At 42.8% G+C, this 110,271-nt stretch overlaps 1 protein-coding gene across 1 annotated transcript; it reads left to right on the top strand.

Moving 5' to 3' along the window:
* The first annotated feature begins 245 nt into the window (after positions 1–245).
* LOC147684140 (cytochrome P450 2J2-like) lies at positions 246–95,477 on the top strand. Its single transcript, XM_086944530.1, has 10 exons — positions 246–566; positions 20,994–21,156; positions 36,413–36,562; positions 46,853–47,013; positions 59,737–59,913; positions 67,469–67,610; positions 74,664–74,851; positions 91,516–91,657; positions 94,671–94,888; positions 95,399–95,477. Exons 1-9 carry the CDS (start codon positions 396–398, stop codon positions 94,847–94,849), a joined length of 1,473 nt encoding a protein of 490 aa, XP_086800656.1. The 5' UTR covers positions 246–395; the 3' UTR covers positions 94,850–94,888; positions 95,399–95,477.
* Positions 95,478–110,271: the final 14,794 nt, after the last annotated feature.

Here is a 110,271-nt window from a genome sequence, read left to right as displayed (position 1 = left end):
TGTGAGGCACATTTAGATATATTGAAAGCTAGAGAAAGTGACCAGCAGAGGAGGGAGGAGTGGATGGAAGGGGTCGAAGGTCATAGGGCAAAGTCTTGAGAAGTTTGGTTAAACAGAGAGAGGGAGTGAAGGGGACATTTGTAATTATTAGAAGCAGGCATTAGAATAATTCTTGAGCAAAGGAGAGGAAGAGGGTAAAGAGAAGCAGGAGGAGACAGGCAAAATAGAGTGATATTTATTTAATACAGACAAAGCGAAAGAAAAGGAAACTGCAGAGATAACAAGTTGTAGCTAAGCAAAAATACAGGATACAAGGGGAAGAGAAATAAGGGAAAGTGATAGGAACAATCTAACCTGAGTTGTGGCAGCTGAAGAACAGGGTGAAGGAGCACACCATGTTGCCAATCAGTGTAGGACTACTGATTTTTGTTCTGAGTTTAATTGCTGCACAGTTTTTCAAGCTTCAATGGTCCAGGAGTCAGTATCCCCCCGGACCAACACCACTCCCCATCATCGGCAACCTGTGGACCATGAAATTTGAGCTTCGATATGACTTCCTCATGCAGGTACCGTATATGTGGAATTAGTAGGGTTCATTGTGTAACTGACAGAGAAAGAGTTTGCATCAAACATGGGCTGATTAACTTGTGTGCATGTCCCAACTTCATTCCCAACCCTTAACCTCAACATGCACATCCCAAGGGGAAGAATTGGCATCTTCCCCTTATCATCACTAGTTCTCCACCGGTTTGCTTTTTCCCAACAGTGACGTCAGTGTGGCAGGACAATCTCATCAGTCTCTTTGCTTCGAAGTAAGGGTCAGACAGATTCCCTGTGCCCAGCTTCTAAAATAATTAGAGCAGATTATGATTTGACCATTCCCAGAACTACCAAGAAGGTAGCGATAATTCATAACTCAAAATTAATAGGTCTCCATTGTGTTCTATCAAGTAAAATCAGAACCAAAGGCTACATAATAGCTCACACATCCATAAACCACCTTTTCATGTACACAATAGAAAAGGTTTTGCACTTGCAGTGAAGGAGAAAGACAATCACATCTGCATTGGTTGGTTACATGTACCTTGAAGACATCTGCAATTTGTTTACTTGATTGTACAGTGTATATGTGAAGTTGTACTTGGTTCCATATGGTTGAAGTTGACCACCTTCAGACCAGGGTTTGGTTTCAGGTGTTTTGAACTGGTCAGCATTGGGACTCTTATTGTCTCCATTTGGGTTGAAGTGGCTCTCCTCAGACCTGTACTTGCTTCCACAGGGGTTCAGATAGTCAGTGTTAGACCAGTTTCTGGGTCCATGGCATATGTTGCGTTCAGTTTCACATCTGTTCTTATTTCCTATTGTTTTATATGGTCAATCTCAAATGTGTACATGGTTGTCAAGTAAATGCATCAAACGTTGCTATTCTAAGTCCTGTTTTGGGATTTATATGGGATGTGCTTCCTTCTAAAAGACTTAAGATCCTCAGTCTCCGGTCTGACCCTGATATCACTAGCCCCCGTGCTCAGTTTACCAGGAAGTTTCATCAACCGGTTTAGATGATGATGTTTAGATCTGCATATGGGTACCAGGTGATCAGGTTTACGTCAGTACATGGCGATGCAAGGGAACGTGGGAGCAGACTAGATCTATGTATGTAGTGGGTGATTAGACTCATATCTGAAGATGGATATGTAAGAGTTTGGGTGATCAGGTTTCGAGATGGACATGGTTATATATGAGTGCAGGGTGATTATATGTTATGTTATGTGTTATGTTATGTTATGTTACTTGTTTTGTAGAGCGCAACAGCTGCCCCAGCAACGGGGCGTCCCGGCGCTAGAACCGTAACACAATCTACTGGATGCAAAAAAGAGGGGTCTACGGAGCGGGAAATAGATGAGTTTTAATCGCTCTTCGGAAGGCTAGCAAATCATCCATGCCGCGGATGTGGAGAGGGAGGGAGTTCCACAGCTTGGCCCCCAGGAGCTTGAAGGAGCGACCTCCGATGCGACAAAATTTCGTCTGGGGTATCAGAGCTAGATGTTGCCCCAAAGACCGGAGGTTCCTTTTGGGTTTATAGGGGGTCATCAGAGGACGGAGCAGCTCTGGGCCTTCATTCTTCAGGATCTTAAAGGCAAATAAGAGGGCCTTGAACTGTATACGGGCTTCTATGGGCAGCCAGTGAAGTCTGTACATAGTCGCTCTTACTGAGCATCTTCTTGGAAGGCCTACTATCGCTCTAGCTGCCGAGTTCTGGATTCGTTGGAATCTTTTTATCTCAGCTTTATTGGCTCCAAGCAACAGGACGCTCGCATAGTCCAGTCTAGACAGGATAGTAGACTGTACTATGAGTTGTCGTGTCTTGGAGTCGAAGTAGCCTAGGATGGGGTATAGGCTTCTCAGTAGTCCAATGCATGTTGCGGCGACTTTTTTAGTGTGCGATTGGAAGCTCAGGGTCGAGTCCAGCCACACCCCCAGATTTTTTACTAAATTTTTTGGAGGGGGTGCTGGGCCCAGGGACTGCGGCCACCATGAATCGTTCCAGTAGTTGCTGTTTTTCCCCATTATTAAAACCTCGGTTTTGCCACCATTCAGTTGGAGGCAATTTGCTGTCATCCATTTGGCGACGGCAGACAGTCCATCCCTGAAGTTGGTGGCCTCCGGGGAGGGGGTCTCACTAAGGCTGATGACTAGCTGAGTGTCGACAGCATACGACACCATTGTGAGGCCCCATCTCTTAGCAACCTCCGCCAAAGGTTGCATGTATAGATTAAATAGGGAGGGACTGAGAGCTGAGCCCTGTGGGACCCCTTGTCCTATGTCTTGGGGTTTGGAGATAAACGGGGGGGCAGATACCCTGAATGATCTGCTGGTTAGGAAAGACCGAAACCATTGGAGAGCTGAGTCCTTGATTCCTATGTGTTCCAGGCGTTTTAGTAGGATGGCATGGGACACCGTGTCAAAGGCCGCGCTAAGATCAAGCAGTATCAGCGCGGCACTTTTACCAGTGTCCATGATTTCCCGCAGACTCTCAGTGGAGGTGAGGAGCGCGGATTCCGTACTATGGCCCGGCCTGAAGCCATGTTGGGAGGGGTCCAGGATGTTATTTTCCGCCATATACTCACTGAGTATTTTATTCGCGTGGGCTTCTGCTAATTTAGCGACCCAAGGTAGCAGTGAGACAGGCCGGTAGTTCTCTGGTTTGGCGGGGTCTAGGGAGGGTTTTTTTATAATCGGGGTTACCCATGCCTGTTTCCAGCAGATGGGTACCGTGGCCATAGCAAATGAAAGATTCAGAATTGCGGTAAGGGGTGGGAGGAAGAATTCCAAGGCTCCTAGAAAGTGACTAGGTCTCATTGGGTCTGTGGGTGCACCCGACTTCACCTTCCTACAGAGTTTGGCAAGTTCATCGCTGGAGATGGCGGGTAGGCAAGTGAGTCTTGCCTCTCCAGAGGTGGCGTTAGGAGAGTCAACGTATCCTGGGATGTCCTGGGTGAAGGTATTGTAAATTTTCTTCACCTTGTCTGTGAAGAAGGTAGCTAGATCTTCACATTGTTGCGTGGAGGTGATATAATTGGCCGGTTTGGCTCCGTTCTGTATTTTTTGCACTATTTGAAAGATAGTTTTTGTGGGGTTTGAGCTGGATTCTATTTCAGAAGCGTAGAAGGCAGCACGGGCTGTCCGAATTGCCTTGTGGTATGATTTCAGATCTGTACATTGGGATGTATGATGAACTACTCATGCCATTACCACGCATGCATTTACAAGGCGGACATTACAACGCTAATACCATTTCCACGCATTCCTTTACCACACACGTTTTTACCATGAAAATGCCTTTACCACACATGCCTTTACAGCTTTTAAATATATGGATATGTATGTGATGATCATGTTGAGAACTGTACCTGGTTATGGGTGTGTGGAGATTAGTCTCAAATCTGTACATGGTTATACATGGACTTGGGGTTATTAGGCTCACATCTATGTGTGGTTATCTTTGAAATATATGGATATGTATGTGATGATCATGTTGAGAACTGTGCATCGTTTTGTCTGGGTATGCGGAGATTAGGCTCACATCAGTATTTGAATATGTATGGATTTGGGAGATTGGGCCCACATCGGTGTGTGGTTATTTTTGGAATATATGGATATGTGTGGGATTAGCAGGTTCAGATCTGTACTTTTGGTCATGAGGGTCGGATGCATATAGGGGTATGCTTGATATTATCATTCAAAGACCAGTACATGGTCCTGGATGGAATTATCAAGCACATTCATGTCCCTGTCTATTCAGCCTCAGGCGCATTCAGGGCTATGTTAGGAGTAATCAGACACATATCTTTGCCTTAATCGGTATCTGTTTACTAGGCAAGAATCTGTACCTGGCTCAATGGTCCATTGTTCTTGGTATTTTGTGGAATATCAAAGAGACTGCACTACAAGGTTCCTGCGCAGCATGGACTCGAAAGGCCATGCAGTGCAGGAACCTGTGTGCAAGCACACAGAGGGGCACATGTTATGCCCCTCAATGTGCATCCACATGTGGTGGAGGCACTTGAGGTCCTGGAGGGCCCCCATTGTTTTCTCTCCTCCATGGCTTACATGAAGGAAGAACCCCCAAGTAAACCCTGGAGGAGAGGAAACTTGTCATATGCTTGGTGGGACAGCAGCAGTCCTTGCAAGGATATTGCAGCCTCTGACCGCCACCCCAAAGCCAGGAAACAATAGTTTGTTGGAGAGCCAGTCGTCCCAGAGTGGTCCGACCGGCAAACTCCTAATGGGGCAGTTGGACAACCGGTGCAGCGGTGGCTGGATCTGCCGAGCCACTATGAGTCTGGCCATCCTCGGACATCCAGACTTGTAATTGGGCCCTGATCACGACTTTTTGGTGGAGCGAGGGTGTGGCCGTGCAAACTGTTGCACCATGGCACTGCCAAAGGTTGCTACTGCCAGATCACTACTTTTTAGTAGTCTGGCAAGGGGCAGCATGGAGGTCCCATGGCAATGCCTCCTTGGAAGGCTGTGGTGCCTTTGAAAAAGGCACAGCAATGGGACCAAAATACAAGGTTTCTGCATGGCATGGACTCGAATTGCAATGCATAAACCAAAGTGAATGCACACAAGGGGGCACACGCTATGCCTGCTGTGTGCATCGACATGCGGTGGAGGCACAGAGGGCTCTGTAGGGCCCCTTTTGCTTCCTCTCCTCCATGCTTTACATGGAGGAAGAAACTCTATGTAAACCCTGGAGGAGCAGAAACTCGTAATGTGGTTGGGGGGGATCATGGCAGACCCGCCAAGCATGTTGCAGCTTCTGACTTTCACTCTGAAACCAGGGAGCAGCAGTTCCTTGGCAGAGCCGGGGGTCCCAGGGCAGTCTGACCATCCAACTCCTAATGGGGCGGTCTGATTGCCAGTGCAGCGGTGGCTGGTTCCACCACCACGAGTCTGGCAGTCCTCGGACCGCCAGACTCGTAATTGGGTCCTTGAATTTTTGGCAACCCAACTGGTTTCAAACCCACCTTCATTATGCTCTGCAATAGATATACTAATTAATTCATATTTTCTTAAAATATATGATGCAGATGCCATTTTGTGACTCCATGCAAATTCATGAACAGAGCCCTGAGAAGTGAGAGCAGACTTCTATCCATGCATTCACATTAATGTGTCATTTTTTTCAGCAAGCAGTCCCTTTCCATATAGGGAGAAGGTTGTTAAAGAAAAAGTTGCCATTTAGTGAAGGAGACCAGGTTGATCTTTAATATTCACAACCATTGGCTGAATGAATCTCTCATTCCTGATGTATGGATGTCTCCTGTTCAAGGGTATGAAGCAATTCTTTTAGGGCTCTCATTAGCGAAGACCTTATGATTTTTCTAAAATATCTATAATATACCTGCATAAAGGAGCTTTCTGCCACTTCTGTTGGTCTGTTGTTGTGTCATTCACATTGTGCTTCCATTTTGCTTCCACTCACTAGCACTTGCAGCATGGAGCAATGGGCCAGCCTACTTAAGCCACCATTTGACTTCACTTTGAGTGCCTGCAATTTGTTCATTCACGTGGTGACATCGGCACAGAAAGTAGTTCACTTTGGTACCAGTGATTTTGTTTTTTATATTAACATTTCTTTATTGTTGCCTGATGTGATAACAGGACATCTTTGAAGTAAGCAAAGGGCACCTTCAAGCTTTATCAGTTCTTTTAACCTACCAATGATGTTTTTTATTATTTTTGGAGTGGCTTTTGTTTATCTGACTGCAGTTATTTCCTGGACTTAGTTTCACCAATGGCACTTTAATGAAGTCCTCCCAGGAAGAAAACCAAACTTTAGCTTTTATCTCTATTTTTAGACTTTAATCTGAGCACACTTGCAACCCTTTTATTTAAATGTAGGGTGTAATTTGGGTTTCAATATCTAATATTTTATTCTGTAAACACACTTTCCTTCCACCATTCCGTCATCCTTCTTGTCTTCACTCTTTCATTCTTGATTCCTTTCCTTCTTTCCTTTTTTCTTAATTTCTCTACATTTTCCTTCTTTTTTTCCTTCATCCTTTAATTTTTTCTTTCTTTTTTGGCTTCTTCTTCCCTCTCATTTTCTTATTTGTCTTCTTTCATTTTTTATTTCCTCTTTCATTCTTTTTGGCCATCTTTCTTTTTATCTTTCCTTTTTCCTCTTTTCCTTTTTCTGTTCCTTCTGTCCTGTTTAGGTCGAGCCTAGCAGCGCGCATGCGCTGCTCTGCGAGGCATGGGGTATCTACTCTGGTTTCAACCACAAACCCGCTCCACTGTAAACAGGTGTTGCAGCACAGCTGAGTAGCATTCAGCTACTCAGCTGGAACCTGATGATGAAGCATGACACCAACTAGGTTGGTGTGTGAGGGTTTTCTGACAAGCTTTTGGGGTGCCAGACACTACTGTGTCAGACCGTTATTTAACGTGGCCGTCTTAGTTGGTTTGAAATTACATTAAGGGACACGGCCGGCCGTCCACCAGTCCTAGCTCTCTCTTTTTTTGTTTTTTGGGTATCTACTCTGGTACCATAGACCACGCACAACACTTTCTATTTATTCCATCCTATACAAGTCAAAATTGCTTACTTTTCTTTGGTGAAACGCTGCTTTATTGTCCCGTCTTTGGGTGTGTTGTGACTTTGGTGGCGACTGCTCCGGTCACATGTTGCTTTACTCATTGCTTAACATAGTGTGTGTTTGGCGCACTCCTTTTTTACGTTGAATGGTCCGGTGCTGTGCTTGTTTTGTTTGCCTGCCTCTGCTTGTTTGTGCCCTTCATCTTTGTTCACGCCCGCCTGCCTTCATACAAAACTTTAATTTATGTACATTTTATAGCGGCGATGGGGGTGTGAACGCACCTTTAACAAGCCTGTTATTATTTTTATTTTTTATTAGAAATGCTTTTTTCCAATCGGGCTGATTTAAAAGGTGGTTTTGGAAGGTACGATAAACCGCACTCTATTCAACTGGTATAAGATGCACTTCAGACTGCGTTTCCTTCTCTGCCACCAATCTCTCCCAATACTCCCCCCCAAAAAAATGACATATTTTACTAAAGTTCTAACTCGGCGCTGGAAAATAGCATAGTTTCACTGTAAATGTGAATCAAAAGGCAATTTTTAATATAAGAAAACGCCTGGCTGTAATGACCTGCGCGCACTATCAATTTCTTCTAAAAACAGATGGGGTAAAAAAGTAGATTTTTTTTTGTAGATCATGGGGTCAAAATTAAGGTGCTTTTGGCAGGCCTGAATTCTTCACAATTCTTAAATGTTCTAAGGGCATGAGTGGATGTTTCTCTACTCATGCACCCCACTCCCCTCCAACATGTCCATGGCTGTTTGCCCCCTTCCCCCACCTCCAAGAAGAGCTTGGTGGGAAGACATGGCCATACACACACATAAACACAACCACACGCACATGCACTCACACACACACACACACACATAAATACAACCACAGACACACACACACAGACAGACACATAGACAGATACACAGACAGATATACACAGACAGACATACGGACACACACAGATACACACTCAGACACACACAGACACTAACACACAGCCAGACAAACAGACAAACACAGAGACACACACTCAGACACTCACACACTGACACACACAGACAGACACACAGACAGACTCACCGACAGACACACACTGACACACACAGACAGACACACATACATACACACAGGCAGACTCACAGACATACTCAGACGCTTACAAACAGAGACACAGACAGACAGACACAGACACACATACAAACACACACAGACAGACCCACACAGACTCACACAAACACACACACACAGACACACACACTCAGACAGACATACACAGACAGGCACACATACACAGACACACACAGACACAAAGACAGACAGACACACAAACATACACACAGACAGACACACACACAGGCCCAAAGGCACACAGACACACACACACAGACAGGCACACAGACACACACAAATACGCACACACAGAGACAGATCTACACAGACAGACACAGACAGACACACACACAGACAGATAGACACACAGACACACACACAAACAGACACACACAAATACATACAGACACACGCAGACAGACACACAAACAGACAGAGAGACACACACATTCAGACACACACAGACACACACAGACAGACAAACACACATACAGAGACAGACACACAGACAGACACACCTACAGACAGAAACACACAGAGAAACACACAGCCACACAGAAACACACACACAAAGAGACAGACACACACAGACAGACATATACACACAAACACACACACAGGCACACTAAGACAAACATACAAACAGACACACACACAGACACGCACAGACACACAGACACACAGACACACACAGACACACAGGCACACACACAGTCAGACACACACACACATACAGACACACACAGACACACAGACGGACACACACACACAGACACACAGACAGACACACAGACACAGACACACACACAGACACACACACACAGACATACACAGACACACATAGACAGAGACACACGGACAGCACACACAGACAGACACAGACATACACAGACACACACGGACAGACACAGAGACAGACACAGACAGACAAACCACAGACACACACAGAGACACACAGAGACTCACAGACAGACTCACAGACACAGAGAGACACATGCAGACACACACAGACACACACAGACAGGCACACACAGACAGACACACACACTGACGGACAGAACCACAGAGACAGACTCACACACACCTACAGACAAGCACACAGCCACACACAGTCACATACACACAAAGAGTCACAAACAGACACAGATACACACACACACCGACAGACACACTTATACATGCAGACACATACAGACAAACACACACATGGACACAGACATATACATACAGGCAGACTCACACAGACAAACAAACACAGGCAATCACACATAGACACACATACAGATAGACACAAACACACACACACAGACACGCACAGATGGACACAAACACACACACACAGACAGGCATAAGCACACACACAGACACTGACACACACAGACACACTCATAGACACAGACAGACACACACAGACGGACAGACACAGATAGACACACAGACAAGCACACAGACATATACACACACACACAAACAGACACAGACACAGATACCCCCACACACACAGACAGACACACACAAACAGACACACACAAACAGACACACATACATATAGACACACACAGACATACACACACAGACAAACAAATACAGACACACAGACACAGACACACACAGATAGACACAGACACACACACAGACACACTCACAGACACAGACACACACGCACATACCCACATACAGACCACAGACATACAGACACACACAGACAGACACACACACAAACAGACAGACACACAGACAGACACATAGACACACCTAAACAGACAGACACACACAGACAGACAGACACACGCACAGACATACACACACAGACACACACACACAGACACACAGGCAAACACACAGACATGCACACACAAAGACAGACAGACACACACAGATAGACACACAGGCAGACAGTCACACACATACACACAGACACAGGCACACAGACACATGCAGACACACACACATACACACAGACAGACACACAGGCAGACACACAGAGCCAGCCACACACACAGACAGACAGACACACACAGTCACACAGATAGACACGCGGACTCACACAGACTCAAAGACACACATACTGACAGGCACACACAGACACACACAGGCACACACAGATACATGCAGAGACATACACACACAGACACACATAGACAGACAAACAGAGACACACAGACAGCACACACAGACAGCACACACAGACAGACAGAGACAGAGACACACAAGACACACACAGAGACACACACACAGATACATACACAGACACACGCACAAAGAAAGACAGACACACACACAAATAAAGGCACAGACACAAACACACACAGACATAAACACACACACACACAGAAACATGCACACACACACAGAAACACACTCACGCACAAACACACACAGAAACACAAACATACACACACACAGAAACACTAACACACACCTGAAGGCCCTGGGTAACTCCACGTACATGGCTGCTTACCAATACAGATCTTTTCAAAGGGGCCTTTTGATCTGCTTGAAACAGGCCCTAGGCGCTTTACACCAACATGAATTCATATGGGGACCTTCAAGGCAGGTGGGCTTCCGAGTGCTTCAAGAGATACACGTGTCATGTTTTGGATTCAAAGATTTTTATGAAAAGACACTGCATGGATGGGCACAAGTCTGCATTATGCCCAGATGTTTCGTTGCATCCTCATCACACAAAATAGCCACCCCAAAAAACTGTCTTGTGAAACAAGTGGCCCCCATTTGATCCTGAACAAACATCCAAAAATGCAACAACTCGCAGAGTTCAACAGACTCATTTAAAACAAGAACAACCGCGCAAAGTAGGAAAACATTGGCAAACCAAAACACGCAGGAACACTGAACATGCACAACTGAAGGCAAACTGTACAAAGCATTACAATGCAGAGAAGCGCAGGGCTCGAGAATGCGACAGTGCACACACCGTACAGCAAACAGAATACTGTACCATGGGAGGCCACACAGAAGATACAATAGAACACACAGAGTACAGCACGATATATCAAAGGTACCGAAGAAAGAATTGCTGCAAAACTCTAGGTATGGCAAGTAAATGAAATACAGAGCAGTAAATACAGCCATATGCAGTGACCTGCTGTTAAGCACGACGTCCGATAATGCATGGAAAAACAAGAACAGAAGCACAGAAAAACATGCTGTGATAATACCCTGTACAGGGTAAGGCTGGAGACTGCAGCCCCAGAATACTCTGGGGCCCATCCATTTGGACTGCGGCCCCCAGCACACTCTGCGGCCCCCGCACACTCTACAGTCCACCCATATGGACTGCAGCCCCCCACACTCTACCGTCCATCCATACAGACATAGGCCCCAGCACACTGTACAGCCCATCCATACGGACTGAGGCCCCAGGACACTCTGCAGTCCATCCATATGGACTGCAGCCCCCAGCACACTCTGCGGCCCCAGCATACTCTACTCTCCAAGAATGCACACTGAGACCTCAGCACACTCTATTCTCCATCCATACAGACTGAGGCCCCCAGCACACTCTCCATCCATACAGACTGAGGCCCCCAACACACTCTGAAGTCCATTCACACGGACTGCAGCCCCCCAGCACACGCTACAGTCCATCCATATGGACTGAGGCCCCCTCAGCACACTCTACAGTCCATCCATGTGGACTGAGGCCCCCTGAGCACTCTTTTACGGTCCCGAAGGGGAGACCTATTGGCTAAGCCAATGCTTGTTCTTCTCTACTTTCTTTCTTGCCTTTTTTACTCTTTCTTACTTTTTTGAAGTATTTTTTTCCTTCTTTCTTCCTTTTTTGACTTCTCTCTGTCCTTCTTTTTTTCTTATTCATTTTTTACCTTATTTTTTGTCTTCTGTCTTTTTTCTTTTTTTCTTTGTACTTTCCTAACTTTTTTCTTTTATTTGTTCTTTCTTGTCTATTTTCTTTCCTCCTTTTTTGCCATCTTACCTTTTTAACTTGCCTTCCTACTTTCCTTCTTACTTTCTTGTTGCCTTCTTTCCTTGTTCACTTTTTTGCTTCTAGTCCTTCTTTCTCTAATCTAGCCATTTTTCTTTTCCCCTTTTCCCTCCTTCTCTTCCTTTTTTGTCTTCTTTCTTCCACCCTTTCCTTTTTTCCTTCTTTCTTTGTGTCTTTATTTCCTTCCTTCTTTTTGTTGCCTTCTTTTCTTTCTGTTCCCTTCTTTTTCTTCATTCACTTCTTTTGTTCTTTCCTCCGTTCTTCCTTTTTGTCTTCTTTCTTTACTTATTTATTTGTTACCTTATGTCTGTCTTTCCACATTTTTCTTTCTTTCTTGACTTTTTTCCTTTTCTCTTACCTTCTTTCTTGCTGTGGGCTTTCTTTATATATTTTTTTTCTTCCTTCCTTTTCCCTTTCCTTCTTGTGAGCTTTCTTTTGTGTTTCCTTTCCTTTCCTCCTTTCATTTATTTTCTCCCTTCTTTCTTTTTGTCAGCTTTATTCCCATTTTTCCTTAGCCGTCTTTCTTTCTTTGTTGCTCTCTTTCTTTACTGACATTCTTTCATTCATATGTTCTTTCCTTCTTCTTTTATTTTTACATTTTCTTCTTTCTTTCCTTCTTCCTTCTTTTATTGACATCCTTTCTTCCTTTTTTGTCTTTCTTTCTTTCCTCTTTTGCACTTCTACCTGTCTTTTTCGTCTTCCATCCATCCTTTTCCTTCCTTTTCTTTTCTTTCTTCCCTTTTACCTTAGCATTTTAAATTCTTGCATTCTTTTACAAAGGCAAGAGGCTGGAAGCTAATGCCAGACCAATTGCCTTTGTTTGGTTTGTGTTGGACAAGACTTTTTGATTTTAGTAGAAGTATGTATAACACAGTTACTCATACAGGTTTTAGTCCAGACGTTATCCATTAGTCTATTATTGTGAAGTTCACATTTTTTTCCACCCACTCAAGCATGCATTAAGAGACAATGTGTCAATCCACTGCAGTCATTGACTGATTCCCAAATGAGTTACAGCATGGTGTCCTTTCACGCAAGGAGCACATCCACACACAAAGTGGTTCCCTTCAGTACTAGAGAGCACTTTTGTAATGTGGATGCTTCAGAGATCAAAAAACATATTTGCCTTTAGCCAATTCTTTTTAGAACAATAACGTTTTGCAAAAACCATGATAACATACAACAAGAATTGCCAAAGTCTATCGGCCATAGCCAGACATACTGGGCCCGATTCACAGAACTAACTTAAGACAAAATCCTAAACTTACTACTTTTGGTATTTACAGAAGTTAGGATTTTGTCTTAAGTCTGTCTTAAGACAAACTTAAGACAAAATCCTAACTTCTGTAAATACCAAAAGTAGTAAGTTTAGGATTTTGTCTTAAGTTAGTTCTGTGAATCGGGCTCATTGTCTTTGCCAATACTTTTTTTAAATAAAAGTAGCCTGAGCATGCTTAGGGAAGGACATACTGTTTTTATTGCTGTCTTGAGCTGACAATATTTTCACCTCTAATCTTTAATTCATATCCCCACTGCATGCAGCACGTCTGTAGTGAAGCAAAATGCCTTTTCCTGAAGAGGAGGTCGGCAAGTGCTTAATTTGTAAAAGGTTAAGTGCTGAGACCCAAAGTTCCTCTCAGAAACCCCCCGGTCCATGCTACTGAATAGTCGCCTCGCCTAGTTTTGATTCCTCGTCATGCATCATTAATTTATTCCCAGGCACTGCCTGCCACTTTACCTTACTCTAGCACGCTTTCGTTCCCCTTTTTCCTTTTGTCAAGTTTTTACACCTTTTTTCTGCCTCCTTTTTTCCCCTTTGTGAGTTTTTCTCTCTCTTGATCTGCATGAGGCCATACTCCAAAACCTTTTTTTCATGTCCTCCTTTCAACTGACCCCACTCACCAAAGACAGTTGCAAACACTCTTTCAACACGTTGATAAAGTGTTCAACAACACCATAAGTCTCTGGGTGCAGCTTTCTTGTGAACTATTCCTCTCATTCTTAGAAACTCTTCAACCACAGCAGAGGTAAGTTGGACACCGTTATCCGTAAGAACAGAGGAGGTGAAAACATTCCCTCTCAAACAATTCTTCTTCATAAAAACAAACAACCTCTTTAGGTTAAACCAAATTCACCACTTTTGTTGCTGGCCATCGCAAAAACAAATCATTGCACAATAAAACATATTTGTTAATGGATTTCACTGTTCCCTTATGAACATGGACTCATAACAATTCACACACTCCAGACATCTCCTTACTTCTCTTTCCACCATCAAAGCCACAGCTGGCCACCAGTATGCTTCTCCGAGTCATTTTTTAGTCTTGGAAGTACCCATATGGCTAACAGGAGCCCTGCATAAAAACTGCTTCCTCAGATTCTGAGGAGGAATCAACTTACTTCCTCTCAATAATATTCCATCAAACACAGCCAACTCATTCTTTACTTGCCGGAAACCAGCAATACCTTCATCACTTTGGAGTGGTGTGGCTCACTGGTTAGAGGCGGCAGACCCGGAAGCAGGAGTCCTCGCGGGACCAGGGTTCAATTCCTGACGTGGCAGGGTCGTGGACCAGGGTCAGCGGACTCGATAATTCTCGCCTCTGTGCCTACTCTAACCAGGGGTCCCACTCGGCAACTCTGGGCATTAGCCTGCCTAATCTCCACAATGGCCCCATCAACGCTGGGGATGCCTGGCTCCACCTTGGGGACTCCCAGTAGGGACCATCTCTCAGGGAAAGCCAGGAGGAGTTCCCCAGTGGTATACTGCGCCAGGATACTCCGGTTGTAATTGTGCGCGTTACAAAACAGCACATAACATAACATAACTTTTATCCAAATTTGACCATCCCGCATTCACTAACCTCATCACCTTCTGCAAACAATCATCCTTTACCACCTCCCTCTTATCATCAAGTATCACGCATTCAGTGACCAAACACACACTCATTTCCTCAAAATTTCCCCCCCCCCAAAGTAATCTCCAACTTCATCAAAATCATTCAGAGACAAGCACAGCTGTGAGATACAGTCAGCTTGTAAATTGTGTGCCCCAGGTACATAAGATACCACAAAGTCATACTCTTGAAGAGACACAACCCACTTTAGAATATGACTCGAAATGTGATCAATGCTTTTCTTGATGAACACCTCTCTCAAAGGCTTGTGATCAGTTTTTATCTCAAACATGCGGCCCCACAGACATTTCTTTAATTTTCTAATGGCCAACCATACACCAAGAGCCTCCATCTCAATTACTGAATAATTGCTTGCAGCAACCCCCCTCAAAACTAACAAAACAAACAATATAGTTCTACATTTCCCACAAGACTTCTGCAGCAACACTACTTCAAGAAACTTGGAACTGGAGTCTGTCATCACTATAGCCGCATCATTAGTATCAAATCTGCCAAGACCCATGGAATTTTCCAAACTCAACTTTATGTTCTCAGACTATTATTAACAACCCTTGCACCACACAAACTCCTTACCATTCTTGAGCAAAGATCTCATGCATTCAGTCCACTACGCAAACTTAGGAGCAGACTTGGCATAGAATTCAATCATTCCAAGAAACTTCACAACTTCTTCTTTGCGCCTTGAAGGTGGCAAGTTTTTAATTGCACCAAGCAAACAGTTTTTTTGGGTCTAATACCTGAGCCAGTAATCAAATGAACAAAATACTCCATTTCGGTAACATTACATTTACACCTCTCTTGTATTAATGTGAGTCCACATTTCTATAACCTCACCAATACCTCATTCAACCTCCAGTCATGGTGTTCCAAATTGGCACCCACCACCAACACATCATCCTAGTACACCTTAACCCCGTCAGCCCCCTTGAGAATCCTTTCCATAGCTCTCTGAAAGACAGAGGCAGGAAATATTAAACCAAATGTCATCCTTGAGAATTTATGTGTGCCAAAAGGCATAATGAATGTGGTGAGCGCCTGAGAAGTAGAGTCGAACCTCATTTGATGATATGCTGAACTTCAATCTAATGTGGATAAGTGATTGGCACCATTGAGAGAACTCAACATTTCATTGATATTAGGTAGAGGATAATGGTCCACAATCACTGACCTGTTGAGCTCCCGCAAATTCACACAAAGCCTCGCCTCCCCATTCGCCTTGCAAGCCATGCTTGTCGCCAGTGTTACCTTGCCAAATGAAAATGTAGGAAACAGTATAAGGGGTATTTTTCTTTATTCAAGATGAAACGTGGCAGGAAACCCCAACCGCAGCTTAAGTCCAGCATAATCTTGGACTTCCAACTGAACTCCACAATCCAATCATCGCATTTAAGGGATAATGCACTGGTTACTGAATGGTCCATCATCCCTTAAATATAGAACTCTGAATGGAACACAGGATACCACACTCAGCTATCTATAACACACAAACAAAGGCAACCTGATCAAGATCTCAGCCAAAGGCAAGAATGCCCTTTGTTATGAATAAACATCAATTTCTGTGGAGCATTTCTGCTGTCTTTGCAAGGTCCCTTCTATGTGATGCTTCAGCCCAGCAGCTGAATAATGTCTCTATGAGGGGGTCCAACATTCTTTCCCATAAGGTAATGGGGTTGGATAATCCAGTACAGGGTTTCTTGGCAGAACACACACATCCAGCCTAGAAGCTTAGGTTACGGAACGCATATTAGGAGTACACTAGATTGTTATACTGTCTGATATGCCTGAATATGAATGAATGAATGAATGAATAAAATGTTTCTTGAGCGCATAGCTACCCGAAGCCATCCCAGCACTAATAGCAGCACATGAAAGAGAACTACTAAGCAACATTAAGGAAAGAGCCATGTTTTGAGAGATTTCTGAAAAGCCAAATAGTTAGATTCAAGACAGATATGGAGGGGGAGGAGGTTCCATAACCTGGAGGCATTATAAGAAAACAAAAAACATCATATATAAATATATAAGTTGTTTCAGAACGATGGTGGAACTTTTTGTTCTGTTTACTGTCCTGATACATCTAATAACTTTCATCTGATTCTGTCTATTGATCATTGCAGCTCCTATATTATATACAAGAATGACGTTGGTTTAATAGACATAGAAAACATCCATCAGTGCACTTCTTGTATACATCTCTGAGCAGATGAGAGCTCGAATAACTGAGCAAAAGGGTTCTAGATCTTTTACCATGATTCCAGAGGGGCAAAGGTTGTCATGTTCAGTGATTACCAGAGATATTTGCTCCCTTTCTTGGTTTAGGGGGGCTTATGGTGGCACTGTGAGCTAGCTGGTCTTTAGGACAACATATCCTGAAGGGGTGCTCGGAATCCGCCTGGTACCACAGTTTTTTTTATTTTGTATTATTTATTTGTAGGTTGTTCCTTATACCCTTGTCCTGATGAGGCCTGAGAGATAAATGGCTGAAACGCGTTGACTGACTTTTAGAGGAATCCATTAAATAAAGAAACAGTTGTATTGTATTATATTGGATATACACAATGCAAAACATTTTTTGAGGTTTAGTCTTAACCTCCTGTGTATATAGGACCGGATTAACTTATAGTGCATTGCTGTTATTTGGAGTGCAAACACAAAATTGAAAAATTGGTGAATAGGAGACAATATTTGATTAATCTATTTATTTCTATGTGATTCTGTAATACGTTTTTTAATTGATGTTTTGTGTTGAATTCTTTATCAATTTAAGAATGATTAAATTAAGATAATAACTGTTCTGACCAGGAATCAACTGTGGTATGTGGTTTCTGATTAATATAAATAACTGGGATGAGACTATGTACCATTAAATAGGGCAAATTGATGTAACCTATGGTTTTTATGTATGTATCTATTGCTCAATACAGTTGGCAATCACATATTATGATCCCTATGACAATTACAAGAAACACACAGCATAGGGCTTGCAAATTGTGGGGGAAAAACAGGATTCGAACTCAGCAGATTGGATTTGTTTTGCCTGGGAAGCCAGCTTTGTCACCCAGGTTAGGGTTATATTTTGACATTACTTTTATGTTTTGTGACCTAAGGGTGTTAGTGACACCAGGCCATCTGCTCAACATCTAGGAGGATAACACTTCACACTGGAACACTCAGACTTGGTTTGTGTTGGCCAACAGGGCCCCTACAGCAAATATGCTGCACCTTGTTGAGACTCTGTGGGGCATATTTACAAGCATTAATTACCAAAGGTATCCAGAACCAAAATGCTCAAGACCTAGAACTAGTCTATACCTTACGTGGCGTACACCGCTAAGTGCAGAAAGGAGGCAATTCCTTTTTGTTATTTAACCCTCACACACCCTATTGGGGATGCTTCACCATCGGGTTCACCCTGACTCCTAAAGGTCAGGGTGGGCTCAACCGTATTCCAGGGAGCTCTTAGGAGATGTAGACCAGGGGGTCTTAAAGATAAAAATATTACTCCATTCCTCAGGTATCCCTTTTATTTGCGGGGATGTAGCGGATATTAAAAATGTAAAAAACTGGTCTTTTTGGAGGTTATGGTCCTTTGACCCTAATAATCTACCAACATGTTTCAGCCCGTAAAAACGGCCTGATCGGTCCTGGGCTTTCATCAGGGCAAAACAAACCTTCCCTTCCTGGTGTTGGTTGAAAGTTATCCTATGTATATTTCAGAAGGCACAGAAAGCTGTCCCTTCGTGAAAAAATGCGGAGTATACCTATCTACAATTTCAGTATTTACCTAGATATTCCGCCTGCTGGGGAATGTGACAGGAGACAAAAGACATATATTTATGCAGTACAATAAATATAGTCCTTGTGTACTGTTACATATTTACAAGCCCCTATCGCCAGAGAAACGTCAGTTTTTGCGACGTTCCTGTTGCGAACATACCTTTTTCTTATTTACAAGGTGAGGTTCAGCCACTTAACATGGCTTAACACTGCCTTGTAAATAAGGCCCCCTTGCACGCTACACCTAGCGTCAAAGGAGTGTGCAATGGGTGTTGCGGTGGGCATTCCGCTGCAATACCCATTGATTTTAACACTGCCCCCTATTTGCAAGGGTGTCAAAAATAGGAGGCAGCCCCAAAATTAAGACCAGGTAAACCCTTGTTTTAACATGGAGAAGGACACATAGAACCATGAATGATTGTTTATGTGCAGGAAGGTGTCCCTTCCTGCACCTAAACAATCATTAAACAAATGGTGATTTGCAACTTCTATGTTTAGTGCACAATGCAGCACACATAGGAGTTTCAAATCGGCATTCTGGATTGTTTATTTGCAGGAAAGGACAATTTCCTGCACATAAACAATCATTTCCCCCAATGCAGACACCCTTGCACTATTTTGCAAGGGTGCCTGAGTTGCCTCTAGGCAGCTAGATTTAGCTCTAGCGCTAGAGGAAACATTGGAGTGCACCGCATTCTTGTGAATACGGTGAATCGCTGTGTATTCAGAACACGGAAGCATGGCATTAGCAATTTTGCTTAGCGTTGTGCTTCACCATTCTGTTGTAAATATGCCTCTGTATTCTCTGAGGATGCGAGCACCCTAGTGCTGAAATACTGCAGAGCCATCAACAGTTAGCTGACACCTAATTGTGGCTCATGGGCACATATTCCAGCTCCCTGGTCTGTTAGGATGGAGATGGGCCTGTGCACATGCAATACCAGGTGGAGGCTAGAAAGAACAGTGAAAAGGGGCAAGAAGGGAGAGAGTCCCGCAAAGGTTAACAGTTATATTGGGTACAGGGGTGGATTGGGCTTACCAGGCATAGCAATCGATTGGTTCACCTCAATTTGAATGTTTATATTGGGAACCCTTCTTCTGGTCTCTGGTGAGGGTGGGGCGGGCTTCACAGGCTCTGTGTCCATGTATCTAGACTTCTTGGTATAACTGGGTTCCTACACACAGACAAAGCCAACAGCACAGCAAATCAACAGAGAATCAGGTTTAGACCTAGTCTTGAAAAAATGTGGCAGAACACGGGTCCACATTTAGACTGAAGCAGGGTTAACGCTAATCTGTGTCTGTAAAAATCTACCATATGCTGTGAGGACTCCATCCTTTTTTGTCATATCTTAAAATATGGACAGCAACTCTCAGCCAACCAATTTAAATGCATTTGAAATGCTAAATAAAAACTTACAAGTTGGGTTAAATCTCATTTCTCTATTCTGAGAAGTTGCTGTGTGTAGCAGGCCTTACCCTGCCTTCAGAATACTGGTCAATTATCCCATCTGAAGTGAACAAAAACAACACCAGACAGTTTTTAGCTTTGCGGGGCCTCATCAGTGATCTCTCTTGCTCAGATCTTAGTTTTTGGGCAGCATCTCACAGCCAATTGGTTTATGTACAAAGCTGACCGTTATCAGTGAAATACAGATTGAGCAATAGGGCACAGCAGGCACAGGACCCATGTCTGGTCACACTGGCTGTACTTAGGAGTATCACTAAGGAAAAATAAGCAAATGAATCGGTGGTATGCTTAAAATATTCTCATTCACTAATAATTACTCTGTGCAGAATTCAATTGATCATTTGTATATCCCTGTGCCCATACATAGGTCAATTGTATGCAAATCAACCTTGGCCCTGTCTGAATAGGAACAGTAAAACCCAACCTGAAAGGCAATGTCTTTCTGACCAGCAACAAAAAGCAACCTGAGGCCAGTTTCAGCCTCATTACCCTTCATCAGTGAGGTACAGCTGGAGTCTTGGGCACAGCGAGCACGAGATCCATGATGGTGCCCTTTCGTTCTAACTCCTTGTCTCAAGTGATATTGCTTAGACATTTGCCTGTGTAGTGTGCACTGCCCTAACCTGCTGTCTGCTGCATTCTCTCACCAGCTTTCAAAGACCTATGGGAACATATTCACAGTTTGGATGGGGCAGAAACCACTGGTTGTGGTGAACGGATGCAAGTCTATCAGAAATGCACTAATAACACACTCAGAGGAACTTTCCGGACGCCCTGTGACCCCTATTTCTAAGAAGCTTTCAGAAGGAAAGGGTAAGTGTTTTTGCATACAGCATTGCACTTATTCTAGCAAGAAAATAAAAAGGACATGAGTGAATAAAGTAAAATGAGATTTACAGCCTGAGCTGCAAATGCAACCACTACACTGTGTAAAATATCACATAAAAACATGCAGTGCAGATATGTAAGTATTTAAATCTAACAGAAATGTCACTGATGTTGGTCTTTGATATGCAATATGATGTTTATAGGTGTGGGCTCAGACTAGAGTCTTCTAGAGTCTTGTTCAATATACTAATGGCATGGATGTCGGATTATTTAAAACACCAAGGACCCTATTCACAAAGGTAAAGTTAGACTTTTGTCTAAGTTTAGATCAAAAGTCCAACGTTACTACTTTTCTGTATTCACAAAGGTAAGTTACGAGTAGTATCTTTACGACTGCAGAATTTCCGCACTCAGGTGGATTCTTCACATTCGGACACAGTTTCGGCTATCGCATTCTCTCTCCTTAGTCGCCAGGTCATTTTTCAAAAGTGCACCTTAGTTGTAGACATGTTTCTGGCATATTTATTGCCACGGTCTTAAACTTAAAAATTGGTGGTGTCTTATCAGTGCAAAAGGTAAGTAGCAATTTTGGCTTTGAAAGCGCTAAATTCTGGAAAGTCATCCATTACAGTCATTCATTCCTTCATTAGAAACTTTATTTGGTTATTGTACGAAGAAAATAACCATAAAAGTACAATTGATAAAACACAATCACAAAACACAGTAAAAACCAATGTACATCAATTAAAAACTTCAAAGTGAGATCGCAGATTGGATTTCATATTACAATGGTTTTCCTAGATCTAAAAACAGCTTTTAAAAAGGCGGAGACAGAGGCGACAGTAAAAACAGTGTCCAATTTCTGGATAGCCAAAAAAGTTGGGCGACATTGTCTTAATTCCAACCCCTTTACCAGTGGGACTATCCATCTTTTTTTAGGTATTGTATAAAATGTACAAAAAAACAAAATATGAATGCATGACTGAGTTGACTGATCGTCGCATGGACATTTAGGAAGTGATCTAGTCCAATCATTTACCTTCGTAAAACTTACAAGTCTATGCAAAATATTTAATCTAAAACGGGTACGTAGAAACCTTTCAAATCATAGAAAGTGTAGCATAGGACTGTATTTTATCGGAAATCACTATAAGATGATGTGCCACCACAGTTGTTTTTGTAATTTCCCTACTTAATCTGAGATCATCCAAGTGCTCCATACAACAAGTTTTAGGGGCCTTTCTGGGAAGCTGACACAACAATGAAGGGTCACTAAAATAGTCCTGGTGGACTATTGATGTTAAAAACATTCATACATAGTAAAGCCATCTTATTTTGTTTACCTTTTTGGCACTCATTGCATCCTTTAAAACAGAGTGGTTAAAATTGCACTCATCAGTTGTCCAAACCCTATGCCACAGAAGGACAGGTTGGATTTCAATTATATTTTCTAGATGTAGTGAATTGAACCGCTAGGAGGTATCTCAGGAAGGTGTTTTCTGCCATCTGTAATGTAATTACATTAGAGTACCCCCAAATTCCTGCTCCATACGTTGCAATGGATACACAAGTTGCCCTGTATATACTTAGCAATTCCCCAGGCGGCCTCCTGCCCAATTTCCTACTAAAATTAGTCAAGGCCATTAGGGATTTGGCAAATAATTGCTTTCTAGTTTTTATAGCATTTCCCCATGAGCCAGATTGATTGAACAATAACCCTAAATAGGGAAATGTGGGGACATTCTCCAGGGCCTTTGAATTAATGTAGGTTGATTTCTTCATTTTATTGGCCCCAGGGCCGCAATGCATAGTGAAGGTTTTTGCACAATTTATAGTCAGGTCCAGGTTTATCATAAAAAATGAGAAGGACGTTACTGCCTTTTGCAGTCAAATATAGCATGAGCATGTATCTAAGCAGGAGATAACAGAAGAACTGGGATTTTAACACACCATATTATTTATGTATATCTGTAAATTACTTCATAGCCGTGTTGTAACGTACGCTTCCCAGTATCAAAAACCTCCAGTGGGTTCTAACAGATAAATTCTTGAAACCTGGTGACCTCTGAGAAGATATCCATAGTGGCATGTATGCTGTTAGTTTCTTATGCCAATCCCTTTTACAGCAGGTTTTCGTCCAGACTGCGAGGTCGGTCCCAGTGATCTGTGGACTGCCTGGAGGTACCCTGATGCTACGTAGATAATGTGTCTACTGCACCAAGAGCCCCACATTCACTGTCATAGGTGGTGTCAGTATAGTGTCAAATTGCTAGTCAATAACCACTTCCAGGTAGGGTGCATGCTAATATGTTCTGACGTCCACCATACCCAGGTCCCCATCACTTGTAGGATTTTGCCAGGCTCACTTGAGGTGTTCCGTTACACCACTGAAAGGACCTGACCATGGTGGTGACCTGATAGATAAATTGTTTGTGGATCATGAATGGAATATTTTGTTGGGTGTACATCACTCTAGGCAAAATGATCATTTTAATCTAATGCCACTACACTCATGAACAAATTTGTTGAAGACAGCCAACATTAAGGACTCTTTTTGAGTTTTTCTTTCTTCAGAAACCTATTTCTTACCCATACCAGCATTTGGGCACTGAAAACATATGCCCAGGTCTTTAATGCGCTCTGTAATGTTATTGACAGAATTGTGAATAGTGAGGCACCAAACAACCATTGGGACACGTTTTCCCCCAACAGGATACAGATTGAGTTTATTACAGTTAGCCCAATGGCTTGAAAAAGTACCAAAGTCATCCAAAGACACCTTCTTTTTTTTGATCCATGGTAGTTGGGTCCTACAGTTATATAAATAGGCCCTCTATGACCAGAAAGTATCTTTCTACCAGGGTAGTGTGCCATTTAAATATTCTAATATCATTGTGCATCCTGATAGTGGGTGCCAGGATTTCACTGCCACCCTATAAAGAGGCAGCGACAGGGGTATCCTTGGGATGTCCTCTGTGCATTGGGAAAAGATGGTGCAAATCCCTTTAACCAATACTTGTGTGATAGGTTTGGAGAATAAGAGGTTGTTATATTCACTAAATGTTGAGCCCTATCTCACTTAGTTATGTTCAATCTAGTAAATAAGAAATCTTCTCTAGAGCTATCTGAACAATAGCGATTGGCTCTGACAATCTGGGGGCAAGGCGATTGTATTGAAAACTCTTTGAATGTTGTATGTAGTTGACGTGTAATGGCATGAAGTCACTTTGGTTCCAGTGAACAAGTGTTTCAATCACTGTTACAAGGCACCTCACTATGGGCCATATGTAGGTAAATAATATTTAATGATTCTAAATACCGAATTTTACAGATTCGGTATTTAGTATTCGGAAAATGAGATGTAGATAAAAAAATCAGTAAGTATTTAGGATTCGGAAAATGAGATGTATATAAAAGTAAATCGTTAATTTTACCGAATCGGTAAAATTCTGAAAAAGTGTACGGAATCGGTATTTTCCGATTCGGTATTTACCGATTCGGAATTTACCGAATCGGAATTTACCGAATCGGTAAATACCGAATCGGTAAATACCGAATCGGAGATTCACAACACAAGCAATTGAGGGATCAACTAATCCTGTGCATCCAACCCACCCCACAACCAAGCAACTGAGGAATCAATCAATCCTGTGCATCCACCCCACCCCACAACCAGGAAGTGGCCACACACATGCAGGTGCAGTCAATTTGAAGCTGCTGGAGAGGTTGGGAGAGCAGAGCAGAGCCCTTGAATCACTGGAAAACGTTATCCAGGCAAAGTGAAAAATGTCAAGCAAACACACTGAAAGGGAAGGTGCAGAGAGAAAGAGGAATCTGAAATTCATCACCATGGAGCTACAGGTCCTTTGGAGGAGGTAGTTAGGAAACACCACAAGTTGTTTGGGAAGCAGTCCCTGCAGGTGGCAGAATCTGCCAAAAGGAAGATTTGGCTGGCAATACAAACAAAGGTCAATGCCATTGGAGTGACCCCACGGGACATCGACAAACTTAAAAGAGGTGGTATGACCTCCGGAGTGTGACAAAGCGGAAAATGGCAGAGCTCCGGAAACAAGCAAACCTAAAAGGAGGAGGGAAGAACAGGGCACCTGCCCTGACTGAGCTTGAGGAGCTGGTGGAGTCCACCATTGAACCAGACAGCGTCTGTGAGATTGGGTTGCAGACAGCTCAGCCCGAGCTGTAGCCAAAAAAAGGTAAGAAGCATGGACAGCAATCACCCCACCCTTTCCCTTTCCCCTTCCCCAATGTGGTAGTGTGAAGCCCACTCCAGTACAGGTTTTAGTATACACCAGCAATGGCATTATGGGAGATGTACTCAGTAAAACACCTACCATGTCAGACAACACACCAAACAACAAGGCATGCGACACCCATCAGTGATGAGCAAGGTGAGGCAAAAGCTACAGTGTTTCAGAGAAGAGAATGTATTTGTAATACCAGAGCTGTAGGACCACAGAGCTAATGTACGATTTTCTGTCCACCGGCGAGACATCTCGCAGGCGTCCCAAGGACAAGGAAGGTAGTGCACCACGGAATGAAGGCACACAGGACGCGAGTACCAGTGCAGGGCAAACCTCAAAAACAACAGCGGCATCACCAACACTGACTGCCTCGCAACACCAGCCAGCATCACCACAGCTGCTGGCCTCCCAAGACCTGCCAGCATCACCACTACTCCTGTCCTCACCAGAACTGGTAGTGTCACCGGCTGCAACAACACCTGCAGTGCGGAAAACCAAGAGGCATGTCGTGGCCACACTCCTTGAAATGGAGTCTTCCACAGGAGACACGGTGGGGGGTGAGACATCAACAGCGCCAGTTGAGGACAGCAATGGAAATCAGCAGTCCACCGCCGAGGGGGACCACACAGGTGCCAGACGCCGCAGGGCCAGGGACAGCAGTCAAATTCAACATGCCGAGGGTCCTGGTGTTTTCTGAGGACTGGAGGCTAGTATGGTCAAGGGGCCGCGCATGATGGGGAAGGCCATCCAGTCAGTCCCATGCCAGATGAGGCACCTAAATGAGAATGTGAAAAACATTCACAAGGGCATCAGCTCAATGGCGAAGGGAAGTAGAGAGATGGCTGCAGGCATGATAGAGATGGCTGCGGGCATGCAGGACATGTCCCAGTCAGTGCTGCTGCTGTGCAGCAAGCTGGACGAGGACAGGGCAACAAGGCGCAAGGAGAGGCAGAGGTCAGAATGACACACAAGGGCAGTGAACCGCCTAGCCACTGCCACTGCCACTTCTCTGCTTTGCAGGCACTGCATTAACATGCAGGAGGGACTGGCACACAGCAGCAGTGAAGTGTCCAGTGGCGTTGTGAGGGTGACAAGTGCGGTTGAGGTGCTGCTGGCTGCTCAGTTGACAAATACTGTTGCTCTGGATGTGGGGAGAGCGAGGAAACCACTAGTAGGATCAGCTTGACGACCCCCCCTGTTCCTGACACATGGAGGAGCAGCAGGCGCCATGGGGCTGGCACTGCCCACACATCCAGTGAGGACAGCCAGCCAATGGCATCCAGCACTGCTGGGCATGCCCGCAGACACTGATGCTGCCCACACTTCCTGACCTTTGAATGGGTGAAGTAACCCAGAACTTATGTAATGGATGGCAAATGTTGGACTGGCACATTTGGGCCTTTGTGTACAAGCATAGTGCCACAATATTAAAACTACATTGTGTACATACTACAACTGCCTGTGTCTCCTTACTTACTTTGAAATAGTTGCATGTGATCTCTGCCTGTCTTTGTCTCCCATCTGTTGCTGGCACCACTCCGGCTGTGTTGGGCTCAGGCTATGCAATTTCATCATCAATATCCTCAATATTGTGTTAATTCTACTGCTGTTCCTTTCTTGGTGGCAAGTTTGTGCAGCATTGCGCAAGTTGCAATGATTTTACAGCAGATGAGGGGTGAGTACTGACATGGGCCTCCGCTTTTGTGGAGGTAGCGGAAGCTGCTTTTTAACACCATGCGCGCTAGCGGAATTCCGCTTGCACGCTGAGATTTGCGAAAACGCACTTTACATGACGTGCTGGGCTCGTCATCAGCGTGCGAGGAGGCTACGCCATGACGAGCCCAGCTCATCATCAGCGTGGAAGGGGTTAACAGCCCAAATGTGTGATCTCCACGATGTTGCGTGTAGATTTGTGTGCCACGCTGTAACGTCTCTCACTCGGGGTTGATGGGTTCAGGTGGGGAATCATGATGAATGAGCGGACGGCATATGCGCTATCGCCTATGTGGAAAACAACACCTACATCTGCAGTAACTATCAGGGTGTGTCACAGTGTTTTACCTAGCAGGTATCCCTCTACGAATTCCCCCGCTGCCAGGCGTGTGTAGATCCCACTGTTCTGGAAGATGTAGGAGTTATGGGTGCTTCCAGGGAATTTGGCCACGATGTCTGTGATTATGTTGGCAGCATCACATATTACGCGCACATTATTGGAGTGGGTGGACTTCCTGTTCCAGTAGATGTACTCCGTGGCTGCAGGTGGGCAGATTGCGATGTGTGTGCCATCAATACAGCCAATGACATGTGGGAAGTGTGCCATTTGGTAGAAGTCAGTCTTGGTCTTTAGCAGTTCCGCATGTGTGTCAGGGAAGCTGATGTAATGATGCATTATCTGCATCATGGCCTCCAGGAACTTCCTGAAGAAACAGGACAGGCAACTCTGGGACACCCCACCTATCGCAGCTATCACCCCCTGGTAACTGCCAGATGCAAGGAAATGTGGGCTACAGAACACCTGCACATGTGGTGGTATGGCATGCGCCCTTGGTGTTGGGTGCTCCAGGAGTGGGTGCAGGTCCCTTATCAAGTCCAGGATGGTGTGGGGTGTAGCCTGTACCTTTAGTGGATTTTTATTTATTTATTTTTATTTATTTAAAGAGTTTTATATAGCGCTGGCTAGACCCGGAGGTATCAGAGCGCTTTACATGAGAATCAACAATGTAACAGAAAAAGTTCAACAATTACACAATAAATCCCAGAAAAATAGGCAATACAATTAGGAGAGGAGAGAGAAGAGAGAGAAAAGTAGTGGAGGGGGCAGGGGAGGTGAGAAGGAGAGGGTAAGGGAAGAGACAATAAGGAGAGACGAAAAGAATGTCTGTCTAAAGACCGACTAAAGACCGACTGGGTAGGTGAGGACCCAGGAGGAATCCACGGCCCATCTCACCTATAGCTAAACCAGGAAGCTCCATCGGGCATCAGATAAAAAAGTTCTGTCTCAATACTTTGAGAGAGGGGAGAAGGAGAGCTATAAATAGAGGGAGGATGCGGGAGGACACGACAGGAGGGACGAAAGAAAGTGCAACAATGTGGTTTAACAGTGTAACAGAAAAAATCAACAATTACCATGTTACATCAGACAATCAGCAATAAATTAGGAGAGGAGAGAAAAGAGAGAAAATTGAAGTGGGGGGTAGATGAGAACGTGAGGATAAGGGAAGAGACAACCGTAGAGACGAGAGGAAGTCTGTCTAAAGACCGACTGGGTAGGTGACGACCAAGGAGGGAATCCACGTTCCATCTATCCTATAGCTAAACCAGATAGCTCCATCGGGCATCAGACAAAGTAGTTCGGTCTCAAGTGTCAAGGGAAGAGGATCGCAGAAAAACAGGATGGGAGGGAGATACGGCAGAAAGACGAAGGATGGCTGCCCAGAGACCGGCTGGGTAGGTGACGGTCGAGGGGGAAATCCCAAAACCCATCTCAGTAATTTGGAAGAGTGTGATCCGCTGTCTGTAGACTTGCTGCTCCTGTCTCCAGATCCTCTCTCCTGCTGCCTGTAGCCGTAGCCACCTTGAAATCACGTAGAAAGCCGCCATAGTGATCACAATGTTGCATTTTGGGATTGCTTATATACAATGTGGCTGTTTACCACCTGCTTCCAGTTAGTGTTATTTACTGACTCTTAAATACCGAATTTCATGAAATTCGGTATTTAAGAAATTACCTACATCTCTATTCTCTTTTTTACTGTTTCTCATTTACCGATTCGGTAAATAAGAATTCAGTGAATACCGATTCGGTAATTTAGAATTCAGTAATGATGAATCGGTATTTACAGATTCATAATTACTGGATCCTTATTTTTGGCCTCCTACATCTCAATGGCCTAAATACCGGTCGGTAACAGCTAATTTACCGAATTTCGGCTGTTTCCGAACGGTATTAAGCTACCTACATATGGCCCTGTGACTTTTGCCAAAATATAGCGTCTAAATTCAACAGAGAAATGAGGCATCCAAAACCACATTGATCAGGAGTTCTACCACTTTCAGGCATCACCTTGATTACTGCCTCTCTCATATCTTCTACTGAAGAACTCATAATTATTTCGGATCAATATCGGAATACACGTGTGTGGCAAATAGCAGAAGTGGGGAAACAAACTTTACAAAGCGCAACCACATTTGCCTTAACCAAGCATATGCGTGATTAAGGCATGTACGCAGTCTAGATGCTGGAATGGTCGGGCCCAGGAACAGTAAGGTTTGGGAGAGGACGTGGTGAGGTAAGTGGAGCTGGGGCCCGGTTATTGGGGGTAGTTTTTAGGGCTGGGGGTCAGTGTTGTTTTCAGGGCTCAGGGGATCATGGAAGTTTATAGGGCTCAGGGGGATCAGGGTAGTTATTAGGGATTGAGGGAGTTAGTCGCTTTTAGGGTTCCGGGGGTTGGGGTAGGTTTTAGGACTTTGGAGGTCGGGTTCAATTTTATGGCTCGGAGGCGGGTTACTTTTTAAGGCTCGGGCAGGGTAGATTTTAGGGCTTAGGGGGGTTTGGTGTATTTTTTAGGACTCGGAGGATTGAGGTAGTTTTTAGGGCTTAGAGGGCCATGTTCATTTTTAGGTCTCGGGGTGGGGCCGTTTTTAGGGCTCAGAGGTTTAAGTATGTTTTTAGAGCTCGATGTGCTCGGATGTAAACTTTTTCCACAAATATCCCTTTACCAGTATGCCTTTACCACAAAATTGCATGGTAAGGGCATTCGTAGTAAAGGCATTGTTGGTAAATGAAAGAGTTATTCAAACGCATTTGTGGTTAGGGCAGCATTGTAGCGGTGTAAGTGGTTTAGCCATGCATGCCTCTTTCATACAACCACAGATTTGCTTAATCTTATTTGGCAGCCCATTCACATTCCAGAATAGCCAATCCATTTCTCCTAATTTATCATGCTGTCTGGGCTGAGTCTTACTATCTCCCTAATGCTAAATTCTAATTGTAACAGTGCTTTCCTGAGCCCCCATTTACTTAGAATTGTGTTGTATTACATTGCTCATGTAAAGTGGAAACACAGCACCATCCACCCTCCCTGCAATTTGCACCATGATGTATCTGCCGTTAAACAAGCGGTACAGACTAGTACCACCCAATCATATCATAGAAAAGTACTAATCTATTTCCAGATCCCCAACTTAGAAGGAGTGAAAATGGAACTATTAACTACTAAAGCAATCCTCCTTTCAGGGAGGTGGCACCCAGTGTGTCAGTACTTGTTGCAATGCAGTATTCCTGTTGGGACTTGACCCAGAGGAGTGTAAGTATGATTGTTATTTGAAGGATTTTCACTTACCAATTTGCTAACCTTGTTTTATTTGAATAAAATATACATTTACCTCCATTACTCCTCACGTGTACACACCATGAATCTCACCTCATCCCTGGTCCCTCAGCCACATTAGGAATGTTGTCGACAGGGTACACAGGTCCTTTATACTTTCCTCCAATGGCATGGTCTATCCTGATGCCTCTGCCGTCTCCATGGGGTGTCCTTCATTTGTGGCACTTCTTTCAGTTTTTGTTCTGAGTCAGATGTTTCTCTATTGGAGAGCTCTTTAGCCCATGTAGCTCTGATGTGTCTACCTCCACTTTACATTATTTGGTATTTTGCCTACATCTGGATCTTTTTTCCTTGGTTTTCCTGGTATTGGGAGGCCTTCTTCACCCTCAGTTCATGGTCTACAGTTGACAGGTACAATGTTTCGTTCATCCACCCAACTCCATGCATGCAAAGGACACTTAGAGAATTCTGCCTTGATTTGACAACCACCACCACAATTTTCCGTTGTGGATCCCAGCGGCAGGAGCAGTTCAAGGTGACTGAGTGTGTGTGGGGTGTGCCTGGCATGGGGCGGCCTAACAAGGAACCCTGGGTGGGTTCGTTTATTTTTATTCTTTCCTGTTTCATGGGTTTGTTTGGGCCTGGAGTCTATGGTCTTCAGTGGCAGATGGCGTTGTCTTGGGCCTAGTTCTTGTAATGCTCATGTTTGTGTCCCGTCAATTACTTGTTGCCCCCTTATATGTATGTCTAGCGACCCTATCTCTTTGTACCGTGATACCCGTTTATAGATCACGTGAGCTGGACACTATGGGGCAGATTTACAAGAAAGTGACTCAGTGCGTGCCGCAAGCCATTTGGCTGCGCCGCACTGAGTCACTTTCAAAGCACAGGGATGTGAAATATTTACAACAAAATGTTACATCTCTGTGCTTCCCCCTGCACTGGCGCACAAACTGCTGCCATGGTGCAATGATGCCTGCGTCGTGGGGGGATTGTTTTTGTTCAGGAACGATTCTCTTTCTGCAGAAAAGCAATCTGAAATGCTGTTTTTCAACTTCGATGTGTGCTGCATTAGCACACATAAAAGTTGAAAAACGATGTGTGCTGCAGAATGCAGCACGCATAGAAAGAGGCAAAAACCAAGGAGAGATTAATATTTTTCTCTTTGTTGCGCCTCCCTATGCCTCCCCTGGGAGGCCTAGCATTCACACGCATTTACAGATTTACAATTCCTTGTAAATCTGGAAATGTGTCTGGTTCCATGGGTGTTGCGTGGGAACACGCACTGCAACACACATAGAACACTCTCACAGAAAGTGGTGCGTGTAAAGGGGCCATATTTACAAGGACAGGAAACGTCACGCAGGGTGGCTTTTCCTGTCATTGTAAATATGGAGCAGTGAAATGCGCCAATGGCACATCAAATAAAGTGACGCACCTGTGGCGCAAGGGGCTTGTAAATCTGCCCCCCATAAAGGCAACAAAAGCACCATGCTGTACGTTCCGTAAAAAAACTGTTGGTACACCCGAATAATGAATAAAAAATGCTTCAAAGCCTTTTTCATGTCAAGCGTACTACTGCTCTTGCCCCCTTGGTATCTAAATTGAAGGACTGACTGAAACTGCTAGTTCCACTCCTTTCACCAGGATGGTAGCACGTACATGGTCTTTTAACCACTGGCTCTTTCCCCACTTCTGGCCCAATCACAGGCTCATATGCATGGTCCTGTCTTACCGCCTGTACCTAAGAGGGCTCATTTCCTTCAAGGCGTCCTTCCTATATTTCATATTCATTTTTCCCACATTTTCCGAATTTCGTTTGATCCCTCCGCTCTTTCTTCTAGGAATAAAGGGGCATAATATCAAGGCTTGTGAAATTAGATTATCGGCGCTTTAGTGGCCGTTTTTGGCTTCAAAGCGGCGCAAATTTTATCGCCCTATTAGCAAGCTGTCTTAGCGACAGCTTGAAGGCGATAGCGAGCGGTTTGGTGCCCGCTTTGTATGTTAGTGATATTTATCGCTAATGACATGCAAAGTGGGCGTACCCAACCTGTTAGAGACTGAAGGCGGTCGCTAACATAGCTATCACCTATTATCAACGCAGGCGTAGCGCTGCAAAAATTTGCGTTAAGCGCGAATATCGCCAAAACCTAACGCCTGCTCCGACCAATTCTTAGCCTGTATATCCAATGGGAGGTTGATATTCAGGTTAAGTTCCTATTAGCGATAATGCTTGAATATCGCTGTATTTCCAGCGACATTCACGCATTTCGCCGCTATCGCCGTATATTTTATTGCATTGGAGATAAAAGTTGCTAATAGCACGTTATCTCTGCTATAAAATCCGGCGATGCGCGGCGATAATTTTTTTTCCGCTAAGCTCATTTAGAGATAAATATCGCTAGTTGTTGATAATATGCCCCAAAGTGCTTTATTTATTTTAAAAAAGGCAGCTGTTTTCATTGGCTTCCGTCCTTGGCATTAGTTTCACAAAATTAAGGCTGATAATTACCTGATTGCTTGAAAATGACAGCCCTTCAAATAAATGTTATCTGCTGAGGGGGAAGCAAAGTCATCCACACAGGACTTAAGGCTGGGTAAGGGACTTTTTTAACCCTTTCGCTGCGGCGGCTATTCCGCCGCAGCGCTAACAGGGTGGGGCGGCCGCGCGGCGGCCGCATGCTGGTGACAGAACCGCTCCGTCACCAGCCGCGGTTGAGCTGTGCTCGTGACGGAGCGGTTCCGTCATGGCCCGCCCCGCTCAATAGAACGCGCCGTGCAGGCGCGAAATCAGCGCCGCGCAGGCGCCCCGGCCGGGCCATGACGGAACCGCTCCGCCATCAGCACAGCCCAACCGCAGCTGATGACGGAGCGGTTCCGTCATTAGCATGGAAGGAGTTAAAAAAGGTTGTCTAATCTGGGTTCATGGATATCTTAGACGTTACTGCAGGAAATGCCATCAAAGTGCCTCAATGTAACAGAACCAGTTTTAAAGAGGATGTCATAAAAGTGTTTAGGTGTTCAGTCGGAGATTTGTGGTAAAGGAAGGAATGGGTTGTATGTCAGTCTGACAGTACTTCATATCTAAGATATCTAAGAGAGTAGTTCCAGATCAGATCCTTTTAACATTTGTCACTAGTTGCTCCAGTACTTAAATGCCAACTAATGTGGGTAGAAGAAGTGGTACACATATTACTGTGTATTCCTCATTTTTGCATCTGAATGCCGAAACCAGTGGGATAAATTAAATAAAAATATAATAATGTATAAATAACAACATGTATGATATACTTACTTAAAGGGGCCACTGCTCTTCACCCATTGGTCTATTGTTGTGCCATTCCCATTTTACTTCCACCTACCACCGCATGGGGCAATCAATGGAACAGTCTACTGAAGCCTCTGGTTAATGTCACTTTGAGGAACTGCACTTCTCTCTTTCACAAGGTACACTTCCACATGCAAGGAGTTCCTTTTAGTGCCAGCTGTGCCTGATGTCGTAGTAGGACGCATTTGATGTGAGCACAGGGCAAAGTCCCTGTCTCCTTCCAGTGCTGTTTATAAATTCCTTTTGAAGTGTGCGGCTGCTATTTCACAGCATACCGCATTGTTTTCCTGGACTGGGTTTCAATAATGATTCTTTGATTAACTTTGCCAGAAAGAAAACGATCCTTTATGGTCTTTCATTTGCAGCACACTTCTAACAGTTTTATTTTGACATAGGTGGGGTGTATTTTGGGTTTTAGTTTCCAATATTGTATACTGTGAACATTCTTCTTTCCTTTCGTCTTTCCATATGTTTTCTTTCATAATTTCTATCTGTCCTATTTTGTTTTCTCTTCTTTCTTTCTTTCTTTCTTTCTTTCTTTCTTTCTTTCTTTCTTTCTGTCTTTCTTTTCTTCTTTCTTTCCTTTTTTCCTTCTCTCTGTCTTGCTTTCTTTTCGTCTTTTCGTCTACCGTTCCTTCATTCTTTCTGTGCCTTTACTGTTTTATTCCCTTCTTTTTTTGCTGCCTTCCCATTCTTTTTCTTTCCTTCTTTCTTTCCTTTCTTCTTTTCTTTTTATCTTTCCTTTTCCTTTATTTTTTACCTCATTCCATCTTTCATTTCACCTTACAGTCTTTTCTTGCCTTCTTTCTTTCTTTTTTGCTGTCTTTCATATTTTCTTTTTTCTCATCTCTCCTTATTTCTTTCTTTTCTTTCTCTTTTGCCTTCATTACTTTTTCTTTCCTTTCTTTCTCTGCATCTTAATTTCTTACCTTCTTTACTTTTGTCTTCTTTTCTTCTTCTTTTCTTTCTTTTTGCCTTTTGTCATTCTTACCTTTTTTCATTTTTCTTTCTTTCTTATGTGCTTTCTTTTCTATCTTTCTTCATTTTTGTTTCATTTCCCTTTTATTTCCTTCTTTCTTTTTGCCTTCTTTACTTTGCTCTTTCCTTTTTTCCTTCATTCTTTCCTTTATTTTTCTTTTTTCTTTCTTTCTTGTCATTCTTTCCTTTTTACCTATTTCTTTTATTCTTCCTTCTTTCTGCCTTCTTTACTTTTTGTATCTTTTTTCCTTTTTGCCTTCCTTCTTTGCTTTCCTTCCTTTCTTTCTTTTGCCTCCCATTCTTTCTTTTTTTTGCCTCCCTTGCTTTCTTCCCTTTTGTCTTTATTTATTCTTCCTTTTTTGTTTCCTTCCTCAGTTCTTCCCCTTCCCTCTTGCCTTCTTTCTCAAAAGCGAAGCTAGCAACTGATTTGGGTCTGAGTTAGCTAAGACCTTTTGATTTTACTAAACGTATGTAAAACAGTTACTTATAGCGTTTTCGTACAGATTTCATCCATTAGTGTGTGATTGTGTCATTCACGTTTTTCTTCCACAAACTACAGCATGCATCAAGCAGCAATCACAAACAATGAGTTTGCAAAAACCTTGACAAAACAACAATCGCAAAAAGGCTGGCAGCCAGCGCAAGACCTATTGGCATTGCCAATGCTTGTTTTTAGTACTGTGCTAAAGTGATATGCTCCCATAGACTGTATCCTCTTCGAGGTCCTCTATAGTAGGGCATTGCTTTGTGGCAAAGTCAGCTGTAATAGCATTTACATTGCTGCATATTTGAGACCCGTCCTATGGATACATTAGCCAGCTGATAACCTGCCCATTTCTACCGTATTGTAGATCCCATTAGCATTATATGATGGGGCAGTGAGACTTTGCTTATAAGTGTCATCTGCATATGTTAGGACTTACTCTTAGTTCTTTATGAGCCATACATACTATGTATTAGAACAATGGAATGTTGGGAGCTCCATTGAAAACAATGGAGTGCTCCGGTCTTATAATCGCTGGTATAAGCCTGGAGCTCCAACATTCCAATGTTTCTTTGTTCACAGCTCTGGCTGTGAACAAAGGCTTCAGGGAGCCTGAGGGGATTCCAATCCCCTCACGCTCCCATAAGGCTTTGTTCTTTTTTGTTAAAACATTCAGCCCTCTAGTGGCAGAATGTTCTAATAGCCTTATAGCCCTTCGTAGCTGGGCTATACTGGCTATTAAAGACCCCTCTCTTTAACGCTGGAGAGGGCCTTTAATAGCCAGTATAGCCCTCTACGGCGGGCTATAAGGCTATGGTAGTGAATATGTATTAATAGTAACATCATTAATTCTCTCCCTTAGGGGTTGTCTTTTCAAATGGACCCACCTGGAAGCAGCAGAGACGATTCAGCTTGATGACTCTGCGCAACCTTGGACTTGGTAAGAAAACTATGGACAGGACAGTCCAGAGAGAGGCTCAACATCTAGTAGAGGTATTCACAATGACTAAAGGTAAGGGGGAATTCTAACCCATCTTAAAGTCACTAAAGACTATTCAGTGTGTAAACGCTTTGCTCTGTTCCAGCTACTAGGCTGTATTGTATGAATTACATCCGAGAAGCCTGTTGAAAGTTATGTCCCAGTGTCTGGAAAAACAAGTATGTGTGTATTTATAGAAGTATGAAGAGGCGCAGGAACTGGGAAAAGAGGAACATTGTCCATCTAAGGCCTGTTTACTGAAGGCACAGGAATTCACCACCGATACTCTTCCTAGATATGTTTTTGACATGTGCGCCACCCACCAAAGCTATCAGCGAGGTATAACTATAGCTGCATTAAGAAATCCGTCTAGCATGTAATATAAGGGAGAATTCCATGAAATGTGAAAATATCTCCAATGTAGGGGTTGCTAATGAAAATGTTAGCCTTACTAAATTATGTGGTATGAGAGTTCTTTATCAAAAAAGTAACATACAGACCATCCTCGTAATGAGCATTCATGTCTTCTGTGCTGGCTTAAGTTAAAAATCCTGGATTTCACAAATTTCCAACTACAGAAATTTCTGAAGCAGAATTGAAGAAATAAGTGATTAACTAAAAAAAGTAAAACCAAATTAAAACCAATCACTGGGAATAGACAAAGGGTTATGTAGCAGCAAAGACAGAAGAAGGGGGCAGCATAGCTCCACTACAGCCACTAGACTTCAGAAGAATTTTCATTCCCAGAACACTGTTCAATTTACATTTACAAGAGAGGATGATGTCTTCAAAAATAATTTTTCTGAGATTTTGTAACACTCAACCATTGTTTACTTATCGCACGGTATGAGTAATTAGGTCCGTCATGACATCTCGGGAATTCATTGAAATAATTAAAATACAATTTAGAATTGACAAATAGGAGAAGGTACTAAAGATAAGAAGATAGGAAAAAAATAAGAAAATAAGGTACTTTAGTATCTTTAGTTTGAAGTGATACGCATCACTCAAATGACAGAAATTAAAGGATAATTGCGATTCATGATATGTATCCAAAATATCTGTAAAGAAAAAGAAATGGGGAAAAGAGTGCAAATAAACTTCAGATGGTCACATTCGGCTTGAAAACATGCTGGTTGATCAAGGTTTATCCATCAATTAAAAATTACAGCTTGAGATAATTGATATTACAAGAGAAATTGATGACTTACAATTGAACAATTTAACCCTTAAACACTATGACATTTTAGAAGATATTTGGAACACATTGGAAGTATTAGTTTAGGGGAGTAAGTACTCATCTTAAATAATAATTGCAATCCTTGTCAGGGTGAATGAATCAATAACATCACAAAATTAACCTGAGCTCAATCCCATGGTAGAAATGGCAAAGAGTAGACAGCATTAACTTTGAGGTGATGTGTAAAGTAAGTATGCTGTACCAAATCAGTAAAAGTCAACACAGAACACAAGAAAAATCACAAATCAGTTAGAAAAGTTTGAGTATGTTTTAATAAATACTATTACACCAAAAAGGGAAACACGAGATATGATTTTTTGTGAAGTTTAATTTACAAAATGGTGTAAAAAAAGTATTAAATGCCAACCACTGTCATCTGGTTGCACTTAACTGGTATCTAAGCACTAGTTAAGGCCAACCGTGATAAAGCGAAGGTGGGATAGAGAAACCAGGTTCAAAAGTAATATACTGCCCTGAAAACACCTTGCAGCCTGTTAGGATTTACAGGGATACAAGTAAGGGACTCCATCATTAACCACACTTCTACCGTTTTCAGTTAAATAATATCTGTTATTAAGTACAGCATCTGAAGATGCTGTGCAGGGGAAACAGGGGAAGGGAGACAGAGAGGGAAGAAACACTCCTTAAGCATCTTACACTTCTTATCGCCAGAACACAGACTGTTAAGAAGGCATGCAGTAAGAACCCTCTATCTACAATGGGCCTACTGGTAACCCCAGTAATCCTATGAATCAAGGTGTAGCTGATCGAAATATACTTGTATGAATCATATAACAATGCCTTGTGAGTGTGCATCAGTAGAATGGCTTACCAGGATATGGAAGCAGAGGGGCTGCAGCTAGCCCCTAGATAGCAAAGATACAGTCTGTAAAATGAACATGAAGGCCCACCTCTGATAGTAGAGACACCAGGTGAAATATTACTTGGAAAGGTCACTGTTGAATCAAGAACTTGTAAATGCCACCATCAAGTCTCAGAATTTGTGAGAGGAAGAGAAATCCTGTGTGAAACCTCTGCTGCTATAAGCAACTGAAGGAATTGAAGAGGAACAAACCCAAAAATGTCAGGCAATATAATACCTGTGAACTTAACAATCATAATACATAACTCACCAAACACTGTTGCCAGGCAAGGTGTGATTCTGTGAATGGTGGTTACATCTTTCTGATTGATTGTTTCTGACCCAAAAGTATGAAGAATGTTCCAGCCCACCCCAAACAATTCAGTCTCTTCTCACTTTCGCACCGAAGTGCTGTACTCCATCTCCTGCCCATCTGCCAGTGGGCTATTTGACATAGTTTAAAAGGCTGACCCATAGCAAGCTTTTATCATGGAGTCTGGGAAATATGGTTGTGTTCATGTGATACTAATTCTGACCCTTGGAGATTGGAAATTCTAGAATTGCTAACACAAACAAGATTTTCTCAGATCCTATTACGATTGAACGTCCATTTCAATTTGTAATATAGTATCAAAGAAAATTAATTTTGTTTCCTCTTTTTGCAGAAATTTCTTTAAATTCCCTGATTCCTCTACATTTTCTTTAAATAAAAAATAGCTTCATGTTATTTGATTGAACACAGATCTGAGATAAGGAAAATTCATTAGTACCCTAAAGTGCGTGCTTTAAGCAGATAAAATTTTGGAGTCTATTTGATTGTTATTTTTAGTTTTATTCTGAGGAAGCCTGTTAATACCCATGAGGCTATGCAAATATAATGTGTTTTATATAATGAATTTTAAAATAAACTTTCTCCTATGAGGGAGAGGGAGAGGGAGAGAGAGTAAACAGATAAATATGTCATGTTAACATAAAATACTTCAATGCTTGAGACCATCAGGAATGAAATGAAACACAATTGCATTGCCAACATGATAAATAATTATTTCAAAGAAAGGTGTTCATTATGCCACCACTGCATACGATAGTTCACTACCCCTTACCAGTCTAAATGACTGAATGCCTGTGTCTAGCAAGAAGCTATTTGTACCTGCCAATGTTTATCAACCAGTTCACCCTTGACTGAAATGTGACCAGAAATTGCAGATTTATACTACTTAATAGTCCTGTAACCCAAACTGGTTTAAAAAAAGGGAGTATTTAGAATTTGAAACATGTAACTGTGAATTACAGGGTGTTTCCTAGCAAATCGCTCAGAGTGACATCAAATAAACAAGAGCAAAGCTTGAGTTTTCTATCATGTCACTCAGAATGCTGTGGCGAAAAATATCCCTGTATTTCTCTTTTTACTCACCTGTAATTTTATGTTAAGTATTCCCCGAAAATCATCTGCCCCTGCTTTCAGAAGTAATGTAGGAGCCATACATAACATGTATTCTCCTCCCTGTACTGAATGTAAAAGAATACATTCCCTACTGCCACCCAGATCCACCACTCTCTCTGATATCCTTTTCCTCCCATCCAAAAGAAGTGCTTCCTGCTTAGTCTGTATGAGTAGATGTATGTACTATGCAAACCTGTATAAATATGCATCTCACCTCAAAGTTCAGTTGCTTCCTACAGGAGTTGGGAGATGTGGTCAGACCTTCTTGTGATGGTTAATAGGAGGGCTCTGAGTTTAAGGGCTGGGTTTTAAGGGGTAAGGAGGCATTGTAAGATATAATCCAGAAGGGAGATTTCATAGTCCAGACTGGAGAGGTCTAAAGTTTGGACCAACATTTTGAAGTCTTTCGGTAGAATGAAAGACTTCATTCACCTGGGGAGGCTGTTTTAGTACCAAGCATTTTTTGCAAGGACGCTAATGTGCACCTGTAGGTTAAGGATTTGTCTAAGATGAAGACCAATGATTTAGCATTGTTGAGAATTGTTGGGTTAGAAATTATTTGGAGTGGCATTGAGCCAGTACTTAGTTGAAGTGGTAACATTTTGGAATGAGGGCAGGGGCGTTCCAGCATGGAAGGTTTTTGGGTGTTCAATACATTGTCAATGTCTTCTGGTGAGGTAACATTTAAGTACAGTTATGTGTCACCTGGCTAGGAGTCGATTGATAGGTTTGAGATTCTCAGAAAGAAAAGAAAGTCTCCATGTACAGCCTGAAGAGCATCAGTGAAAGTTTCAACCCTAGAGTGACTCCTTTGGGAAAAAGTGATAGAAAGGAAAATGGTTCCAAGAAGGGAAAGAGTGGCTCCATTTACAGGCTGAAGAGCACCAGTGACCGGATTTCCAAATCCCTGGCACATGGAGTTAGTCAATGTGCAAAACTGAATTAGAAATCCAGTTGAACTGAGACCCAGGCAGAGCGTACTGAACAATATAGTGTTAGAAGTGTTTCCTGGTAACAATCCGTCCCATAAAGTTGAGTTCAAGGTAAATAGTGGAACTCCAAATCCTCTTTCGTTATTGAAACACAAACTATAGGATTATTATGCCATTTAAAAAAAAATATTTTTCAAAAAACCTATACGGCTTCACATAATACAAATAGTAACATCACTGAATACAAAATTAAAGCAGCAAAACAGTTTATGAACACTAACAACAACAGGAAATTGTCTAGCCTAGTTATCCAATTTTATTGACCTAACTTCCTCATTGTGCTATCTCTAGCCTTATTGCTATTTTTAACCGCATCAGCAAAAATAAGCCAACTCTCGCGTTTCAGCAGTGGTGCACCTACCTGGTTTGGGGCAACAGGATTTTTTGTTCCGTCTGGAATATCAAGCCTGATATTCCTATCTCAGGGACAGTAATTGTTGTGTTGAGAACAAAGGCAGCACTGGCACCAGTGAGTAAAGGATAATCTCTGTGCAGAAGCTTTACAGGAGTCCTCAGTTAAGGTGAAGGCTGGTCCATTCCCATCCTGATCTTGATCGCCGTTGTGGAGCCATCTCAAACCTATTATCCGGTACCTGGCTTCCTATAGGATCTGATTGTCTATATCACCTTATCCTGGTTACTATTTAGAAAACAATGAGAGGACTGGCAGACACTAACTCAGAAATAAGACACACAATCATGGTAACAAATGCACCAGCTCAATTATCATATTTATCTTAAAAGAGGTCCAGGAAGCAAGCAATACAAGCTCTTCTCCACACGTCTTAAACTTCACACTTTCTGTGGAAAAAAAAGAAAGTCTGAACCAATATAGTGAATTTAATTGAAGAACCTGGATGCACATCCCATGCATGTCTAAATCTTCACACTTTATTTAAAAGAAATCAGAGTATAAAAAGACAAATGATGGAAATTGAAAAGTCTAAAAAGATAAATGATGAAAATAGAAAAATCTGAAAAATTGAATTAATGGAAATAGTCCTAATTTGAAACGGACTGGTCATAGTTTTTTACAACATCCTCATAATAACTAATTAACAAAACAAAAAAGATACAGCGACTGAATATCCTTACAGCCACCTGTTTAATTCCCTATGCTTGTTTACCGAAATAAAAAAGTATCTGCATCTGCAAACATGGTATTCACAACTTCCCCCGAATGCAAATAAAAATATTTGAAAAAACATTAATGATTGTGCACGAGAATTGTATGATAAGATTCCATGCACAATGATAAAGAAAAGTGAACTAGACAAATTATTTCATTTCTAATTATTTTTATAGCTGTTTGCAAGAAAGGAAAAGAAAAATATGAAGAAGACCATAGGTGTAAATTATCCCATTTAAAAAAAAAACGTTTTCTTCACTCAACATTCCAAAAAGTATGTCGAGTTACTGTCATGCATGGTGCTGCAATCTGGTCATATTTATTTTTTATCAGCTTGTGATGTGGAAAGGAATTTTCCACAGATTTCAGAGGTTGAAGACAGGAAAATAATTTGTCCCTTGGCACCAGAGTGGGGTCTAGCGTTACATGTGAAACAGCAGTAGCTGAATTAGATAACACAGCACTCACTGTTGATGGGGAAAAGTAAGAATCCATTGCAGAAGAGCCTGTCCTGTGGCAGAGAGAGTCCTGCTTGAGTAGGTGCTGACACTGCTGGTGGACCAGGAGTTAGTGGTATTAATGGCCAACCCGAATTAAAATCCAGTTGGTTTGCAACTCTAACACAACCCACTCAGCAATATTGCGTAGGAAGTGTTTCCTGGTAATGATCAGTGCCATAAGTGAGTTCAGGGGCAGCTGTGGAACTCCAAACCCTCTTCTGTTAATGAATCACACTCTCAATGGTCACCAGAAGTGGACTATACATTTTAAATTGTTTATTTTACAAACTCTTTTCCAGTGCACACAATATAAATGGTAACATCACAGAACATAAAATTGAAGCAGAGAGCCAACAATATGACAATCATGCTGACAAATGAGTCTGATTGAATATATTTATCCTAAAGGAGGAACAAGAACCAAGTAATACAAGCACTGCTATGCAGTCTTTTAAAACATTGTCTATAAAAAAAATAGAAGAGTATGAAAGGACCAACGATGAAAACATTAAAGTCTGAAAAGACAAGTAGTGGAAATAGAAAAGTCTGCAAAGGCAAATGATGGAAAAAAATAAAATCATAAAATCTGAAAGGGAACAATCCTTGGGCCAGATGTACGTAGGTAAAGGTTAGTGATTACCAAATAGCACATTTCTGAAATGTGCTATTTAGTAATCGCAAACACCAATGCACACTTGTGTGCTTTACAATTTCTGCAATTTCCAGTGTGGACCTCATTCTTATTCATGAGACTGGTCTCGGTTTGCCATCAATTGAGAATAGCAAAACCACAGGGATGGTGGCCTGCTGCAGACCACCATGTTTGTGATTGCCTTTTTTTTGCAGCATGTTTTCTTTAAAGGAAAACAGGATGTCTACCAAAAAGACGATGAAAAGTTTCTTTTCACTTATTAAGAGTAGGGGGTAAATGTAAATGTTTTTGTACTTGTATAGCGCACAGCTATCCGCAGTGGGTTTCCCGGTGCTTGTACGAATACCGCAAGGGAACCCTTCCAGGCTTTTCCTGTGAAGTGTCCACTCCTGGGCACCCCCATGGTGCAGACCAGGCATCCCTCGCGTTGTGGGGGCCGTTGTGGAGACTAAGCAAGCTATTGCCCAGAGTTGCAGCGTGGGACCCATGATCAGAATAGGCACTGAGGCGAGAACATCCGGGCTGGGGAATTAATGAGCCCGAGACCTGCCAGGGCAGGAATCGAACCCTGGTCCCTGGCCAGAGCTCTGCATCAAGGCCTGCCTGCTCTAACCATTGAGCCACACTTCTCCACATTGAGCCTGCTCTTAAAAGATTTCTCTACAAACATTCACAAAGGGGTCCTTTGGTGACCCCTTCCTATTTGCGAATAAGTTACCTCAGACTTTAAGTAGGTGTCAAAATGTAAATGTTTTGCGACCGCATTTTGGTCGCTAAACATTTACACATACCACTCCGATTCTGTATTAGGAAGAAACGCCCTAAACACGCCCCTTTCTAATACCGAATTGCAAACCTAATTTACGATTCCTTAATAGGTTACCATATCGCAAATAGTGCTTTGCACATTAAAAAAAGATTTTTTGCAGCTGCAATTTGCCCAATACTGTCAATCATGCCATTTACGACCACAAAACATCTTTGCACATCTGGCCCATAGTGTCTATTATACCCTCCAAATAACTCTTGATATAAACAACAAACATGGGGCCGATTATGATGGCGGACGGACCTGAGTCCGTCCGCCACCATAGAGTAGGAGGGAACCTCCGCATGGGCTGCGGAGTTCCCTCCTGTGCAATTAGGATGTGACCGCCACCCTGGCGGTCACATCCTCTATTTCTAACATTGCGGCGGGTGCGCCTTCAAGCTGCACCCGCAGCAATGTTAAAAATGCATGCATTGCATTTGTATGTAGAAAGTGGCAGGCACTGCGTGGTGCCTGCCACTTTCTGCATACAAATGCAGGGGGGTACCATAGGTACCCACCATGTGCACGCCCCACCCCCCCTTCACCTAGGGGGCCCGCAACGGGCCTCCGCAGTGAAGGTACACATGCTTTTCCACGGCGGAAAAGCTGCCGCGGAAAAGCATGTTTTGCAGCCCATCCTAATCTGGCTGACGGTGTCTGAGAGACACCGTCACCATATTAGAGCTTTCCCGCCGCGGTTGTAAGCCAACCGCGGCGGAAAAGCTGCGGACGGAAACCAGGACTCACCAGCCATCCTAATGTGGCGGTGGGTCTTTGGTGGGTCCGCAGAGGGTTTTCCGCATCCTCCGGGCCGGCGGTGGCTTCCGCCGGCCCAGAGGATGCGGAAAATCCTCCATCGTCATAGGCCCCTTAATGAGGCGAGTTTTCTTTCCCTACATATTGAGCCTTTCTGAAATAAGGCAGATATTCAACTAATAACAAACGGTTTTGCATAAGCTTCGTTATCACACCTTCACAACAGGAGAGCATGCTAGAAAAATACATTAGATAGAATCACAGTTATTAATGTTGCATATTTAACAATAGATGTCCTCATATTGAAATATAAAGGCATTAAAAACACATTCTTCACAGCATGCCCGTTTTTGGTGGATACTCATCAAAAGGCATTTCTGTCATTCAGCTGAACAGGAAGCTATTGCATTCACTAACAAGCAGCTTGATGGCTTCATCTCATTATGGACATCATTATTCCTATCAGAAAGTGGAATTTGTGCTCAAGAGCTCTCAATCATGTCTTGTTTTTTACCAAGTATTTCTTTACAGAGGTTTGCCATGGAATCACGAGCATACCCACATTAGGGCCTTTTTACCATGAGGCCCAAAAAGCTTCCAACCGCAGATGAGAGGCTCTTTGAGCCTCATTGCGGTTTCAATTCAATTCAGTCAGAATTGAAACCAGCTGGTCATTCTGGCTGGATCTGCCAGGCTCCCGTTGGCCCATAATCCCCATGGATGGCGGAGAAGTGTGGCTCAGGGGTTAGAGGCGGCAGACCTGGAGCTTGAGTTCGGCCCTGGACCAGGGTTCAATTCCCCGCCTCGGCGGGTCTTGGGCTCAATAATTCCACGGACTCGATAATTCTCGCTCCGGTGCCTTCTCAACTCACGGGTTCACACTCTGCGACTCTGGGTAATAGCTTGCTTAATCTCCACATTGGCCCCTCGCGGTGGGATGCCTGGCTTTCACCTTGTGGATACCCAGCCAGGGTTATCTCACAGGGAAATACCAGGACGGGTTCCCTAAGCAAGCGCGGAGATGCCCCAGGGTAAGTCATGCGTTATATAAGCTTCATACATTTACATTTACATTTACACATTTACATTTACATTCTACCGTAGGGATTACGATGCTCGTTTTTTGACAGGCTTTCCATGCCGGGCTTTCCAACATGGTGCAGAGATTAACACAATCTTTCATTTCACTATCGGAGCTTGTGCTAGGGCCTGTTTACGGGCGCAGCACAAGCTACCATAGATAAGTGGAAGTATGCAACCACACCATGTGCGGTCGCATTGTAATGGCGGGGTCGGACCACTGATCAGAGGTCGGTTGGTCCAGAGACCATGATAGTATCGGTTGGATGTAACTCTGAATGACATCGTAATAGAGCCCACAACAATCTGAATTATATACAATAGGCCTGTTGTCAGCAGACAGCTACAGTCAGTGTTCTGTAGGCAAGCTTTATAAATTAAGCAATTCCATAACAGTATGAGAGGTAAAACGTAATTGAAACATTGCTGTCAAAATACATACAACTATTCTTGTATCTCATTGGCACGTCAAGTCTCATTGTGTCATAGCAAGGATGCCAGGGCCCTAGTGCAAGACAAGGAACCTAAAATCCTTCCTGTAGTTTAAAAGAAATATAATTTGAGGGCAGTGAGCCATTCATATCCCATGTCCACAATGCCATGGTACCAGCAGCTGCATTTTTGTTGTACAATTACCCAAGTTCCTTATAAAAAAACTACAGGGTAACCCTTGTGTTATTATGATCTCACCTCAAGTTGGCATCATCAGATAGTTGAGCAATATTGTGTGATGGTGACATTAGTGAAATATCTATCTGAGGGTTGTTACAGTTATAGTAGTCATGCTATTAACAAATACATTTGCAATGGCCTAACTTACACAACATTCTAGTCACTGTTTCCTCTTTGTGTTTTAGGGAAAGCGATTGATCCCACACCCAATGTTGCCCAGTCTATTTCCAATGTTATGGCTGCTATTTTATTTGGGCACCGTTTCTCCAGCGATGATAAGGAGCTCCAACAGCTAAGAGAAGCATCAGAAGTCATAATGAAAGTTGTAAGCTCTCCCTGGGCACAGGTGAGTCTCCAATGAATATTATAAGCTAAAATAAGAAGTGCATTTAGGAAGGGAAATTGAAGTGATGGATCAGCCTGAAGGGTGACTCTTGGAAACAGTTAGAGTTTAAGCAAAAAACATCAGGTTAGAGACTGAAGCATTTTTACCAAAACAGATCTGTAAGGGAGACACACTTGTTCAAACCAGCTTTAGCCTTGGGTCTCCATGGGACATTCAGAGTGAGCAAGCTGGTGGTGCTGTCAAGGGCCAACCGAAGCTTGAATTGTCTCCAGGTGGGGGACCTATACTTGGTAAAAGTGCACATCATAGTGTACCTGAGAAGGTCCAAAACTGACTAGGAAGGGAAAGGGGGGCACATGCAACTGGAGTGTCTTGCGGCAAGGGAGCACTGCCCGGTATGCTTGACCCACAGTTTCATACTGGTCAGGGCAGTAGGTGGCTCCCCTTTATGAGGACTGCAGCTACCTCAGCATGTTCCAATTCACCACAGTGATGCACTAGGACCTGACAAAAGGGGTCCTGACAGCGGCACACTTTGGGTCACATTCATTTCACATCGGCGGGCACCACAGCAGCAGCACCTGGCATGGCGGACAAAGGGATTAGGTGCATAGGGAGGTGGGAATCCTCAGCGTTTAAGACATACGCTAGGTCATCATCCCACTAACACAGGTCTAATCTTTCACTGCAGGATAGTGAAAGGATAGCGAGACACTCGTACATCATGCGGGCACAGCGGTGGGCTGGCGCCACAAAGCTGTATTGTGGCTAATGGCTGTGCAATACTGAAGTTATAGGGCTGGGCAAACCAGGCATGAAAGGGATCCAGCACCTCTCTACACTTGGGGACACACAAAGGGCTCATGGGAACTCCGTCGCAATGGAAATTTCCCTGGGGACAACGGTCTCAAGTCAATTGGCTGCAAAGCATGCTGGAAGCCATCCGGGCCGAGCTGAAAACCAGCTGATATATTATGTTCAGAAATCCTATCGTGGTATGAGTGATTTCGGGGCCGTGAGCCACTGAGTGGTCGAAAGGTCTAGATGGAAGTGGACATAACAATGAGCAAATTCTGCAAAGGCATGGATGGAGAATCTGTGAGGCATGGTCTCATCAACCTAAGGATGCTGGTGTATTATGCAGATGACAAGGTTTACCTGTCTAGTGTAGGGATCGATTTGTCTCTCTTGAACATCGTGGGGCATGGGAACTGCTGGGTTTCTCGTATACTTGAGGGGATCTGTTGGAGGTCAGTAAACCACCATCAGTGTGATGGGTAGCTACAAGGTTACAATAAACAAAGAGAGTCGGAAGGTCTGTTAAACAACGTAGCTGAGTCAGTGAGGTCCTAATAAAGTGACCCTTTTGGATTGCACTGAACCAGGCCCAGTGGTCACGCGACACAAATATGTATAAGAAATCCTATCAGCCCACCCATCTGGCGGAGCCTCGTCATGTAGGACCTCTAACCAGGGTGGTGAGTCCAAGCCCAGATGAAATGGCCAGACAACACACACTACTGGTTTATCTTGTGAAAGTGTCCGTGCCACAGAGTGGTGCTGAAAAAGTGCAGTGCAAAACAGGGACACTGCACTGCACTTTTTCAGCACCACTCTGTGGCACGGACACTTTCACAAGATAAACCAGTAGTGTGTGTTGTCTGGCCATTTCATCTGGGCTTGGACTCACCACCCTGGATAGAGGTCCTACATGACGAGGCTCCGCCAGATGGGTGGGCTGATAGGATTTCTTATACATATTTGTGTCGCGTGACCACTGGGCCTGGTTCAGTGCAATCCAAAAGGGTCACTTTATTAGGACCTCACTGACTCAGCTACGTTGTTTAACAGACCTTCCGACTCTCTTTGTTTATTGTAGCTTGACTTAGGGGTTTAGAGTTTGGTAGGTCTATAAACATAGTCCCCTTGACCCTCCTTAACCTTTGTTTTCCTAGCTACAAGGTTACACATGGACAGAAAGGACAATTGCCCGAGCACATTCCTTGGGATGCCTCACAGCAGGGACACTCGAGGGTAGTAGACAAAAGAGGAAAGATATGGTCAGTGCTTGAATCCCAGGCCTGGCCACACGGTCACGAATGTCAGACATTCGGTCTAACACCAACAACGGTCTTGGTGTCCTTAATTGATGGGAGAAAGGGAACAGATGGAGGGCCCATGGGATGCTTAAACAGCTGGGGGTTGCAGCATTGGACCTGGAATCACAGCTTAGCCTAGAGGGATGGCAGCTAACCTTCTCCACATGGGCAGCACCAAAGGAGCATGGCAGCAAAGAGACACTTAGAAAGCCTGCCAACAACAAAGGCCAACGAAGTGGCCTTAACATGTTTTATTTGAAGCCCTAATCAGAGGAGAGGGTGCGTGCCCACGAATGCAGCAAAAAAGTGACAGAGAGAAGCGGTCCACTTTGTGTTGCTCTTTGGCCCATGAAAAAACTGATTACCACCCGCCCACACCAGATAACACAGGTGTCACAGCCACAGAGTCGGGATCCGATAGCTACAAGGTTTTATTACTAATAGCTTCACAAAAAGACATAAAAGGACAATTGCCCGAACAAGGTTCTTGGGATGCCTCATGGCAGGGGCACTTGAGGGCAGTCAAAAGGGGTAAGAAACGGTCAGCGCTGGGTGGACATGGCACTTGCCACCCAGGCATGGCCACAACGGCAGACATTTGGTAGCAAGCAAAGCTTTGAAGCCACGACACGCTGTACCAAAGTAATCAACAGAAGGAGAGATGCCATTGCTGTTGACAAACAGTGATTTATGACACCCATTTAGGCGACTTTATAATTTACAGGATGATGCAGTTTCAGATTATGCAAGTTATGGGTTTATGGTTTTAATATGAAATAAAGTTAAGCTTACACTGTGGACCAGTTAAGAACTGGGGACCCGATTCACAGAACTAACTTAAGTCAAAATCCTAAACTTACTACCATTTTGGTATTCACAGAAGTCACTTACTCATTTTGGTATTCACTGAAGTCACTAACTCATTGATGAGTAAGTGCCTTCTGTGAATAACAAAATGAGTAAATGCACTTACTCATTTTGGTATTCACAGGAGGCGCTTACTCATCAATGAGTAAGTGCCTTCTGTGACTACCAAAACGAGTAAATGGTAGTACGCTTAGGATTTTATCTTAAGTTAGTTCTGTGAATCGGGCCCTGTATGCTTTAAATAAAATGCAAGTTAAACAAGGAGTTGAACATATTATTGACCAATGCAATTGTGATAACGTATATACCAGCTTTTGATGACACAAGGTTTTGGTGTCCATAAGTGATGGGGGGAAGTGAACAGCAGATGGGCCTGGGGGATACTTGCACACCTGCGGTGGTTTGAGGGAGGGCAGTGAGGAGTGTGTTGCAGTAGGATTGAAAGCCTGGTAAGGACGCTTCTGTTGCCCACTTTAGGACCTAATTACATTGGCAGCGGGACGGAGCCAGTACCAAACAGTTTGCTTTTTCATTTTCAAGAAGGAAATCCCAAGAAGGGATTTTTCTTTTTTTAAATAAAAAAGTGCTTCCCTAGCCATGGGAGTTCTCTCCCAAGGTGAGGGGAGCATTTAAACGTTTTCACTGCCTCTTAGTGCCAGGGTGAAAACTGACCTGTCATTCTGTCCATCTAAATTAGGTGGGCAATATGACAGGTTAACCTCTGACAGCCCATACTCTGCAGGGCTGTTGGGGGACAACCACAGCAGAGACATAGTAGTCTCCGATGTGATAAATCCTAAGGTCTCATCACATATAAATTTGGAGAGAGAACCTCATTCTTGGCGGTAAGCATACTCTGTCGCAATGGAGTATCTCTACTGTCAAGAAATAAACTCAGTCTTGAATTGGCCTTTCTCCTTTCCAGTACTATTCCATTTGCTGGCCCAGCTGATGCCTTGAGATTAATGAAGTTTATGTGAGACAGAAATGTTGCCTGAGCCTCCATGGCTGCCCAAAAAATTGAATGTATCTTTCTCCTTCACCATTCCCAAGGATAAGGCTAGAAAATCCACAAACCAGAGATTCAGAAGTGTGGACGGAATACACACTACCCTTAATCCTCTGATTCAAACCCGAGCAGGCTCTTTTAAAATAGAGTCTACCCTCTGATTCGCTGGGTCTTGAATCACGACTTCCTCTGACTTGGCTGATTGGCCTGTCAAGTTGGAAAGTAATAGATCTGTTTTTGGTTTCTGAGGAAAATCCATGTCCCGCTTTGCCAGAGGCTAATGCGTTCCCAAACAATTGGGAACCAAAGTCTTCTCTGGTTCCTTCCATTCTCTCGTTAGGAAGACATGAACAGCTGAGTACAAGAGGAACCTTGAATAAACTGGTTGGTTAAACAGTCAGAATCAATCACCACTTGTAGAAGGACGATCAGCATCTACAGGTAATCCCAGATTGATGAAGATATACAAAATTAGACCTCTTAATTCATCCCTTTGAAAATATTTTCCTCTTGAGGCTCCAGTACCAAACTCATCTGTATCATAGCTTTGAGGGTGAAACCCTCAATGGAGATGAATCACTTCTACAGGAGATAGGTAGCCCCCTTGATCCCTGCTGATTGTTAAGACCTACCTAGATGCACTTTGTCATCATCTGAGTCTGTTTTTCCAAAATATTGTGAACTCAAGCTTAAAATGGCCTTTCATTGGATAAGAAGGTCCCCTTCACATGGAGGGAGTGGAGAGGTGTCTTTGTTTTTCAATATTCTTTTGATTAGTTAGCAGCAGCAAACCTTCAGAAAGAAAAAGGTACTACATATGTCTCCCTGGAGGACCTGAAGTAAAGAAAGCCATAAAATTAGTTAACTTGACTTAACCACACATTTATGAATTGCATATGAGAAAACACAATCCAAATATGTGCGAAAATAATATTCCTGCTATGTAAATCCCTTTACAACAAAGATATAGAGGTAGAAAATATTCTGTACTTAAGAATGCAACACCAAGAACTGCTTTTGTTTTGCTGACTCAAATTCAACCTGTGATTTAAAAATAAAAGAGAGATAACCATGGCTAATTTGTGACCAGACACCACAAAAACTGTTTCACAGAAAGTGTAGGTATAATTCTTGGAAAAACCAAAGGAAATGATGGACGGAGTGTTGACAATACAAGCACTCACCCCCAGTCAGCTGATCTGGGTTTAATTCATCACCGTTCTTTAGCCCACTCTGCCACCCCAGTTCAGACATGGCCATATGCAAATACGTCTGACCCTGTGCCTCATGGGAACAGTCCAGCCCGAACTGCCAAGCCATGCCTTCCCTGGACCAGAAACAAGCTACCGAGGACCGGTTTCTGGCATTTCAGCCGTCTTCAGCCCGGCTTGCTTGAATTCAGTGGCATAGTGAGCAAGTGACTCACGTCTGAGCATACCCTGCCAACTTATGGAGAACAAAGAAAAACCAAAGGAAATGAAGGACGGAGGGTTGACAATACAAGCAGTCCCCCCCCCAGTCAACTGATCTGGGTTTAATCCATCACCGTTCTTTAGCTCACTCTGCCACCCCAGTTCAGACATGGCCATATGCAAATCAGTCTGACCCTGTGCCTCATGGGAACAGTCCAGCCCGAACTGCCAAGCCATGCCTTCCCTGGACCGGAAACAAGCTACCGAGGACCGGTTTCTGGCATTTCAGCCGTCTTCAGCCCGGCTTGCTTGAATCCAGTGGCAAAGTGAGCAAGGGACTCACGTCTGAGCATACCCTGCCAACTTATGGCGAACAAAGAAAAAACAAAGGAAATGATGGACAGAGCGTTGACAATACAAGCACTCACCTCCAGTCAACTGATCTTGGTTTAATCCATCAACGTTCTTTAGCCCGCTCTGCCACCCTAGTTCAGACATGGCCATATGCAAATAAGTCTGACCCTGTGCCTCATGGGAACAGTCCAGCCCGAACTGCCAATCCATGCCTTCCCTGGACCCGAAACAAGCTACCGAGGACCGGTTTCTGGCATTTCAGTCGTCTTCAGCCCAGCTTGCTTGAATCCAGTGGCAAAGTGAGCAAGGGACTCACGTCTGAGCATACCCTGCCAACTTATGGCGCACAAAGAAAAACCAAAGTTTTGGGGTACAGGGGTATTTTTAGGGTTTAGGGGTAGGTTTGGGTTTTGGGGTACAGGGGTATTTTAAGGGTTCAGGGCTAGGTTTGTGTTTTGGGGTACAGGGGTATTTTTAGGGTTCAGGGCTAGGTTTTGGTTTTGGGGTACAGAGGTATTTTTAGGGTTCAGGGCTAGGTTTGGGTTTTGGGGTACAGGGGTATTTTTAGGGTTCAGGGGTAGGTTTGGGTTTTGGGGTACAGGGGTATTTTAAGGGTTCAGGGCTAGGTTTGTGTTTTGGGGTACAGGGGTATTTTAGGGTTCAGCGGTAGGTTTGCGTTTTGGGGTACAGTGGTATTTTTAGGGTTCAGGGCTAGGTTTGGGTTTTGGGGTACAGGGGTATTTTTAGGGTTCAGGGGTAGGTTTGGGTTTTGAGGTACAAGGGTATTTATAGGGTTCAGGGCTAGGTTTGGGTTTTGGGGTATAGGGGTATTTTTAGGGTTTAGGGATAGGTCTGGGTTTTGGGGTACAGGGTATATTTATAGGGTTAAGATGGGTTAGTGTTTAAGGGTGTTGGGGTATTTTAAGGAGTAAGGGTGGGTTATGATCATGGGGTGCAGGGGTATTTAAAGGGAGTAGGGTGGGATTAGCACACAATATGAGACATGGCATGAAGGGTGGAACGTACCACACGCCCCCAGTGTTTGTCACGCCCCCAGCACACGCCCACAGCACACGCCCACAGCACAACGCAGACACGCCCACCAGGGACTACTTTGCTGGCACGGTTCTTTTACATTTTAAATGTATATGGTGGGCGTCTGTATAGCCTATGTCCTTCGGCTGGAACTGCCCTTTCCAACGCTGTATTGGGTGTTGTGATTGGTGCTGTGGTTCCTGAGATTACCCGCCTCAAAGGTTTGGGCTCTCTCTTTATATTATTAGTATGGATATATACACACACACACACACGTATATATATATATATATATATTGTCGCTCGACTCTCCTTAGAATCCACAAGAAAGAGGCAGCACTCGCGGACCAAGATTAAACCAGAGTTTAATTAGAGGGAAAAGAGAAGCACAGACGCGTTTCGGCGTGAGCCTTCGTCAGTGTGTCATTCATCCACATCTTACAATCCATTATATAAATAAACAGGTTGTGAGCATTGTCATAGACATAGGACTATACCCCTTTGAGCCACTATGGGCGCCATCTTGGAATGGTGTTCTATCCAGATAAGGGTCTTAACTGATTTAAACATGAAATGATCACGTTTGAAAAATAAAGCCGTGGATCGGCTTGTGTCCTATGGCATTTTTATACAATGCTAACATAATCAAGACAGTGCAAAAAACATAAGAAGTAAGGAAAATCGCCAGGCACATGAAAGAAAAGAATTATGTTCCTATCCTGTAAGTGGAAGTGAACCAAATTATTACGTCATAATTCATCATGATTCCTAGATATTGCTATTTGCTGAATATCTAGCAGAAAAATACTGGAGAAGTGTGGCTCAGGGGTTAGAGGCGGCAGACCCGGAAGCTGAGATCGGTCCTGGACCAGGGTTCAATTCCCTGCCTCGGCGGGTCTTGGGCTAAAAATTCCACAGACTCGATAATTCTCGCTCCGGTGCCTTCTCGACTCACGGGTTCACACTCTGCAACTCTGGGCAATAGCTTGCTTAATCTCCACAACGGCCCCTCGCGGCGGGATGCCTGACTTTCACCTTGTGGATACCCGCTGGGGCTATCACACAGGGGAATATCAGGACGGGTTCCCTAAGCAAGCGCCGGGACACCCACTGCGGGTAGCTGTGCACTATATAAGCTCAACTACATTTACATTTACATCTTTAGGTTCAAGGAACTTGCAAAGGAAAAAATGACTCTACATTATTTACAAAATTCAAGTTGGACTAAACCCCGTCTAGGTGTGTTTTAAGATAAAAATTGTAGCTAGGTTGCCAAGATGGATACTCTCAGGCCACGTTTTGTATGTGATTATCCCTGTACTGCCGTATAATCCGCAGTGAAGAACAAAGCCTTTGTTCAAAATTATAAGCTCAATCCTATTATCTATACATGCATACGCAAATTAAGTCTCATATTTATCATGTACAGTGCATATATATGCAAGTTGGATTATAAATCTATTAACATATTTACACATCTATGGTAGTCCATACTCGACTTCAACGGGGGACAAGAAGTATAAATATCACAGTTAACATTTTTAGTCAAAATTAAGGTTCAACAAAGGGATACAGAAATTCATAGATGAAGTCAGTGAATATCAGAATTGGAAAACTACCGGTAGAGCATGTTTGGAAAAATATATACCTGTTCTTACAGTGTTCTTGTTATTTTTGTCCTCAAGGAGTATACATATTCTAGTTGGATTTTCTTTAATGTACAGAGCTTCCTATCGAAAAGGACAAATTACTCCTCCTATGATATTACTTTCCCAAGTGGTATGCTAGTTCCTCCCCGCTATTGAGCCCACCAGGTTGTTTCGTAGAGAGATCCACAATGCATCTGGACTCTAATCTGCGGAGTCTCCTCAGCCTATCGCCTCCTCTTGCATTAGGTGGAACAATGTCCAATCCAAAGAATCGGAGTTGCTTGCGATCTTTGCTATGCTCCTCTGCAAAATGCCGGGCGACCGGATATGAGATGTCTACTTTCTCGATCGCCCGTTGGTGCTCCAGGATCCTCAGTTTGAGCTCCTTGATCGTGCTGCCTATGTAGCGTATATATATATATATATATATATATATATATATATATATACATATATATACCACGCGCCGACGCTCCAACTAGGATCCTTTGGCCCAAGGTAGGTGGCGCGGAAGAGTCGGCAGAGCAGCCCGACAATATCACCACACAAAACAGAACAAATTGTCCGCGCTCTCAGGTAGTGCCAATTGCAGTTTATTGCACCAGGTGTATATATAAACAATGCGTGGTATAGGCATGCTTTGTAAAAGCATATGCATTCTAAGAAAATGCAGGGTAAAAAATGTGTGGTGAAGGCATTCAAAGTATTTCCCTGCATTGTTCCATCATACAACCAACCACATGAGTCCAACGCATGGCATATATGAACATTCGACCTTTTCTGCTGACACATTTGCTGCTGTTCCCTATGGTTTTATGGTTGTATGACACCTCTAGTGTGATATTCAAACCATGCCAGGTACACACACTGGCACATTACAGCCCTGGTTCTTGTGCACCTGTGACATTGACTATTTCATGTATTCCTTTTTTTTTATTTTTTTTTTTATTTGAGCAAGAATAGGATACATATATTGGTAATAAACCTTCAAGGAAACTAAATCATTTAAATATACATCATAAATTACAGAAAAGAAGAATAAAAGAAAAAAAAATTATAATCGCAGAATTTGTAAATACAGCACTGAGGAATAAAGAACTAATAGGTGTTTACAAAAAAGAAAAAGAAAAAATCAATTCAAATGTTTGTATACATAAGAAAAAATAAACACATGTAGATATAATTCAAACCATTTTAATTTCTAAGAGTTCATTTTGTTATTATACCATCTAGTAATAGGGGCCCAAATCTGAGTCCCAAGTGTTCTAGAATTCCTTCCTTTGGTTTTGTAGATGGCTATCTCATACTTATAAATTCCCAGGAATCGGCATAACCACATTTGGAAAGTAGGGGCTTCTGAGTCTTTCCAGCGGGCAGCCAGTATGATTCGGAGCACTGCCATACCAAGCAATACTGACGAAAGTTCTTCCCTACTATACCCCATAGATTCATAATGACCCAAAACATATATCGTCATTGAAGTTCTTAATTCATGTCTAACTATTTCAGTCCAGAATTCTGAGATCATTGTTTTAATTAAGTCTAACTTGGGGCATTCGGCAAACATATGAATGAGATTCGCCGGAGATTGACCACACCTTGGACAGTTGTCGTTTGTCTGGAGACCCCATGAGAATAATTTGGAGGGTGTAAAATAAAGATCATAAACTGTTCTGTAGTGCTGGGCTTTTAAGTTGGAGGCTAAAAATAATTTAGATGACAGAATCAATGAGGTATCAATGTCTATATTTGGGTTAGATAGTTTAGTAGCCCAAAGTGTCTCGACTCGCTCTATGTCGTCACTAAGATTTTTCATTAGTATTTCATAGATGGTCCCTATCCTAGTGGTTCGCCTATCTATAATTTTGAAAAAGGGAATATTATCTAATTCGATCTGTGGTATGTTAAATCGAATAGATGAGTGGATTTGAATATATTTTAAAAAGTCGGTTGGGGGTATCTGAAAATGTTGTTGTAGGTTCTCAAATGTTGGCGTAGGTCCCTGTCCAATAAAATTACCCAAAGTAATGATACCTGATTGTTCCCATCCTCTAGAAATATTGTCATTGAGATACGATGGTAAAATCGAGCTGTGCCAAAGAGGGGTGTATTTAGTGTACTTTTGTATGGCAAGATTTTTTGATACCTTTTTCCAAACCTTCCACGCATCAACAATTACCTTGAATTTGGTTTTTTTTAAATATGAAGGCTCTACCTGTCTTAGTAATAGCCCTCTAGCGGTGTCTCCCAATATTAGTTCATAAATTGAAGGTATGTATTGGTGTGTTATGGAAGTGGCTATAGGTTTAGTGTTAAATAGGGGAGCCATTTGCTGAATAAGAGTTGCCCAAAGATACAATGTAAGATTTGGAATGGCTAACCCTCCCCTATGTTGAGGTAGCGATAAGAGTGGTAAAGCTCTCCTGATTTTGCCAAAGTTCCAAATAAACTTTGACATACTAGCATCAAGAGCCTTGATGATATTGTCCTCAACAATCAGGGGAATTGCACGAAATAGATATAGAATTTTTGGGAAGATATTCATTTTAAGATAATTCCCTTTACCTATTATTGACAACCGGAGATTAATAACTCTGGTGAGATCTGTTTTTATTTTCTTAATCAAGGGATCATAATTGATCTGTGTAATTTCTTTAATTGTAGCAGATAGAACCACACCTAGATATGTAGCCTGACTAGTTCTATAAGGACTCTCAAAAACAGTATTTTCAGTGCACAAGACCATGGTTTTATCCCTATTCAGAGAGTATCCTGAGTAGGAACCGAACGTCTGGGTAATTTGTTCTATTTCTTGAATGGCCTCAGTGGGGTTAGAAGTTAATATTGCCACGTCGTCGGCATAGGCTAGAATTTTTGTACTAGATGTTATTGTAATTATAGGTTCTATTACTGGAGATACGAGCAATTTTAATATCAACGGGTTGATATATAGAGCAAATAGAATTAGGGAGCACCGACATCCCTGCCTCGTGCCCCTTTGGATGTTAATAAACTCTGATTCGACACCATCTATGGAGAGTTTGGCTCTAGGTTCTACATAGAGAGCCTTAATAGCTTTAATAAAGGCCTTTCCAAAGTTGTTTAATTCTAATATTTCCCACAGGAACTGCCAAGAGACGCGATCAAACGCCTTCTCGGCGTTGAGCAGGATCATTGACATCCGCCCCCCCCCGTGGCTCCCATGATGTCAAAAAGGGAAATAGCTCTCCGGGTGTGATCTGTTGTACCCTTGCCGGGAATAAAGCCATGCTGCCACGGGGAGACAAGACGCTCAACAACCCTGCTCAGCCGGTTAGCGAGTACCTTGGCATAGAGTTTCGAATCAGAGTTTATTAATGAGATGGGACGATATGAAGATGGTAATTTGGCAGGCTTCCCTTTTTTAGGAAACATGACAATATTTGTGCTTTTCCAGGATTCAGGTGGTGTGCCACTATATTGAACTCCAAGGAACAAATCCAATAAATAGGGGATGATCTGCTTCCCAAGAATTTTATAGAGGTCCAAAGGGATTTTATCGGGACCTGCTGCTTTACCGTTAGCAAGTTCTAATAATGCTAATTCGAGTTCTATTTTCGTAATTTCTTTATCAAGATCTTCTCTGACTAAGGCGTCGATTGAACTAATTTCGGCCTGAGGCAGCCATTGATGTAAAAAACTTTTAGTATCTATCGTATGCAGTTAATCTTCATTTTGATAAAGATTTTGGTAATAACATTGGAATACGCCTGCGATATCACCGGGATATGTATATTCCCGCCCCTCGCACTCAATTATTTGGATAGCTCTATGGGATTGTTTCTGGCGTGTTCATAGTGCAAGTTGTTTGCCAATTTTTTCTCCGTTCTCATAGATATTTTTTTGATTTGCTTGAAAGGTCTCGGCCGCTTTTTGTGTAAGACCAGCATTAATTTCTGTCTTAAGAACTAGTATTTTCTGCAGGGTGTTCTGGCTTTCTTCTCCATGTTGTATCTGAGTAGCGTGGAGAGTCTCTAGGTTTGCTAGTTCTAAGTTAAGTTGTTGATTTAGATTATTCGGATTCTTTTTTTGCTTGGCCACAAACGCTAGAGTCTCACCTCGGTTTTATGGTTGTATGCACCTCTAGTGTGATATTCAAACCATGCCAGGTACACACACTGGCACATTACAGCCCTGGTTCTTGTGCACCTGTGACATTGACTATTTCATGTATTCCTAATGTTGGTATGGAGGTTTGAGACAAGTGTCAGTGTCAGAGATACAGGACTCACTATTTGAATCAATGCTTCTTTTTCCAGCTCTTCAATGCTTTCCCACGGCTAATGCAGCATCTTCCAGGACCAGTAAAGCAGTTGTTTGAGACTGACCTATTTTTGAAGAATTTTGTGAAGGGGGAGATTGAAAGTCACAAAGAATATGGAATTCAAGAAGAGCCCCAGGACTTAGTCGACTTCTACCTGAGCCAGCTGTCCAGAGTAAGCATATCAGACTGTTTTAATGTATCCTCTTGTAGCCTTCAGCAGTGGCTTCACTAGAAGGAAAGTTTACGGAGGGAGGTGGTGGGTAGAGGGGGTGCAGGGAGGTGCACATTGGGCCATGGATAATAGCGTATGGACACACACACAAGCATCCATGCACGCACCTGCACACACACACACACGCGCAGAGAACGCTGGGATGTTTAGCTGGAGAGCTGCTCCAGAAAGCTTCAGAATAGAGCACACTCAACACTCTAAATCTGCTCACCTCAAATGTCTGTTTTTCTAGCAAAGATTTTAAGCATGGGATTAGCACAGTGCCATCCATGCCGAGCTAGAAAGGGACAAAGTCTTTCGTCATTTTACACCAACGTCTTCAAGCAAAGGATTAGCAAAGTGCAATGTACGATGAGCTGTAAAATGACAAAAGCATTTTACCAATTCAGGCCCAGTATTACATCTTTGAATTTGTAATATACCATACAAGCCAACCTGAAATGAATAAAAGGAAACCCTCACATGTGTTTCACTCTCATTAGAGCTCTTCAAAGAGGTATAGCTTTGTCCAGACACAAGGGAGTACCCAGTATATCTCAAAAGAATACCATTTCAGATGTAAAGTGAAGCATAAATTATGCAAAAAAAGAAGCAGAGAACTCTGGGTAGTTCTCAAGTTTAGGTGGAAAGCATCTCCAGCACAGAGCACTCTCAACACCAGAGACACTCTAAATGTGCTAGCCTCAAATGTCTGCTCTTCTATCAAAGTCTTTAAGTGTAGGATTAGCACAGTGCTATCCACACCAACATAGAAAGGGACAAAGTATTTTACCATTTCCATAGCAAAGTCTTTAAGCATAGGATTAGGACAGTGCTATCCATGTTGAGCTGTAAATTGTCAAAGCCTTTTTCCACTCCAGGCACAGCATTACAGCCTTGGATTGGTAAAATACTATCCAAGCCAACCTGAAATTAACAAAAGCAACCCCTGATACAAGGGGTGTCAAAAAGAGTGAGTATAGCGACAGTCGGGGGAAAAAAGAGAAGGGTATCGTAAGCAGAGTAGGTGGGCGCTTACCGGGAGGAGATGGTGGGGGAGAACGAAGTATTGGTCCCCACGGGATCCAAATTCCAAGATAAGTCTACGGGATAGCTGCAAGAATAATTGCCAAGGCTACAAAGTGCCTTGGTCCGAGGTGCAGTGCGAGCAAGGGTGCGGTCCCGGAGTTATACTCACCAAGTTGGCGATCCAGAGAGGTGAGGGCACAATGGGGAGCTGAAGCAATACAGTTCCTGGAGGGTGATAAGAGGGAGGAAGCTAATGAGAGTGAGGAAGTGGAAGGTAGGCTTGAGGACCTCAAGCTACTGGGTATACCTCTAGGAGGTGGCTGAGGCACTTACCTTGAATCTGGCTGTGATGTATGGCAGAGATACGGGCGCAGAGTGCCTACACCATGAGGAGCTGTGATCACTGAGCGAGGTAGTACAATGAGGCCCGGCTATGCTGGAACACCGAATGTGTGTGAGGATAGCTCTCTAAAGTAGCGTGGCGTGAGAGTGCACATGCGCGTGGCTTGGTAACTGGAGCATTAACCCAAAAGAGAGCGGCCGAAGGTGGGCGCCATGATGGGAGAGAGGTTACATGCTGAGTGATGGAGTAGAGGGGATAAAAGTGACAGAGTCAATACGGGGTGTTGGGTGAGACCAGGATGGGAAGGGCATGAGTATTTGAACAACCAGTTCTAATTTCAAATGCAAGGATAGTGACAAATTATGCATGTGGTAACATTGATGGACATAGTTGAGGTATAATATACAGCCTTCTGGCTCACCAATAGTGTGTCCGAAGGGTAGTAGGTAGCCATAGGTTAATGCAATAGGGTTTCCAAGTGATAAAATATACCGGGGGCAAGTACTAACAGTTGCAATAAGCACAAGGATTATGGCACAGCATATGTAGATCAGATAAAATCGGTGTCACAGTATGAAATAAGAACAGTCTAGACCAACAAGTGGCATAGCAGTTTGGTATAGGACCATTGAAAAATGTAAGCCGGAACACATGATGGTGATCACAGTTATATTGAGCACAGTTAGTATTAAGCACAAGGCAGCACAAGTTGGCAATTGCGGTGCTATAGTCTTATCAGCATGATAAGATAAAAACTTGGATCAGAGTGACAAATGACCTTGTTATAGCAAATTCGTCCAGTCTTCCATGCGATTTAGTCCAGTATGGAGGCTATCCGTGCGCAGGATCCATTTCAGTTCCTCCTTGTTGTGGATACCACTGAGGTTAGAGTTACGAGGGGCTGTTGGATCACATTGATTACTTGCCACAGTAAGTCGTCCTCAGTGTGGCCTTGATTGGTGAAATGTTCAACAAGTGGTACATTAGGCGTTTGGCATCTAACGCGACTCCGGTGTTGACAAATTCTGATTCAGATTTTTTGCGTGCATTTCCCAATATAGATTAGGTTACAAGGGCATGTAATTGCATATATTACATTTTGAGTGTTACAGTTGGAAAAATTGGTTACGGTTACATCAATGTTTGCATGCACAAATTGCTTAGTGTCAGCTTTTAAGTGACAAACGCTGCAACCACCACATTTGCGGTGGCCCCGTGTAGGTGGGAGGCCCCACATCTCAGTAAGTGTCTGCGTGGTTTTCTTGGTGGTTCGAGCTGCCCTAACTAGATGATCTTGTATGCTCTTGCTCTTTTTAAAGTCAAACAATGGACGCTCTAATTTCAATTGCCTGCATTCAGTATTGGCCAGTGTTTTAATTTTAAATGTATTTATTGAGTTTTCCACACATAAGAAACCATTTAGAGGCAGGATTGAAACACAATATAGAATGATATGCATCCCATAGCTCATCTTGTGGCAGGAAATGTCATGTCGACATCATAAAATAGCACATAGAGAAAGCATATGCATAGCTGTGAGTGGAGTGCAACATGAATTGCTCTGTCCCTGTCGGAAACCAAAAACATTAACTCCCCCCCCCCATCCGATATCCCCTGCAACACATTGGTCTAGTCCCATTTCTACATCTATAGCGGTGCCAGCTAGTCGGTAGGTGGGATTGGTGGGTCCTTCCGAAGATCTGATAGTCATAACACTCTTAGGTATTTGGGCTGTGTGATCTCATTGAATTCTGATGAAACCAGTTTTAGGATGGACCCCAGATTTTCTGAAAGGAGCCGTAGAATTGTTCAGAGTAGCTGAGATATGCTCCATCCCCAGTATGTACCAAAGCTGATGTAGCCAACTTGTGTGTGTAGGAGAAGTGGAGGATCCCCAATGTAATAGCATGTTTGTCAATGCTGCATCTAGTGCCAGCCCCATCTGGCGTCCTCTCGTGCGTTTAAGTGGATAGGTAATGGGATTGGGAAGGCCTAAAACCACATAGACTGGAAGCCTCTGGTTCTGAGTATCGAATAGCTCATCTACCTGGTCTAGGATTGTGGTCCAATAGCTAGACAGCAGTGGGCACCCCCATAATATATGTAAAAGTGGTCCCTCGGTGTAGCATCCACGCCAACAAGTGGTGCTCCGTTCCGGGTTACCTCTATGTAAACACGCAGGCATAAGGTACCAATACGTAGCTATTTTCACAGCTGTTTTTATACTAGCTACATTCCAGGCCATATGCTTTGCCCTAATAAATCCCTTCCCAGTACTTCTGTGTGAGGTCCCCTCCTAGTTCTCTCCCCATCCCCTCTGGCTCGGCGTGGCATGCAACGAGGGGTTGTGTCTAACCTTGTCGTACAGTTTTGAGATCAGCCCCTTATCAGTGAATGTAGTAATGAGCCATTTCTTGTATTTAGTCAGTCAACGGCCCTCCTGTTCCTTCACCTCCAGTTGCAGTACCCAGTGCCGTAGTTGCCATGGTCAAGCTTCACCTGGGTGAATGATAGGACTCCAGAGAGGTCAAATAGATAATAATAATAATAATAATATTATTAATAATAATAATAATAATAAACAAATGTATAAAGTGCAGGGCTACACTAACTAGTGTTTCCCCGTGCATATGCCCCACAGAACGGCTGGGGGTGTCCCACTAAGCCTGGTAAGACTTGAATTTGCTGTTCCCGAACAGAGGAGTCAGAGGAAAAGGAGAAGTTGTAAATTTCTGCATTATTGCCACCCCATCCCAGACGGACATCACACACTTGGTGATGGGGACCCTATTAAACCCCATGGGGGTTGGGCCTTCCTCAAAAAGGGCACTTTCCAGAAAGGGATTCCGGCCAGGTCACATTCCTGAAAAAGCCACAGTTTTTTGGATTCTGGCCGTGCCCACTCTACTAAGTAACACAGTTGGGCCGCCTTATAATAGCTGAGGAGATCTGGTATCCCCAGTCCCCCCTGCTTGGGCCGCCCATATCCCAATGCTTTGCTCATCCGCTGGCATGCCCCGCCCAGATAAATTGGTTGATGTCCCGCTGCATCGAGGTGATCACTCCAGGGTGGTTACTGTCGGGATGGTCTGGAACAAATATAGTGCTTTAGGGAGAGGTGACATTTTGACCTCTGCTATTCTTCCGAGCAGGGAATGGGCCAATGGGTCTGTTAGAGCTGCTTTGAGAAAGTTCTCCAGCCCTGAGTTGTGGGCGTATAAGGAGCCTATCACAATTTGTTGGGATCCGAATTGTACAGTGTAGGCCAAAAGGCTCCCTTTCATCTCAGCTACTTTCTCTTTCGCCACCCCCTACAGCGATGGGATATAAGTATAGCCACCCCTGCTTTCTTTTCTATCCTGGAGGAGAAATATTGCTGGGGAAATGCTCTCGAGCGCATGCGGTGGTGATCCCTGGGGAGGAGGTACGTCTCCTGTAAGAGACATATGTCAGCCTCAGCATTTTCCAAATAGGATAATATTGCACGTCGTTTAACAGGTTATTAAGCCTTTAACGTTGAGTGTAATTATTTTCACTTCCTTAGTGACCATAACGTATGACAACAACATGATCTGGCGCAACTCTCAGTGTAGGCCCCCCTCTCTTGTGGAACCACCCTATCCCTCTGGCAAGTGGTGCTATTGAGGCCCCTGGATGGGTTTGTGGTACAGCGCACCTTGTACACCGGGACTTTCTGCGAGGAAAACATTATGAATACAGGACGCCCTACCCCCTACCGAACCCACAGACAAACGGCAAATACCTCCCTAAACAACCCAAGAGCCCACCCCAAGATTGTCCCATCTTCTCCCTCCCAAGACCCCCCTGTCCCACTCTAACCCCAACCAATAACCCTGTTGAGTCCCACGTTGTCCCAGGTTCAGTAACCTGTGCTGCAAGTCTGTAGTAGAATCAAAGTTTAAGGGCAACATGTGGCCTTGTGTCCCGACTTACCCACTCCCACCCGATGCCTTCACTCCACACCCGGCCCCTCACATGTCACCTGAATGACCATCAGAGAATCTCAAGCCCTGCCCTTGTCTCTAATCTGTTCGCTATTGGATCCATGAGTCATCGCGTGGGTAAGTTTCCTGTGAAAGCTTCTCCAGCACCGACTGTCATTCTAGTGCCATAGCCGTGTGGTCTGGTCGCAGTGCATGCTCTGCCCTCCGGTGACTGTTTGCCATTTCGTACCAGCATCTTCGCCCTGGCTAGATAACCATTCTGGCGGCTGCCATGGACCGTTAATGTCCAGAACTCTGCAGGTGTCTTGTAGAGAACGTAGTTGATGCAGTTTGCCTTGCCATTTAAAGATTAACCGGAATGGGTGGCCCCAAGAATACGGGATTCCCTGATTGCGGAGGTGCACTGTGGCCACTCAAAAGTCCTTGCACTTCTGGAAGGTTATTAGTGCTAATCCTCGGCCAGTGAAAATACATTTATTCACTGAATTAGAAATTGACTAAAATGTAGTGACACAGACAGTCTTGTTGTCACTGTTTCTTGTTTTGGGGTACAAAGAAGATCAGTAAACTCGAGATACAGTATAAAAATGCCTTAAGGATTTGAGAATTCAGGCTTGAGTTTTTCCAGACGATGAGCACGCTGTAGGTTGATAGGAGGTGAAATGGATATGTTCAACAATTCCAAGATGAATTTCTTCAAAAAGTCACCAAGATTAGGGTCCTCAATGTTCTCCAACCAGCTTTAAAGGTGTACTTTGTTGCAACGGTTTCTGTTTTCTAAATCCTCTGCGTTAAGTTTTAGTTTAATAATTTCTTGTTCAAGAATAGAAATCTGAAAAGAAGCATCTTGAACAGCTATTATGCATTGCTCCATTTCAACCAACCTATTTTATTTTCCCTAATGATCCATCTGTCTTCAATTTGTTATAGTTATGCATTAGTAGAGTTCAAGAAAGGCTGACGAGCTTAGAACTCATCCAGAATAGTATCCAAAATTGAATTGTTAAAAGAAGGGATAGGTGATGGAGAGTTCATTCCTTTTAGACTCTACACAGTGGAAACAGTTATAATGTATCACTGGCCATCTTGATATAAAGACAGTTGCTATGGTATATCCATTTGAAAGATTACCTTCTGTCCTTATATGGTTTAAAAAAAGATGGAAGAAATCAATGAGAAAATGGTATGAGACATGTAGTATCACAGTGAGCCAGAACAACAATCTTGAAGTCAGCCTACAGGGAATAACATCAATTAGGGAAAAGAAAAACAACAGGTATTTGGCCGAAAGAGTTTATCCTCAGTGAAATGGTGGCGTCAGAGTGACCATCGATGCCAAAGGGCATCCACATTCCACATGGTGTTGAAGTGAATTAAGAGAAACAAGCTATCCAATATGCAAAAAGCACTCCCCACACTTCTTTCACCTCACCACAGGCAAAAGAAAAAGACTCTCAACATTTACCACCTCCTCCAAGTAGGAGGCAAATGTTTGCAGATTTGGGCCAGGTAGACTCCCACTTGAAGGGGGACAAATATGTGTAATGGACCTGGTTCTCTATGATATTTCCTATTTTGTCGAAAATAATATGTAATGCCCAACAATTAACGAGAAGACACCGTCCGCAGTGTTAATTATGGCCCCATATCTCCCTGCTGAGATAACTGGGAACTTGTTATGGAGCCCTAAATCTGTTTGCACAATTTCTGGCAGCCTATAATATACTGTTTATAATACAATTTAGTTTTTATAGTCACAGCACTTTCTATCAGAGGCTGGGACCTAAGTACACATGCCACCTGCACCAAACAGGATTCAATACTGTGACTCTATGATTACATACAGACCTGGAGTAGCAGTAGAGCATTTAAAACGTACAAAGTAAATTTCTCAACATTAGTTTAACTTGAATGTAATTTTATTTTATACGCAGTTATCTGAAGGCAAAAGACCAACAAAATATTTACAGATTTTTTGTAACTGTTTTTAGAAGTGGATCTCATGCTTATGAACTGTAATTAAATGGTGTTACTTTCAATTTAGTACACATTCCAGGAAGTGTGCTTAACTTTCCATCCATCATTAAGCATGCTGAATAATCCAATGCTGCTTTATTACAATTATAGTGATATACAATGCATTCAACCTGCTTAACTTGCATTTTATCATCCCATCCAGGACACTGTTGATCCCACCTCTACTTTTGACCAGGACAACTTGGTCCGCCTTTTGCTTGAAATGTTTGAAGCTGGAACGGAGACCACAATAACTACTCTACAATGGGCACTGCTTTACATGATGACTCAACCAGACATCCAAGGTGAGGGACTCATAGTGGTCACGCTCTTATGCCTCTTGATGCTGAATGCCTAGATTACTTACCAGTAGTCCTCAGTAGACCCAATCTCCTACTTTTGAATTTGTGGTGTCAACCCAAACAGACCTTTGATTTATCCGAAAGCTGAATTCCTCATCCTGATGTGAGTATGCTCTCCTTGATGTCTAAGCGATCTGAAATAACACTTTGATGATTCTGTTTCCAGACTCAAACTATGGACATCTTGCCGTAAAACACCTAGTGAGTGAGCTAGTAGGAAGAGAAGATTCAGAGCAACAAGTATTACTGACAACATATCTAGACTCCTTCATCTCTCTTCTTTGTATTTGCTTACCACAAAGCTTAGACAATAGTACTGAAACACACTAAATAAAGTATGGGTGTTGTAATGAAACAGCTGTATTTTATCATGCCAGATACAATAACTTAAATGTTATTGAGACATCCTAGGGACCTACACCACACTGCAGCTGTCTGTTGATGCATATATTTGCAGCCCCTAATAAATATTGAAGGTCTGATGTCCATGTTGATGTTTGACAAATGTCTTGCTCGAGAAGCCCTCCAGATGTCACTGAAGTGTTTGTGGATATTGTATGTGTCATACTGAAGAAAGGATGTGCATCTTTTTGTGATGATCAATCCTCCACAGAGAGTGTTAAATCCTTCTTGGGACTTACTCTTACTTCTGAGGCTTTTAAAGTGTTTGCTTCTGTGGCACTGTACTGTATTCCCATTGATATATTGTCCAACATAGTTCTATTTCAATACCCACCTCTAAACAGTAGTCACACTATTGGGAGTTTCTTATTTGATCCCAAACCATCTAACTATTTTGCCAGTGATACTGATTGTTAAGCCAGATCCTTAATTTCTTTGTGAGACTTTTTTTCGAGTTCCATTTAGAGAAGAAGTGGTTTCTTGGAACATTTTGTGTGGATTTAGCAACAAAAGAAATGTTTTAAAGAACTTTAAGGACAAAATGCTTTGTTTGGTACCTACCGAAACCTGAGCTTTATTTCAGGTTTGACATACAGTACTCTGCCCGTTATGGTGACAGAGGACATAACCTCATACCTCCTGACAGACGTCTGTCTCTCAAACATGAAATGACCAGCAGACGAGCGGGCATCTCTGTATCATAAAGGGAACTGCTGTCACAGATGCACCCTTCAAGTAAAACAAAATGGTGGAGGACTACCATCAGATTTGATGACGTTCAAACAAAGTTTTAATACATTTTGTTTCAGAAATAAACTCCCAAATTGCAAGTTTGTTTAAAAAAATACAATTAATGATCCCCACACTCTGGGAGCTTTTGCGTAGGTTGTGTTTTACTTCTGTCCCTCACCACCAGGATTTTCCTGGCAGTGACAGACATAAAAAAATACATTACACTATCCACCCTAAATAGGGTGAATGGAAGTATTCCATCAATGGAGCCAACAAAAGCTCAGTTGATGGAAAATTTAAGGTTCCTATGAATCTCTAACTGAGGGGGGTCGACTGATGGTTTGTAGGACAGGGTACTCTGTCACATTTGAAAAAGACTACTCTGTCCACAAAAGTCTAAATAAAGCCCCTTGCCTGGAAACATATCCAAATGTAAGGGCACACCCAATAGTGGACTAATATCAATCAATCAATCAGTGGTTTATAAAGCGCTCTACTCACCCGTGAGGGTCTCAAGGCGCTGGGGGAGGGGAAGGGGGAGCAGCTCTGAGGCAGTTGAAGAGCCAGGTCTTGAGGTTCCTCCTGAACGAGTGGAGGGTTGGAGAGCATCTGATGTTGACCGGGATCATGTTCCAGGTTTTGGCCACGATGTGGGAGAAAGCTGTCCCTCCTGTTCTTCTTCTGCGGATGCAGGAGACTTCCGTCAGGGCAAGGTCAGCGGAGCGGAGGTTTCTCTTGGGTACGTGGAAACATACTCGGTTGTTGAGGTATTTGGGTCCAATGTTATTGAGGGATTTGTAGGCATTGGTGAGGAGTTTGTAGGTGATCCTCTTCGAGACGGGGAGCCAGTGAAGGCTTCGGAGGTGTTGGGTCATATGTTCCTGGTGCGGTGTTCCTAGGACGAGTCAGGCAGCAGCGTTCTGGATGTTCTGGAGCTTGCTTAGAAGAGTTTTGTTGATTCCGGCCTAGAGGGCGTTGCTGTAGTCAAGTCTTCTGGTGATGAGTGCGTGGGTGACGGTCTTCAGTCGGGGGGGATCCATTTGAAAGTCTTGCAGAGGATGCAGAGACGGTTGAAACTGGTGGAGGAGATGGCGTTGATCTGGCGGTTCATGGAAAGAGAAAAGTCGAGGATAATGCAGAGTTTACGAGCCAGGTAAGTCGGGGTGGGTGGGCTCCCAAGGGTGGAAGGCCACCCGGTGTCCCAGGCGGAGGTGCAGGGTCCGAGGATGAGGACCTCGGTCTTCTCGAAGTTGAGCTTTAGGCAGCTGTCCTTCATCCAAGCTGCTACTCTTCTCATTCCTTCCTGGAAGCTGAGTCTGGTGATTTCTGGGTTCTTGGTGAGGGAGAGGATGAGTTGGATGTCGTCAGCGTAGGATACGATGCTAAGCCTGTGCTATCTGACGATGGCGGCGATGGGGGCCATGTAGATGTTTAAGAGTGTTGGGCTTAGTGAAGATCCCTGGGGTACTCCGCAGACGATGACAGTGGGGGCAGAGAGGAAAGGGGGGAGTCTGATCCTCTGGGTTCTGCCAGAGAGGAAGGATTGGATCCAGTCAAAGGCGGATCCTTGAATATGACTGTTGAGCAGCACCTGCACTGCACTGCTCTCGATTAACCCTGCTTCTGGAGGCCTACTCCTTCACAATACAGACCAATAATTTGACATCTGAGAGAAAGTGCCTCATGGGATAGCTATTTCAGAGCAGGAAATCAAGACTCTATCTCACATTGTAGCCACAGCATTGCTCATCTCTCTCATGCTGGATTGTTGCAAAACTTGCAGGAAAATTAACTCCCTAAATATCAACCTAATGGTCTGGGAAGATAGCATAAACACACAAAGCAGTGCTGTGCTTCCTGGACGCAAATACATCTTTTATTGTGCCCTCAAACCGCCAACATATGCCCTTGAACATATGCCTGAGAGAGGGACATCTCGAGATGTGGGAAAAAATGCTTCTTAGTGGCCCTGACCAGGAATGTGCCAGACTTCAGTGAAATCAAAGTGACTCATGCCAGTGAAAGATCTGTGCAGTTAATAGTGCCAATGTTTGGGACCTCACCCCACCTTGCCAATTTCTATATAGGCTTCTTCTGCAGCGTTGCCTTTCCAAATCAACACACCTTGCCCAACAGTGTGCTACACAAAGTGTCATAAGAATGAGAGGCTAGCGTCATGTTTGCACCATGCAAAGTGATATAAGCCCCTAAGTGAGATTTATGTAGCCACGCAAAGCTATTTTGCATGGCTTTCAATGGCTTCATAAATCTGGAGTTGCGTCTCCTTACTTTGCTCAAGGGATACATTCCATGGGCATTGCGATAGGTATTCCTAAACAATTTCCACGTTTTTTGACGCATTCCCAAATTTACCAAATTACCAAGCCTGGAGGCGTAATGAGTTGAAATATCTTTATTTCTCCTTGTTTTTGCCTTGTTCTATGTGCGCTGCAATCTGTAGCACACATAGAAAGAGGAAAACAACTCTATGGATTGTTTTTGTGCAGGAAGGTGCCCCTTCCTGCATAAAAGCAATCCTGCCTACAACTCAGGCACCCTTGCACCATGGTGCAAGGATGCCTGCGTTGGCACTAGACTATCAAAGCGGCACCAGCGCAGGGGGAAAGGACAGGAATGTGCCATATTGCTTAAATACTGTGCATTCTTGCCATTTTTCTCTGGTGCAGCACTGCATCAGAATCTCGTACATATGCCTAAAAAATGTACTGGCAAAACATGATGACTGTGAGTGCACACTTACTGAAGAATCCCGTTTCACTGGTTATCTGAACTACTACATCCTATGAGATCTTCAAGAAAAACAACAAAGAATTTGAACAAACACTTATCAGTTTGAGCAAATTCTCATTTGAAACAAGAATAACCTAGAAGAACCCTTCTGAAAGTGTTCACATTTGTTTGCATCTCACAGAGGAACACGATTAGCTCATCTGTGTTCAGGAACCGTTTATGTGTGTTTTCATCACTATATTCACGTATTTTTATTCTATACTTCCTGATATATTGTTCGCTCATTGTAAGGAAATGCCTCTTTCTGCATGATCACCCCAGGATTTTGACTGATGCTGCTGATTTTCTGACTCTGAGAGTGCACTGAGTCCTGCCAAACAGGCCTCAGGGCCTGTGCTCTGACCCTTAACAGAGTATGTCTAATTGGCTCACCCACAATTAGCATGTCATCTTACTTATACGTCGCTAGTATATGGTACCAGCGGTACCCAGGCCTTGTAAGTGAGTGTCCCTCGTGTGACGAAGCAAGACTGAAAGACTGCCATTGCTGGCTGGCAGGACAGTTTCAGAACTGGTAGCTCGACTTTGCCATTTAAACTAAAGACAAAGTCCACACCCTCCATTTTGATGTATATAAGTCACCACTAAGGTAGACTTATCGAGGGCTAAGCCAGGTACTGTATATCAAAAGGTAGGACATGTATTTTTATTTGCCCTAATAGTAACAACCCTATATTGTTGTTTTTATTGTGGGAAGTCTCGTAGCACTATTGGTGAATACAGGATAAGACGCTGACGAATCATCTGTGCCAACTTCTCAATGGGACTACTAAAATTGGTACTTCAAGGTATCAAATGATTCATTGCATTAAACCTGACTTGATGCCCACGTCACATTTATTGTAAAAGCCAACTTTAGAATGTTTCCACTCCATTCCCCAAGTTTTGCAGTGGCCATTTATGGATGCTGGCTACAAGACAGCCTTCTGTCAACCGCAGAATATATGCGAACTCAGAGGAAAAAACATAATAGAGGACTGCGGCAGGAAGAGGTCTTTCCTCTACCTTACAAGAAGCCACACAGGATGTGAGCAGAACTGGCAAGCTTCAAAGGGGAAGCTGCCTTTGAAGGGCAATTGGTGAAAGTTACAAGAGAAGGGTTGTTTGTTTGTTCCAATCAATATGTTTGGATCAGGAACAGAGAGTGGTAAATCATTGCCAAACCAGCATTCTGTGGGCATATGGGGCCCGATTCACAGAACTAACTTAAGACAGACTTAAGTTAGGATTTTGTCTTAAGACAAACTTAAGACAAAATCCTAACTTCTGTGAATACCAAAAGTTGTAAGTTTAGGATTTTGTCTTAAGTTAGTTCTGTGAATCAGGCCCATAGCCCCCAGGTAGCCACACCTCAAGCGTGGACTACCAGGCTCCAAACATCAAGAGAAGAGTTCTGCTTTTTTGGGGGTGGGTAGAATAGTGCATCTAGGGATTGCCATATGCCAGCCATACTTTGCAGAACGTTGTTATCAGGCAGGGGACATGTTAGTTCATAGGCCAGCAGCCACTGCATCCTCCTACGGCATATCCTGGGTATAAATATGAAACCCCTGCCACTCATCCCTTCAATCAAGTCAGGAGAGAGGACTGAAGAAGGCTTGCCCTGCTGCTCCCTGGACCGGGCAAAGGGGGGCTGCACCAAAGACTGGCCTGCACCTCTGGTCCTCGGACAAGAAAAAAGAGAACTGTACCTTTAGTTCCCTGCTCATCCTCAAGCCCCAGGCAGACGAAGTGACTCCAGGAGTCAGTTGGCTGACCTGCTATTCCAGCTGCATGGCAACAAAAATAAACATGACTGCTTTGGAGAGTTGGTAGCCACAATCACTTGCAACCTGTTGATCATCGAAGTGCAGCCTAAGAGACCAAGTCCTTACACTCAAAAATGTCACCATGTCTGCTGGAAATGGGAGAGTTATCGCAGTTCAGTGTGGTCATCCAAGATGGACACCAGCCTCACCCAAAGGGAACCGCTGTTTTCATTGGATGGTTTTTTGCTGGACTGCATTCAGATTTCAAAGGACAATGACCCCTGTGGTCAAAGTCACCCACCGTCATCGTGGACTAGGAGTAGTCCCAGGAAAACCCTTGTCAAAGCCTATAATTAGGCTGGCAACTACTTTGGCTGAGAGGTACCGGTCTTACCAAGCCTCACTGGCCCCCGTGACTTGTTCCCTCTTGTAGTTGATCGCCCCAAAGGGGGCCGGAGTACCTGAACTCAAGTTTATAAAGATTTTCCAAAAATTTCAATTATCCAAGTAAATGTAAACCATAGTGGCGACCAATGCTTGTTTGCGTTTTGAGTCAAATGCTGTCATTTATATGCCTGGCACCGTCAGGTGGATTTTTCTCATTTTGGTGAATAAAATGCCTAAAAATAACAGCAATTTTCAAAAATTGGTGTCTGATTTTCTTAGTGTCGTGTTTCTTTCTTATTAAATTGTTTTGGGACTTCTAAGTGTTTTGTGCTTGTTCCTGGGACAATGTGTGATGGCTCAAGGCCACAGTTACCCAGGGCTGAGCTACAGTTTTGCTAACAAGCTTGACTGGCCTCAAGATGTGTGGGTGAGTTTATTGCACGGTGGGGCTGGACAACCACACCATGTAATACACTGCTTTCCTCACACTCTTGTATTGAAACTATTCCTTTTTTAAAACCTAAATAAAGTGCTCTCTGACCCACGGCCCTATCTGCACTATATAAAACTATAAATAAATAAATAAATAAAGATTTGGAGACATTGGCAAATGTTTAAAATTCTGATAAACAGTTAATTTCACCTTCCTATAGCCATACATTTTCTTAAGAACATTTATGTCATTACACCTAGTAAAAGCATAGAACGCTATAATAAGTAGTGTGAATCATTAAGGGAAAGGATGGGTACAGCATGCTGCTCTAGAGCCAACTGGATACATCATTAGAACCTCTATGAGTTTTTTTGTCTGACCTATCATGAATTATCCTAAAGTGCTACGCTTGAGTTTGGGCTCAAATTAAAGAAATAATTATAATTAGTTTCCAGACAGTCAAGTATATTTGTCTGTCCGCAGAGAAAGTCCAGAAGGAATTGGATGCTGTCCTTGGAGAGATGGAGACAATTCAATATGAGGACCGGAAGAGGCTTCCATACACCAATGCTGTGATTCATGAGATTCAGCGCCTAAGCAATATTCAATCAGTTGGTGCCAGTAGGCAGGTTATAAAGGACACTACTTTGGAAGGATTCCACCTGAAGAAGGTACAAGCAAACTGCTATTTTGAATTACAGTTCTTAATTCTGCAGGGGTTAACTGTGATGCTGGCTGAGCAGCTGCCCTAATTCTCCAATCACACAATTAATTCTACTCTCTAAATTCAGTCCTTTACAGTTTTGACTGCTCTTGGTGTGTGAGGAGATTTGTGGGGCATGCCTGAGTCTTCTGAGATTTCAAAATGTGACTAATTATAGGATTGAAAGAATCGAGACACTGGTTGTGAGCAACCTGAACATGGACAGTATGGCTCCAAACCCAGAAGAATATCAGGCATGTATCACTTGGACACAGGAAGTTGGGACATTTCTCTTGTTTGATGGTATGTAAACAACTGATCATAGTACATCTCATTATCCTAACTCTGTGGCCATACAGCTAGAGCTGCCGACCTTGAAACCGGTGAACAAGGTTCAAGTCCTTCATGGATTCAACATCAACATGGGCACTCCAACATGTTAACTCAGCATTTCAGGATGTTTTATTGACATGGATGAGGCTGATATTTGAAAACTCAGAAAATATGTCCTGATTTGAAAGTTTTTGTGTGTTAGTTGTTCATAACACTGTGATGGGGCTGCACTAGAACACTGGGGAATCAATAGGCAGGACAGGCTTTTTCTACTCTTGTTGGAACTACATGTTTCACTCAGCATAGCAAACTTCTTTCTGGCATGAATGAGGATGATATCTGTGAATTTATAGGAATGTGTCCTCATTTTAACTTACTAGTGCACTAATCATACGTTCTCTGACAAAATGAATGCGCTCACTTCGTTCATTTCTGAAAAAATGGTTTCAGCTGTACAGCTCTGCTTCCATTAGGATGTCATACAAGTGCCATGCTTTGCCATCATTACAGAAGAGGAAAAAGGGGAGGGTGGGTAACCCAGTATACCCTTGCGGGCTTGGCCAGATTAAGTAAATTTAGAAGAATGCCAGCAAGGGATTTTGTTTATAGATAAATTATTGCAAAAGACAGACCGTTTTTGAATACCCTTGTACGTCTGTGTCAACTTAATTGATAGCTGAAATCTATACTACTATTATAAAGAGAGAACACAAACCTTTGAGCCAGGTAAACTACAAAAGTAATGCACCAATCACTACACCCAATACACCATTTGAAAGGGGAGACATAGCTGAAGGACATAGGCTATAAATGTGTACACCATATATATTAAAAATACAAAAAAGCCAAAAGTGTAAAAGTAGTCCCTTGGGGGCGTGCTCATGTGTAAGAACGTGGCCGTGGGCGTCTCAAACCAAATATGTGGCCGGACACAGGGACATGGCAACTGCAAAGAGGGCAAGCTTACATGGAAAACATAGAGCGCTCCTTACATTGAACATATACAGCGCCCCTTACATTGCACCCTTAGATCGCAAATGCGCTTTCACTCAATTTCAAAACCGAACTGAGAACGAGATCAAAAATGCACTTTCACCGGATTTTCTAGGATTGGTAAACACATTAAGGAATAAATTAGGCATTTTGAAAGTAGCGCTGAAATTACCGAAAATACGTCTTCATGTACCGCTGACCAGTGTTTAAATTGCCGACTTATGTAGCGTGAACCCATATTTTCATTCCCCTGAATTACACTCGAAGGCAAAAGCAGGAGTGCCTTCCACAATGACGTCAGGGGGCAGGGTTCATAACATTGTACACCAATCACAGCACTGCACACACGACTTTGGAAAAGATAAATACGTTCTCTCAAACCATTGGGCAGACACGTCATAAAGGGGGCAGGAAGTAAACAAGGCTCCATTTCTTCAGCGCGAGCACTGATTTATGCGTGTTTACAGAGCGAAAACACAAAGCCGTTCTGACATAGCGCGGACCCGAATTTAAAGAGCATTTGTTGGAAACATATTTCAACACCATATGCATTTTCCACATAGCGCGCAAATGTAGAAAAGCCGTGTAAGCCGTCTTTATGTAGTGCAGACACAATAGCTGTCAATTAAAGCCAAAGGCAACGCGCAAATGTAAAAAAGCCGTATAAGCTGCCAATTAAAGCCAAAGGCGTATATAGAAAACGCCGAGATTACACGAGGCCGTCAGACCACATCACAAGGCACAACAAAAAACGATACTCGGGCATGGTGGCACTTGAGGAAGCAACAACAAACAAAATGTTAGAGGTAGCATAATATGTCTTCTAAGGGGAAAGTGTTGTGGATAATTCAAAAGGCACACTCAGGCACAACTACAACAAAAACAATACTGTGTCTTACAAGGGAAAAGTGGTGTGGCCAAATTACAAAAAGGTACTACACACAAGTACAAGGAAAATTCAAAAGGCACACTCAGGCACAACTACAACAAAAAACAATACTGTGTGTTACAAGGGAAAAGTGGTGTGGAAAATTATAAACAGGTACTACACACAAGTATAAGGATAAATCAAAAGGCACACTCAGGCACAACTACAACAAAAAACAATACTGTGTGTTACAAGGGAAAAGTGGTGTGGGAAAATTACCAACAGGTACTACACACAAGTACAAGGATAACTAAACCATAAAAAGCACATTACATGTGAACAGATTACAAAAGCACACCTTACCATACATGAGGCAAAAGTGACATTTGTGAGCACCAAAAATACATTAGGTAGCAAAAACTGCCAGGACTAAACAGTGACAAGTGTGCAGGTTAAAAAAAACATAAGGAGCACATTACACTTGAACAGATTACAAAAGCACACGTTAAAAAACATTAGGGAAAAGTGACAATTGTGAAGAAAAAAAACCATGAAGTAGCAAAAACTGCCAGGAGGAAACAGTGACAAGTGTGCAGGTTACAATAAACATAAGGAGCACATTACACGTCAACAGATTACAAAAGCAGACGTTAAGATACATGAGGGAAAAGTGACAATTGAGACCAAAAAAAATACATGAGGTAGCCAAAAGTGCCAGGAAGAAACAGTGACAAGTGTGCAGGTTACAAGAAACATAAGGACCACATTACATGTGAACAGATTACAAAAGCAGACCTTACGAAAGAAGAGGGGAATGTGAAAATTGAGAACAAAAAAAATACATGAGGTAGCAAATACTGCCAAAAGTAAACGGTGACAAGTGTGCATGTTACAATAAACATAAGGAGCACATTAAACGTGAACAGATTACAAAAGCAGACATTAAGATACATGAGAGAAAAGTGAGAATTGTGAGACAAAAATATACATGAGGTAGCAAAAATGCTAGGAGGAAACAGTGACAAGTTTACAGGTTACAACAAACATAAGGAGCACATTACACCTAAACAGATTACGAAAGAACAGCTTAAGATACATGAGTGAAAAGGGACAATTGTGACCAAAAAAAATGCATAAGGTTGGAAAAACTGCCAAAAACAAACAGTGACAAGTGTGCAGCTTACAAGAAACATAAGGAGCACATTAGACGTGAACAGATTACAAAAGCAGACGTTAACATACATGAGTGAAAAATAACAATTGTGAACAAAAAATATACATAAGGTAGCAAAAACTGCCAGGAGTAAACCTTGACAAGTGTGCAGGTTACAATCAACATAAAGTGCACATTACACGTGAACACATTACAAAAGCAGACGTTAAGATACATGAGGGAAAAGTGACAATTGTGAACAAAAAATATACTTGAGGTAGCAAAAAGTGCCAGGAGTAAACAGTGACAAGTGTGCATGTTACAATAAACATAAGGAGCACATTACACATGAACAGATTACAAACGAAGACGTTAAGCTACATGAGGGAAAAGTGACAAATTGAGACCAAAAAAAATACATGAGGTAGCAAAAACTGCCAGGAAGAAACAGTGACAAGTGTGCAGGTTACAAGAAACATAAGGACCACATTACATGTGAACAGATTACAAAAGCAGACCTTACGAAAGAAGAGGGGAATGTGAAAATTGAGAACAAAAAAAATACATGAGGTAGCAAAAACTGCCAGGAGTAAACCGTGTCAAGTGTGCATGTTACAATAAACATAAGGAGCACATTACACATCAACAGATTACAAAAGCAGACGTTTAGATACATGAGGGAAAAGTGACAATTGTGACAAAAAAATATACATGAGGTAGCAAAAAGTGCCAGGAGGAAACAGTGACAAGTGTGCAGGTTACAACAAACATAAGGAGCACAGTACACGTGAACAAATTACAAAAGCAAACGTTAAGATAGATGAGGGAAAAGTGACAATTGTGAACAAAAAATATACATGAGGTAGGAAAAACTGCCAAAAAGAAACAGTGACCAGTGTTCAGCTTACAAGAAACATAAGGAGCACATTAGACGTGAACAGATTACAAAACCAGACGTTAAGATACATAGGTGAAAAATAACAATTGTGAACAAAAAATATACTTAAGGTACCAAAAACTGACCGGAGGAAACAGTGACAAGTGTGCAGGTTACAGGAAACATAAGGAGCACATTACACAAGAACAGATTACAAAACCAGACGTTAAGATACATGAGGGAAAAGTGACAAGTGTGACATTACTACGCTAACACATTTAGGGAAAGCAACAGTGAACATCAACGTAACTACATTACTCTCTCTTTTGTAATTATTTAAAACACATACATTTCAATATGGTGAAGAGGAAAACACATCTTTCACGGACTACATACAAAAAACGTGCAAACACAAACAAGCGCATAAGACTTACACAAACAAATAATAAGGAAACATTACATAACATTGATGCACCATCAACCTCATATCTTTCACAAACAACAAATACAACACATTCACAACAGCATCATAAACGTACTCCACAGCCAACGACCTCTAAGACCACACACACTAACAACAATAACAACACCAACAAAGACAACACTGACACATTCATTCCTAATCAAACACTGGAGACACACAACGTACAAAAACAACAAAGTTTCACAACTCAAACTATGCAATCACAGCAAGAAGAACATACAGTACAACACCCACACACTCTCAGATCAGCATTCAACTATAGCCCACTTCATGACTACAGCAACAATCCACATGTACAAATTGGACTCATGAACAATATCTGTACTCACTGCAATGCACTTAAATGGAAGGCAGAGCCTAAAGGCCTTTGCTGCTCATCAGGAAAAGTAATTCTTAACAACATTGAAGATCCACCGCCACTCATTAGACAACTACTGGATGGCACTCACACACTTTCTAATCATTTCTTAACAAACACACGCCGTTATAATACTCTATTCCAAATGACATCCTTTGGTGCAAATGAAGTTAGGGAAGGAAATTTCATGCCGACATTTAAAATACATGGACAGTTATACCACTTGATTGGAAGTATGCTGCCAATGGAAGGGAAAGCACCACAGTTCCTACAAATATATTTCCTATCTCAACAGCAACAAATAGACACCCGCTCACACATGGTGCCAAATTTGAACACAGACCTTATACAACTACTACAAGACACATTGCACCATCATAACACATACATTCGTTCACTAAAGTACAACTATGAAATGAATTCACAAGAGGAAGATTTGTGCATTATTATACACGCTGATAAATGGCCAACAAATACACATGCAGGAAGATATAATGCACCACCTACCGATGAAGTTGCCGTTCTTTTAGTCAACGAGGAGAAGGGACCACGCGACATTGTATTACATACCCGAGAGGGAGTATTACGCAAAGTATCTGAATTACATAGATCCTATGATCCTTTACAATACCCCATCCTATTCCCTTAAGGTGAAGATGGTTATTGTCTCAATATACCACAAAGAAACTCTGCAAACAAACAAAGCTGTTACATGCATGCAGTACTATGCCTATACTCTTATGGTTAGAAATACAACTTTCAATACCTTGCATTGGTTCCGCAATCTCTTCAATCAATACATTGTAGATATGATGGCCAAAATGATCACAGAAAGACTAGACTTTATCAGGCACAATCAAAAACAGCTACGTGCAGACAACTACATCAATTTAAAAGATGCTGTCAATCAAGATCACAACGTACAAGCTCAAGACATTGGACAGCACATTATTTTACCAGCTACTTTCACTGGATCACCAAGGTACATGCACGAAAAAACACAAGATGCTATGACATACGTCAGGCACTACGGCAGACCAGACTTATTCATTACTTTCACATGCAATCCAGACTGGCAAGAAATTAAAGATCAACTCTTCCCAAAACAAAAACCATGCGATAGACATGACATAGTTGCACGGGTCTTCAATTTAAAAGTTAAAACATTAATGAAACTATTAACACAACAGGGTATCTTTGGATCTGCTAAAGCTTACGTATTTACTATTGAATGGCAAAAGAGAGGACTACCTCATGTACACATACTATTATGGCTTGAACCAAAAATTAATGCAGATGACGTTGATCTCATTATCTCCGCAGAGCTGCCTGATCATATTAACGATCCAAAACTATTTCTTATTGTCAAGAAAAACATGATACACGGTCCTTGTGGTGAACACAACATTCTTTCACCATGTATGAAAAACTGGATTTGCACCAATAAATACCCGCGCCCTCTCATTAATGAGACAGAAACTGGGGTTAACGGCTACCCCATTTATCGTAGAAGGAACACCGAACATGGTGGACATACTATCACAATGATGGTTAGAGGACAGGAAGTCACTGTCAATAATTAGTGGGTTGTTCCATATTCCCCACTACTATGTCGCACTTTCAATGCTCACATTAATATTGAATACTGCCAATCTGTTAAAGCTATTAAATATATTTGCAAATATATTAACAAAGGCTCGGATCAAGCAACTGCTGCTATTGAAAACAAACACAATGAAATAGACACATATCCAAATGGACGGTATATTAGCACTTCTGAAGCAGTGTGGCGCATTCTAGAGTTTCACATTCATGAACGCCATCCCACTGTCACACATCTAGCTGTGCATCTTGAAAATGGTCAAAGAGTCTATTTCAATGACAAGAACATTGTACATGTAGCACAGAACCCAACGCACACAACGCTTACTGCCTTCTTCCAATTGTGTGCCACCAACAATTTTGCAAAAACATTGCTATACCAAGAAGTACCACAATACTATACATGGTCAAAATCAAGTTTTCAACGACGAAAACGTGGACAGCAAGTATTAGGACACCTTGGTGTAAAAAAAGACTCAGCTCTTGATAGAATGTACACTATTCACCCAAACCAATCGGAGTGTTTCCACTTACGCATTCTTTTACAACATGTTCGCGGACCTACAGGCTTTGAAACTCTTTTAACGGTTAACGGACAACTAATGCCTACCTATCAAGCAGCGTGTAAAGAACTTGGACTCATTGAAGACGACCAACATTGGAAACATACATTAGGTGATGCTGCACTTTCACATTCCCCATCTAAGTTACGTGAATTATTTGTTACTATTCTGCTGTTTTGTAACCCATCTGATCCTCTTACTTTATGGGAACAATACAAAGAAGATCTGTGTGAAGATATACTACACAATAGGCGTCAAGAAACAAATGATGAATCAATACCAATGAGTAATGACATATTTAACGAGGGTCTCATACTAATTGAAGACTCGCTGTATGTACTAAGTGAAAAAACTTTAAAAGATTTCAAACTGCCGCAAACAAAAAGAACTATACATACACCGTACAACCATACTGGTTTTGACAACTCGACAGAGAACCTACTGCAATATGTTGCACAACATTTGCCAAACTTAGTGCCCGATCAAACAATAGCATACAACACCATTGTTGAAAGTGTGCAAACAAAAGATGGAAAAGTATTCTTCTTAGACGCACCAGGAGGGACTGGGAAAACTTACTTAATCAACCTAATACTTGCAAAAATACGCTCATTAGGACTATTGGCTCTGGCAGTTGCATCTTCTGGAATAGCTGCCACTTTGCTAACTGGAGGTAAAACAGCACACTCCACATTTAAACTACCTTCAACTGTTTCCATTGAAAATGAATCCACTTGCTCAGTACGCAAAAACGGACCCTTAGGCACCCTGTTTCAAAAAGTGTCTCTTATTATGTGGGACGAATATACTATGACACACCTCGCACATATAGACGCCGTACACAGAACTCTACAAGACATTAGGAATTGTCCTACAATCATGGGTGGGGTCACTTTTGTCTTTGCAGGTGACTTCCGTCAGACTCTTCCTGTTGTCCCAAGAGGAACACGTGCTGATATACTAAAAGCATGCTTAAAAGCATCACACCTATGGGACTCCGTACAAACTCTTACCTTACGCACTAACATGAGAACACATTTAGGAGGTGGAGATAATCTCTTTGCTGATCTTCTACTACAAGTTGGTAATGGAGATTTACACAACACAAATGATACCATTAATATTGAAAATTTAGGGACGGCTGTCTCGAACTTACAGGAACTCATACAACATGTATACCCAGACGTTCACAATATTATTAACAAAGACTACCAATGGATTTGTCAAAGAGCTATAGTTGCACCCAGAAACACAAGTGTCAACCACATCAATGAACACATACTACTTCAAATCCCAGGGGAAACAAAAGTATATAAATTCATTGACACAGTATTAGATACTGAAGACGCAGTACATTATACTCAAGAATTCCTAAACTCACTTAACCCTTCGGGACTTCCATCTCATGTACTCCAAATAAAAGTTGGCATTCCAATCATCTTATTGCGAAACCTACATCCACCAAATCTATGCAATGGAACCCGACTACAAGTTAAAAATCTTTTACCTTATGTCATTAAAGCAACTATTCTATCTGGCCCTGCTGCCGGCCAGTTAGCTCACATTCCACACATACCCATGATACCTACAGATCTGCCATTTCAATTAAAACGTTTGCAATTCCCCATTAACATTGCCTTTGCTTCTACCATTAACAAATCGCAAGGTCAAACATATAAAGTTATAGGCATCGACTTACGAGAAGAGTGCTTCACTCATGGCCAGTTATATGTTGCACTCTCTCGCACCGGGAATGTGCAAAATCAATTTATTCTACATCCTCATTCAAAGGAAACTAAAAATGTAGTTTACCGCGAAATCTTACAATAATGACATACTTCATCTGTCACAACATTACACACTTTACTTTTCATCCTCGGAAGTCTGGCCGGGCTGCTAGTATAAATTATAAAGCTACTTGAATAAACATTGGAGACATGAGAAAAAGCAACACAGGAAAGTTATTTATCAAAAATATTGAATTTTTATATTAATTTTTGTAGGGTACATGAAAACAAAGAGCATTAATCATGATTCAAATGAACAAGAAAGATTCAAGCTTATTCCTATAAATCATTTGAATAGAAAGTCCAAAGTAATGCAGATAAAAAAACAAATGACTCCTATTTAAAAAATAAAGATCACTTGTTATAATGAAAAGCAGGTGAGGTAATGGACTTTGGCGTCGACGTTTCGGTCTATTATGGTACAAGTCTTTCAGACCTTCTTCAGGATAAAACATTTCATTTGTAGCTGTGACCCTGTATTCAAAATCTTCCTTTTTAATGGGCACATTTTTTACACATCAAAGAAAGAATCATCACTGAAGTTAGAATACAAAATCCTGGTCCCTTTAGAAACTTTGACATGATAACGTTCTTCTAAATTGTCTCATCATACACGTTGGTGAGAAGAAGAGACTTTAGTTCATTAACTGCAGGACAGAGACGATTCCTTACCAGTAGGGCTACTCTTTTAGCTTGCACTTCACTATCAATGGAAAAAGCTGTTGGCTTTTGCGATTTCTTAATTGCGATTTTTAAGGAATCCCAATTAAGAAATCGCAGAAGCCTATGCATGAAGAAATCGCTGACATTTTTTCGATTTCTAAACATTCCTTAATTGCGACTCGCAAATTGCGACTCGCAATTAAGTAATGCCTCCCCATTCATTCCTATGGGCTTAGAGGCCCATAGGAATGAATGGGAAGACATTCTCAATTTGCAATTTGCAATTAGCGAATCGCAAATTGAGAATGCAATTTCAAGGGGGCAGGGGTGTCCACAGGACAACCTGTTGTGCCCCTGAAATTAATCTGTGCACATATGTTGTGCACACACATGCCCTACGGGCATGTGTGTGCACAACATGAAACTTTGAAAAATGCACAAAAGGACATTTTTAAAAGTTTTCGCAAATTACCATGAGGTTCAACCTCATGGTAATTTGCTCCCCCTAAATGCGAAATCGCTATTTTTAAAACTTTCATGCATTGCCTTTAAGGAATCGCAAAATGCGATTCCTTAAATGCAATCGCAATTTGAGAACTCGCAAATATTTGCGAATTCTCAAATTGCGAGGGCCTTCACAAACGGACAATTTTTGCGATTTGCACCATTTACGATCGCAAAAAGCTTTGATGCATGTGCCTGTTAGCAACTAAAGACATGCGGGAAGCTTTGGACCTACCAAGTTCAAGGGAGCTGACACACAAGTAATTTCATGTACGCCATTCCACTCTTGTTTCTCCTGGTAGGGCGCAAACAGAAATCAAATAAAGAATGCATAGATAACAACCGAACCCATAGACAACCATAGACAACAAGAAAAAAAAAACTCCTCAGGAGAGGCTGTTTGGACTTTTGCTTCACATAGGGGCACATGCATCAAGCAAAATACCGGTCGCAAGCAGACCAATTTCCAGAAACGGCCCCTTTGCGACCGGTATTTTGCCATTTGGGACGCATCAACCCAAAAGCAATTTGCAAAATAGGTAATAAATGAATTTTATGTTTTAAAATGTATTTTAAAACATAAATAAAAGGCATTGTCATTTACAATACTAAAACCTTAAACTCTCACAAATGCGAGACCTGTTGCATTGCAATAAAGGGCTTTCTCGCCCACTTGTTAGATATCAGAAATATCAGAGGAAGAGACCGGCCTGCGACATCTTCAAAGTAGTGATAAATAGTGCAGTGAAGAAGATGTGTAAGTGTTGTAAATTACACAGACAAAGGGAAAAATGAGAGTTACATATGATCCGAGCTATAAACACTAACAAAGTGCTCCAACACCTTTTGCTCTGTGATTACACTGTCATGACTCAGGAGGAAGAGCAGCAGGGGTGCTGTTTACTGCCCTCTCCGTGATTTGAGTGGGCAGTGTGGCATTGCATACTGTCATTGCTATCTTTGGCCTAATAAAAAATATTCCAGCAGTAGTAGGGCCCTGGCTTCACCTCCTGGTGTAGGGCGGGCTGTGCTTTATGGAAGGCATGGAGGGAGGGAGGGATGGTCTCAGCTGCAGATCCCGCCTCGTAAGGTGCTCCTGCTACTACTAGTGAGCGAGAAGCACTGAGGTGGTGGCAATGGTATTGGTGGTGGCGGTACTGGTATTGGTGGTGGTACTGGTATTGGTGGTGGTGGTATTTGTGGTGGTGGTATTGGTTTTGGTGGTGTGGTATGGGTATTGGTGGTGGTGGTATTGGTATTGGTGGTGTTACTGGTATTGGTGGTGGTATTGGTGGTGGTGGTGGTATTTGTGGTGATATTGGTGGTGGTGGTATTGTGGTAGTATTGGTGATGGTGATGGTATTGATGGCAGTGATATTTGCTGGTGGTATTGGTGATGGTATTGGTATTAGTGGTATTGGTGGTGGTGGTATTGGTGGTGGTGGTACTGGTGGTGGCATTAGTGGTGGTGATATTGGTGGTGTTGGTGGTGGTATTAGCGGTGGTGGTGGTATTGGTGGTGGTGGTATTGGTGGTGGTATTAATTTTGGTGGTCGTATTGTTGGTGGTGGAACTTTTATTGGTGGTTGTGGTATTGGTGGTGGTAGTATTGGTGGTGTTGGTATTGGTGGTGGTGGTATTGGTGGTGCTATTGGTGGTGCTATTGGTGGTGGTATTGTTGTTGGTGGTATTGGTGGTGGTATTTGTGGCGGTGTTTTGGTGGTATTGGTGGTGGTGGTATTGATTCTGATGGTATTGGTGGCGGTGGTGGTATTGGTATTGGTGGTGGTGGTAGTGGTAGTAGTGGTATTGGTGGTGGTGGTATTGGTGGTGGTGGTAGTGGTGGTGGTGGTATTGGTGAGGGTGGTATTGGTGGTGGTGTTATTGGTGGTGGTGGTGGGGATATTGGTATTAATGGAGGTGCAACTGGTATTGGTGGTGGTGGCATTGGTGGTGGTGGTATTAGTGGTGGTGATATTGGTGGTACTAGTGGTGGTGGTATTGGTGGTGGTGGTATTGATGGTGGTGGTATTGATGGTTGTGGTGGTATTGGTGGCATTGTGGTGGTATTGGTGATGGTGGTGGTATTGAGTGCAGCAGCATTGGTGGGGGTATTGATGGTGGTGGTATTGGTTGGGGTATTGGTGGTGGTGGAGGTGGTTGTATTGGTGGTGGTGGTATTGGTGGTGGTGGTATTAGTGGTGGTATTGGTATTAGTGGTGGTATTGGTGGTGGTGGTGGAGGTGGTGGTATTGTGGGGGTGGCATTGGTGGCAGTAGTATTTATGGTAGTGGGCTTGGTGGTGGTGGTAACAGACACAAGTAATGCATGTTAAAGTGATTGAAATCAGGTGCCCTTGTTACCAGGGCGGCCATGCTGCACAAAAAAACACAAGTCGTTGCAGCTGAGGCAGCGCATTTCCGGGGCTGCAGTAAGACAAACTCAATAAAGTAAATTGTGCTTACAGACTAAATAACAGATCCAGTGAAACAGCAAAAGTAAAAGGGCCAGTCGCCATGGGAGGGCACAAATGAAGACAAGGTCGTACTAAAGAGGGACTAACAAGCCTGTTAATGAATCCAAAGGCAGCATTTATGAAAGACAATGACATAAGCCAATGAAAAATATGGGCGGAGATTGGGCACTGCTTCTCTCCCATACTTACTACAGCAGTCTCGCAGAGCTAGTAGTGCATACATGCTGCTACTAGGCTTGACCTAAAAATCAAAGACAAAGAATGAGATGAAAAATAAGGGAACTAATGAGTTGTGATGCATCGTCACTAGTTAATGGGTCTTTATCTATGATTCAAACAGGAACTGATATCTTAGGGAAAAACTCAACTTTAACTAGGATTTGGGAGTTTTATTAAGCATTTTATGGAGAGACCAACATCCTGTAAAATGGGTCATCTGTTAGGCTTTGCATGCCCTATTTTTGAAAGTCAGATCATCAGGTTGGAACACAAAAAAACCCAAACTGGCTGCCTAGCCAAGCACTAAATTCCACAATCCCACCACTGACCCTCATGCCTGACACTCCACTTTGCTCGATGAACACCACTCTAGGTGACCATGAGCATTGAAAAGCAGTGAGGTCTAGGTGGCAAGAGTGCCTAACCATGCCATGAGTGTGGTTTCCAGCAAGATGCTACTTCACAGCTCGAAGAGTTCCCCATCTCCTCTGAAAGTATGCCGTCTCTAGCAGACAGAACAGCTGTAACACAGTATAGTCATCCACAAAATGAGATAAACTTGACTGAAAGCCCATTCAAGCAATTGGAAAACATCAGAAATACATGAAAGCATTTGATTAAAGAGGGCTGACCCAAAGCCCACTCTGTCTCTTTATTTCTTTACTCTTTTTTCATGTATTGATGTCAAGCGATGTTGCTGCGGCCAATTAAGGTTTGCGTGTGGGTAGACTAAAACAATGCAACTTGGATGGTGAAACAAAAAAATGCTAAAGTGTTTTGAGTAATGGGCTATTTCCTACTGACTGCACACTCAATTATTTCAGAACGCACAATAGAGAACAACATTGTCTTTTGGAGATAAATGTGTCCGGAGCCTATATCAATACACAGGACAATATTGACCATGGTACTTGATCCCCAGCAACTGAAAGCATACAGCTGACACATAAAAAATTAATAGAATTATCTGCAGTATGATGGCAAGTCCTAACACTGTTGTATGGTGTTCAACTTATATTATGAAGCCAATCACCAAGATGGGAACAACCCTGGCATGGAACTAGAAGGACCATGCTTTTCGCAGGCCTACCTTCACCTCAAGCCAACCCCTTACCCACAACCAAATCGCTTTTTATCACATTTACTTCTCCAAAAATGCACCATACACCAATCCATAACCTTTGTTTTTCAGATTTTCGGCCACAATACATGGAGGTTACTGTTGTGAACAAACATCCTACACTGGGGGGTATTGACTTGCCTGAGTGGTACAGTGAGCAAAGGACCCACATCAAGGCATATCCATGGCCACTTATGGTGATTCATCAAACACACAAAAGGTGATGTGATGATGATTCCAATAAGACTAACCACTGGTAATTGCTTGGGGTAGCATTCCAACTCATCCTTCTTTTGCCCACCATGTCACCTCATATCAGATCTGGGTATATGCAAATTAGGCTTGACCGTGCTCCATTAGTAACAGTCAGCCCGATCTGCAAAGCCAGGCCCTCTCCGAAACAGTACTCAAGCAACCCAAGACCAGTTTTGCCCTGATTGGGACTCTTCAGTTGGGTGTAACTTACTTCAAGATGCACAGTCTGGGCATACCCATGGCCACTTAGGGTAAATTGATAGCATTTCTCCCATCATCTTTTGTGTATTTGGTGTACTGTCCTTTGTGGCAAGGGTATGCCCAGACGTAGGTTCTGTTTTCATTATGCCACAGGAACCAAACTACAGCAGGTTGATGAGCCATTATTAGTGTGAAACCGTTCCTAGATTGCTTGTGTTTTGGTTTGGTGAGGACCTGGCCTGGCAGTTCAGGCTGGACTGAGGAGCAGGGACAAGTCTGATTTTCACATGGCTGGTCCAAACTGAGGCAGCATGGTGAGCAAAAGAACGATGGGTTGGGATGCTATCCTTAGCGATTGCCAGTATGTAGACAAATTATAAGCATTTCTCCCATCCTCTTTTGTGTGTTTGAAGTGCGGCCCTTAGTGGCAAGGGTGTGCCCAGACGTGGGCCGCATGTTCATTGTGCTACAGGAACCAATCTATACCTGGCAAAGGAGCCCTTAATAGCGTGGAATTAGTCCTAGGTTCAGTTTCCACCTGGCGTGGCAGTTCAGGTTGGACTTTTCCCATGAGGAGCAGGGTCAAGGCTGATTTGCATATGGCTGGGTAGAAACTGAGGTGGCGTAGTGAGCAAAAGAACGATGGGTTAGGATGCTACCTCAAAGGATTGCCAGTGGTTAAACAAATTACGAGCATTCCTCTCATCACCTTTTGTGTGTTTAGGTATCACTGTCTTACGTTATGATATTGGCTATTTGATGCATCATTCCGCCTCGCAGGAAGTGCTACCATTGAAATGCATGATGGTCTATTTTACAGCTCAAAACTACACTTACTAAACACACTGAGTTGCATTCTGCCATTATATGCAATATGCATTCTATCCAAAAAGCAATCCTAACTGCACTTGTGCATGCAACGCATGGCAATGATATCTATGAATGCTTGTGTTTACATGCATTTCAATGTGAAAGCTAGACCTATTAGAGTTGTCAATGCTTTTTGTAAAGGAAAGCACTGTCTGCGCATGCGTCGTGTGCACCGAATGTTGGTGTGTACTAGTGTGAACCTGGCTGTACATTCCATTTATAGCTACAACAATAAAGGGAATTCGATGGCCGTTGGAAGAATATTTTTTTGGAGGTCTCGTTGAGTATGAACTTTGAGTGAGGAAAAAACAGGCAGGTTGTCTTGAAGTTTCCTAAGTGTTTGGCTTTTCCAAGGGTTTAAATTCTACCCTAGTTTACGCACCATTTTTACCTTAACTCTAGAAACATGGGGGCAGATTTACAAGCCCCTTTCGCCTCTTTTACGCTACCGTTGCATCACTTTTGTGACGCAGCGGCGGCGCAAATCCAGCGCCATGGTGTGGGGTGCTTACAACGTGACGCATCTGGGAGATGCGTCACGTTGTAAAGCCCTGTGCCACAAGAAGGCGTTCCTGCACAGGGCTAGCTGTTCCTGTGCAGGAACGCCTCCTAAAAGTGGCTGAGTGAAATCTACAAGATTTCACTCAGTCACTTTTAGGGCCATGCTGCGTCAAAACCCTGCGCCTGCTTGAAGCAGGCGTAAGGATTGACGCAGCATGTTTGCAATAGGGCATCCAAGAGTCTTGCTGGAGCTGTGTCGCGCTTGCGACGCAACTCCAGCAATGCGCAGCATTTCCGCCGGGGATGCGTCACGCATCAGCCCATCCGAGCGCCAAGTTTTGCTGCTTTGTAAATGCGGCGCATCATGGTGGCGCATGGGTGGGCAGATGCGTCGCAACGCTTCTGGTGCATCTCTGCTGATTAGCAGAGATGCGCCAGACGTCGTAAACCTGACCAATAGTAAATGCACCAAAGTGTAATTCCCAAAAAGTATTTGTTCCAATTTCATGCTTCATGAAATAAACATAATGTATGGTTAATGCATTCTTTGACATGGGCACTCAAAGGATTAAGAATGGAAACTATACTGGAAGCAGATACAATTAGGATTAAAAAGAGGATTTTAGAGTTGAGGCTATTTTATATAGAGGAAAGGGGATTGGAATGTAATTAGTGCTTTTTTTAACAAATTTATACTTGGGGTACATGTAAAGAAGACCATTTTCTTTAGGTAAGTTTGAATAGGTCATATGAAATGTGAGTACCATTTGGCTGCTAACCAGTGCTCCGATGTTGTTTCTTGCAGGGAACCATGGTTATATGTAATCTGTCCTCAGCTCTCTACGACCCTAATTACTGGGAGAAACCTCATCAGTTCAATCCGGGCCATTTCCTTGATAAAGAGGGCAACTTTGTGACCAGTGAGGCCTTCTTACCCTTTTCTGCAGGTAAGCCTTCATCAGGATTAAAGATGGCCTGTCAAAATGAATCATACGCAGGCATCCTTTAATGGAATTTGTTATCGCCTGCATCATAAGTGTTCACAATGATACACATAATTAACAACTAAATCATTAGGGGCCAGATGTTTATAGCTCGCATTTTGCTATTCCCTAATTGTAAATCACAAGGATTCGCATTCAAGAATTAGCAAAATGCAATGTATGAAGGTGTATAGTACACCTTTTCTGATTTCTAAGGGGTCGCAAATGACCTACCTGATGAATATTAATGAGGTAGGTCACAATTTGCGACCCCCTAGGAATCGCAAAAATCACGGGGATGGTGGCCTGCTGAGATCAGCAGACCACCATGTCTGTGATTGCTTTTCAAAAAAGCAATTTTTGTTGTTGTTGTAAAGCAGCCCATTTTCCTAAAATGAAAAGGCAATGCTTTACAAAACGAAAAATGAAAAGTTTCTTTTCATATTTTAAGAGGAGGCAGTGGCCTGTGGGACCACTGCCTTCTTTAAAAATAGTTTTACAAACATTCACAAATTGGCTAAAGGCAAAAATGTTTTATGGTCTCAAAAGAGCACAAATGACCATAGTACTCAATGGCACTAAAGGGAACGACCTGGTATGTGGATGGGGAGACATCCATTACAACGCATATTGCTTCAGTGACGTGTAGCGATGAAGCCTAAATTACGCTCCTCCAGTACTAAAAATAGCTGGAGGCTCAGGAGAGTAGCACAGGTGCAGGGAGAGGGCCAGGTGCAAGAAATAAACCAGGTGCAGGGGACCAGGTAACAGCTGCGGCTGCTGCAAGTAAGAGCATGGGGCCGGCTGGGGGGGGGGGGATTTCGAGAGACGACCGCGAGGGAAAACAAATGTAATATTTTTTTACACTATGCCCTCAGACAAGTACTCTAAGCCCCTGTTACATCCAGCAAGCATCTTCTAATTGTTTTAATGAATGTTCCTGAGGCTAATATCAATCTTAGCTTTGTTCCTCACTGTAAGTATGGGTCCTGATCTTCCTCTCAGAACAAAAAGCCTGGATGGCGGACAATTATCCCAGAGGATATCCTCTAGAAAGTTCATTAATGTTACCTCACGTCTCATTATTCTTGTGCCGTATTATATCGGACCCGCAAATCTTCACCATCTCAAGGTGGAATTCTTAACTGTTCCAACCCAAGTACTCTCAGAAAGTAAAGTGATTCAAGCAAGTCTTAGCCAATGGCAGCATCTCTGCTATGGTGGAGGAGCATCGCTCCACTGCTTTTAAGCCGTGCAAAGTACGAAACATAAAATGCCAACTTCCGCCAATGTTTGGATAACATCTGTGCCTGGATGACCATCAACCACCTCAGGCTTAACACTGATAAGACAGAGGTCTTATTTTTTAACCAGAAAACTCCAATATCCCCCAGCCTGTGGTGGCCCACTGTACTTAACCCCTCGCCCACTCCTGTTCAATCAGCACGTAATCTTGGTTTTCACTTTGATGACTCACTTTCTTGTAAAGCGCAAATCAACAAGGTCACCTCAGCTTGCTTTGCGAAACTTCGCATGATTAAAAAGATCTCCCCTTACCTCCCCTTAGACGCCCGTAGAACAATCACTCAGGCCCTCATCACATCTCATTTAGACTACGCCAACAGCTTGTACGCCGGTGCCCCTCAATATCTGATCGATCGTCTTCAGATCGTGCAGAATGCAGCAGCTAGACTGATTGGAAATATCCCCTACCGTCAGTCGGTTGCTTTTTATTGCAAAGAGCTACACTGGCTTCCTATTGCAAGCCGCATTCAATTCAAGATCCTCACCCTCGCCTTTCGTGCTATCAATGGCCTTGGGCCAGGATACCTGAAAAAGCGAGTGGTAATATCTCAATCAGTCAGATCACTGAGATCTAACAATCTACGTCTCTTGACTGTACCACGCTTTCGACGGTCCAGAATGGGCGGCAGAGGGTTTAGCGTAATGACTGCTAAACTATGGAACTGCCTCCCACTTGACCTTAGGTTTTGCCCGTCTGAATCCCTCTTCCGTAGTAAATTAAAAACATGGCTGTTCTCCAGATCATGAATCTAGTCCTACAATTATCCTGTTCCTCTCCTATATTCCTGGGTTCCTGTTTTAGCGCCGGGGCACCCTTCCTGGGGTAGCTGCGTGCTGTATAAGCTACTTAAATAAATAAAATAAATAAATAAAATGATAATAGCAGGGGAGGAGTGGTTTGCCCACTCATAAGTGCGCATGACTGTTTGGCCGGCCCTCTCGGGCCTCTCAAAACAGAGATGCACCCTTTCCCTGCTCTCCATGCATGCTGCATTACAGCCTGCGTGGAGAACATGCCCAGGCCCCATTCCCTTGCTGAGTGTTAAACCAGGATGCTCAGACCAATTACAATGCTGCATTGCAGAGTTGCGATTGATCAGGGGAGTCTGGGTGCATACCAAACACAACGCTGCATTGAAGTGTTGTGATTGGTCAGTGGGTCATGGCTGTGCTTCCTGTTCCTCGAGTCGAGACGAGGTGAGCCGGAGCAGAGACGTGGGACCGGGCAAAAAGGTAAGTTAATGTTTTTTTGCATTACGCACCGTAAGTCCCACCCCGTGCTACCCACCCCGCGACCACCATGCCGCCCACCACTGGTCCTAGCTAGCCTCTGCAAACAAAATACATAGAGCACTTGAAAATACTGGTCTGACATTCATCAACACATTGCTTAATTGTAGTAATAACTCTTTGATTGCCCATAGCAACGAATTTTGTTTGTTGGGCGGAATGAAGAAATGTTTTTAAAAATGTCTTGATGATCTCTTAAACCTAGTATTAGCAATTGCACATGTAAAGTAGCTTTGCTCTTTGTTTTTATTATCTATTTGTATTGGTTACCGCATGTGTAAGTTTATTTTTTATGGCCTTAATGCAGCCGAATAAAGTTTTATTGACTCGACTTGACTCTTTGATTATAACAAGTGATCTTGCCTCTGTGTTCTTTTTGTAGGACACCGCGTGTGTTTGGGGGAACTGCTGGCCAGAACGGTGCTCTTCATCGTCTTTGCCAGCCTCATCCGCACCTTCACATTCCGTCTCCCTGATGGAGTGAAAGAAGTCAACATGGGCCCCATTTTCAGAAGTACATTACAGCCACACCCATATAAGACCTGTGCCATACCCCGCTAGACAGGAATCTCAGTTGTAGGCCAAAGTATATATTATACTTAAGGCTCCCTGTTTTCCGTTTTTATGGATTTTTAAAGATAAATACAGACAGAAAACAATGTGTTTTCTGTCTGTATTTACTTTTGAAAGTGGATGAATACCGAAATGTGGGCTCCTTTTAAGTGACTCTCCATGCTGTCTTTGATGAATTATAGGTCAGCAGCTAAGCATATGGACAGCATGAGAAATTAAAAAACACAGGATGAAATGTATTTAAATAACAGCATTTGTCAACATACATTTATGGTATAATGCTAGTAATTACCAGTGGATGTATTGTTATGTAATATTTGACAGCTTAAATAGCTAAAACACAACAGACATCAAAGTATGAGTGCACGTCTATCAGTTAAATAAATATGGAAATGTACCGTTTTTCAACTTCATTTATACACAAAACGCAAAATAAATAAGGATAAATACAAATAAAATGACCCAAAAATAAATATGGATAAATACAGGAAAAGTTGAAAACATAAATACCATACAACCGGGAGCCCTAATTATACTGCATAAACTGTATTAAGGGTTATCTTCATCCAAGGACGTTTAAACTTTCTAAAGAGGTTCCCTCTAATCAGACCACCAGTATATTAAAATACAGTATAAATATGTGTATGGTTTACTGAAAAGAAACTAATTCTATTGATGTGCTAATGTGTCATAGAATTTCTTTTCTATCTTCCCATCCCTTTGTCATATGTCCAAACCATTAAAAAACGTTCCTTTTTGACGAGAACACAATACTTTAAAGAAAATTTGCGATTTGTGGCTGTCTGTGCCAAATTACATAACGAGCTTTACAGATAAGATTCAGGGGAGGCAGTTTTGGGATGGTTTCAGAAAGGACCTCCTTTGGTTCCCATTTTATGACCCCACCCTTTAGGTACCATGATGATAAACACTTCTTGCTACAGTCTCTGAAGGGTGAGAGTTCTTCTAAAATTTGAAACATTGCCCATTGAGGCAAGTCAATGGAGACTGGATGTATATTACTGGCTTATGGTGATGAGGTATCAGAAAGTAGTGTAATTGCTTTTTTCTTTTCCTTAAGACCATTATATATTGCAAAGGCGCTGATGTTCATGCTTACCATAACATGCTCTATTACATTTTTTTTGTTTACTGTATATCTATGTTGTTTTATATCAGGCTGTCCTAGTAGGCCTGCTCAGTTACAAGCATTTCTGATGCTCCACAACCTTTTCACATACTATTGTACAATTGCACATTTTCTGCACTATTTAGTAAACATTGCCTTGTTATGAGGATTGGCACCTCAAAACGAGATGTTTGGACAACAGTGAGGCCAATACTTGTCTGTGCCTCCTGTATCAGCTCGTCCAGGTTTCCTCACATTCTTTCTCCTGAAAGATCCTTGCACCTGTTCATCAATTAGTTTCAATTAGTTTGCGTCCTGACCATGTGTTCTTGCTTCCATTCACTTCTATTGGGGAAATCTGTTTATAATAATCACTAAATCTGTGGATTATAGCATTATATGCTCCAACCGATTGTGATCGGAAGCTCTGGTCTGTTAAAACAACAATTGCTGTGCATTTTTAAGTTTGCAAATTGGCTATTTATTTTGCATTAAACGCATTTTAAAATATATAGGCTATCTCGAGGCTTGTGTTGTGTTTTACAAAGTGATCGGCTCATTTCCAAGTTTTGGCAAGCCTGAATTATGGGATATATTGTGAATGTTCATTTTTATGACTTTAATGAACAAAAATCTTTACATATTGTTTTGCCTGACAAATTTACATTGACATATGTATTAGTCAGGTAGCATTGTATTTCAAATGGCAGTGTCTGGTGAGCAAGATTTAGCCCCTGGTCAGGTCTAGATCACCATGGCCAGCCATTGTTATGGTATTTATAATACTTACATTTTACTCTGGGATGACCTGCAACATCTTTTAATTTTGTATATATTTGTATTTTGTTGTTTCATTTTAGTTTCAAACACATTGTCAGAGAATAGCTTTATAATTCGAGGTTTTCCTTTTCTTTTTTTAAAAAAATGAACCGGCTGGAAAGGGGTGTTATAGAAAACAAGCATCAGCAAACCCAATAAGTCTCGCCTTAACAAGCTGTGCTACGGCTATGTATTTTTTCCACCTATTTGTCAGAAAAATTCAAAAATAAAAGTTAAATATGTCTGGCACATGTTGAATTAAAAAGTTAAATAAAAATATTCTCTCACTGATGGGGCCATTTTATGTGTGATATTCTTCGATAACAAGCCTTTCAGTTATGCATTTTATTATTATTGTTATTAGTGAAGGAGAAAAGAATACATGCCCACAAAACCAAGCACCCAATTCACAGGCAGCTACAATATTATTTTAACACTTTATAATTGTAATTGCATTTACATAGCGCTTACCACCCCTGACGAGGCGTTGAAGTGCTTTTCGGCGAGTAGAACACTACTCTGAAACCAAAAAGGATTAGTAGTAAATTAGTATAGGGAAATATGAAATTATTTGAGTGGTGGACATGTGAGTCTGTTAGTTGTATTGAAAAGAGCAGCAGAGGGATGGAAGAAGGAAGGCTCTACAAAGTGTTTATTGGAGGTCATAGCAGTAATAGGAGGTTTGGGATGAATAAAGGAGATATAGTAGAGAGAAGTGACTCTAGAAGTGGATTAGGGAGAAAGATGAGGTATCGGATGAGCCTGGGAGGAAAACATGAGGAAGGGTTTAAAAAAGCTTGAGAGACCCTCAAAAGGCAGTTTATGAATCAAGGTCTTCTGAGCATCCTCATGACGCAAAGGCTTCGTCCACAGAGAGTGAGACCGCCCCGGCAGCCGAGGAGAAGGCCCACAGCATATCAGAAGTGACATCGGACAAAAACTGCGCCAAGACCTCATCTGCGCCAAGAAGATAGGAGTAAGATCCCCTTGATCCTGAACTCAGTCAAACAACTTCTTGAAATCCTTGAGAAGGACCGGGGAGGCATTGGAGCATATTCTAGCCCGAAACCCAAAATGAGACGCAGCATAACAGCGCTTCAAGGATGTCTCCACCTTCCGTTCAACTAAATCAGCAAGGGAAGCCTTGGAATGGAATTGACCTTAGGGACCTGAGGAAACTGGACATCAAACCCCGCCAAGCTATACCTCTTGCCCAAAAAGCGAGGAATCCCCTGATTGTCAACCTCAAGCCATTCCTTTGCCACAATATCCTTAATGACATCATGTATGGGCAAGTCATCCACCACCAATGTACTATACTGGGAGTAAAACCCATCAACCACCAAAGACTTAGGGTCAAAACCCAGGACCTCACGAATAAGGGCCAACATGTCCGAAAAAACTTTACCCTGGATCTATTTCCCCTTATGGGAATTGTGCATGTCCTCATCCTCCTCCCCTTTAGATTTCTTGGCAGAAGGCTCTAGCGCACAGTTTGAACAGCAGAGTTAATCAAATCAGGCAAATGTGACCTGGAAATATGCAACAGGTCATGCTCCAGCAGGTCCTGCTCATTAATCCGCTTGGAAAGAGACTTGGCAGGCACCAAGGCTGAATCATCATCCCCCCCTTGCTAAGGCAAAAAGTATCTGCACCAACATGAACCAACAGAGAAAAAAGAAGTACCCAGCAACTCCCCCTAATACCGCCTCTCAGCAATCAAGTCTCAAAAACCACGAGACTTGAATTGCCAAAAAGACAGCCCGGCCGCCTCCCCCACAGCCACATACGCAGAATACATGGCCGCAGGAGCTGGTTGCCTCCGGAAGCCCTTAGCACTGGAATGGCCCATCAACCAAACACAGAGAAAGCTCCCCGCCTCAGCCAAGTACATGCACGGAGAGGGTGTTCGAAAAACAGAGCAGGGACGTGACCGACTGGAATACCGGTAAGGCCACCATCATAAAATTACACATAAGTAAAAAAAACTATGAAATAGAAACAGTCACTGCATCGCAGTCTGAATACAGGAGGAGAAAAACCAGCGCTCCAACAGCAAGTCGGACAGGAAAAGAAACAGGCATCTGGTGGGTGGGAGGGGTTTATATAATAGACATAGAAACATTCTAGTGTTTCAGACTAGCCTTTCGAGAGGTGGGATTGCCTCACTTGTGAAAGAACTTGGACAAGGAGGACATATGAGGGGGTAATGAGGAGAAGTCTAGACAGGGAGGCCTCCTCCTCTGGCACCAGGCACGGTGGGATTGACTGAATACATGGGAGAAGCACCCCATAACCCACCAAACCATAATACATTTCAATTGCCGGGAGCCAGCTTCACATAGCTCCATACCCTGTGCTCCTTCGCACCCACAGGCTCTGCATGAAAGGATGTTGGCCCTAGCCACAGTGTCCCCATCTCTGAACAATGGACCAGATCCTCATTGCAGACACCTCGGATGATGCCTCTTCTGACAGGGAATCAGGGACCACGCAGATCAGCACTGCATCACTCCTCCCTCCTTTAATAATTCTCCATTCAGACTAGTACATAATATAATCAACAAGAGGGAGACACACACTGCTATTTTGGCTCGGGGAGGCACTAGTCATTTCCCTACATAATGCCCCATTCAATTGCACCCCCACTGAATACCCACGGTGAGACGAGGGTGAGCAGGCAATAAGAGCAGTGCCCCTACTTTACTAGAAATAGATAGGAGGGGTCACGTGGACCTCATTGAGACTCTTTTTTGTTCTTGTGTTGACCACCACAGGTAGGCTGGTCTCCCTGGTCATTGCATTCATGATGTGACACAGACACCATGTGATGTGTTGCCCTTTGAGGTACAAACCCACAATGGTCTGAATGAAAAAGTGAGTGAAGTATCAGGAGTAGCCTATTAGCAAGGACCTTACTTGATATTTTATAGTTGATGGTTAACATCAACAATGGGCAATAAGAACTCACCTCAAGTGGGTCCCTACCCAGCTTTGGAAGCACCACTATAAGGGCCTCATGAAGGGTTACCGGAAGAATGCCCCGGTGATGCACTTCTTGATAAACCTCCAGCAAGCGGGGAGCTAGGACCGGCCCAAAAGTTGCATAAAACTCTATGGGAAACATAGAGATCTCTTAACTGGGGTAGAATGTTTGATTTATTCAGCATTCTATACATCATTTGTTGCAGCTGCACGTTTCGCCAGGAGTAGGTCCCTTGCTCACTGTGCCACTGGATCCAAGCTAGCCTGGCTGATGAGGGGTGACATACCCCAAAACTGGTCCCAGGATTCTTATTTCCGGTTCAGGGATGACCCAGCTTGGCAGTCTGGGCTAGACTGTTCCTATGAGGAACAAGGTCAAGAATGATTGGCATATGGCTGAGCCCAAACTGGGGTGGCGTAGTGGGCAATAGAACAATAGATTTGACCCAGATCTCTTGACCTGGGTAGCATGATTGATTTATTCAGCATTCTGTCCATCATTTATTGCAGCTGCAATTTTTGCCCTAAGTGGGGTGGGTGTGCCCCGACGTGGGTCACCTGCTCACTGTGCCACTGGATTCAAGCTAGCCTGTCTGATGAGGGTTGACATACCCCAAAACCGGTCCCAGGATGTTTGTTTCTGTCCAGGGAGGACCCGGCTTGGCAGTTCCGGCTGGACTGTTCCCATTAGGAACAGGGTCAAGACTGATTTGCATATGGCTGGGTCCAAACTGGGATGGCGTAGTGGGCAAAAGAATGATAGATTTAACCCAGATCTCTTGACTGGAGGAAAATGTTTGATTTATTCAGCATTCCGTCCATCATTTAGCGCAGCTGGACTTTTCGCCCTAAGTGGGACGGGTATGCCCAGATGTGGGTCTCTTTCTCACTGTGCCACTGGATTCAAGCTAGCCTGGCTGATGAGGGGTGACACACCCCAAACCTGGCCCCAGGATGCTTGTTTTTGGTCCAGGGAGGACCCGGCTTGGCAGTTCGGGCTGGACTGTTCCCATGAGGAACAGGTTCAGGACTGATTTTAACAGGTACAGAACTGAATTGCATATGGCTAGGCTGTAGTGAGCAAAATAACATTGGATCTAACCCAGATCTCTTGACTGGGGGAGAATGTTTGATTTATTCAGCATTCCGTCCATCATTTGTTGCAGCTGCACTTCCTAGAGAGACAGCAGGCCTAGGTGCATGTAGCATGGGAGACCTGTCCGCAGGATGCAGGCGCAGTCCGGGAGGAGCAACGGAGGGGACAAAATGCCTCTGGTTCCCAGGGGGCCTCATCTCAAGCACCAATGAGGCTGGTGTGCTAATCTCGTGTAGGTCGAGGGCCATGCTGTGGTGATTCAGCCAGCAGGCAAACCATGCCAATCGGCACCTTGCCGCTGTGATTTCACTAATGCGGGAGTGATCTGTCAGGCAGTATACCGAGGCTAGGCTGCTCTGTCCTGCAGCAAAAGGAGCCCAGGCTGCAACCAGCAGATGATTATGTTTGGATGGGCAGGATAAACAGAGGATAGTAAGCAGGCTGGGCACGGAGCTCACTAGAAAGCTTTGCAAGGTGGCCACCTTCTTGCCCACGCACAAAGAGGTTCCATTTGTGCACAAAAACTTCCTTTTGTCACTGGCTTATGAAGTGCCTAGGGTCACTTTGGCATTAAAAAACCCAGGATAGGTTGAACCCTTTGTTCCACTGGCCAGGAATAGCCAGCGACACAGAAATGTTCTATAAAGAGTGGGTAGGAATGGACATTGTTGTTACATTTGTACCCCTCTCACAGTCAGAATACAAGTATATCTTGTTTGGAGTGGGTCATGCCACCAGGTACTCGAGGCAGTACCCCTGAGGAGCACACCCTCACAGCCAGATAACAAGTAAATCTTAGTTGTGGTGGATAAGGCCACCAATTACATGTGGCTGTCTACCTGACGAGCACAACTGGTGTGCTTTCCTCATAATCTTTTCTTGGGTTGAACTTTCAAGAATAGTGTTCTCTGACCAGTGAATCAACTTTACCTCATCATACATGAGTAAAATGTGGGAGAAAGCTAGTGTAAACTACCATTTCTCCACTGTATACCACCCACAACCCAATGGTTTGGTGGAAAGGTTCAACTAGACACTCAAGAGCACCTCAGCAACTCTGCAAAAAAACCTAAGGAGGAATTGGGATCTTCTCCTGACATGTCTCTTTTTCGCCTACAGAGATATTCCGCAAAAGGAAGTAGAGTTCAGTCCCTTTGAACGGGTAAATGGACACCTACTGAAGGGTCCATACCCTTTAGTCAGAGAAGGATGGAAAGGAACCTCATAGTCTTCACAGGAAGGATGTGGTGGGCTATGTGCTTGGCCTCGGGAAGGTGATGGCACAATACATGATTCAGGCAAAGAAAAAGCATCAGGCAAGCCAAGGGTTCAACAAGGAGTGGTATGACCAAAAGCTGAATGGGCTTCCGGAAGGTCAGGAGGTGTTGGGACTGAAACCTAATTATCCCAGAGCTTTGGCGGCAAATGGTGTGTGTCATAGAAGGTAGTTCATTACAAGCTAATGGGGTAACCCAAAACAGCCAAAGGACGTGGGTGCAATAGATTACAAAAAGCGAATGGTCCTATTGGCTAGGATACACAACAATACTCAATACTGTATTTACATCAAACACAATTATTGTGTGAGATAGAGATAAAGAAAATACAACTGGACACTGTATCTTGAAAATCAATTCCATTCTTTCTATTTTTAGGCCCAAAAATTAATTTGCATACAATCAATGCTTCTAGGTTGCTCTGATGAGTGCATGAGAAAGTGCATGTATAAGTGCTCAAGTGACGTGAAAGAAGTGGAAAAGATGAATCTGAAAGGTATAGACAACAATAAGAACACTGTCACAGAACTGTGTCACTTCAGTAAGCTTGTCCAGGAAGGGTCTCACACATGTTACATAATGTATCCATATAAGAAAAAGAGACCAATTAATCAAGGCACATCTGTCTTTCGGATGATGTGAAAAATTATCCAGGCTTTTATGACAGTGTTGTTGAAGTTTCCACCAAGATTTTAAGTGTGGCAATTTAAAGATCTAAGAACCTAAGAGTCAGGTCATTATTAGGACATAAAAGGAGGACCATGAGCAACTATCAGTGGTGTGGATGAGTCAAGCACACTTCAGGCGGGAGAAACTAGGGATACAACCTATTAGAGGTGAAAGAAACAAAACAAGATGATCCCATGAAGGAATGAATCAGAATGGGTCACTGGCTTCAGTGTAAAGAGTCAGGTTCAGAGGGGCGCCTAATTACTCCAAATGGGGGCGTACCGCACTTGAAAGGTCATTACATCCTTTCCATCACTCCATGAAAGGAGCATCCTGATACGGAGTCTGGGAAAGGATGTCATGACTACACCCTGTCTTGTGACCCAAGGACAGGCTGCAGGCTAAGGGAGGAAAAAAAAACTTTTTAAAAGTGCCATTTTAAAAATGTTAGTCTAAAATTTTACTTTATATTAAGAAAGGAATTGTCATTACAATTCCAAAGACACCAACCATTAACTGGTTACCTGTTCACATTTAGAAGTTATTACTTATTACATTTTATGAGGTACAACCAATGTTATCCTATATGAGAGGTAGGGCTTACAGTAGTAAAAAAAATATTTTAAAGTTTTTCACTACTAGGACAAGTAAAACCTACAATTACATGTCCTACCTTTTAAATTCTCTGCACTGTTCTTACTGGGCTGCTCAGGGACTACACTAGGGATGACATAATAATTAAAAAGGATGGTTTGGACCTGCCAAAAGTTTTTTTTGCCAGATCAAAATGGCAGTTTAAAACGGCATACAGAGGCAGCAATGGCAGACCTGAGTCATGTTTGAAAGGGCTACTTAAGTTGAGTGGCACAATCAGTGCTGCAGGCCCACTAGTGGCATTTAATTTACCTGCCCTGGGTATACCTAGTACCACTTTCCTAGGGACTTAAAAGTAAATTAAATATGCCAACTGGGCATATCCAATTTTACCATGTTTAGGGGAAAGAGCACAAGTACTTTAGAACTGGGTAGCAGTGGTAAAGTGCGTAGAAACCAAAAGCCAGCAAAAATAAAGCCAGCAAAACAGGAGGATTGAAGGCAGAAAAGTTAGGGGAGAACCACACCATTTATGCCAGGTCTACCCATTTCTATAGTAAAACATCATTGTTTTTAATATGCCTTGCTTCTCATTCAAATTTAATCAATACCAATTTCTTTTTTTACTGTCTTAGTGGAATTCCTGTTGAATGTACGTATTAATATTTTGCATTCTATCTGATTTATGTTCATTATTGGTAAATAAAGTATAACTTTTGTATTGTATTACCTTTATTAAAATCATATATAACAGCTGTTATTGTATTGTTATATTATGACATTCTGGAGAAGGTGAGTTTGGAGACAAGCATGGAGATCAATTAGTATTGTCCTCACCAACACCATTTTCAACAGGCTTTAAGTATATTATTAAACCAATGCTTATTAGTGCTCAGTTGAAATTCCATCAACTTGTGTCAGGACAGTTGTATTAAAAATGTAGGAATCATTGCAGAGAGCAAAAAACGAATTACTTAGTCAGTTTAATTCAGCATCAGTGTAGTTTATAATGAGCGAGAGGTTTCAGTATAAGGTTGACCTCTAGAATTAAACCAATAGGTAGAATAAATAATATTCTAAATATAGATTTAAATAGCAAACTGACATACAGAGTTCAGTTTAAAAGGCAAGAGAGGTCAAACACACATTCAAGAAAAAACACTCTTAATAGATTTTGAAACAGTGAAAGACATGCCCATGACATGGTGTGAAATGAGATAATAAGGACAGCAGCTAATAAATGTTCCTAAACACATGGTACATTAAATAGTACATTGCTGAAGATGTCTTCAGAATGCATAATTAATGTTAAGACTTTGTCTAAAAACTAAAGAATGAAACTACTTCTTTGCATATATTCAATACAATTAATTCTTCTGAGTCATCCACATAAGCAGGAAAAGTCCTAGATTTGCTGAAAGAAGGAGCGCAGGTAGGACACATCTTCCTCTAAAGCTACAAAAGAAATTACATTTTTTTCAGCACAACACCAACAAATAGGTCCCATTTTCAGGTTTCGCCTGCACAGAGCTTGAGCTGTGGTTGTGAAATATCTTTGCATTTAATATATATTAAAAGGGGGCTCTTATCAGTTCCCATTGCCGAATTACTGTGTTCATTCAGTATTATGTGGAACTGTATTTTGTTAACTTCCCCTGGCTGCACACATTTACAATACTTCTACTAAAGCTGTTTACTAACTTCCCCTGACTGCATGCATTTATGATACTTCTATTAAAGTTGTTCACACTGTTTATGCCCCATTCACTGTCAAGGTAAGATCTCTTCCCACGGAAAAGGCAGACAGCTTCTAACAGTATGCTGGAATGCTTGCTTTTTATTAATTAGTTGTATAAAGCAGATACTTTAGCCTTAAAATGTTTGCGGCATTTCCTACTCATGCTTCAGTACCTTTCTTTGCACTTTGTAGGCAGTATCAGATTGATTTTTTCAACTTAATCTACTTGGTCATTACGATCAAACTCTAAATGTTGTAATAAACATTGCATGTTAAAAGTAAAGTTAATATGCAAAAGCCATGCTATATTTTACTACTAAACAGACAGCCACAAGTGTAGTTATCTTGCAGACAACAGGACCATGATTTGAGTGGTGCAGAAGGTGCAGTAGCACCGGGACCAAAAGTTGTCAGAACTCCTCTAAATACATATTATTGCTATATTTGACTACTAAACAGGTCGTCACATCTGCAGTTACCTTGCAGTTAAAAGGGACTTGATTTGAATGGGTAGCAGATGCAGTGGCACCGGGCCAAAAGCTTAGGGACCCACTAAACCCAGATTATTGCTAACATTTTAAATTAAACAGGCAGTCACAAGGCAGTTACCTTGCAGACAACAGGATCATGATTTTAATGGTGTAGCAGGTGCAGTGACACTAGGACCAAAGGCCATTGACACCCCAATATTCACCTATAATTGCTATATTTTACTACTAAAGAGGCAGGCACAATTGCAGTTACCTTGCAGACAACATGGTCATGATTTGAATAAGGCAGCAGGCGAAGTGACACCGGGCCCAAAAGTTGTCAGAACTCCTGTAAACACTTAATATTTCTATATTTTACTACTCTAAAGGCAGTCACAGTTGCAGTTACCTTGCAGTTAAAAGGCACTTTATTTAAATGGCGCAGCAGCTGCAGTGGCACTGGGGCGAAAAGTTTTCATAACTCTACTAAACACCACAAATTGCTATATTTTAATACTAAACAGGCAGTCACATGTGCAGTTATCTTGCAGGCAACAGGGTCCTTATTTGGCTAGTGCAGCAACTGAAGTGGTACTAGATCCAAACGTTGTCAGAACTCCTCTAAACCCCTAACATTGCTATATTTTACAACTAAACAAGCAGCCAGTGCAGTTATCTAGCAAGGGTTAGCCTCAGGATTTCAATAGTACAGCAGGTGCAGTGGCACCGGAACCAACAGCTCCAGGCACCCCACTAAACAGCAATTATTGCTATACTTGACAACTGAACAGGCAGCCACAAGGGTAGCTACCATTCAGGTACTAGAGTCATGATTTTAATGGTGCAGCTGCTGCAGTGGTACAAAGCCAACATGTTGTCAGAACTCCTCTAAATACCTAATATTCCTATATTTTAATACTAAACAGGCAGCCACAATTGCAGTTACCTTGCAGTGGAAAGGGGCTTGATGTTAATAGTGCAGAAGGTGCAGCGGCACCGGGGCCAAAAGTTATCATAACTCCACTAAACACCAAATATTGCTATATTTGACTACTAAACAGGCCATTACGTGCTCTTCCTGCATGCAACTGGGTCAAAAGCTCTAGGGACCCCAGTAAACCTAGAATTTTTCTAAATGTTACTACTAAACAAGACAGTCACAAGTGCCTTTATCTAGCAGGCAATAGAGTCATAATTTGAATGGAGTAGCAGGTGCAGTGGTACCGGGGCCAAAAGTTGTCAGAACTCCAGTAAACACCAAATATGGCTATATTTTACAACTAAACAGGCAGTCACAAATGCAGTTATCTTGCAGGCACTAGGAGCATGATTTGAATGGTGCAGCAGGTGCAATAACCAGTGCCCAAAGTTCTAGGAACCCCTCTAAACACATAACATTGCTACATTTGACCACTAAACAGGCAGTCACAATTGCAATTACCTTGCAGTTAAAAGGGGCTTGATTTGTATGGTGTAGCAGGTGTGGTGGTACTGGGGTCAAAGGCTCTAGGGACCCCAGTAAACCTAGATTATTTCTAAATGTTACTACTAAGCAAGACAGTCACAAGTGCATGTATATAGCAGGCAATAGGGTTATGATTTGAATTGAGCAGTAGGTGCAGTGGCACTGAGGCCAAAAGTTTTCCTAACTCCTCTAACCACCAACCATTGCTATATTTTACTACTAAACAGGCAGTCACAAATGCAGTTATCCTGCAGGCACTAGGGACATGATTTGAATGGTGCAACAGGTGCAGTGGCACTGGGCCCACAAGTTATCAGAACTCCTCTAAACACATAATATTGCTATTACATCAATTCATTCTATTGTGTCCCTCTTTCATTTTTCAAAATGTTGCTGTTACTTACTCCCACTATAGCACTAGTAACAGCACATTATAATGCATTTTTGTACATAAACAAGTCACAACACTTTAACAGACTTTCTGTGAAATAAATTGTACAACTACTCAGAAAACTACAACTTGCAACAAAAAAAAGCTTATTATTAATCACATAGACGAAACCTAATGCATTAACCAATGTTTGTTACTATTTTCTCTGAATGGAAAAGAACTCTAGCAGGCCTTTGAATATGAAGAATAAAAAACATTTCTTGCAGATTGGAAATGTGCATGTCAGTACAAGTAGTCTGAGGCACAATTATGTCAAGTCAATGCCTGGTTATGCTAACTTAAATGCAAGCAAATAAACACTTAATCCTTAAGCAATAAATCTACTCTGGCTGACAGAGTCCCAGAACCCTGATGAGAAAGCATTTCGTGATGAAAGCCACACACACCCTGCTCTCAGAAGTGACAACATGTAAAATTCCCAGGAATGGTTCCTCTCAGAATGGTATAACGTGGTGCACATTTACATATCAATGCAAGCAATTGACTCAGAGGAGCTAAACATGCACATTCAGCAGTTTTCAAAGCAAAGTTTAACTGAAGCGTTAGCTTGAAGCATGGGTCAAAATGTGGCACGATGCTTTTTCCTCTGCATTTTACAGAATTTCCTCTGCATGGTTACTTCACTTATGTTGAAGGTGACCATATTTTGCAAGTCACAAACTGGGATACGCCACCGACAGAGAAGAAGGACTATTTGTTTGTTGTTGTTTGGTTGGAACGTAGGGGGCTCACATTTTGCTGCAAACATTAAACAACTAAATGCTAACTGTGTCAAGATCTCAGAATCGATTCTGTTGATCTATGGCAGTGCACGGCAAGGGTCCCTGAGCACCAGGGGGCCCCTCCGGCACAGCGCGCCGGCGGTGGGCCCCTGTCCAGAGCGCCAGACTAGGTCCAGACCGTGGGGTGCCCCCTCCATGAACTTTGCTGGGGGAGGGGGGTCCTCTCAAGTTTCGTTAAGCCACTGATTACTGGGTACAAAAACTTGACACAGTCAGCCCTACAGGTACAAACAAGCATTGGTAAATGCATTAGGTTTTGCCTTTGTGATTAATATATTTTTTTTTAAGATTTAGCTTGTTGAGCAGTTGTACAATATAATTTAACCCCTTCACTGCGGTGGCTATTCCTCCGCAGTGCTAAGGGGGAAGGGCGGCCGTGCGGCGGGCGCATGCTGGTGTCGGAACCGCTCCGTCACCAGCGCGGTTGCGCTGTGCTCATGACGGAGCCGTTCCGTCACGGCCCCGCCTGCTCAATAGAACGCTCAGCGCAGGCGCGGAATCCGCGCCGCACAGGCGTGCCGAGCGGGCCGTGACGGAACCGCTCCGTCATCAGCACAGCGCGACCGCGGCTGATGACGGAGTGGTTCCATCACCAGCAGGGGAGGGGTTAAAGGAACTCCGTAAAAGTGCTATGACTTATTTATTGAGAAAGGCAGTATATTGTGCAGTAACAGTTGGTAAGGAAGGTGCCCACCAGGAGACAGTATACCAATTGTATGCCCCGTCAGCAGGAAAGCATCAAGCAGCTCTAGTTACTGCGGGTGGTGCTCAGATACTCCTCCAGGAGGCGGGACACTGCTGACAGCATGGAGGTCGACATGTTTGATGTTAAGCTTCACAGGGGCACACTAAGGTACACAGGCACAGCGCACTAGCAGGCAGCACCAGGGGAGGGGCGGGGGTTGCAATTTGCTGAATGAACCATGAAATTCCCCGCCTCAGACTTCGTATCTATAGATTGGTAAATGCAATTGGTTTCACCTACGTGATTAATAATAATTTATGTTGTTGTAAGTTTTATCTTGGTGAGAAGTTGTGCAATGTAAGTTACTGAAACTCTGTATAAGTGTTATGACTTGCTTATTTAGAAAAACAATACATTGTGCAGTAAATGACGGTAATATAAAGCGAAGAGACTAATTGAGGGTGCTATCTTTGGGACTGGAACTGTAGAGCATTAGTAGAGCTGTGCATGGAGGTCAGCACGGTAACAGCATGGAGCATTGCGGGTTACATAGAGATGCATGATAGAGATGTGTTTCCACAGTTTCAGGACTGCAGGGATCTCTGCACGTTGGGATTGAGGAACCTGTGTAGAGTTTGGTATGTGTCCATTGTATGGCCTAATGTCGGAATTGAAATGGATGTTGCCAGTGAACTGTTCACAGGGCCAAGTGTTGAAATAGTTGGAACAATATTTACAGATCGGTGTGTGGCCTGTTAAACATCATCCATATACGAATTGCAGCAGGTTAAGATGCATTGACAAGTTAAAAATGACCGGGAGATGTAGTATGTGAACTGAATATTAGGCACGTAGGTAGGTACCCAAAAATTGCGAAGACCAACACTAGAAAACCTGATTATATGATTGAGGAGGCAGATAGAAATTTAGGTCGCTGGAGTTTAAAAGTCAATCCGTATCGCCTATAAGAACTATTGGTTTTGGCAATGTTTTGTAGCCATGCTGTACAGCAGCGTGGATGCTTCGCTCTGTGCTTTAAAGTGTGGGTAAAATTAATTTTAAAAAGTGCTATGAGGCATCATTGGCTAATGTTTTATTTTTGTGCGTTAGAGCTGTATGCATCATAATCCTTTTTTACTATTATTCGTAGGCATGCTGCTATACAGCATGACCTAAATCATTGCCAATATCGGCAATGTCCACATTGTACAGCATGAATAAAGGCAATGGCAGAACCAATAGTCATAAAG

Source organism: Lissotriton vulgaris, chromosome 11 (genome assembly GCF_964263255.1).
Source record: "Lissotriton vulgaris chromosome 11, aLisVul1.2, whole genome shotgun sequence".
NCBI classification, from domain to species: domain Eukaryota; kingdom Metazoa; phylum Chordata; class Amphibia; order Caudata; family Salamandridae; genus Lissotriton; species Lissotriton vulgaris.
The sequence above is the reverse complement of the archived record's forward strand: the minus strand, read 5'-3'. Positions and strand labels throughout refer to the sequence as shown.

What these genes read in the sequence shown, in the direction of transcription:
- LOC147684140 (XM_086944530.1), top strand. Translation starts at nt 396, where the DNA reads ATGTTGCCAATCAGTGTAGGACTACTGATTTTTGTTCTGAGTTTAATT. An exon ending in ACCTGAGCCAGCTGTCCAGA is followed by an intron (nt 59,914 to 67,468) that starts GTAAGCATATCA and finishes CATCCCATCCAG; the next exon opens with GACACTGTTGATCCCACCTC. An exon ending in AAGGATTCCACCTGAAGAAG is followed by an intron (nt 74,852 to 91,515) that starts GTACAAGCAAAC and finishes TGTTTCTTGCAG; the next exon opens with GGAACCATGGTTATATGTAA.